The 144,179-nt window shown below is 43.7% G+C and overlaps 1 protein-coding gene across 1 annotated transcript; it reads left to right on the forward strand.

The window, feature by feature from the left end:
- The first annotated feature begins 6,463 nt into the window (after positions 1–6,463).
- On the forward strand, positions 6,464–91,140 carry LOC147457070 (DNA/RNA helicase protein). The gene is made up of 3 exons (XM_086512093.1): positions 6,464–8,141; positions 8,303–8,609; positions 90,237–91,140. The coding sequence occupies exons 1-3, from the start codon at positions 6,555–6,557 to the stop codon at positions 91,040–91,042; spliced, it is 2,700 nt and encodes an 899-aa protein (XP_086368219.1). The 5' UTR covers positions 6,464–6,554; the 3' UTR covers positions 91,043–91,140.
- The last annotated feature ends 53,039 nt before the right edge of the window (positions 91,141–144,179 follow it).

Genomic DNA, 144,179 nt, shown 5'->3' on the forward strand with positions numbered 1-144,179 from the left:
TCCTCTCTCTCAAAGGGGAAAGGGGGACACTTGTCCCAAGGCTTGCATGGTTATTTGATTTAACTAAAGCACGTGATTGACTAAGCTTGTATGGGTCCAATCAAATTCTCTTATGAGCTAGAAGGGGGGGTCGACCAAGGAAGCTAGGGGCTAGCTTGGGAGGTATACTCTCCCACTCTCTCTCTCTCTCTCTCTCTCTCTCTCTCTCTCTCTCTCTCTCTCTCTCTCTTCGTGTGGTGCAAAGTGCAAGAGCTTCATCTCCTTCTCCAAGCTTGTTGAGAAGTTGAGAGCCTACACCAACACTCTTGGCTATGGAATGCAAATCCAACCAAGAGCCATGCTTCAATGCTTAAGCTTGCCATCTTCTCCATCTTCATTTTACTATGCTATTATGCTATGCTAAACAAGAAGAATGACGATAAGTGAGGAACTTTTTCTTTCTCGTATGAATGTTTCTTCTTCCTCTTCCCTACCCTCATTCCCCACTAGCTCTCTCCACCTTTGAAGGTGTTTGAGGCCTTGGGACTAAGACCAGGGATGGTTAATGCTTTTCCAAGATTATGTTATGCTTGTGATGCATGAAGCTTTCCATGTTCATTGAATCACCCAGGTCACAAGGAACACAAAGATTGTATTGTACCAACTTTCTATTGATGGGAGAATCTATAATGCAAAAGCCTATTGGAGGGGGGACATGATCCACATAAATCTGATCCTCAAATGTTGTCAAGTTCTCTAACTCTCTCTCTTGCAAAAGTATTATTCATGCCAATTTAATTAAGTATTATGGCTATGTTTTTCACCCTCTATGTTCTCAAAGTAGTCTCATGAAAATGCTCACTTTAATTCTCTTAATTCCACTATTCTCAAAGTTCATAGGCCATTTCTATTACATTGTGGGATATGCCCAATAGGGTCAGGAGCACATCTCTTGAGATGCAATCACCTATGCTTGCATCTTGAAGGCATGTGGAAATTTGGAAGATGTTGAGATGGGCAAAAGCCCCCGACTGTTCTCAACAAATGCAACGCGATGGCATATCTCTAGATGCAATCACCTATGCTTTCGTCTTGAAGGCATGTGGCACTACGTTGATGTCCAGAATGCCATCTCTTCAAGTGCATTGATTGCGGGATATGCCCCATACAGACAGGGCAAAAAAGCTTTGGCTGGCTATTTGAATGTCCCCTCTTCAAGTGCATTGATTGTGGGATATGAATGACAGGGACATGTGCAAGAGCTATGGCTGGCTATTTCCAACATGCAAAGCAAGGCCATTTCTCGTGATGTAATCACCTATGCTTGCCTCTTGTAGGCATGTGGCAATTTGAAAAACGCTAACAGTGATATGGCAACAAAATTCACAATGATATTGTTAGTCAAGAGCTACTAAAAAAAGAAGTTGTGCTTTGGATGACATGTGTGCCAAATATGGTGTTCTTCATAAAGCACAAAAATTGCTTGAGGATCTTCTTGTTTATAATGTCGCCTCGTGGAAGGCACTGATTTCAGGATATGCGGAACAAGGGCACGACTACGAAGATGTGGTGTACTTCAAAAAGCACAATGAGTCCTTGAGGGGCTGAAGCGAGCACATATCTTGAGATGCAATCACCTATGGTTTCATCTTGAAGGCATGTGGCAATTTGGAAGATGTTGACATGGGCAAAATCCCCTGGCTGTTTTCAACACATGCGAAGCGAGGGCATCTCTCTAGATGCAATCACCTATGATTTTGTCTTGAATGCATGTGGCATTACGTTGATGTCCGGAATGTCATCTCTTCAAGTGCATTGATTGTGGGATATGCCCAATAGGGACAGGGCCAAGAAGCTCTGACTGGCTGTTCGAATATCGTCTCTTCAAGTGCATTGATTGTGCAATATGCTCGATAAGGACATGGCCAAGAAGCTATGGCTGGCTATTTCCAACATGCAAAGCGAGGACATTTCTCGATGTAATCACCTATTATTGCGTCTTGTAGGCATGTGGCAATTTGAATGATGCTAATGATGATATGGACAACAAATTTCACGATGATATTGTTTGTCAGGGATTGCTAAAAAAAGAAGTTGTGCTTGGCATTGCCTGGGACAACATGTATATCAAATATGGTGTTCTTCATAAAGCACAAAAATTTCTTGAGGAGCCTCTTGTACAGAATGTTGTCTCTTGGAAGGCATTGATTTCAGGATATGTAGAACAAGGGCATGGCTACAAATACGTGGTGTACTTCAAAAGCACAATGAGTTCTTGAGGGACTGAAGCAAGCACATCTCTTGAGATGCAATCGCCTATGCTTGCATCTTGAAGGTATGTGGCAATTTGGAAGATGCTGAGATGGGAAAAAGCCTTGGGCTATTTTCAAGCAGATGCAAAGTGAGGAATCACTCCAAATGCAATCACCTATGTTTTCGTCTTGAAGGCATGTGGCATCGCGTTCATGTCCAAAATTTTGTCATAAAATCTAATATCTAACCAACCCAAATGATTTCCTCATAGTAAACTGATTATTTAATGTGGGAGAATAGATGGGAACAAGGGTTAGAATATAGACATGTGCTTTCAGGTCTATCTCAACACGGGGCCAATGGTAAAGGGGTCCAAATGAGAGATGATATGTCAAAGAACAAGGCTAGCTAATGGAGCTTAAAGACCTTAGGGGTAGCTTTATTAAAGGCCTCCAACGGTTAGTGTTAAAAGTCCTTTGACCTTAGGTAAGCTAGGGATGTGCTTGAGGTGGGAACCCGGCCCAAGCTTGAGGTGCTTTTTGTGCTTGCTGACTAAGGTGCTTGAGGTGCTTGTTGTCTAAGGTGCTTGTCGTGCTTGTTGACTAAGGTGCTTGAGGTGCTTAATGACTAAGGTGCTAAGGTGCTCTATGACTAAGGTGCTTGAGGGGGTAAGGTGCTCCACAAAAGTCAACATGATCCCTACTCAAGGGGGGGTCGAGCCCTCATTCTAAGGGCTAGAGTGAGAACACAGACACCCTCACACAATGCAAGATTGGTACAAAGAAAACATCTAGGACACTTGTTAAGCTCCTCCTCATGTTGCCCTCATGGTGTGCCTAAAGCCTATTGGTTGGCCTCCCAAGGGGTCCAATGATAATTTAGTTAATTTAATTAATGGTTTATGCATTTATCAAGTCCTCTCCCTCAAAGGGGAAAGGGGGACACTTGTCCCAAGGTTAGCATGCTTGCTTGATATGCACCCTGCATGTGATTGGGCAGGCTTGAAGGGATCCAATAAGCTTCTTTCATGAGCTAGAAGAGGGGATTGACCAAGGAAGCTAGGGGCTACCTTGGGGGGTAAAATCTCCCCCCCCCCCCCCCCCCCCCCCCCCCCCCCCCCCCCAACACACACACACACACACACACACACACACACTCATTGTGTGAAGTGCAAAGTGCAAATGCTCCATCTCCTTCTCCAAGCAAGTAGAGAAGTTGAGAGCCTACACCAACACTCTTGGCTATGGAATGCAAATCCAACCAAGAGCTATGCTTCAATGCTTAAGCTTATCATCTTCTCCATCTTCATTACTATGCTATTATGTATGCTAGCAAGAAGAGTGATGATAAGTGAGGAACTACTTCTTTTTCGTATGAATGTTTCTTCTTCCTCTTCCCTACCCTCATTCCCCGCTAGCTCTCTCCACCTTTGAAGGTGTTTGAGGCCTTGGGACTGAGGTTGGGGATAGTTAATGTTTTTTTTACAAAGTCTATGTTATGCTCGTGGCAAGAAGCTTTCCATGTTCATTGCATCACCTAGGTCACAAGGAGCACAAAGATTGTATTGTACCAAGTCTCTCTTGATGGGAGAATCTATAATACAAAAGCCTATTGGAGGGGGACCGGCTCCACATAAATCCGGTCCTCTATTGTTGTCAAGTTCTCTAAACTCTCCCTCTTGCAAAAGTATTGTTCATGCCAAGTTAATTAAGTACTATGATTATGTTGCTACCATCAATTAAGTTCACCCTCTATGTTCTCAAAGTAGTCTCACAAAAAATGCTCTCTTTAATTCTCCTAATTCTGCTATTCTCAAATTTCATAGGCCATTTCCATCACAAATGTCGTCTCTTCAAGTGCATTGATTGCGGGATATGCCCAATATGACAGGGCCAAGAAGCTATGGCTGGCTATTTCCAACATGCAAAGTGAGGATATTTCTCCTAATGTAATCACCTATTCTTGCATCTTGAAAGCATGTGGCACTACGTAGGAGCACGATCAGATGTGGTGCTCTTGAGAAAGCACAAAAGGTGCTTGACCAACTTTTTTTCAGAAATGTCGTCTCTTGGAATGCATTGATTGTGGGACATGCTCAACAAAAAAAGCTCGAAACATATATCATGTAACCCTTTACATAAGAGGACAACACCCTCCAACAATCAAGCTACTGCTTATTGAGTAGTAATCGAAAACAAAGGGAAGTCCCGCTCTAGTTCTGATGAGATCAGGTGCATCTGTCCAAACAACCCACATTGGGCGATCCACCTGGTAGGACGAGCAAGGGAGAATCACCATGCCTCAACTCGTAGAGTTGACTATGGCTTATAATTCAAAAAAATGCATAATCGGGAGCTCTCCAACTTGAAACATGCATCCCACAATCCTTTACATGCGTCACTCTTTTAGATTGCAATGATAGCGAGATGTGCCAAAGAGGGGCAAGGCCAAGAAGCTCTAGACTATTTTCAATTGATGCGAAGCAAGCACATTTCTCTATATGCAATCACCTACGCCTGCATCTTGGAGGCATGTGGTACAATGCATAATCACAAGCTCTCTATCTCGAAACATACATCCAACAACATTTTACTTGCATCGTTCTCTCAGATTGCACGGATTGGCTAAACAGGGACAAGGCCAGGAAGATCTAGACTCTTTTCAGCTAATGTGAAACGAGCGCATCTCTCTATCACCTATGCTTGCATCTCCAAGGCATGTGGCAATTTAGAAGATACTAAGATAGGCAAAAGAACTTACGATCATACTGCTAGTCAAGGACTGTCAAAAAATTTTTTATGCTTGGCATTGCCATAGTTGACATGTATGCCAAATGTGGCAGGGCTAGGAAGCCCTGGGCTTTTTTCAAAAAATATATCACTTCAAGTGTTGGACTTAGAGCCAGACAACGAGAATTCACAATGAGATTGCTAATTGCGTACATTGATTCTATAATATATCCAACTCCGTTATTGCAAGCAAGCTCTGATACAGAGTCAAAGTATGCCATTGCCATTTCAATTGTTATGGATACTCCAAAGCTTTGTTGTGAAATAGCATTGTACTTGGATTGGTGCAAATACTCACAAATTGTTCTGATTTTTATTTTAATTGTAAAATGTTCAAAGTTAGAAAAATGTTTCATGCATCCTACTTAAATTTCAAACCTTCCTGATGTTGTCATGTTTCATTGTAGTCAACGTATAAAGAAGCTTGGACACAACTCCTGTACATTTACATACAATATTTGAGTGTGCGGTGAGTAAGAACTACGACATTTTACTCTTGATCGCTGAGAACACTGTGAAATGAACGCACTGAAAATTGTACGCTACTGTGGGAATGGCACGTTCCCTTGTATTATAAAAATTGGGGAGGACTGTGCAAACTCCCCCATGCAAGGAGACTTGCATGTTTCCTTTAAAAAAAAAAAAAAAAAAGGGAACAATATCTAAAAGTAAACATATTTCAAATGATCAGCATCATCAATTTCTATAAATTATAACCCTTTTTATGGTTCTTTTGCAAGGTACATGGATACAAAATGGGGCATTGCAATTGTAACGTACTAGAGGCAATACCAATTAAAAACTAGGGAAACATGCTTTGATGAACGGTAACAAACTTTCTCTCTCTTTCTCTTTCCTGATCTCTCTTTCCATTTTCTTCTTGCGCATGTATACTCTTGTTGAATCTTCATGATGGGATTGGTAGTCAGGGGTTGCTTGATATGTATGCAGAATGTGTTGCCCTCACCAAAAGCACGTAAGTTCTTGATGGACGTCATTTCTAGGATGTCTCTTGAGCACGTTGATTGTTGGATATGCCCAATATGGATGGGTTCTTTTAACCAATGCGAATCGAAGACTTCTCTATACATGACCTTGCACTATAACTAGACTGCCTCGTTAGCCTTATTCATGTCACATTGATAACAAGCTAAATAGATTAGAGAACAACATGTTTAAATTTGTCCTTGGCTTTTAAATTGTATTAACTCTTTGACTCATTCTACGTCAATACATCAATACGATACTTGCATTATAAACATCAAACAGTTTCATTGATATGTATAATTCCGTTCTCAATTCATTTATGTTCTTCTTTCATGTTCTTAAACCAAATGGTCCTCAAATCATGTCAATGCAGCTAACGAAGCACTCTAGTTGAAAAATAATATAACACAATATTAACATTAATCTCTTGATGTGGACAAGCTGAAATCATTTGAAAAACTCCAGCGCCTGGTTTTGAATGCAGAACCTTGCGACGTGGCGGAAGGGCGAATAGGCAAAAGGAACGCAGCAGGTGAAGGCAGCATCATGGATTCTTCAGGTTTTTCGCAAGAACAGATAAGAGCTGCAACTGCCATGCTCGTAGCAGCAGCAACGGATGGATTGTCTTCACAACCAAACCCACGTGCTTACATGGAAACCCTCGCCTCTGGTTTTGCAGAAGCCTCTGCTATGCCACCTCTTTCTCACAAGTTTGCAACCCTTGTCAGGGCCTCTCAAGCTGATGGTGGTGATGATGAGCAGGAACCAGATGATGAAGAAGAAAAATACCTTGTTGGGTTCACTGAAGTGAACGTTGTAGGCTTGCAGTATTATCATGGCACTGTGAACAACAGGGAGATGGTCAGATTGGTAAGAGAACCCCACAATGTGTACGACCGGAATGCTATTCGTGTTGATAACATGTATGGAGAGCAAGTAGGGCATATTGAGAGATACAAAGCATGTCACCTTGCTCCCCTGGTCGATAATGGGTTGGCTGTCATTGAGGGCATTATTCCCCGTGGTAGCAAGAATACGTATCGCATGCCTTGCCAAGTCTTTGTCTTCAGCAAAGACACTGCCATGCCTACAGTGCTCAACAGACTTGTACGAAGTGGGCTTGCTGTTACCACCCCAAATGACCCTAATTTTGTGCAGCTTACTGCTATGACTGTCCCTGAGAACATGAAAAGCACACAGGAAGAGGCAGGAAAAAGTATTGATGAAATTTTTGACACTCTAATCTTGAACCAGAAGAAGGTTTCTGCTGCTATGGAGCCTGCACCTCTTATAACAACCCCTCTGTATTCTCATCAGAAGGAGGCTTTGGCGTGGCTTGCTGAGAGGGAGAACTCAAATGACTTGCCCCCTTTTTGGCAAGAACAGGCTGAAAGAAAGGGGAGTGCAAGGAAGTTTTATGTGAACAGTCTTACAAACTTCATGACGGATCAAAAACCAGATCCTTTTAGAGGAGGTATCCTTGCTGATGAGATGGGTTTGGGCAAGACCCTGACGCTTGTCTCTCTCATTGCAACAAACAAGCTGGCAATGTCTCATTCTTTGGTGGGTGAAACACAAGTTGAAGAGCCCACTTCATCCAGGCCTCTTAAGAAGCAAAAGCTTGATAGCCTAGAATCTCATATCGATGACAAAAGCGTCTCTCAAGCAACTTTGGTTGTTTGCCCTTTGTCAGTGATGTCCATTTGGATAGGCCAACTCGAGGAACATACGCTACCGGGGAGTCTTAAGGTCTACCTTTATCATGGGGCCGACCGAACCAGGAAGGCTAATGTCTTAAGTAGGCATGATATTGTCCTAACAACCTATAACATTCTGGCAGCTGAAGGGAATGATTTAAGGTCTCCTCTACAAAAAGTAAGGTGGCTTCGCGTTATTCTTGATGAGGCTCACATTATAAAAAATCCAAATGCTGGGATGTCTCAGGCAGCATTTTCCTTGAAAGCAGAAAGAAGATGGGCAGTCACTGGAACTCCAATACAGAATGGGGCCAAAGATCTCTGCAGCCTCATGATGTTTCTGAAGCTCCAGCCTTTGGATGACAAGTCGTTTTGGAACCGAACAATCCAGCGCCCATTGTTGAGTGGAGATGCATCTGGGTTTATTCGACTGCAGGTGAGAATTGCATTGCTGAGCTTTCTCTGACATATATATATGTTTAATCAAGCCAAATGTTTCCATGCAATTTGTAAACTTGAGTGGAGTCACTTGCTGAAGGCTTTTGGTCTTTAAAATGCAATACTTAGTTTCGTTGGTTCTAATTTTTTTATATCTAGGCTTTGTTGATGACAATTGCACTTCGAAGAACCAAAGACATGAAGGTTGATGATAAAAGGATAGTAGAGTTGCCGCAAAAAACTGTAAACATCCATACTGTAGACCTTAATGAGGAAGATCGACAGATTTATGATAGAGTGGAGCTGGAAGGCAAGCGATTGGTTGGTCAATATGTTGCATCTGGAACAGTTCTTCAAAATTACAGTACTATCTTACAAATCATTTTACGCCTACGCCAGATATGTGATCATTCTAGTCTTTGTCCTCTGAAAGAAGGTTTCCTAGATACCTTCTCTGATATGAAAGGTAAGGAATATTCTGCCTCCACCTCTACAATGGCAGCTATTATTCTGGCAATTTGGGGAAAAGATCATGTATATTGCCAAAAGCGAAACATGTACAATGCTACACTGCTACACTGCTGACTGCCTTGAAGCTACATGTTAGGAGGATTAAAAATCATGGAGCATAGTTGTCTTCTTAAATTGTCAAGTTTGTGCACAATATGCATTGGCTGTTAACTTCTCATCGAGAAGTGTGCTTGCTTGCTATTATGATAAGATAAATAAAGAAGCATGATCAAGGCTTCATTGCCATTGAAAAGCATGAGCCACATACTAAGCCGGCCCTGTTAATATGATAAATAGTACAAATTAACATTCTGATAGTCATCATCTGTGGGCACACAGTGATGAATAAATAGTACTCTCTCTCTCTCTCTCTCTCTCTCTCTCTCTCTCTCACACACACACACACACACACACACACACACACACACACACACACACACACACACACACATTAGTCTTTCTTTCAGCGCACATACTTTGTGTTAGATTCACCAGTTTGTAACTTGTTGGTCTCATAGGTCATTTTGGCCTTTTGTAGACGTTAATATATCATTTCATCTCTTCTCTCTCTCTCTCTCTCTCTCTCTCTCTCTCTCTCTCTTCCCCCCGCCCCCCCCCCCCCCCCCTCCCCCCCCCCCCCCTCGGCCCCAAACCACTATTAGCGATAGAAACGAGGGATGGGGCAAAAGGCCATCCAGGGGATGGGGGTAAAAATAATAATTTAAAGATGATCGGCTTTTGTAAGGTTTTTTCATACACTTGATCTGTATTTTGAGACCATTACATCAATCACAAATTTGCAAGAAACGTAGCCATATTAGCATTGAGCAGACGACCACAATGGGGCATTGATGGCGTGGTAAATAAACTTGAGTTTACAATCTAGACAAAACGCCCAACTGTGAGGGGATTGCACACTCTGATATCTAGGCAAATAGCAATGGATTTTTATCTTTGATCTTCCAAGGACTTGGGGAGGGCATGATGGTCATTGGTATTTGGATCATTATCGACAGATTCATCAAGCAGGCTCATGTCTTATCCATAGTTTTTTAAAACGCCAATCAATTTATCAATCGTCAAATGCAGATGGGTTCAAAGACTCATACGAGTAAAGAAGGCAATGAAGGCGGATCACTTGGCTAAACCGTTCATCTTGTATATGTTCAAATTACATGGCATGCCTAAATCTATCGTGTTTGATAGAGGCCTCAGTTTCACGAGCTTGTTTTGGAGAGTAGTGTGGGAGAATATAGGCACAAAGTGTAAATTCCCTTCGTCGATTCATGCATAAACTGATGGGTAGTCGGAAATAGCCAACTCAACGGTTTTGGATTTATTGAAGTCCTATATTTCGAACAACAAGACTCAATGGAGAAGTATTTGCCATCGGTGAAGTTTGCTTACAACAACAACACTGCTCACATGTCTATGGGGAAGGAGCTGTTGAGATTGTTGAGGCTGTCAGAAAGGGTCCAACAATTCTATGCACCAAGGAAATTTTTGTTGAAGCAGATCAATATACACAGGATTTGGAGTCTGCTTTTGCTAAGGTCAAGGAGGCGTTGGAGAAGTCTTAAGCACAGTATAAGAAGGCAATAGACAAGCATCAATGTGACTTGTAGTTGAAGTAGAATGATTGGGTGCTCGTTCGGTTTGAGAAAGCACATCTGCAAAAGGGGAAGGGTAAGGAGAGGCTGTTCCCAAAGCTTTCTATGCGATATGATGGGCCCTTTCAATTCAAGTAAAGATAAACGATGTATCCTTCCGACTGAAGGTGCCAAATACTTTAGAGACTAGGTACTTGAAGAGGGATGTAATGTGCAGCGGAAGAGAATGATGGTGTAAGCTGAGGATGAGTGATCAATGAGTGCTCAAGGTTCCTTTTACTGAGAGGAAGGGAGAGCCTTCCTTACTTAATGAGAGAGAAAGTGCAATGACCAAAACAAGAGAGTGGAAATTGTGAGAGAATAGTGCTAGAGAGAGAGAGAGAGAGAGAGAGAGAGAGAGAGAGAGAGAGAGAGAGAGAGAGAGAGAGACGACACCAGATGGGGTCCCAAACCCCCCTCCAAGGGCCCTCTCTATTGCTAGAGAGGTATTTGCTTTAGATTGCACAAGTTTGGTACAATGGTTCTAACTGTTGTGGTGCTTGACAACGATGATGACGACGGCGGCGGTGATGAGGTCGAGGCTCTGCTTAAAACTGAAAACGCTAGGGATGCTGATGGAATTTGGATCATGCGGCAAAGCTAATGGGCTGATCTGTCGCCGGTGACGCCGATGATGGCTGAAAACTGAAAAACGCTGACCTCGTCGTCGCAATGGGAAGATTGACCGCGGCGATGCAAGGCTGATCTGATCGGCGGTATGCCGATGGTGAGCAAAAACGTTGCTGACTGAAAATGCTGATGTCCAAAAACGCTAGTGCTCCTGCTGAGAAAATGCTAGAGAGCTTGGGAAGTGCGAACACTGCTTGGCCACTGTGCTCCTGTGTCTGCTCTCTGTCTTTTGCCTTCTCCAAGCGCCCCATGGCTTTAGATATAGGTGCAAACTCTTGGGTCAAGCAGTTTGGGTGAATTCCCACGATTTGGAATGCCATAAGTGACTTTAATAATAAAGTGACTATAAGAGGTGGTTCATATGAAGTTTGGGAAAATAGGTTCATGCGGTAAAAAATGCTCATGCTGGGTACTGGGTAATGACGCTAGTGATCATGGGTTGTGCAATCGAGGGTATGCAGCTACTCTAAGTGCTTGGACATGCCATCTTGCGTACAGGGCCCAAGCTCACAAAGGTGCCAAAACACTCCCTAGGCTACCTAAACGCTAGCAGTAGGTAGAGCTTGTCCACATGCACATAGGGTTAGATGTGCACGTGACATCTCCCCCTTTTCAAGATGAGGTACTGGTATCGAGCTGCATAGCTTCTTTATAGTCCGCCAACAACTTAGGGTAATTTGTGAAAAAAGCTTCATCAACCCACACTACCTCGTAGGTTCCTCGATCTATGAACTTCAAAAGGTAATGTCGTGCTTGTTTCTTTGATCCATGGCGAAACCGATGCAGCAAAATCTACTGCAGTTCCATGACTTCTGCTTCATCAATGATCTCAGGTTCTTCTTCGGAAATGTCCTTTTGTAAGGTGCAGCGGAAGTGAATGTTGAACTGTGCTCAAGATGAGTGCTCCGAACTGTGCTCAAGGGTTCCTTTTACTTACGGAAGGGAGAGCCTTCCGTTCCTTTTAGTGAGAGAGTGCAAATGATCACAAACAAAGTGGAGAACACTGTGAATGAAGGTGTTGAGACTGAGAGATATAGAGAGAAGAATATGACACTAGAATGTTGTCAAACCCTCCTCCAAAGGCCCCACTCTCTATGGCGAGAGCGGTCTACTATTGATTGCACAAATCTCTACAATGCTTTGGACTTGCCGATGATGTCGACGACGATGAGGACGACGACAAAGACGGGCTGAAAACTGAAAACGCCAAGGGCTGAAATCTGCAAATTTTTATTTGCTGAATTCTGACTTTATGTCGGTGATGACAATGCAACGACGATGCGCTGAAAACGGAGATGCTGAAATCTGCGTTTTCCGGGCTGAATCTGCAAACGCTCGTTAATCTAACCGTGCGGCGAGGATCTGCTGTGGAAGGTGAGATCTGCGAGGTTCGGGACTTCTACTGCGGTGTCTTGATGCTGAAAACTGAAAATGCTGATGCTTTTGGGTGTTTTGTCGCGAAGGATCTGCAAAACGTTGAGTGGGCTGCTGATCCAAAAACGCTAGGGCTGATTTTGTGCTGATGCGAAAACGCTACGGATCTGCTGTGTCTTGCTGTTGCCGGGGCTGATCTGCAATGCAAAAATGCCAGGGGTTGGATTGATGCAAAACCGCTAGGCTGTCTATAGGCTCAAAACGCTAGGTTCACCACCGGGGAAGGTCTTGCTGGGAAGGTGCCTGTTGAACTCTTGTTCTTGCTGCCTCTTTTGCCTGGATTAGCTAGCGCTAGCTTGTCACATGACACATCCAACCCTATGTGTCCGTGGACAGTGTCCGCGGACAAGCTAAAGCACGACAAGGGTTCAGTCAATCCCCTCAGTCTAGATTAGAAGTGTTCTGGCACTTTTGTGAGTCTGTTCGCAGACCGTGCATTTCCAGACACTTAGATTAGATGCATATCCTCTGGTTGCACACAACATGATCATAAGTATTCCCATCAGAATCCATCAGAATCCTTCAGGGGAATTTTCCAGTGCATTTAGCCTATTTTCCCTATTTTTGACATTTTTCACTTATTATTTTTAAGTGACTTCTGTTGGAAAGTAGGTATGGTAAATTGAGTAAGTTTGTATATAAGCAAACCTAAACTAGCACTAATTGGCAGAAGAGGCAGCAGGAGCACACGCTCAACATGCAACTTCTCAGCAGAACCCCCAAGAGGCCTAGCGTTTTTACTCCACAGCATCAACCTAGCGTTTTTGGACCAGATCAGCCAGCGTTTTTGCTTTTGCAGATCCCTGACGACAGAAGACTCAACAAGAGACCTATCGTTTTGCAGTTGCAGGCCATCCGGCGACAACAAAGCCATTTTCAGCCCTAGCGTTTTTGATTTGCAGATCAGCCCCTGCGTTTTGCAGATTCACCGCGACGGAACATCAAGAAACCTCAGCGTTTTCAGTTTTCAGCCTTGAGACATCGCAGATAAAGTTCCGAACCTCGCAGATCTCATCTTCCCGCAGTAGCTCCTCGCCGCACGGTCAGTTTCCGTAAGGTTTACAGTTTCAGCCCGGAAAACACAGATTTCAGCATCTGCATTTTCAGCGCGTCGTCATCGCATCGTTGCCATCGACATCGTCACCGACATAGAGTCAGAAATCAGCTGATAGAAGATTTGCAGATTTCAGCCCTTAGCGTTTTCAGATTTCAGCTGTCTCGTCATCGTCCTCATCGTCGTCAACATCATCGGCAAGTCCAAGCAGTGTAGAGATTTGTGCAATCATAAGTAGACCGCTCTCGCCATAGAGAGTGGGGCCTTCGGAGGAGGGTTTTACGTCTCTGGTATCGTATTCTCTCTCTATCTCTCAGTCTCATACACTTGCACGGACAGTGTCCATTCACTTTGTTTGTGATCATTGCACTCTCATTAAGAACGGAAGGCTCTCCCTTCCATAAGAACAAAAGGAACCTTGAGCACAGTTCGAAGCACTCATCTTGAGCAAAGTTCAAACGTTCACTTCCGCTGCACATAACATTGGTATCAGAGCTTTGGCAGTGTTCTGTATCACTCAAGGAAAGAACCACAAGAATCACAAGAATTTTTTTGCTTGTTGCGGTCGCATGAACTCAAGTTCGCTTGGGCGTGTCGATTCCTAATCGTGTTTTTGAAGAGTGACAGGAATCCCAGGAAAGAAGAGCTTGTCCAGCCTCCCCTTGTGCCTCTTTTCACTCATTGAGAGCGGACCGTGCACTTAGCGGCCGACCAATCGACGTGAGGTGAAAAAGCAACCTTGTTGTGAGCGCAAGGCCGCCAAGGGGTGCGCCCGCGGAAAAGAGCAGAACTTGGGTGAAGAGAAGATCCTTCTCTAACACAGATTGCAAGCGAAGGAAGCACCTCAAGAACCTCGAGAACCTCAAGAACTCAAGACCCTCAAGAACCCAAGAACCAAGACCCCCAAGAACCCAAGTTCCTTGTGAACTTAAGAACCCAAGACCACAAGAACCCACAACTTCAGTGGATGGTCATCACTCGAAGCGGAATGGATACTTCGCTTGGAGGTGATGAGCATGAGAGAGGTGAAGAAGAATTTTTCCCACCAGGAGGTTTTTCCGACCCCCCTTCCCCCCCCCCCTTCCCCATCTACGTCAAGGATTGCACTAACTCCTATGGAGGAGTTGGAGCAGATGTTTATGGACAGTAAGTTAGAACGCGAAGCACGAAATGCAGAAAGAAGGACAGAATTTGATCGCGAATGCAAAGAAAGAAAAGCAGAAATGGATCGTAGACACGCAGAAAGAGAGCGTGAGCAAGAGTTGTTGTGACTCTTTCTCAAGTGTAGGCACAGATGCAAGAGATTCGGGAAAAGGGGACTCTCTCAGTCTCTTCTTCTCCAAAGCATGACACACATGATTTGCATGATGATAAGCATGATGATTTGCATGACAATGATAAGCATGATGATTTAGATGATACTGATGAGCATGATGATTTGCATGATCAAGATGTGATTTCTCACAAGAATGATGAGTTGCATGAAGAAGATGTGATTGTTCACAAGAAAGATGATGTGTTAGTGGATACTTTTTCTAGCGAAGCTAACCTCGTTGCAGATTCGATCAATCATGAAAGATCGATCTTGGCTCTCGAGCCTAGGTCCAAAGAACCCCTTCAGGAAGAACTTGGCTCTCGAGCCTAGATCCAAAGAACCCTCACAGGAAGTACTATGTGTTCGCACGATTTGTCAACACGCATTGTACGAGTGTTTCATTCGTGATCATTTCCTGTATTTTAGTCAGTGTCTTTATTTGTGCGTGCAAGTGAATGAGACTGAGAGAAGGAGAGAGAAGAGATACGACACCGAGAGGTTGTAAAACCCTCCTCCGAAGGCTCCACTCTCGTCGGCGAGAGTGGTCTACTTTGATTGCACAAAGGTGTACAATGCGTATGCAATGGACTGATGCAATGGGACTATGCCGATGACGACGACGGTGATGACGACGACGACTCGATGGCTGAACTCTGTAGGCTTCTAATCGCTGAATTCGGGGACTGTTTCGGTGGCTGAAAATGACTGTTTTAGCTGTGTATTGTTGGGCTAAACTTGGGGAACAATCTGCAACCTGATTGGGGCTGATCTGCTACTGAGTCATGGCTGAAAACTGCTTTTGTAAAGGGCTGAGATCTGCGTTTTTACCCATGCTGAAAAACGTTGGATAGGCTGAGGTTCTGCTGCGGCTTAAGGCTGAAAACAAAAACGCTGATGGTTCCTGTTGCTTAGCAAAACGCTGGTGCTGATCTGGGACAGCAAACCAAAAACGCTATGATGCTTGCAAAAACGCCAATGCTGATCTGTGGAAAAACGCCCGCAAATCTGGAAATTCTAATGGCGATCATGAGAATCTGCTGTCGCTATGATGCTGAGGGTGATGGCGATGGCCTGCTGTGGAAACGCCAAGGATGGGAACTTGCCCGCGATGATGGAGGTCCAAAAACGCTAGGGGTGCTGAGGGGGGGGGGTTACTGTTGAGAAGTTGCATGTTGAGCAGGAAGCTCCTGCTGCCTCTTCTGCAAGAAAGTGCTAACTTGGGTTTGCTTATATATTAACTTAGCAAAATTGCCCTACCTACTTTTGTTGGAAAGTCACTTAAAAAATAATAAGTGAAAATAACCAATAAATAGGAAAATAGGCTAAATGCACTGGAAAATTCCCCTAACTGATGCTAATGGATTCTGATGGGAATTCCGATGATCATGCTGTGTGCAACTGGAGGATATGCATCTATGCTAAGTGACTGGGCATGCACGGTCTACGAATAGACTCACAAAAGTGCTAGATCATTGCTAATCTAGACTGATTGAACCCTGCTGTGGTGTAGCTTGTCCACGGACACATAGGGTTGGGATGTGTCACGTGACATCCCCTCCTTTTCAAAGTGAGGTACTGGTACCGAATTGTATGGCGTCCAGGGAGATCGCCAACAGCATCCGGAATCCTGGAAGAGACTCTTCGCCGGCCCACTCTGTTGTGTGGGTCGAGTGGTACTTGAACTTCGTAAAGGTCTGCAACGCTTGCTTCTTTGGGCCGCGCTGAAAGCGAGACAAAGTCTTCTGTGGCTCCTTCGATGCTTCAACTTCGTCTAGAGACCTGCTTCTTTCGCCTTCAAGTATCTCCATGGCTGAAAATTCTTGAAACAATCTCCAACACAAAACCATGAACATACCCATTCCATGTAAAGTGAAGGAAAAAAACTGGTCTTTCTAAAGACTGTGTATGCAATGTAGATGAACATAGAGACGGAGTGACAACCCGTTCATCAAACACATGCAAACAATGCGATCGAATCTTTTCTGTTTGATCAAAATCAATCAATTGTGGCATACCACAATGGAAATGCCCATGCTTGGTGCTCATACTATCATGTGCTCGTTCGGAAACTGTGTCATGCCAAGGAAGAGACATGGAATGCGACTTCCTTACATACAAACTTTTCAGCTTTTCACGAAAAATCCGCATACATTCGTGCTCATCCATGAGAGAAACGTGCTCAACATACAATATGTCATGCCTAGGAAAAGGGATCACATAACGATGCTGACTAAAATACAAGAAAACTTCACGAATGAAACACTCGAACAATGCGTGCGTATCAATCATGCGAACACATAATACTTCCTGTTAGGGTTCCTTGGACCAAGGCTCGAGAGCCAAGATCGCTTCTTCGGGATCTATCGAATCTTCTTGTGGGGGATCTGTGGACCTCGACTTGAAAGCCAAGATCGATTCTTGGTGATTGATTGAATCTACAACGAGGTTAGCTTCGCTAGGAAAAGCATCCACTAACACATCATCCTTGTGAACAATCACATCATCTTCATGCAATTCATCATGCTTGTGAGAAATCACATCTTGATCATGCAAATCATCATGCTTGTCATTGTCATCCAAATCATTATGCAAATCATTGGCATCCAAATCATCATGCTTATCATTGTGCTTCGAATCATCATGTAAGTCATTGTCAATCAAATCATCATCATGCTTCACACAATCATGCAAATCCTGTGTGTCATGCAGTGGAGAAGAAGAGACTGAGAGAGTCTCCGTCTCCTGAATCTCTTGCATCTGCGTCCGCACGGGATACAAGAGTCGCAAGAACTCTTGCATGTGTCGGTCGTGCCGTTCTTGGCTTGCCTTTCTTTCGGCTTCTCTTTCTGCTTTTTCTTCTGCGTGTCTGCGTTTCATTTCTGCCATTCTTTCCATAAACATCTGCTTTAACTCCTCCGTAGGAGTTAGTGCAATCTTTGTCGTAGATGGGGAAGGGTCGGAAAAACCTCCTGGTGGGGAAGATTCTTCTTCGCCTCTCTCATGCTCATCACCTCCAAGCGAAGTATCCATTCCGCTTCGAGTGATGATCATTCTGAAGTCGTGGGTTCTTGTGGGTTCTTGGGGGTCTTGGGTTCTTAAGTTCACGAGGAACTTGGGTTCTTGAGGGTCTTGGTTCTTGAGGTCCTTGATTCGTGAGAATCTTGGGTTCTTGAGTCTTGAGGGCTTGGGTTCTTGAGGTTTTCTTTTGTTTGCAAATGGCGTTGGAGAAGGATCTTCTCTTCACCCGAGTTCTACCCTTTTCTGCGGGCGCACCCCTTGGCGGCTTTGCGCTCACACCAAGGTTGCTTTTTCCCACCTCACGTCGATTGGCCAGCCGCTAAGTGCACGGTCCTCTCTCAATGAGTGAAAAGAGACACAAGGGGAGGCTCGACAAGCCCTTCTTTCTTGGGATTCCTGTCACTCTTCAACAAAACACGATTAGGAATTGCCACGCCCAAGTAAACTCGGGTTCGTGCGATCGCAACAAGCCAAAAAAATTCTTGTGGTTCTTTCCTTGAGTAATGCAAAACACTTCCAAAGCTCTGATACCAATGTTAGGTGCAGCGGAATGAATGTTGTATTTTCTCAAGATTAGTGATCTTTATTGCTCAAGGTTCCTTTTAGTTCTTAGGGAAAGAGAGAGCTTTCCGTCTGTAGAGTGCTGTGGTCACGAACAAAGTGAGTGGATTGTGCGTGCAAGTGAATGAGACTGAGAGAAGGAGAGAGAAGAGATACGACACCGAGAGGTTGTAAAACCCTCCTCCGAAGGCCCCACTCTCATCGGCGAGAGTGGTCTACTTTGATTGCACAAAGGTGTACAATGCGTATGCAATGGACTGATGCAATGGGACTATGCTGATGACGACGACGACTCGATGGCTGAAATCTGTAGGCTTCTAATCGCTGAATTCGGGGACTGTTTCGGTGGCTGAAAATGACTGTTTTAGCTGCGTATTGTTGGGCTAAACTTGGGGAACAATCTGCAACCTGATTGGGGCTGATCTGCTACTAAGTCATGGCTGAAAACTGCTTTTGTAAAGGGCTGAGATCTGCATTTTTACCCATGCTGAAAAATGCTGGACAGGCTGAGGTTCTGCTGCGGCTTAAGGCTGAAAACAAAAACGCTGATGGTTCCTGTGCTTAGCAAAACGCTGGTGCTGATCTGGGACAGCAAACCAAAAACGCTATGATGCTTGCAAAAACGCCAATGCTGATCTGGGGAAAAACGCCCGCAAATTTGGAAATTCTGATGGCGATCATGAGAATCTGTTGTTGCTATGATGCTAAGGGTGATGGCGATGGCCTGTTGTGGAAACGCCAAGGATGGGAACTTGCCCGTGATGATGGAGGTCCAAAAACGCTGGGGGTGCTGAGGGGGGGGTACTGTTGAGAAGTTGCCTGTTGAGCGGGAAGCTCCTGCTGCCTCTTCTGCCAGAAAGTGCTAACTTGGGTTTGCTTATATATTAACTTAGCAAAATTGCCCTACCTACTTTTGTTGGAAAGTCACTTAAAAATAATAAGTGAAAATAATGAATAAATAGGAAAATAGGCTAAATGCACCGGAAAATTCCCCTAACTGATGCTAATGGATTTTGATGGGAATTCCGATGATCATGCTGTGTGCAACCGGAGGATATGCATCTATGCTAAGTGCCTGGGCATGCACGGTCTACGAATAGACTCACAAAAGTGCCAGATCACTGCTAATCTAGACTGACTGAACCCTGCTGTGGTGTAGCTTGTCCACGGACACATAGGGTTGGGATGTGTCACGTGACAATGACACATTCGTAGCACGAGCACATGAAAGTATGAGCAGCAAGCATGGGCATTTTCATTGTGAATTGCCATAGTTGCTTGCTTTAGATCATAAGAGAGATTCAATCTTATTGTTTGCGTGTGTGTGGTGAACGGTTTGGCACTCCGCCTCCTTGTTCATCTACATTGCATGCACAGTCTTTGAGGAAGACAAGATTTTTTCCACTCACTTTACATGGAATGGGTATGTTCATGTTTATGTGTTGGAAATGGTTTCAAGAATTTTCAGCCATGGAGATTCTTGAAGAAGAAAGAAGCATGGCTTTCGACGAAGTTGAAGCATTGAAGGAGCCACAGAAGACTTTGTGCGCTTTCGGCGCGGCCCAAAGAAGCAAGCGTTGCATCCCTTTATGAAGTTCAAGTACAGCATGACCCACACATCAGAGTGGGTCGGTGAAGAGTCCCTTCCAGGATTCCGGATGCTATTGGCAATCTCCCTCGATGCCATACAGTTCGGTACCAGTATCTCACTTTGAAAAGGAGGGGATGTCACGTGACACATCCAACCCTATGTGTCCGTGGACAAGCTACAACACGACAAGGGTTCAATCAGCCCTCTCAGTCTAGATTAGAAGTGTTCTGGCACTTTTGTGAGTCTATTCGCAGACCGTGCATGTCCAGACACTTAGATTAGATGCATATCCTCTGGTTGCACACAACATGATCATAAGCATTTCCATTAGAATCCATCAGAATCCTTCAGGGCAATTTTCCAGTGCATTTAGCATATTTTCCCTATTTTTGACATTTTTCGCTTAGTATTTTTAAGTGACTTTTGTTGGAAAGTAGGTAGGGCAAATTGAGTAAGTTTGTATATAAGCAAACTTAGACTAGCACTAATTGGCAGAAGAGGCAGCAGGAGCACATGCTCAAAAGGCAACTTCTCAGCAGAACCCCCAAGAGGCCTAGCGTTTTTGCTCCACAGCATCAATCTAGCGTTTTTGGACCAGATCAGTCAGCGTTTTTATCCCTGGCGACAGAAGACTCAACAAGAGACCTACCGTTTTGTAGTTGCAGGCCATCCGGCGACAACAGAGCCATTTTCAGCCCTAGCGTTTTTGATTTGCAGATCAGCCCCAGCGTTTTCCAGATTCACCGCGACGGAACATCAAGAAACCTCAGCGTTTTCAGTTTTCAGCCTTGAGACATCGCAGATAAAGTTCCGAACCTCGCAGATCTCACCTTCCCGCAGCAATTCCTCGCCGCACGGTCAGTTTCCGCAAGGTTTACAGTTTCAGCCCGGAAAACACAGATTTCAGCATCTGTGTTTTCAGCGCGTCGTCGTCGCATTGTCACCATCGACATTGTCACCGACATAGAGTCAGAAATCAGCAGATAGAAGATTTGCAGATTTCAGCCCTTAGCGTTTTCAGATTTCAGCCGTCTTGTCGTCGTCCTCATCGTCGTCATCGTCGGCAAGTCCAAGCATTGTAGAGATTTGTGCAATCATAAGTAGACCGCTCTCGCCATAGCGAGTGGGGCCTTCGGAGGAGGGTTTTACAACGTCTCTGGTGTCGTATTCTCTCTCTATCTCTCAGTCTCATACACTTGCACGCACAGTGTCCATTCACTTTGTTTGTGATCATTGCACTCTCTCATTAAGAACGGAAGGCTCTCCCTTCCATAAGAACAAAAGGAACCTTGAGCACAGTTCGGAGCACTCATCTTGAGCAAAGTTCAAACATTCACTTCCGCTGCACCTTACATAGCTTTTCTTATATAGTGCCTGACTCGATGTCACGTGACACATCTAACCCTATGTGTACGTGGACAAGCTACTTCATGACAAGGGTTCAATTCAGTTCAGTCAATCTAGAATAGGAAGCGATCTGGCACTTTTGTGAGTCTGTTCGCAGACCGTGCATGTCCAGACACTTAGATTAGATGCATATCCTCTGGTTGCACACAGCATGATCATCAGATTTCCATCAGAACCCATCAGGAGCATTTTTACAGTGCATAGACCTATTTTCCCTATTTTTGACATTTTTCACTTATTATTTTTAAGTGACTTTTGTTGGGAACTAGGTAGGGCAATTTTGATAGCCAAGTACATAAAGAAACCTAGCGCCAACTTTTCTGGCAGAAGAGGCAGCAGGAACTCCGCGTTCAACATAGAACTTCTCAGCAAGACCCCCATCAGCAAAGACCTAGCGTTTTTTCTACAGACAGCCCAACATTTTTGCATGCAATTCAGTCGCTTGCGTTTTTGCAGTGCAGATCATCCCCGGCGACAACAAGAAGACAAATCAGCCCTTGCGTTAGCAGATTCCCCAGCAGATAGCAGATCAGCCCTAGCGTTAGCAGATTTCCACCGCAAGGACAAAACCAGCCCTAGTGTTTTTGCATCAGCATTACCTCCTAGCGTTTTGTATATTCATCACGACAAGATCATCCATTGCACCAGCGTTTTCAGTTTTCAGCAGCCAGACATCGCAGAAGAAGTCCCAAACCTTGCAGATCTCACCTTCCCGCAACAGATTCTCGCCGCACGGTCAGATCCAACGAAGTTTGCAGTTTCAGCCCGGAAAACACAGATTTCAGCATCTGCGTTTTCAGTGCGTCGTCCTTGCATCGTTGTCGTCGCCGTCATCACCGACATAGTCAGAATTCAGCAGATTTCAGCCCTAAGCATTTTCAGATTTCAGCCTGTCTCGTCGTCGTCGACATCGTTTGCAAGTCCAAAGCATTGTAGAGTTTTGCAATCATAAGTAGACCGCTCTCGCCATAGAGAGTGGGACCTTCAGAGGAGGGTTTGACAACATTTTGGTGTTGTATTCTTCTTTCTCTATCTCTCAGTCTCATGCACCTTCATTCACAATGTTCACCACTTTGTTTGTGTCCATTGCACTCTCTCACTAAAGGAACGGAAGGCTCTCCCTTCCGTAAGTAAAAGGAACCCTTGAGCACAGTTCGGAGCACTCATCATGAGCAAAGTTCAACATTCACTTCCGCTGCACCTTACATTGGTATCAGAGATTCTGTATCACTCAAGGAAAGAACCACAAGAACCACATAATTTTTTTTTTGCTTGTTGAGGTCGCACGTAACTCAAGTCCTCTTGGGCGTGTCGATTCCTAATCGTGTTTTTGAAGAGTGACAGGAAACCCAAGAAAGAAGGGCTTGTCCAGCCTCCCCTTGTGCCTCTTTTCACTCATTGAGAGCGGACTGTGTCACAAAGTGATGACGTGGCGGACAGCAGAAACCCTAATTTCTGCCAGAAACCCTAAAATTCCTGCAAACCCTAATTTTTGCCAAAAACCCTAAATTCCGGAAATCGCGGAGGTGGATTATTAAATTTTTTTTTTTTTTTTTTGGAAAATGATGAGCGACGCGAATTTTGCTTTTGCTTTTTTTAAAAAAAAAAAAAAGAGAAAAGACTCTCTAAGAGAGAGAGAGAACTGATGCTTTTGATTTTAAAAGCTTTTGGGGCTCTGCTTTTGGGCATCCCTTGTAACCTTTAAATTAGTGGTGAGGGCCTCACTTCTCAGAGCATCTGGACGCAGAGTCTGAGAGTGAAACCCTAACCGCTCTCTTGTACTTTGATGATTGATTAATACAAAAAGAAATACCGAAAGGGGCGCCAGTCTTTGGGGCCAATATCTCTAGGCACGGAACTCCGCCGGGCCAGTGCAAATCTATTGTGATCTGTGAATTGTTTTGAAGTGGTTATTTGGTGCTGTCGCGGTTGATTCTTGACTTGGAGTGTCCAAGTTTGTTACAGTGGTATCAGAGCACGGCCGATTTCTCTTCTACGGGAAATCCGATCCCCGAATTTTTTTTTCTGCGGCACCTATGGCTTCAGGCAATGATCAGTCGACTCCCTCTGCATCTGGAGATGCGGGCTGGGATCACAACGAAGATTCAGACAGAGAGTATGGCCCGCCTCGGCCTACTGAGGCGGAGCAAACAGAGATGGAGCGTCGTCAATTGATTGGCGATGCAACAAAGATGATGCTCAATTTTGCCAAGGACCCGAAGATGGTAAAATATATGAACCAGACCTCTTTGAAAGAGGTACAGATGGAGTGGCAGAGAACCACAACACCACTCCCGAAACCCGCTCTCAAGAAACCTTCTGCCTCCAAGAAATATACGGAGAAGGAACTGGAGAACGTGGTTGATGCACGGATTGCTCAGCTTTTCGACGTGCAAAAGAAAGGCAAAAAGCACGGCAAAAAGCAGAACAAAGGTACTGACTTCCCGGGATATTTGGGTCGTCAGTCGACATTCGACAAAGCAAAGAAACGGAAGAAGCGTGTTCGATTTGAAGGAGTACCCAGTTCTTCTTCTTCTTCTTCTGACAGTTCTTCTAACTCCTCGGATTAGAGCGAAGAAGACAGGAAAAAAGCAAAAAGCGAAGCAAGACACAAAGCTTCGGAACGGACAAGAAAAAGGCAAAGAAGGCTACATCTCGCCCAGAGACTGACAGTTCTACTGAAGACTCGTCTACAGACAGCTCAGATTCTGATGACGGAAAGTTTTATGCGAACAAGAAGAATTTTTACAAAGCCAACCAGTATGACTTTCTCGAAGATAACAGCAAGAAAGTCCGAGAGTTTAAGGAAGGTGGCCACTCGATCAAGTTTGATACTTTTCAGGAGACTCAGATGCTTCGAAGGCTGTGTCTTTGCCGGACTTGCAGAAGTCATTTGAAGTATTTTGTGATGCTTGTGGTCGTAGTCTGGGTGCGGTCTTGATGCAAGAAGGCCATGTCATAGCTTACGAGAGCTGTTTGTTCTCTAGGCCGCAAATGACAACACAGATCTATGGGAAAGAGCTTTTGGCGGTTATCCATGCTCTTACTCAGTGGCGGCATTACCTACTCGGAGCGGATTTTACTGTCTTTACAGACCATCAGAGTTTGCGCTACTTCTTGTCACAGAAGCAGCTTTCGGAAAAGCAGATGCGGTGGGCAAACATCTTGTCACAGTTTCACTTCCAGATTGTCCATGTGCAGGGTCAGAAGAATGTGGTGGCAGATGCTTTGTCTCGGAAACCGTTGGTTCTGGCTATTTCCGCGATACATCATAGGAGCTTCGAGGATATGGTCGATCAGTATGCCACAGATACAGGTTTTGCAGATATTTTCACACGGATACGGGATGGGGAGATAGTAGCTGGATACACCCTTCGGGAAGGCTACTTGATGAAAAAGACTATGTTGTGCGTTACACAGCCGTTGAGGGAAAAGGTTATGACTGATTGCCACTGTCCACCTTTTACGGGTCACCGCGGCATTGCTACCACCATGAAAGGGGTAGAGAGAGATTTCTTTTGGTGGAGACTGAAGAAGGATGTGGAAGAGTTTGTGCGCAGTTGCTTGGTATGCCAGAAGGTCAAGTTTGACAGGCATAAAGCACAGGGATTGTTACAGCCTTTACCCATACCCACCCGCCCCTGGGAAAGTATTGAAATGGATTTCATTTTTTTTGATCTCCCGAGAATACAGAATGATCATGATGATTTTCCGATTACATGGCACGCCTGAGACGATTGTCTCCGACAGAGACCCTAGATTTATGAGTTTGTTTTGGAAGGCAATTTGGGAGAACATTGGCACGCGGTTGCAGTTCTCGTCATCGTTCCACTTGCAGACTGACGGGCAATCTGAGATTGCCAATTCAGTGATTTTAGACTTATTGAAGTCTTGTATCTCGCATCAGAAGACTCAATGGGAAAAGAACTTACCTTTGGTGGAATTTGCCTACAATAACACGATACACTCTTCGACGGGGAAGATGCCATGTGAGATTGTTGAAACTGCTGCGAAGGTTCCATCCTTCCTGAGCACGAAAGATTAGAAATTTGAAGCGGATGAATATTCGCGAGATTTGGATACGGCTTTTGCCAAGGTTCGCGAGACTTTACAGAAGTCTCAAGAACGACAGAAAAAAGGCAGCGGATCGCCATCGTCGCGACTGGAAACTGAAGGAGGATGATTGGGTGCTCTTACTTTTGAGAAGGCACGCCTAAGAAAGAAACAGGGAAAGAAGAGGCTTTTTCCAAAGCTTAGTATGTGATACTACGGACCTTTCCAGATTACTGACAAGATAAATGATGTCTCCTTCCGATTGAAACTGCCAGATACTTGGAGGATTCACAATGCATTGCATGTGAGTCTCTTGAACCCTGTTAAGGGTGATGTGCCTGATGATGGGGAGCCTGATGAGCAACCCAAAGTGGAAAAAAACGAGGAGATCCTTGTTCCTGAACAGATTTTGGCACATAATGATACGAAGAAGGGTAAAGTCCGAAGGCGGTTCTTGGTTAAGTTCAAGAATTTTCCTGCATTTGATGCGAAGTGGATGGAGGAGGAGGACCTAGCAGATACTCCTCGGATTGTGAAACTTTACCTCGATGTTTTGGTTTAGCATAGTCTACTCCAAACGGAACCCAGAATTCAGCTTGGCCGGAGATCTGGTGCAGTGGGATGCACAAGAGGGGAGTCACTCCACTCCTTTGTCAACAGATGCCTCGATTTTATTACTAAAGTCACTGATGTCTCTTTGAGCTTCAGGGATACTGAGAGCTGACAGTATTCTGCTGGATGACTTTATGAAATGGAATTCCTGATTATGATACTGATTTGTTCTTGACTTCTTGTGAGTGCAGGAACTGATAGCCGAAATGACTGCAGCATTTTGGTCTGATTGATCTCGAATAGACATAGTTGCAATAGGGGTTAGTCAATCGGACATCGATGAGGTCCCGATTGGACCTAGATGTGATTGCTAGCTACATTGCCGATAAATCATGGTCTAAGATCCGAATGAATGTTGAATGTCATGTGATGTCCTGTGATGTCTGGTGATGTCCTGTGATGTCGTGTGATGTGACTGTCGATTTTGTACATGTGCTAGATGTGTGTTCCTAGTACGTAGGTACTAACAGTCAGTGTCTGCTAAGACGGTTTATGGCTTTTGTCGGTTTTGCAGGCGTAATCGCGGTCGATTACAATGCTTTCAAGAGGGGGGTATGTCACAAAGTGATGACGTGGCGGACAGCAGAAACCCTAATTTCTGCCAGAAACCCTAAAATTCCTGCAAACCCTAATTTTTGCCAAAAACCCTAGATTCCGGAAATCGCGGAGGCGGATTTTTTTTTTTTTTTTTTTGAAATTGATGAGCGACGCGAATTTTGCTGTTGCTTTTTATTTATAAAAAAAAGAGAAAAGACTCTCAAGAGAGAGAGAGAACTGATGCTTTTGATTTTAAAAGCTTTTGGGGCTCTGCTTTTGGGCATCCCTTGTAACCTTTAAATTAGTGGTGAGGGCCTCACTTCTCAGAGCATCTGGACGCAGAGTCTGAGAGTGAAACCCTAATTGCTCTCTTGTACTTTGATGATTGATTAATACAAAAAGAAATACCGAAAGGGGCGCCAGTCTTTGGGGCCAATATCTCTAGGCACGGAACTCCGCCGGGCCAGTGCAAATCTATTGTGATCTGTGAATTGTTTTGAAGTGGTTATTTGGTGCTGTCGCGGTTGATTCTTGACTTGGAATTTTTTTAAAAAAAAAAGAAAAAAAAGAAAAAAATAATCCGCCTCCGCGATTTTCGGAATTTAGGGTTTTTGGCAAAAATTAGGGTTTGCAGGAATTTTAGGGTTTCTGGCAGAAATTAGGGTTTTTGCTGTCCGCCACGTCATCACTTTGTGACATACCCCCCTCTTGAAAGCATTGTAATCGACCGCGATTACGCTTGCAAAACCGACAAAAGCCATAAACCGTGTTAGCAGACACTGACTGTTAGTACCTACGTACTAGGAACACACATCTAGCACATGTACAAAATCGACAGTCACATCACAGGACATCACAGGACATCACCAGACATCACAGGACATCACATGACATTCAACATTCATTCGGATCTTAGACCATGATTTATCAGCAATGTAGCTAGCAATCACATCTAGGTCCAATCGGGACCTCATCGATGTCCGATTGACTAACCCCTATTGCAACCATGTCTATTCGAGATCAATCAGACCAAAATGCTGCAGTCATTTCGTCTATCAGTTCCTGTACTCACAAGAAGTCAAGAACAAATCAGTATCATAATCAGGAATTCCATTTCATAAAGTCATCCAGCAGAATACTGTCAGCTCTCAGTATCCCTGAAGCTCAAAGAGACATCAGTGACTTTAGTATCAAAATCGAGGCATCTGTTGACAAAGGAGTGGAGTAACTCCCCTCTTGTGCATCCCACTGCACCAGATCTTCGGCCAAGCTGAATTCTGGGTTCCGTTTGGAGTAGACTATGCTAAACCAAAACATCGAGGTAAAGTTTCACAATCCGAGGAGTATCTGCTAGGTCCTCCTCCTCCATCCACTTCGCATCAAATGCAGGAAAGTTCTTGAACTTAACCAAGAACCGCCTTCGGACTTTACCTTTCTTCGTATCATTATGTGCCAAAATCTGTTCAGGAACAAGGATCTCCTCGTTTTCTTCCACTTCGGGTTGCTCATCAGGCTCCCCATCATCAGGCACATCACCCTTAACAGGGTTCAAGAGACTCACATGCAATGCATTATGAATCCTCCAAGTATCTGGCAGGTCCAATCGGAAGGAGACATCATTTATCTTGTCAGTAATCTGGAAAGGTCCGTAGTATCACATACTAAGCTTTGGAAAAAGCCTCTCCTTTCCCTTTTTTTTTTCTTAGGCGTGCCTTCTCAAAAGTAAGAGCACCCAATCATCCTCCTTCAGTTTCCAGTCGCGACGATGGCGATCCGCTGTCTTTTTCTGTCGTTCTTGAGACTTCTGTAAAGTCTCGTGAACCTTGGCAAAAGCCGTATCCAAATCTCGCGAATATTCATCCGCTTCAAATTTCTAATCTTTCGTGCTCAGGAAGGATGGAACCTTCGCAGCAGTTTCAACAATCTCTCATGGCGTCTTCCCCGTCGAAGAGTGTATCGTGTTATTGTAGGCAAATTCCAGCAAAGGTAAGTTCTTTTCCCATTGAGTCTTCTGATGCGAGATACAAGACTTCAATAAATCTAAAATCACTGAATTGGCAATCTCAAATTGCCCGTCAGTCTGCAAGTGGAACGATGACGAGAACTGCAACCGCGTCCCAATGTTCTCCCAAATTGCCTTCCAAAACAAACTCATAAATCTGGGGTCTCTGTCGGAGACAATCGTCTCAGGCGTGCCATGTAATCGGAAAATCATCGTGATCATTCTGTATTCTCGGGAGATAAAAAAAAATGAAATCCATTTCAATATTTTCCCAGGGGCGGGTGGGTGGGTATGGGTAAAGGCTGTAACAATCCCTGTGCCTTATGCCTGTCAAACTTGACCTTCTAGCATACCAAGCAACTGCGCACAAACTCTTCCACATCCTTCTTCAGTCTCCGCCAAAAGAAATCTCTCTCTACCCCTTTCATGGTGGTAGCAATGCTGCGGTGACCCGTAAAAGGTGGACAGTGGCAATCAGTCATAACCTTTTCCCTCAACGGCTGTGTAACGCACAACATAGTCTTTTTCATCAAGTAGCCTTCCCGAAGGGAGTATCCAGCTACTGTCTCCCCATCCCGTATCCGTGTGAAAATATCTGCAAAATCTGTATCTGTGGCACACTGATCGACCATATCCTCGAAGCTCCTATGATGTATCGCGGAAATAGCCAGAACCAACGGTTTCCGAGACAAAGCATCTGCCACCACATTCTTCTGTCCCTGCACATGGACAATCTGGAAGTGAAACTGTGACAAGATGTTCGCCCACCGCATCTGCTTTTCCGAAAGCTGCTTCTGTGACAAGAAGTAGCGCAAACTCTGATGGTCTGTAAAGACAATAAAATCCGCTCCGAGTAGGTAATGCCGCCACTGAGTAAGAGCATGGATAACCGCCAAAAGCTCTTTCTCATAAATCTGTGCTGTCATCTCCGGCCTAGAGAACAAACGGCTCTCGTAAGCTATTACATGGCCTTCTTGCATCAAGACCGCACCCAGACTACGACCACAAGCATCACAATATACTTCGAATGACTTCTGCAAGTCCGGCAAAGTCAAAATAGGTCCCGTAGTCAATTTCTCTTTCAATGTCTGAAAGGCAGTCACCTCTGTGGGTCCCCACGAAAAAGGTACTCCTTTCTGTGTCAAGATATGCAAAGGGGAAGCAACCTCTGCAAACTTTCGTATGAACCGCCTGTAGTATGAACACAGTCCCAAGAAGCTTCTAACTTCATGGACATTCCTCAAATCGGGCCAATCACGGATAGTCTCTATCTTGGCCGGGTCCATTTGCACTCCTGTTGTGCTGCTTACACAATGTGTCCCAAAAAGTGTATCCATGGTAGGAAAAAATTCACTTTTCTTTGCATTAATCACTAGCGTGTGATCTCGTAATGCCTAAAAGACTTGAAGCAGATGATCTCTGTGTTCTGCCTCATTCTTCGAGAAAACAATGATGTTGTCAAAGAAAGTGCCAACAAATAGCGTGTACTCTCGAAAAATCCTGTCCATCATCCGGTTAAATGTCGCAGGAGCATTGGTTAAGCCAAAAGGCATCACCAAAAACTCAAATAACCCAAAAGTCGTCCGAAAAGCTGTCTTGTAGACATCTCCTGGCGCTATCCTGATCTGATGATATCCACTCTTCAAGTCAATCCTGCTAAAGCACGAGGATCCCTGTAACCTGTCGAGTATATCATCGATCCTAGGAATCGGAAATCTGTTCTTGATGGTGATTTCGTTGAGAGTGCTATAATCGATGCACATTCTCCAAGATCTGTCTTTCTTCAAAATCAACAACACTGGAGAGCAATACGGTGAAGTACTAAGCTGGACAAGACCCTTTTCCAAGAGGTCTTTCACTGAGTTCATAATCTTTTCATTCAGTACTCGGCTCACACAATAAGGTGGCCGATTCGGTGGTGTGCTTCCAGATATCAGATCAATGGTATGATCTTCAGGCCCTCTCAAAAGCAATCGGCATGAGCGTGGAGAAAAAAATCTTGGCGTTCTTTTCTTCAGGTCAAAACATATTCAACTTTTATCCATGGTTCAGTTCTCCCAAAAGAATGAGTAAGAAAACTGAAGTTCATCAAGTACAATCTCTAAGCCCTTCATTTATCAAAGTCGCTTTCTCGGCCCGGTAGTCAACCACGGCGTAGTTCTTGTGGTACCAAGGGATCCCGAGTAGAACGTCACTCACGTGCCCTGAACACCCCTGTCATTGCAAACGAAGTTTGCCAATGCTCGGTGTAATGGCAACATCCCATCCGGGTGCCAGTCGAACTACCTCCCCCTGTGGCGTCAGTCTGTCGGGCGCAGTTCCAAATCGAGCCGCCAATTCCAAGTGAAAAGAAGTTGGCCTTGGCTCCTTCAAAAGAGCTTCTTGATCCTTCACTTTGCCCCAAAAAAAAACGGCAAAGTTTGTACTTTCATTCATTTGATTCGGTGCAAGTCCCACGCCATGTGGTACCAGTTCTGCTTTTCTATCTGCCTTTTCTGCCACATTCCTCAGCTGCTCTCGAACTCTCAGACCTGTCGTCGTCTTTATCATTCTGTTCTTTCTGTGCCTTATCAGGGCACTTTGCGGAAATATGTCCATGTTTCCCGCATCCAAAGCACTTCCCCTCTCTGATGAAGCGAGCTCTCTCCTCAGGAGTAAAGCTTGGGTCGTGCATCCTTTTTTTTTTCTCTGGGTTGCTCTTTTTCATTCTACTTTCATTCCCAGAAGTCTGTTTGGCTCGTTGTGTCATGGCCTCATCTGTGGGGTAGGTCAGACTGCCAGAGTAAATGGCAAAGCCCCGCTTCGCATGACTCATCAACTCCTGAATAGAAGCTGACTTCTGTTCCAAGCAGTGATCTCGGATCTCTGTAGGTAGACCCAAGGTAAACCGCTCAATTTGTTCTCTGAACGAGATCTTGTTGAATGAAGAGGCGGGTAGAAAAGAGCTCCAGAATCTTTCACAATAAGAATTCACTGTATCGCTCTTGGTCATCCGGAGATGGTTCCAAGCAGCTCGTATATCTCGCTCAAACTCTTGAGTCAACCAAGAAGAAATAAAAAGCCTCTTGAATTTCAGCCATGTAACTGGCACAGTCTTGCTTAATAGAAGCGTGGACCACCAAGTACGAGCATTCCCCTCAGAGTAAGAGGCAGCTCTCCGAATCTTGGAGTGCTCTGAATAGCGTCCTCCCGCGAAAGCGATGTCAAACTGCTGTATAAGAGACAAAGCCTTCGAAGCATCTGAGTATCCTGAAAAGTATCAAACATGATCGAGTGGCCACCTTCCTTAAACTCTCGGACTTTCTTGCTGTTATCTTCGAGAAAGTCATACTGGTTGGCTTTGTAAAAATTCTTCTTGTTCGCATAAAACTTTCCGTCATCGGAATCTGAGCTGTCTGTAGACGAGTCCTCAGTAGAACTGTCAGTCTCTGGGCGAGATGTAGCCTTCTTTGCCTTTTTCTTGCCCGTTCCGAAGCTTTGTGTCTTGCTTCGCTTTTTGCTTTTTTTTCTGTCTTCTTCGCTCTAATCCGAGGAGCTAGAAGAACTGTCAGAAGAAGAAGAAGAAGAACTGGGTACTCCTTCAAATCGAACACGCTTCTTCCGTTTCTTTGCTTTGTCGAATGTCGACTGACGACCCAAATATCCCGGGAAGCCAGTACCTTTGTTCTGCTTTTTGCCGTGCTTTTTGCCTTTCTTTTGCACGTCGAAAAGCTGAGCAATCCGTGCATCAACCACGTTCTCCAGTTCCTTCTCCGTATATTTCTTGGAGGTAGAAGGTTTCTTGAGAGCGGGTTTCGGGAGTGGTGTTGTGGTTCTCTGCCACTCCATCTGTACCTCTTTCAAAGAGGTCTGGTTCATATATTTTACCATCTTCGGGTCCTTGGCAAAATTGAGCATCATCTTTGTTGCATCGCCAATCAATTGACGACGCTCCATCTCTGTTTGCTTCGCCTGAGTAGGCCGAGGCGGGCCATACTCTCTGTCTGAATCTTCGTTGTGATCCCAGCCCGCATCTCCAGATGCAGAGGGAGTCGACTGATCATTGCCTGAAGCCATAGGTGTCGCGGAAAAAAAAAAATTCGGGGATCGGATTTCCCGTAGAAGAGAAATCGGCCGTGCTCTGATACCACTGTAACAAACTTGGACACTCCAAGTCAAGAATCAACCGCGACAGCACCAAATAACCACTTCAAAACAATTCACAGATCACAATAGATTTGCACTGGCCCGGCGGAGTTCCGTGCCTAGAGATATTGGCCCCAAAGACTGGCGCCCCTTTCGGTATTTCTTTTTGTATTAATCAATCATCAAAGTACAAGAGAGCGGTTAGGGTTTCACTCTCAGACTCTGCGTCCAGATGCTCTGAGAAGTGAGGCCCTCACCACTAATTTAAAGGTTACAAGGGATGCCCAAAAGCAGAGCCCCAAAAGCTTTTAAAAAAAAAGAGAAAAGACTCTAAGAGAGAGAGAAGAAGACAGAAAAAAAGCAAAAAGCGAAGCAAGACACAAAGCTTCGGAACGGACAAGAAAAAGGCAAAGAAGGCTACATCTCGCCCAGAGACTGACAGTTCTACTGAAGACTCGTCTACAGACAGCTCAGATTCTGATGACGGAAAGTTTTATGCGAACAAGAAGAATTTTTACTAAGCCAACCAGTATGACTTTCTCGAAGATAACAGCAAGAAAGTCCGAGAGTTTAAGGAAGGTGGCCACTCGATCAAGTTTGATACTTTTCAGGAGACTCAGATGCTTCGAAGGCTGTGTCTTTGACATCGCTTTCGCCAGAGGACGCTATTCAGAGCACTCCAAGATTCGGAGAGCTGCCTCTTACTTTAAGGGGAATGCTCGTACTTGGTAGTCCACGCTTCTATTAAGCAAGACTGTGCCAGTTACATGGCTGAAATTCAAGAGGCTTTTTATTTCTTCTTGGTTGACTCAAGAGTTTGAGCGAGATATACGAGCTGCTTGGAACCATCTCCGGATGACCAAGAGCGATACAGTGAATTCTTATTGTGAAAGATTCTGGAGCTCTTTTCTACCCGCCTCTTCATTCAAGAAGATCTCATTCAGAGAACAGATTGAGCGGTTTACCTTGGGTCTACCTACAGAGATCCGAGATCACTGCTTGGAACAGAAGTCAGCTTCTATTCAGGAGTTGATGAGTCATGCGAAGCGGGGCTTTGCCATTCACTCTGGCAGTCTGACCTACCCCACAGATGAGGCCATGACACAACGAGCCGAACAGACTTCTGGGAATGAAAGTAGAATGAAAAAGAGCAACCCAGAGAAAAAAAAAAGGGATGCACGACCCAAGCTTTACTCCTGAGGAGAGAGCTCGCTTCATCAGAGAGGGGAAGTGCTTTGGATGCGGGAAACATGGACATATTTCCGCAAAGTGCCCTGATAAGGCACAGAAAGAACAGAATGATAAAGACGACGACAGGTCTGAGAGTTCGAGAGCAGCTGAGGAATGTGGCAGAAAAGGCAGATAGAAAAGCAGAACTGGTACCACATGGCGTGGGACTTGCACCGAATCTAATGAATGAAAGTACAACTTTGCCGCTTTCGGGGCAAAGTGAAGGATCAGGAAGCTCTTTTGAAGGAGCCAAGGCCAACTTCTTTTCACTTGGAATTGGCGGCTCGATTTGGAACTGCGCCCGACAGACTGACGCCACAGGGGGAGGTAGTTCGACTGGCACCCGGATGGGATGTTGCCATTACACCGAGCATTGGCAAACTTCGTTTGCAATGACAGGGGTGTTCAGGGCACGTGAGTGACGTTCTACTCGGGATCCCTTGGTACCACAAGAACTACGCCGTGGTTGACTACCGGGCCGAGAAAGCGACTTTGATAAATGAAGGGCTTAGAGATTGTACTTGATGAACTTCAGTTTTCTTACTCATTCTTTTGGGAGAACTGAACCATGGATAAAAGTTGAATATGTTTTGACCTGAAGAAAAGAACGCCAAGATTTTTTTTCTCCACGCTCATGCCGATTGCTTTTGAGAGGGCCTGAAGATCATACCATTGATCTGATATCTGGAAGCACACCACCGAATCGGCCACCTTATTGTGTGAGCCGAGTACAGAATGAAAAGATTATGAACTCAGTGAAAGACCTCTTGGAAAAGGGTCTTGTCCAGCTTAGTACTTCACCGTATTGCTCTCCAGTGTTGTTGATTTTGAAGAAAGACAGATCTTGGAGAATGTGCATCGATTATAGCACTCTCAACGAAATCACCATCAAGAACAGATTTCCGATTCCTAGGATCGATGATATACTCGACAGGTTACAGGGATCCTCGTGCTTTAGCAGGATTGACTTGAAGAGTGGATATCATCAGATCAGGATAGCGCCAGGAGATGTCTACAAGACAGCTTTTCGGACGACTTTTGGGTTATTTGAGTTTTTGGTGATGCCTTTTGGCTTAACCAATGCTCCTGCGACATTTAACCGGATGATGGACAGGATTTTTCGAGAGTACAGGCTATTTGTTGGCACTTTCTTTGACGACATCATTGTTTTCTCGAAGAATGAGGCAGAACACAGAGATCATCTGCTTCAAGTCTTTTAGGCATTACGAGATCACACGCTAGTGATTAATGCAAAGAAAAGTGAATTTTTTTCCTACCATGGATACACTTTTTGGGACACATTGTGTCAGCAACACAACAGGAGTGCAAATGGACCCGGCCAAGATAGAGACTATCCGTGATTGGCCCGATTTGAGGAATGTCCATGAAGTTAGAAGCTTCTTGGGACTATGTTCATACTACAGGCGGTTCATACGAAAGTTTGCAGAGGTTGCTTCCCCTTTGCATATCTTGACACAGAAAGGAGTACCTTTTTCGTGGGGACCCACAGAGGTGACTGCCTTTCAGACATTGAAAGAGAAATTGACTACGGGACCTATTTTGACTTTGCCGGACTTGCAGAAGTCATTCGAAGTATATTGTGATGCTTGTGGTCGTAGTCTGGGTGCGGTCTTGATGCAAGAAGGCCATGTAATAGCTTACGAGAGCCGTTTGTTCTCTAGGCCGGAGATGACAGCACAGATTTATGAGAAAGAGCTTTTGGCGGTTATCCATGCTCTTACTCAGTGGCGGCATTACCTACTCGGAGCGGATTTTATTGTCTTTACAGAGCATCAGAGTTTGCGCTACTTCTTGTCACAGAAGCAGCTTTCGGAAAAGCAGATGCGGTGGGCGAACATCTTGTCACAGTTTCACTTCCAGATTGTCCATGTGCAGGGACAGAAGAATGTGGTGGCAGATGCTTTGTCTCGGAAACCGTTGGTTCTGGCTATTTCCGCGATACATCATAGGAGCTTCGAGGATATGGTCGATCAGTGTGCCACAGATACAGATTTTGCAGATATTTTCACACGGATACGGGATGGGGAGACAGTAGCTGGATACTCCCTTCGAGAAGGCTACTTGATGAAAAAGACTATGTTGTGCGTTACACAGCCGTTGAGGGAAAAGGTTATGACTGATTGCCACTGTCCACCTTTTACGGGTCACCGCGGCATTGCTACCACCATGAAAGGGGTAGAGAGATATTTCTATTGGCAGAGACTGAAGAAGAATGTGGAAGAGTTTGTGCGCAGTTGCTTGGTATGCCAGAAGGTCAAGTTTGACAGGCATTAAGCACAGGGATTGTTACAGCCTTTACCCATACCCACCCGCCCCTGGGAAAGTATTGAAATGGATTTCATTTTTTTTGATCTCCCGAGAATACAGAATGATCACGATGATTTTCCGATTACATGGCACGCCTGAGACGATTGTCTCCGACAGAGACCCTAGATTTATGAGTTTGTTTTGGAAGGCAATTTGGGAGAACATTGGCACGCGGTTGCAGTTCTCGTCATCGTTCCACTTGCAGACTGACGGGCAATCTGAGATTGCCAATTCAGTGATTTTAGATTTATTGAAGTCTTGTATCTCGCATCAGAAGACTCAATGGGAAAAGAACTTACCTTTGGTGGAATTTGCCTACAATAACACGATACACTCTTCGACGGGGAAGATGCCATGTGAGATTGTTGAAACTGCTGCGAAGGTTCCATCCTTCCTGAGCACGAAAGATTAGAAATTTGAAGCGGATGAATATTCGCGAGACTTGGATACGGCTTTTGCCAAGGTTCGCGAGACTTTGCAGGAGTCTCAAGAACGACAGAAAAAGGCAGCGGATCGCCATCGTCGCGACTGGAAACTGAAGGAGGATGATTGGGTGCTCTTACTTTTGAGAAGGCACGCCTAAGAAAAAAAAAGGGAAAGGAGAGGCTTTTTCCAAAGCTTAGTATGTGATACTACGGACCTTTCCAGATTACTGACAAGATAAATGATGTCTCCTTCCGATTGAAACTGCCAGATACTTGGAGGATTCATAATGCATTGCATGTGAGTCTCTTGAACCCTGTTAAGGGTGATGTGCCTGATGATGGGGAGCCTGATGAGCAACCCGAAGTGGAAGAAAACGAGGAGATCCTTGTTCCTGAACAGATTTTGGCACATAATGATACGAAGAAAGGTAAAGTCCGAAGGCGGTTCTTGGTTAAGTTCAAGAACTTTCCTGCATTTGATGCGAAGTGGATGGAGGAGGAGGACCTAGCAGATACTCCTCGGATTGTGAAACTTTACCTCGATGTTTTGGTTTAGCATAGTCTACTCCAAACGGAACCCAGAACTCAGCTTGGCCGAAGATCTGGTGCAGTGGGATGCACAAGAGGGGAGTCACTCCACTCCTTTGTCAACAGATGCCTCGATTTTGATACTAAAGTCACTGATGTCTCTTTGAGCTTCAGGGATACTGAGAGCTGACAGTATTCTGCTGGATGACTTTATGAAATGGAATTCCTGATTATGATATTGATTTGTTCTTGACTTCTTGTGAGTGCAGGAACTGATAGCCGAAATGACTGCAGCATTTTGGTCTGATTGATCTCGAATAGACATGGTTGCAATAGGGGTTAGTCAATCGGACATCGATGAGGTCCCGATTGGACCTAGATGTGATTGCTAGCTACATTGCCGATAAATCATGGTCTAAGATCCGAATGAATGTTGAATGTCATGTGATGTCCTGTGATGTCTGGTGATGTCCTGTGATGTCGTGTGATGTGACTGTCGATTTTGTACATGTGCTAGATGTGTGTTCCTAGTACGTAGGTACTAACAGTCAGTGTCTGCTAAGACGGTTTATGGCTTTTGTCGGTTTTGCAGGCGTAATCGCGGTCGATTACAATGCTTTCAAGAGGGGGGTATGTCACAAAGTGATGACGTGGCGGACAGCAGAAACCCTAATTTCTGCCAAAAACCCTAAAATTTCTGCAAACCCTAATTTTTGCCAAAAACCCTAAATTCCGGAAATCGCGGAGGCGGATTTTTTTTTTTTTTTTTTTTTGAAATTGATGAGCGACGCGAATTTTGCTGTTGCTTTTTATTTATAAAAAAAAGAGAAAAGACTCTCAAGAGAGAGAGAGAACTGATGCTTTTGATTTTAAAAGCTTTTGGGGCTCTGCTTTTGGGCATCCCTTGTAACCTTTAAATTAGTGGTGAGGGCCTCACTTCTCAGAGCATCTGGACGCAGAGTCTGAGAGTGAAACCCTAATTGCTCTCTTGTACTTTGATGATTGATTAATACAAAAAGAAATACCGAAAGGGGCGCCAGTCTTTGGGGCCAATATCTCTAGGCACGGAACTCCGCCGGGCCAGTGCAAATCTATTGTGATCTGTGAATTGTTTTGAAGTGGTTATTTGGTGCTGTCGCGGTTGATTCTTGACTTGGAGTGTCCAAGTTTGTTACAGACTGTGCACTTAGCGGCCGGCCAATCGACGTGAGGTGGGAAAAAGCAACCTTGGTGTGAGCGCAAGGCCGCCAAGGGGTGTGCCCGCGGAAAAGAGCAGAACTTGGGTAAGAGAAGATCCTTCTCTAACACAAATTGCAAGCTAAAGAAGAACCTCAAGACTCAAGAACCTCAAGAACTTCAAAGAATCTCAAGAACTCAAGACCTCAAGAACTCAAGACCCTCCAAAACCCAAGAACCACAAGAACCCAAGTTCGTCGTGAACTTCAGAACCCAAGACTTCAGTGGATGGTCATCACCCGAAGCGGAATGGATACTTCGCATGGAGGTGAAGAGCATGAAGAAGGTGAAGAAAAATTTTCCCCACCAGGAGGTTTTTCTGACCCTCCCCCTTCCCCATCTACGCCAAGGATTGCACTAACTTCTATGGAGGCTTTCGACAAGATGATGATGGACAGGAAGTTAGAACGCGAAGCAAGAACAGCAGAAAGAATGGCAGAAATTGATCGTAAGTACCAAGAAAGAATGGTAGCCATAGCGCGTGAGCGCGAGCAAGCACACTCGGAAGCCAAAGTAAGAAAAGCCGAATTGGATCGTGAACGCGAAGAAAGAGAAGCAGAATTTGATCGCGAGAATAAAGCAAGAAAAGCAATGAACGACCGACACATGAAAGAGATGTTGCGACTCTTTTCTCAAGTGCAGGCACCAGATGCAAGAGATTCGGGAAAAGGATGACAAGCATGACACACATGATTTGCATGATTATGATAAGCATGATGATTTGAATGACAATGATAAGCATGATGATTTGAATGATAATAACAAGCATGGTGAATTTCATGATAATGACAAGCATGATGATTTGCATGAAGATGATGTGATTGTTCACAAGGATGATGTGTTAGCTGATACTTTCTCTAGTGAAGCTAACCTCATTGTAGAGACTATCAATCACGAAGCACCGATCTTGGCTCTCGAGTCGAGGTCCAACGAAGCCCCTCAGGAAGAACCGATCTTGGCTCTCGAGCCTAGCTAAAAAAAAAAAAAGAACCGATCTTGGCTCTCGAGCCTAGGTCCACAGAACCCCCCAGGAAGTATTATGTGTTCGTGTCACAAAGTGATGACATGGCTGCCCGAGAGCAGAAACCCTGACCCTAATTTTGGAAACCCTAACCCTAAAACCTGCAAACCCTAATTCTGCCCTAACCTAACCCTAACCTTGCTGATTGCTGATGTGGCAAATTTTCGTACGCTTTGCTGACGTGGTAGCCTCCGAAACGCGGCAGAAATTGCGGAGGTTGATTTCAACGGCAGATTTGCTTTTACGGCAGATTTTTGGCTGTTTTTATTCTACGCCAAGAATGGGAGAGAGAGAATCTTTTGCTTTATTTTTTTTGAAGCTCAAGAGAGCTTGTGAGAGAAAGAGCCTTTGCTTTATTTTTAGGTTTTTGATTTTAAGCTTTTGGGGCTCTGCTTTAAGCATCCCTTGTAAACAAATAAATAAGTGGTTTGGGCTCCCACTCTGCAGAGCATCTGGACACAGAGTTTGAGAGTGAGACCCAACCACTCTTGTACCTTGAACTCAGATTAATACAAAAGAAATACCGAAAGGAGCGCCAGTCTTTGGGGCCAATATCTCTAGGCACGGAACTCCGTCGGGCCAGTGCAAATCTATTGTGAACTATGAATTGTTTTGAAGTGGTTATTTGGTGCTGTTGCGGTCAGTTCTTGACTTGGAGTGTACAAGTCTGTTACAGTGGTATCAGAGCATGGTCGATTTCTCTTCTACGAGAAATCCGATCCCAAATTTTTTTCCGCGGCACTTATGGCTTCACGCAAGGATCAATCGACTCACTCTGCATCTGGAGATGCGGGAAGGGATCACAACGAAGATTCCGGCAGAATGGCCTGCCTCGGCCTACTCAGGCGGAGCGACAAGAGATGGAGCGTCGTCAGTTGATCGGCGATGCAACAAAGATGATGCTCAATTTTGCGAAGGACCCAAAATTTGCAAAATATATGAGCGAGACTTCTTTTCAAGAAGTGCACGAGCAGTAGCAGAAAACCACACCACCACCCCCGAAACCCGCTCTCAAGAAACCTTCTGCTCACAAGAAATATTCAGAGAGGGAATTAGAAGAGGTGGTTGATGCATGGATTGCTCAGCTTTTTGACGCACAGAACAAAGCTAAAAAGCATGGCAAAAAGCAGAAGAAAGGCACTGACTTCCCGGGATATTTGGGTCGTCAGTCGACATTTGATAAGGCAAAGAAACAGAAGAAGCGTGTTCGATTTGAAGGAGTACCCAATTCTTCTTCTTCTTCTTCTTCTTCTTCTGACAGTTCTTCTAGCTCTTGTGACTCGAGTGAAGAAGACAGAAAAGGCAAAAAGCGAAGCAAGAAACAACGCTGCGGAAAGGGCAAGAAAAAGGCAAAGAAGTCTAAATCTCGCCCAGTGAGTCATAGTTCTACAGAGGACTCGTCTACAGACAGTTCAGACTCTGATGACGGCAACTTTTATGCAAACAAGAAGAATTTTTGTAAAGCCAACCAGTATGACTTTCAAGAAGATTTCGTTCAAAGAACAGATTGAGCGGTTTACCTTGGGTCTACCGATAGAGATCCGAGATCACTGCTTGGAACAGAAGTCAGCTTCTATTCAGGAGTGATGAGTTGTACGAAAAACGGGGTTTTGCCATTCACTTTGGCAGTTTGACCTACCTCACCGATGAGGTCATGACACAACGAGCCGAACAGACTTCAGCGAATGAAAGTAGAAAGAGAAAGAGCAACCCAGAAAAGAAGGATGCACGACCCAAGCTTACTCCTCAAGAGAGAGCTCGCTTCATCAGGGAGGGGAAGTGCTTTGGATGCGGGGAACATAGACATATCTCCGCGAAGTGCCCTAAAAAGGCACATAAAGGACAGAATGACAAGGACGACGAAAGGCCTTAGAGTTCGAGAGCAGCTGAGGGAGTTTTACAAGATGGCGAGCGAGTTTTTTCGAACGACGAGAAAAACGAGCGAGTTTCTCAATAAAGTTACTTGTGAACTATAGAGACTTGCAAACAATATTTTCGAGAACCACAATCAATTGTAGGACTACATAATTAAATTCCATAATGGTTTTAGTATTTAATTTTTACGTGTATGAGAGATACAATTTCAATTGGCTAATAAAACACATAGACTTTTCTTCACTTAAACTACACTGATTTTTTTAATGAATGTATAAAACTTAATCCAACTCATTTAAATATTAGCTACATATTGGCTCAATATTTAAACACCTCAATAGTATCAAATATACCCTCTCCCCCCCGGTGGCCCCTTCTTTCTTGTTCTTCTCGCCCATATACCTTACTACAACACCTTCCTTGCCTTCTTCTAGGCCACATCCACCATCACTCATAGACCCAAGTACGATAAGGATCTGATTATGTCACTAACTCCCTCATTCTAACGGTGATTTTGATTAGAGGTTGTGGCTCCTTTGTGCTTACAAAGAAGGTTGGATGGCTCCTACCTTGGTCTTGTTATCACTCAACTCACAACTACATTTTGTCATCAAGTCTTGCCTGCAAAGAAGCTGGTTGGATGTCTACTATGAGGACATCGTTATCTCTCAACTCGCAACTACCTTTCGTCATCAAGTACTCCTATGCCCTCAATCTCTCCCTCCCCCCCCTTAGAACCCTCAATCCGCCCATCAATTAGTAAGACCACAAGATCCTCAATCTTTGTTTTGTGCAAACCTTGAAGGTGATATGTGGAGGTGGTCCCATCTGGGCTAAGAGAGTTGCATGGGCTAGCCAAAAGCACTACCCAGGGATCTTGGCACAGGGCTTGAAGCTGAGCCAAACACACACCTAGTGATTTCCGAGAGAGAGAGAGAGAGAGAGAGAGAGAGAGAGAGAGAGAGAGAGAGAGAGAGAGAGAGAGAGAGAGAGAGAGAGAGAGAGAGAGAGAGACTCTTACATTTCCTGCATGGATGTATAAAATGCCAGTGCCACATGAAAATGGATCTAAATACATTTTCTTCATGAAAACAGTTTTTTAGAGATCATAGAGACACAACAAACTAAATAAAGCTATGTAATGTGTACCACTTAAGATTTTAAAAAATAAAATAAAATCGGCTTTTGCAGGCTTTCCTACGACCTTCGTGAAACTATTCCAAACTAGTCCACATCGACGCGGATTGGTTCCAACATGGGAGTTGCACCACTGTCGTCGATAACGGATCCAGACATTGCAGCTCTCCTAAGCCTACATAACCAACTCAAATTCTTATTTTAACATCTTGTATTGATTTCAATCTTCTATAAAAACATAGAAAAGCTACAATTTTTTTTTATCTTTGGAGAAATCTAATCTCACAATCGGGCGTATTTTGGGACTTTTGAAAAATTTGATGTACATTTTGAGAATTTATGACAAAATAGTGGGGGGTATTTTGGGAATTTTTGAAACCCGAAGGGTATTTTGGGATTTTGATGAATTAGAGGGTATTTTGATAAGTTTTCTGAAATATAAGCGGCCATGAGAAAACTTGCTAAAACTAGTTCGCGCCGGCGCGGATTGGTTTCAGCATGTATTTTAATAACGCTTTCTAAAATATAACGGGACAAGAGAAACTTGCTCAAACCAGTCCGCGCCGGCGCGGACTGGTTTGGAGAGGTTTCAACAGTTGTGGCCGTGGATGAAGCCTAGCTCGAGAGAGGCGTCGGATTTTGCACTTGCGTATCTAGGAAGATGGGTTCCAGGAGGCTGGAGGCACGCGTTTCATGGACAACTACATTAAGGAGATCACTGGGCCTCAAACCATCTCACCTGGCAGCGACCATGCCGCACTTCGGCTACCTCACAAAATTCATCATTGTGCGCCCTGTACTTGATGCTTAGCTGAAATAAGCCTATCACTATTGTTTTCATGTGGTTGATAAACATACACTGCAGTTGATGCAGTGCCTGCATAGAATTACGTCCAAATATGCTAGTGGTAATTTTCAGCATTAAGAACGTTCCTACTATTCTGATGCATACGATCTCAATGATGACGATAAGGACGACAAGAAGCATGAATCCATATACATAGCAGAACCTGAAAACGTTAGATGGCATGTCATCAATTAAATGCTTCACGGAGATACCATTAACGAGAAACAAACTGCAACCTTGTAGTTCCAGAAGGATGAAGTAATTTTTGATAAATATGCTTCCACAAGGGAGTAAGCCTCCCATGATTGAAATCACACAGGGTGTCAAATACCACTTCTTCTTAGGAATTGCTCTCGGAATCATATAAACTTGGCAGGGATTATTCTGTGCACCACTCCAATTTCTGCCGATGATAGTACCAAGCAGGGCCAGAGGAAAACATATAAAGACCCCTACCTGTCGCTCAACAAACAAGCACTCAACCATGTTATCAATGGTCTCTATCGAGGGGATTGTTGCCAAAAAACCGTAGGAAATGGCAACAAAATTGAGAATATAACCAATGCCAAAACACGTGAATGGAAAAAGGGAGGCTGTGACAAGCATTGATTTGATCCAGTGTTTGCATGCAAGACACAAACACCCACTTCTTGGTATCTCAAAGGTAGTGCTTCTTCCCAGATTAGTCAAATTTTGAACATCTACACAAGATGTATGTGCAAATAATATCTGTGTCAAAAGCAGAATTGAGTTGTATGTTTTAAATGCATCATAAAGTGATTATTTATCTGCAATCTCTTCAATTAAAGAGAGAGAGAGAGAGAGAGAGAGAGAGAGAGAGAGAGAGAGAGAGAGAGAGAGAGAGAGAGAGAGAGAGAGAGAGAGAGAGAGTGTACGCACAAAGATTGGTGGTATTTGGTTATGATTGATTGCTTTGAGTTACATAGGGTGATTTAAATACAATGCAAGAAGGTGTGATCTAAAAGGGTGCTCACATATTTATTCCAGCAGTGGAGAAAAAGTAGGTAGCGCCAACTCTTGTTTGATCACGCTTGTGATGGTCGCTGATAATTTAGCGATGAAGGCCACCTTCTGCACTAGGTCAAGAGACGTGGTGGTCAATGTGGGGGGTGGTTCAACCATCCACCAAAATAGTGGTTTCTTGCAAGTGTGTGGCTCTTTAGCCAACCCTATGGAAATAGCAATTTGTAGCAGAGGTCCGCTCAGAGTCCTTTTAGCAAGCCCATGGGAAGGCGCTCATGCCCGTCTCACTTGAGTGGAGATGCCATTTAAAGATGAATAACAAACCCGGGGAGTTTTCCAATTAAATTTATGTCCACGTCGTTTGCTCTGCCGTAGCTAGTCACCCGTGGCCTAATTTATATGTACTTGTGTGGCGTGGGATTTTATTAGGAACTCTACATGTAAGAGGTTTACGGTTTTAAAGCCTCTGCTGTTTTGTGGTAATTTTAGATGTACAACCCTTCGTGTTGAGGTGCTAGTCGAATCCAACATGCCATGATTATTTTCTTCAATATACCAATTTGTCAAAGGATGCTGCTCATATTTGCTCGAAAATTGGCTTCGCTTGGTTTCATTTGCTCGTTGATTGGAAAGCCTCCAGCTGAGGAACGTGGAAGAAAAGGCAAGATAGGACTAGTTCCAGATTGCGTGGGTACCGATCCCAACGCCATGGACGAGAGTACAGAACTTTGTCGAGCTTGGGGCAAAGTGAAAGACCAAGAGGCCCTGATCTTCTTTGATGGAGGAGCCAAGGCCAACTTCATGTCACCGGAATTGGCAGCGCGGCTCGAGATCACTCCCGATCGAATGGGACCACTTGCGGAGGCTGTTCTAGCGGCACCTGGCAGGGACGTAGCCATTACACCTGTCATTGGCAAACTTCGGTTGCATTGTCAGGGGTATTTGGGGCATGAGGACTTTTACATAATGCCTTTGGAAGGTTGTAATGTTCTCTTGGGAATTCCCTAGTACCACAAGAACAATACCGTGGTCGATTATCGGGCGAGGAAAGCGACTACAGAGAAGGGCAGAACCATTGTACTTGACATTAAACTGAAGGGCGAGTCTGTCCCTATTGTATCGGCTTCGGCCATTTCTAAATTAATGAAATCTAGTCTGTTTGTTTACTCGATCTTTATGAAAGAATTGAGTGATAAGGATAGGACAAATATGTCTAAACTTGATAAAGAACGCCAAGATTTTCTCCACTCTCACGCCGATTGCTTCTCAGAGGGCCTACTAGGCGAGTTACCACCTGCTCGTCTTGAAGATCATACCATTGATCTGATACTTGGAAGCACTCCACCGAACCGGCCACCTTACCGCGTGAACCGAGTACAGAATGAAGAGATTATGAACCAAGTGAAAGACCTCTTGGAAAAGGGTCTTGTCCAGCCTACCGTATTGCTCTCCAGTGTTGTTGGTTTTGAAGAAAGACGGATCTTGGAGAATGTGCATCGATTATAGAGCTCTCAACAAAATCACCATCAAGAACAGATTTCCGATTCCTAGGATCGATGATATACTCGATAGATTACAGGGATCCTCGTGCTTTAGCAGGATTGATTTGAAGAGTGGATATCATTAGATCAGAATCGCGCTGGGAGACGTCTACAAGACAGCTTTTCGGACGACTTTTGGGTTATTTGAGTTTTTGGTGATGCCTTTTGGCTTAAGCAATGCTCCTGCGACATTTAACCGGATGATGTATAGGATTTTTCGAGAGTACAGGCTATTTGTTGGCACTTTCTTTGACGATATCATTGTTTTCTCCAAGAATGAGGCAAAACATAGAGATTATCTACTTCAGGTCTTTCAGGCATTACGAGATCACAAGTTAGTGATTAATGCAAAGAAAAGTGAATTTTTCCTACCAGAGATACACTTTTTGGGATACATTGTCTCAGTAGCAGGAGTGCAAATGGATCCGGCCAAGATAGAGACTATTCGTGATTGGCCCGATTTGAAGAATGTCCATGAAGTTAGAAGCTTCTTGGGACTGTGTTCGTACTATAGGCGGTTTTGCAGAGGTTGCTTCCCCTTTGCATATCTTGACACAGAAAGGAGTCCACCCACAGAGGTGACTGCCTTTCAGACATTGAAAAAGAACTTGACTATGGGACCAGTTTTGACTTTGCCGGACTTGCTGAAGTCATTTGAAGTATATTGTGATGCTTGTGGTCGTAGTCTGGGTGCAGTCTTAATGTAAGAAGGCCATGTCATTGCTTATGAGAGCCGATTGTTCTCAAGGCCGGAAATGACAGCACAGATTTATGAGAAAGAGCTTTTGGCGGTTATCCATGCTCTTACTCAGTGGCGGCATTACCTACTCGGAGCGGATTTTACTGTTTTTACAGACCATCAGAGTTTGCGCTGCTTCTTGTCACAGAAGCAGCTATCGGAAAAGCAGATGCGGTGGGCGAACATCTTATCACAGTTTCACTTCCAAATTGTCCATGTGCAGGGACAGAAGAATGTGGTGGCAAATGCTTTGTTTCGGAAGCCGTTGTTTCTGGCTATTTCCGCGATACATCATAGGAGCTTCGAGGATATGGTCGACCAGTATGCCACAGATACAGATTTTGCAGACGTTTTCAACGGATATGGGATGGCGAGACAGTAGCGGGATATTCCATTCGAGATGGCTACTTGATGAGAAAAACCATGTTGTGCGTTACACAGCCATTGAGGGAAAAGGTTATGATTGAATGCCACTGTGCACCTTTTACGGGTCACTGCGGCCTTGCTACCACCATGAAAGGGGTAGAGAGAGACTTCTTTTGGCCGAGACTCAAGAAGGATGTGGAAGAGTTTGTGCGCAGTTGCTTGGTATGCCAGAAGGTCAAGTTTGACTGAATGCCACTGTCCACCTTTTACGGGTCACTGCGGCATTGCTACCACCATGAAAGGGGCAGAGAGATACTTCTTTTGGCTGAGACTCAAGAAGGATGTGGAAGAGTTTGTGCGCAGTTGCTTGGTATGCCAGAAGGTCAAGTTTGACAGGCATAAAGCACAGGGATTGTTACAGCCTTTACCCATACCCACCCGCCCCTGGGAAAGTATTGCAATGGATTTCATTTTTGATCTCCCTAGAACACAAAGTGGTTACAATGGTATCTGGACTGTTATTGAAGATTTGGCAAGCAGGCTCATTTCATTCCAGTAAAGAAAACAGTCAAGCCGGATCACTTAGCGAGACTGTTTGTGGCCCAGATCTTCAGATTACATGGCATGCCTGAGAAGATTGTTTCCGACAGGGACCCCAGATTTACGAGTTTGTTTTGGAAGGCAATTTGGGAGAACATTGGCACGCGGTTGCAGTTCTCGTCATCGGTCCACGCGCAGACTGATGGGCAATCTGAGATTGCCAATTCAGTGGTTTTAGATTTATTGAAGTCTTATATCTCGGATCAGAAGACTCAATAGGAAAAGTACTTACTGTCACGTGACACATCCCAACCCTATGTGTCTGTGGACAAGCTACACCACAGCAGGGTTCAGTCAGTCCGATCAGTTTAGAATAGCAGCGATCTGGCACTTTTGTGAGTCTATTCGTAGACCGTGCATGCCCAGTCACTTAGCATAGATGCATATCCTCCGGTTGCACACAACATGATCATCGGAATTCCCATCAAATCCATTTGCATCAGTTAGGGGAATTTTCCAGTGCATTTAGCCTATTTTCCTATTTATTGGGATTTTCACTTATTTTTTTAAAGTGACTTTCCAACAAAAGTAGGTAGGGCAATTTTGCTAAGTTAATATATAAGCAAACCAAAGTTCACACTTTCTGGCAGAAGAGGCAGCAGGAGCTTCCCGCTCAACAGGCAACTTCTCAGTAGAAACCCCCCCCCCCCCCAGCAGTAGATCCTCGCCATCCCCAGCCCTCCCTTGGCCATTCCTACCACAGCAGCTTCCCTCGCTTTCCTTCCCTTGCATGATCGCCCAAGCACCCCTCAGCCCAGCGTTTTCAGTGCAAATACGCCAGCCCTTCAGCCAGCGTTTTTCATCCAAAAACGCCAGCAAACTTCAGCATTTCTCAGCGTTTTTCAGCCCATCAAAAATGCCAGCAGATCCACAGTTTTCAGCCATTGGAAAACGCAGGTTTTCAGCAGCAGAACATTAGCAGATTTCCCCCATTCAGTTGCAGATGATCCCCCAAGTTTAGCCCAACAAAACGCAGCCAAAACAGTCATTTTCAGCCTTGAAACAGTCCAAGAAATTCAGCATCTAGAAGATCTCAGATTTCAGCCCAAGTCGCCGTCGTCATCACCGTCGTCGTCATCGGCATAGTCCCATTGCATCAATCCATTGCATTCGCATTGTACGCCTTTGTGCAATCAAAGTAGACCACTCTCGCCGACGAGAGTGGGTCCTTCGGAGGAGGATTTTACAACTCTCACGTGTCGTATCTCTTCTCTCTCCTTCTCTCAGTCTCATTCATTTGCACGCACAATATCCACTCACTTTGTTCGTGACCACAGCACTCTACAAGACGGAAGACTCTCTTCTTCCCTAAGAACTAAAAGGAACCTTGAGCAATAAAGATCACTACTCTTGAGAAAATACAACATTCATTCCGCTGCACCTAACACTTACCTTTGGTGGAATTTGCCTACAATAACACAATACACCCTTCGACGGGGAAGGCGCCATTTGAGATTGTTGAAGGTGCTGCGAAGGTTCCACCCTTCCTAAGCACGAAAGATAAGATTTTTGAAGCGGATGAGTATACGCGAAACTTAGACACGGCTTTTGCCAAGGTTCGCGAGGCTTTGCAAAAATTTCAAGAACGACAGAAAAAGGCAGCGGATCGCCATCGTCATGACTTGAAATTGAAGGAGGATGATTGGGTGCTCTTACGTTTTGAGAAGGCACGCCTAAGAAAGAAAATGGGAAAGGAGAGGCTTTTTCCAAAGCTCAGTATGCGTACTACGGACCTTTCGAGATCTTTGAAAAGATTAATGATGTCTCCTTCCGATTGAAACTGCCTGACACTTGGAGGATTCACAATGCATTTCATGTGAGTCTCTTGAAACCTTTCAAAGGGGATGTGCCTGATGATGGGGAGCTTGATGAGCAACCCGAAGTGGAAGAAAACGAGGAGATCCTTGTTCTTGAACAGATTTTGGCACATAAGGATACGAGGAAAAAAGATAAAGTCCGAAGGCGGTTCTTGGTTAAGTTCAAGAACTATCCTGCATTGGATGCGAAGTGGATGGAGGAGGAGGACCTAGCAGATACTCCTCAGATTGTGAAACTGTCATTAAATATCTAATATCTAAGCAACCCAAATGATTTTCTCATATTAAATTATCATTTAATATGGGATAATAAATGGGAACAAGGGTTAGAATATAAACATGTGCTTATGGTTCTACTCAACGTAGGGCCAATGGTAAAGGGGCCCAAATGAGAGATGATCTGTCAAAGAGCAAGGTTAACTAATGAAGCTTAAAAGACCTTAGGGTAAGCTTCATTAAAGACCTCCAATGGTTAGTGCTAAAAGTCCTTTGACCTTAAGCAAACTAGGGCTGAGCTTGAGGTGGGAACCCGACCTAAACTTAAGCAAGCTAGGGCTGTGCTTGAGGTGGGAACCTTAAGCAAGCTAGGGTTGTGTTTGAGGTGGAAACCCGACCTAAACTTAAGCAAGCTAGGGTTGTGCTTGAGGTGGGAACCCGACCTAAACTTAAGCAAGCTAGGGCTGTGCTTGAGGTGGGAACTCTACCTAAGGTGCTTGTCATGCTTGATGACTAAGGTACTTGAGGTACTTGTCACATTTAATGAGGAAGTTGCATGAGAAGCTTCCTATGCATGGGGGGTAAGATGCTTGAGTCAAAAAGAGAACCTACACACTTAATGAGGAAGTTGCTTCTTATGCATAAAAATCTCAAAGTTACGGGAATTTTAAAAGAGCACATGGGACACATGTCAGACTCTCACTAAGCTTAACCACATGGTGTGCTTGAATGCTATTGGTTGGGCTAAAGAGGGGTCCAATGAGCTTCTACTTCCATCTAACAAATATCTAGATATTTTCAAGCTCTCTCTCTCTCTCTAAGGGGTAAGGAGGACACTTGTCAAAGACTACCCATGTCCTTGACTGCATGCTGCATGTGATTGGCTAGGGGGAGAGGGGTCCAATGAGCTTGCAACATGCAAAAAGGTCACCACTCGCCCAAAGCAAGGAAGGGGGGTGCTAGGGGGATATACTCCACACACACACTCATTTGCAAAGGCATTCTCACTTGGTGAAAGTTGAGGAACACCATCTCCTTCTCCAAGCTTGTGACAGTGAAAGCCTACACCAACACTCTTGGCTATGGAATGCAAATCCAACCAAGAGTCATGCTTCAATGCTTAAGCTTGCCATCTTCTCCATCTTCATTACTATGCTATTATGTATGCTAGCAAGAAGAGTAATGATAAGTGAGGAACTATTTCTTTTTCCTATGGAATGTTTCTTCTTCCTCTTCCCTATTTTCATTCCCCTCTAGCTCTCTCCACCTTCAAAGATGTTTGAGGCCTTGGGACTGAGGCTTGGGATAGTTAATGCTTTCTTTAAGTTTATGTTATGCTTTTGATGCATGAAGCTTTCTATCTTCATTGCATCACCTAGGTTACAAGGAACACAAAGATTGTATTGTACCAAGTCTCTCTTGATGGGAGAAGGTATAATACAAATGCCTATTGGAGGTGGGACCGGCTCCATATGAATCCGGTCTTTAACTATTGTCATGTTCTCTAAACTGTCTCTCTCTTGTAAAAGTATTGTTCATGCCAAGTTAACTAAGTACCATGTTTATGTTGCTACCATCAATTAAGTTCAACCGCTATGCTCTCAAAGAATCCCTCAAAAGTGATTCACCTAATTTCCTAATTCCGCTACTCTCAAACTTCATAGGCAATTTCCAGTACATTTGGGGCTCTGCTTTTAGCAACCCTTGTAACCTTTATAAGTGTGGGCAGGGCTCCCACTCTGCAGAGCATCTGGACGCAGAGTTTGAGAGTGAGATTGTCACAAGATGGGAACCATGTGCCAATAGAAAAGAACAGACTGAACAGACTTTTAGCACTTCGATAACAATTGAACTGAGAGAGAGATGACACGCGACACGGAGTGGCGAAATTCTATCCCAGAGAGTATTGGCCCCAAACCTTGGCGCACCTTTCGGTATTTCTTTATATTGCATCAACATAGTACAAGCTGGTACTCGAGACTCTGCACCTTCTCCAGGAAGCATGCCAGAGAATGAGCCCTAGCCTCATATTTAAAGGCCCTTGGCCTAAAAAGCAATTATGGTGAAAAGCCTTCAAACTTAAAAGCATCTGGTCCAAAAGCAAAGCCAAAAAGCTTTCAACGTAAATCACGGAAATCCGTACAGCTTGCCACATTATCATCCAGCGGAAAACGCGGAAATCCGTACAGCTTCCTCGTCGTGTCGACGCAAATTTCGAAAATCTGCGTGCTGCCCTTAGGGTTAGGGTTACGGTTTTTGCAGTTTTAGGGTTAGGGTTTTCAGAATTAGGGTTTGTAGGTTTTAGGGTTAGGGTTTTCAAAATTAGGGTTTCAGCACATAGGGTTTCTGGCAAAAATTAGGGTTAGGGTTTCTGCTCTCGGGCAGCCATGTCATCTGTAAGTTGGCTCCATTCTTTAGGCTTTGACACGTCAGCAGTTTGTTACATCTCCCCTTCTTGAGAGAGAGTAATCGTCCGCGATTACAACATATCTGCAAAACAACTCAAGTTAGCTCAAAAATTTGTGAGGGTCATTCCGAGGGACAATCGGTTTACTCTTTTTATTAAGGAGTTAGCTTCTCCTTTCTGCTCTTTTGATCAAGGAGTTAGCTTCTCCTTTTGGCTGTTTTGATGAAGGAGTTAGCTTCTCCTTTCGTATAGATCGAAACTCTTGATATTCCGTCGTAGTAAAATTAGCCATCACACCCAAACCGTACTGATCTTCCACGGGTGTCTTGATGCACAAAAAAATTACATACCCAGGCAATCTCATCGAATTAGGAATATTTAGTAATTGTTACATCACAATACAATACAAATGCTCACATATGCATGTTACAAGACACAACAAACAGCGCCGCTGAGCACTCCCTGAAACCGGCCCGTGGGGCGGTAGGTGTTGGCTTTCACCCGAAATTCTTTACTTTAGACACACACAGAGTACTTTGCAGAGGTAACCTGTAACGGGGATAAACACTTAAGTACACACACGGCTCGGAAGCTAGAATGCTCCGAGCAGACGCCGACAACCTGTAGGCCCCAAAATTGGCGCCCCTTTCGGTATTTCTTTATTCTTTAACAGAGGGAATAAAACCTGTGATCTCCTACGAGCTGCACCGCACAATCTAGGCTAAGAAACACTTGTTCTGGCCCGATTTCGGCAGCATAACTGTATTAGGACGCTTCACAGTTAGTATCCCCACGCAATAGATGACTTTCCCGATGCATACGGACACTTTACAAAACCTGGCGAGAATCTGCAGCACGCTGAATTCTCTGTTTTCTGCCCCGAAAATGCACTAGATCACCTGTACAGCGGTCCCCTCGCGTCCCCGAACCTCCTGGGGGTATTAGGGTCCGTTTAGGGCCGAAACCCTAAACCTGCAAAAATACACAGCAGACTGTAATTCCCTGTTTTGGACTCCGTTTCGCGTGCTGGTTGCATCTGTAGGGCTACTTGCCCTTTGAATTGGACGAGATTTCTCACGTGAAACCTCTCCGAATTCACCTGTACCTGCGGGGGATTAGCCGCTAGCTAATCGAGTACCTGTGCAAGAGGCTCTTGCCTCGGCAATCGTGCATGAACCCACATAACTGTACATTGGTCAAATGAAAAGCCCACTAGAGGGGCATAACATACTGCTCATAGGGGAGAGAGAGAGCAGTGCGTAGCGTGCAGGGCATCACTTCTGGCACTGCACTGTACATAAGGGGGAAAGGAAGCACTCCATAGCTCTTAACCTGTGACAGTTTGCAAATGAGGCCTCTCCCAGCATCAAATTCAGTGCCACTTCTTCTTGCACGAGGAAAGTGCACAGAAATGTGCCACTTGGCGCGTTTAGAAGCCATTTCCCGTTTCGGGATTGCCGCCTAAAAATCTCCCGACCGGTTGCCCGGTTGACTTCGCGGCAGAGTTGTAAAGTGTTCCCCTAGTCATACCTGAGGTAATGACGCGAACACATTTCGTGGCCCAAATTAGCAGTTCCCTAAATTTTAGGAAATGATTTCGTCGGGCTCCCACTGGTCATCTGACCATCTATCCTCATTGGGACCGCATCCAAAAGTGCAATGTGGCCCAACTGTCGGATACTTTCCGTTGGTAGTCACACCTTGACTTTAGGCCTTTATTGAGTTCACTCCCTAGTATCCACCAACTTGCTAAGTGCGACAGGGGGGACCTATATGATCTTGCTATGAGCCTAGACATCCTCTTACTATACGAATTCCAGTGCCGACCACTTCCCATCTGCGGGTGAAGCTACTTTTCACATTGGCCATACAATGTCCGACCGTTTGCTACTTCAAGAAGAGGGTCTCAAAAATAAAACAAAACCCATTGGAAAGAAACCAACAACTAAAGTTAGCAGTTGCCACGTCCTTGTGACATAGTTAAGAGCTGTCACGTCCCCGTGACATACCCCCCCTCTTGAAATCGCAAACGTCCTCGATTGTATACCATAAATACACGCCACTGATGATCTTGTGCTATCAACACTCTTTTATCATCGCATGTATCCGCAAGAAAGGTCATAACACATAGATACAAATGACTTAATGAGACCTTCATACTCTTGTCATTTCCATCTATTACACTGAATTCATATGTACATTTGATGTACTAGCTCTATCATTACCCCTCCTTTGCACACGTTGGGTTGGGGCATAAGTAGGCTGTAACCCAAAGGCTTCAAGGTAAAGTTGCAATACATTTGGTGACTCTGACAATTCATGCTCTTCCATCCACTTTGCATCCATAGGCGGATAGTTCTTGAACTTCACCAAATAGCGTCTTGCAACTTGTCCTTTAACTTTTCTGTCCTTATGTGCCAAAACATGCTCAGGTACCAGGATCTCATCAAGTTCTTCAACTTCTGGCTGATCCTCATCTGGCACATCACCCACGAAGGGTCTTAGAAGACTCACATGAAACGCATTATGAATCTTCCATGCATCAGGCAATTTCAGCCTGTAAGTCATATCGCTGATCTTGTCAAGCACTTGGAAAGGCCCATAGTAACGCATGCTGAGCTTAGGAAACAGCCGTTCCTTGCCCTTCATCTTCTTTAACCTTGCCTTTTCGAACCTTAACAGACACCAATCACCAGGTGATAACAGCAATTCACGACGGTGACGATCAGCAGCCTTTTTCTGCTTTGCCTGAGTCTTCTCCAAGGCAACTTTAATTTTCTTATACATCTCATCGATGTTCTCAACATATCCATCTGCCTCAAAGATCTTGTCCTTTGTATGCAGAATGGGAGGAATTTCAAAAGGTGCTTTGCCAGTAGACGACTGCACCGTATTATTGTACGCATACTCAAGCATAGGCAAATACTGTTCCCACTTGCCCTTATTATCTGACACATAGCATTTCAGCAGATCTAAGACAGTAGAATTAGCCTCTTCTGACTGTCCATCAGTTTGTGGATGAAACGAAGATGAGAACTTGAGTGTAGTGCCCATGTTCTCAAACAATCCTCTCCAGAACAAACTGGTCATGCGAGGATCACGATCATTGATAATCGAGTGTGGCATACCATGGTACTTAAACACATTGTACGTAAACAAGCGTGCCATCTGATCAGATTTTATCTTCTTCCTAACAGGGATAAAATGGGCCTGCTTGTTGAACCTGCAGATAATGGTCCATATACCATCATTCCCTGTTGGCGTTCTTGGAAGATCAAAGATAAAGTCCATAGCAATGGTTTCCCATGGCTTATCCGGACTCGGCAGTGGTTGTAACAACCCTGGTGCCTTTTGCCTGTCAAACTTGACCTTTTGGCAAACTATGCATGCTCGCACAAAGGCATCCACATCTCTCCTCAAGGTAGGCCAATAGAAGAATGTCTCTACCGCTTTAACTGTTGCATCAATGCCACGATGCTTGCATACTGTGGGACATGACTGTCTTCCATGACCTTATGTCGCAGTGGCCTAGTGACACAAAGTCTGCCGTGCATCATCATAAAACCATCTCTGAGGAGGTAGTGCTCGTGATGTTGCCCCTCTTGTAACTGTTCAAAGATCCTTGCAAAATCTTCATTAGCAGTATACTGTTCCTTCATGTCATCTAACTCATGATGATAAGGAATTGACACAGCTGAAATTTGTGGCTTTCTTGATAACGCATCAGCCACAACATTCTTCTTGCCTTCCACATGCATAATCTAGAAGTGGAACATGGAAAGAATGTTTGCCCATCGCATATGCTTTTCGGATAACTTTGACTGTGTCAAAAAGTATCGCAAGGTCTGATGATCTGTTTGGACAACAAAATCAGCACCTAAGAGGTAGTGCTTCCAGCTAGAAAGCGCATGAATCACGGCTAAGAACTGTTTCTCATAGACTTGCATAGTCCTCTCTGACCCTTGCAAAATTCGGCTTTCATAAGCTACTACCTGTCACAAAGTGATGACGTGGCGGATAGCAAAAACCCTAATTTCTGCAAGAAACCCTAAAATTCTTGCAAACCCTAATTTCTGCCAGAAACCCTAATTTCCGGAAATCGCGGAGGCGGATTATTTAAAAGATATATATATATATATATATTTTTTTTTTTTGGAAAATGATGAGCGACGCGAATTTTGCTTTTGCTTTTTTTTTTATAAAAAAAAGAGAAAAGACTCTCTGAGAGAGAGAGAGAACTGATGCTTTTGATTTTAAAAGCTTTTGGGGCTTTGCTTTTGGGCATCCCTTGTAACCTTTAAATTAGTGGTGAGGGCCTCACTTCTCAGGGCATCTGGACGCAGAGTCTGAGAGTGAAACCCTAACCGCTCTCTTGTACTTTGATGATTGATTAATATAAAAAGAAATACCGAAAGGGGCGCCAGTCTTTGGGGCCAATATCTCTAGGCACGGAACTCCGCCGGGCCAGTGCAAATCTATTGTGATCTGTGAATTGTTTTGAAGTGGTTATTTGGTGCTGTCGCGGTTGATTCTTGACTTGGAGTGTCCAAGTTTGTTACAGTGGTATCAGAGCACGGCCGATTTCTCTTCTACGGGAAATCCGATCCCCGAATTTTTTTCCGCGGCACCTATGGCTTCAGGCAATGATCAGTCGACTCCCTCTGCCTCTGGAGATGCGGGCTGGGATCACAACGAAGATTCAGGCAGAGTATGGCCCGCCTTGGCCTACTTAGGCGGAGCGACGAGAGAGAGCAAAATATATGAACCAGACCTCTTTGAAAGAGGTACAGATGGAGTGGCAGAGAACCACAACACCACTCCCGAAACGTGCTCTCAAGAAACCTTCTACCTCCAAGAAATATACGGAGAAGGAACTCGAGAACGTGGTCGATGCACGGATTGCTCAGCTTTTTGACTCGCAAAAGAAAGCCAAAAAGCACAGCAAAAAGCAGAAGAAAGGCACTGGCTTCCCGGGATATTTGGGTCGTCGGTTGACATTTGACAAGGCAAAGAAACGGAAGAAGCGTGTTCGATTTGAAGGAGTACCCAGTTCTTCTTCTTCTTCTTCTGACAGTTCTTCTAGCTCCTCGGATTAGAGCGAAGAAGACAGAAAAAAGCAAAAAGCGAAGCAAGACACAAAGCTTCGGAACGGGCAAGAAAAAGGCAAAGAAGGCTACATCTCGCCCAGAGACTGACAGTTCTACTGAGGACTCGTCTACAGACAGCTCAGATTCCGATGATGGAAAGTTTTATGCGAACAAGAAGAGTTTTTACAAAGCCAACCAGTATGACTTTCTCGATAAATAAAAGCAAGAAAGTCCGAGAGTTTAAGGAAGGTGGCCACTCGATCAAGTTTGATACTTTTCAGGATACTCAGATGCTTCGAAGGCTTTGTCTTTTATACAGCAGTTTGACATCGCTTTCGCGGGAGGACGCTATTTAGAGCACTCCAAGATTCGGAGAGCTGCCTCTTACTTTAAGGGGAATGCTCGTACTTGGTTGGTCCACGTTTCTATTAAGCAAGACTGTGCCAGTTACATGGCTGAAATTCAAGAGGCTTTTTATTTCTTCTTGGTTGACTCAAGAGTTTGAGCGAGATATACGAGCTGCTTGGAACCATCTCCGGATGACCAAGAGCGATACAGTGAATTCTTATTGTGAAAGATTCTGGAGCTCTTTTCTACCCGCCACTTCATTCAAGAAGATCTCGTTCAGAGAACAGATTGAGCGGTTTACCTTGGGTTTACCTACAGAGATCCGAGATCACTGCTTGGAACAGAAGTCAGCTTCTATTCAGGAGTTGATGAGTCACGCGAAGCGGGGCTTTGCCATTCACTCTGGCAGTCTGACCTACCCCATAGATGAGGCCATGACACAACGAGCCGAACAGACTTCTGGGAATGAAAGTAGAATGAAAAAGAGCAACCCAGAGAAAAAAAAGGATGCACGACCCAAGCTTACTCCTGAGGAGAGAGCTCGCTTCATCAGAGAGGGGAAGTGCTTTGGATGCGGGGAACATGGACATATTTCCGCAAAGTGCCCTGATAAGGCATAGAAAGAACAGAATGATAAAGACGACGACAGGTCTGAGAGTTCGAGAGCAGCTGAGGAATGTGGCAGAAAAGGCAGATAGAAAAGCAGAACTGGTACCACATGGCGTGGGACCTGCACCGAATCTAATGAATGAAAGTACAAACTTTGCCGCTTTCGGGGCAAAACGAAGGATCAGGAAGCTCTTTTGAAGGAGCCAAGGCCAACTTCTTTTCACTTGGAATTGGCGGCTCGATTTGGAACTACGCCCGACAGATTGACGCCACAGGCGGAGGTAGTTTGACTGGCACCCGGAGGGGTGTTGCCATTACACCGAGCATTGGCAAACTTTGTTTGCAATGACAGGGGTGTTCAGGGCACGTGAGTGATGTTCTACTCGGGATCCCTTGGTACCACAAGAACTACGCCGTGGTTGACTACCGGGCCGAGAAAGCGACTGATAAATGAAGGGCTTAGAGATTGTACTTGATGAACTTCAGTTTTCTTACTCATTCTTTTGGGAGAACTGAATGATGGATAAAGGTTGAATATGTTTTGACCTGAAGAAAAGAACGCCAAGATTTTTTTTCTCCACGCTCATGCCGATTGCTTTTGAGAGGGCCTGAAGATCATACCATTGATCTGATATCTGGAAGCACGCCACCGAATCGGCCACCTTATCGTGTGAGCCGAGTACAGAATGAAAAGATTATGAACTCAGTGAAAGACCTCTTGGAAAAGGGTCTTGTCCAGCCTAGTACTTCACCGTATTGCTCTCCAGTGTTGTTGGTTTTGAAGAGTGTTGTTGGTTTTGAAGAAAGACGGATCTTGGAGAATGTGCATCGATTATAGCACTCTCAACGAAATCACCATCAAGAACAGATTTCCGATTCCTAGGATCGATGATATACTCGACAGGTTACAGGGATCCTCGTGCTTTAGCAGGATTGACTTGAAGAGTGGATATCATCAGATCAGGATAGCGCCAGGAGATGTCTACAAGACAGCTTTTCGGACGACTTTTGGGTTATTTGAGTTTTTGGTGATGCCTTTTGGCTTAACCAATGCTCCTGCGACATTTAACCGGATGATGGATAGGATTTTTCGAGAGTACAGGCTATTTGTTGGCACTTTCTTTGACGACATCATTGTTTTCTCGAAGAATGAGGCAGAACACAGAGATCATCTGCTTCAAGTCTTTTAGGCATTACGAGATCACACGCTAGTGATTAATGCAAAGAAAAGTGAATTTTTTTCCTACCATGGATACACTTTTTGGGACACATTGTGTCAGCAACACAACAGGAGTGCAAATGGACCCGGCCAAGATAGAGACTATCCGTGATTGGCCCGATTTGAGGAATGTCCATGAAGGTAGAAGCTTCTTGGGACTATGTTCATACTACAGGCGGTTCATACGAAAGTTTGCAGAGGTTGCTTCCCCTTTGCATACCTTGACACAGAAAGGAGTACCTTTTTCGTGGGGACCCCCAGAGGTGACTGCCTTTCAGACGTTGAAAGAGAAATTGACTACCGGACCTATTTTGACTTTGCCGGACTTGCAGAAGTCATTTGAAGTATTTTGTGATGCTTGTGGTCGTAGTCTGGGTGCGGTCTTGATGCAAGAAGGCCATGTCATAGCTTACGAGAGCCGTTTGTTCTCTAGGCCGGAGATGACAGCACAGATTTATGAGAAAGAGCTTTTGGCGGTTATCCATGCTCTTACTCAGTGGCGGCATTACCTACTCGGAGCGGATTTTACTGTCTTTACAGACCATCAAAGTTTGCGCTACTTCTTGTCACAGAAGCAGCTTTCGGAAAAGCAGATGCGGTGGGTGAACATCTTGTCACAGTTCCACTTCCAGATTGTCCATGTGCAGGGACAGAAGAATGTGGTGGCAGATGCTTTGTCTCGAAAACCGTTGGTTCTGGCTATTTCCGCGATACATCATAGGAGCTTCGAGGATATGGTCGATCAGTGTACCACAGATACAGATTTTGCAGATATTTTCACACGGATACGGGATGGGGAGACAGTAGCTGGATACTCCCTTCGGGAAGGCTACTTGATGAAAAAGACTATGTTGTGCGTTACACAGGTTGAGGGAAAAGGTTATGACTGATTGCCACTGTCCAGCTTTTATGGGTCACCGCGGCATTGCTACCACCATGAAAGGGGTAGAGAGAGATTTCTTTTGGCGGAGACTGAAGAAGGATGTGGAAGAGTTTGTGCGAAGTTGCTTGGTATGCCAGAAGGTGAAGTTTGACAGGCATAAGGCACAGGGATTGTTACAGGCTTTACCCATACCCACCCGCCCCTGGGAAAATATTGAAATGGATTTCATTTTTTTTTGATCTCCCGAGAATACAGAATGATCACGATGATTTTCCGATTACATGGCACGTCTGAGACGATTCTCTCAGACATAGACCCCAGATTTATGAGTTGGTTTTGGAAGGCAATTTGGGAGAACATTGGCACGTAGTTGCAGTTCTCGTCATCGTTCCACTTGCAGACTGACGGGCAATTTGAGATTGCCAATTCAGTGATTTTAGATTTATTGAAGTCTTGTATCTCGCATCAGAAGACTCAATGGGAAAAGAACTTACCTTTGGTGGAATTTGCCTACAATAACACGATACACTCTTCGACGGGGAAGACGCCATGAGAGATTGTTGAAACTGTTGCGAAGGTTCCATCCTTCCTGAGCACGAAAGATTAGAAATTTGAAGCGGATGAATATTCGCGAGATTTGGATACGGCTTTTGCCAAGGTTCGCGAGACTTTACAGAAGTCTCAAGAACGACAGAAAAAGGCAGCGGATCGCCATCGTCGCGATTGGAAATTGAAGGAGGATGATTGGGTGCTCTTACTTTTGAGAAGGCACGCCTAAGAAAGAAAAAGGGAAAGGAGAGGCTTTTTCCAAAGCTTAGTATGTGATACTACGGACCTTTCCAGATTACTGACAAGATAAATGATGTCTCCTTCCGATTGAAACTGCCAGATACTTGGAGGATTCATAATGCATTGCATGTGAGTCTCTTGAAACCTGTTAAGGTGATGTGCCTGATGATGGGGAGCTTGATGAGCAACCCAAAGTGGAAGAAAACGAGGAGATCCTTGTTCCTGAACAGATTTTGACACATAATGATACGAAGAAAGGTAAAGTCCGAAGGCGGTTCTTGGTTAAGTTCAAGAACTTTCCTGCATTTGATGCGAAGTGGATGGAGGAGGAGGACCTAGCAGATACTCCTCGGATTGTGAAACTTTACCACGATGTTTTTGTTTAGCATAGTCTACTCCAAACGGAACCCAGAAACTCAGCTTGGCCGAAGATCTGGTGCAGTGGGATGCACAAGAGGGGAGTTACTCCGCTCCTTTGTCAACAGATGCCTCGATTTTGATACTAAAGTCACTGATGTCTCTTTGAGCTTCAGGGATACTGAGAGCTGACACTATTCTGCTGGATGACTTTATGAAATGGAATTCCTGATTATGATACTGATTTGTTCTTGACTTCTTGTGAGTGCAGGAACTGATAGCCGAAATGACTGCAGCATTTTGGTTTGATTGATCTCGAATAGACATGGTTGCCATAGGGGTTAGTCAATCGGACATCGATGAGGTCCCGATTGGACCTAGATGTGATTGCTAGCTACATTGCTGATAAATCATGGTCTAAGATCCGAATGAATGTTGAATGTCATGTGATGTCCTGTGATGTCGTGTGATGTCATGTGATGTGACTGTCGATTTTGTACATGTGCTAGATGTGTGTTCCTAGTATGTAGGTACTAACAGTCAGTGTCTGCTAAGACGGTTTATGGCTTTTGTCGGTTTTGCAGGCGTAATCGCGGTCGATTACAATGCTTTCAAGAGGGGGTATGTCACAAAGTGATGACGTGGCGGACAACAAAAACCCTAATTTCTGCCAGAAACCCTAAAATTCCTGCAAACCCTAATTTCTGCCAAAAACCCTAATTTCCGGAAATCGCGGAGGCGGATTATTAAAAAAAAATAAAAATATATATATATATTTTTGGAAAATGATGAGCGACGCGAATTTTGCTTTTGCTTTTTTTTAATAAAAAAAAGAGAAAAGACTCTCCGAGAGAGAGAGAGAACTGATGCTTTTGATTTTAAAAGCTTTTGGGGCTCTGCTTTTGGGCATCCCTTGTAACCTTTAAATTAGTGGTGAGGGCCTCACTTCTCAGGGCATCTGGACGCAGAGTCTGAGAGTGAAACCCTAACCGCTCTCTTGTACTTTGATGATTGATTAATATAAAAAGAAATACCGAAAGGGGCGCCAGTCTTTGGGGCCAATATCTCTAGGCACGGAACTCCGCCGGGCCAATGCAAATCTATTGTGATCTGTGAATTGTTTTGAAGTGGTTATTTGGTGCTGTCGCGGTTGATTCTTGACTTGGAGTGTCCACGTTTGTTACACTACCCGTCCATCTTGCATTAGCACTGCTCCGATGCTACTGCCACACGCGTCACACTGGACCACAAATGACTTCCTGAGATCTGGCAAAATATTAACTGGATCTGAAGTCAACTTTTTCTTTAAGGGACTAAAAGCTGAAATCTCTTTTTGGGTCCATCTGAAAGTGACCTCTTTCTTTTACAAAGCGTGAAGAGGCGATGCTATCTCTGCAAATTTTTTGATAAACCTTCTATAGTAGGAACACAATCCCAAGAAGCTTCTGACATCGTGCACAGTCTTCAAGTCTGGCCATGTCTTGATAGCTTCGACCTTTGCGGGATTCATTCTAACACCATCCTTTGAGACTATGTGGCCAAGAAAGTGGATCTCTTCGAGGAAGAATTCACTTTTCTTAGGATTGACAAGTAACTTGTGACTGCCCAGCTCTTCGAACACAATGGTCAAGTGACACCTATGCTCCTCTTCATTCTTTGAATACACTATCATGTCATCGAAGAACGTCCCAGCAAACTGTTGATGCGAGCGGAAAATCCGGTCCATCATTCTGTTGAACGTGGCAGGAGCATTTGTTAGCCCAAACGGCATCACTAGAAACTCATAAAGACCAAATGTCGTTCTAAACGCAGTCTTGTGCACATCCTTTGGCGTTACACGAATCTGATGGTACCCACTCTTAAGGTCTATCCTGCTGAAAATTGCAGCACCCTCTAAACGATCAAAAATATCATCAATTCTAGGAATAGGAAACCTATTCTTGATGGTATTCTTATTCAACGCACGGTAATCAATACACATGCGCCATGAGCCATCCTTCTTCTGCACTAGGAGCACTGGGGAGCAAAAGGGTGAAGAACTAGGCTGAATCAGCCCCTTCTCTAATAACTCCTCAACCTGGCCCATAATCTCTTTCTGTTGCGCCGCACTAACCCTGTAGGGAGGTCTATTTGGTGGGCTACACCTTGGCACCAAATCTATCCGATGGTCCTCAGGTCTCTCTGGCGGCAATTGCGACGGTAATGAATGAGAAAAACAATCACTTAACTTTTGCAAAAATGTTGACCTTTCTTTATGAGGGTAGCCACTCTGTTCTTTGTATAGTAATCGCGAAGCCCTTTAGGCAACCCACAACAGTACGTCTCTATCTGCTCTGTCAATGGCACAAATCTGTAGGAGGTCACTGAGAGTAACGCTTTAGAAAACCTCCTATTGTACTCCAGCAAGCTCTTGCATGCAGCTGAAGTAAGCTGGTGCCAATCTGTCATGACGTCGCCTTCAAATTCATTTGACAGCCAAGCAAATGCAAACATTTGCTTGAAGTAAACCCAAGTGGCGGGTGCCTGTCCTTGCATTAACCATGTCGTCCACCATGTGAGCGCATTGTCCTTTAAGAAAGTAGCAGCTTTCTTGACTTTCGAGGCCTCTGTAAAATTCCCTTCTGCATATGCTGTATCAAACTGCTGGAGGAAGGTAAGAGCCTTTGTCTTATCCTCGAAACCACCGAAGGTACTGAACTTTATAGCTGCACCACCTTCTTTGTAAGCTTTCGGCTTCTCTAGTGCCCCCAAGTTGTCATAAGGGATGGTCTGCAACATGGGCACTGTAGTAGGCATGATCGGCACATCTTGGCCATTGACATTTTGCGTCAGAGGTGCGATATCTAGCCGCTGTCCAGAAAAACCAGCCATGCCAAAATGACCCTGTGGCACCCCAAACTGGCCCTGGTTGCAGTGAAAACCTTGTTGCATGCCGATACTACCATACATGGGGTTTGGCATGATGCCTTGCATACCCCCGAACATTGTTCCTGGCATGTACGGCTGACTTCCAAACGCATAACCAGCCATACTTTGGAACACTGATCCACCCCCGAAATACCTAGGATGTACCGTGGGTGGTGGAAAAACTGGGTGCATAGCCTGGTGTCCAGTTCCTTGTCCATTCAAGACAACATGCTGGCTCTGAAAGGTGGCGGGCTGAACTGGCATAATCTATGGAATAGGCGTTCTAGCCACCTGTTCAAGCACGGGCGGAACTTGTTTTGGAGCCCTTGACTTCGCAACATGCGAGTGTTCCCTACCCTCCTGAGCCGCATGAAGTACCTGGGGCTTGAGCCTCAACAAGCTCCGTACGCGGCGTAGGTTGCCTGTTTTGTTGTTGCACTGGTGGCGATTGCAAGAACTCCATAAACCTTGGATTCTGCACCAGCTGAGAAAAGACATTCACCGCGGCAACTAACTGAGTCTTGAACGCATCATCCTCAAGTTGCCCAGTCATAAAGCCTTGTATTACTGGAGGGACATTCACATTGACAGGAGGTACAGACTGACGTGGCCGTGAGCTCTCGCCAATCTCGAAAACCATAGGGATCTCCTGCCTGTCCTTTGAAGAGGAACCCTCTTCCATAATGCCCTTCCAATTGTCGGCCATAGTGTAATCCCGCGTTCTTGGACTCTGTGTCCTTACCCAAAACAGCCGAGGCTCACTCTTTAAGGAAAAAGTGATTGATGTCCCGGCAACGGAACCATGAAACCGGTCCGTGGGGCGGTAGGCGTTGGCTTTCACCCGAAATTCTTTACTTTAGACACACATAGAGTACTTTGCAAAGGTAACCTGTAACGGGGATTAATACCTAAGTACACACACGGCTCGGAAGCTAGAATGCTCTGAGCAGACGCCGACAACCTGTAGGCCCCAAAATTGGCGCCCCTTTCGGTATTTCTTTATTCTTTAACAGAGGCAATAAAACCTTTGATCTCCTACAAGCTGCCCCGCACAATCTAGGCTAAGAAACACCTGTTCTGGCCTGATTTCGGCAGCATAACTGTATTAGGACTCTTCACAGTCAGTATCCCCACGCAATAGATGACTTTCCCGACGCATATGGACACTTTGCAAAACCTGGCAAGAATCTGCAGCACGCTGAATTCTCTGTTTTCTGCCCCGAAAATGCACTAGATCACCTGTACAGCGGTCCCCTCGCATCCCCGAACCTCCTGGGGGTATTAGGGTCTGTTTAGGGCCGAAACCCTAAACCTGCAAAAATACACAGCAGGCTGTAATTCCCTGTTTTGGGCTCCGTTTCGCGTGGCGGTCGCATCTGTAGCAAGACCTCGAGCTCCCGCACCTGTAGGGCTACTTGCCCTTGGAATTGGACGAGATTTCTCACGTGAAACCTCTCCGAATTCACCTCTACCTGTGAGGGATTAGCCGCTAGCTAATCCAGTACATGTGCAAGAGGCTCTTGCCTCGGCAATCGCGCATGAACCCACATAACTGTACATTGGTCAAATGAAAAGCCCACTAGAGGGGCATAACATACTGCTCATAGGGGAGAGAGAGAGCAGTGCATAGCGTGTAGGGCATCACTCCTGGCACCGCACTGTACATAAGGGGGAAAGGAAGCACTCCATAGCTCTTAACCTGTGACAGTTTGCAAATGAGGCCTCTCCCAGCATCAAATTCAGCACCACTTCTTCTTGCATGAGGAAAGTGCACAGAAATGTGCCACTTGGCGCGTTTAGAAGCCATTTCCCGTTTCGGGATTGCCGCCTAAAAATCTCCCGACTGGTTGCCCGGTTGGCTTCGTGGCAGAGTTGTAAAGTGTTCCCCTAGTCATACCTGAGGTAATGACGCGAACACATTTCGTGGCCCAAAATAGCAGTTCCCAAAATTATAGGAAATGATTCCGTCGGGCTCCCACTGGTCATCTGACCATCTATCCTCATTGGGACCGCATCCAAAAGTGCAATGTGGCCCAACTGTCGGATACTTTCCGTTGGTAGTCACACCTTGACTTTAGGCCTTTATTGAGTTTAGTCCCTAGTATCCACCAACTTGCTTAGTGCGACGGGGGGACCTATATGATCTTGCTCTGAGCCTAGACATCCTCTTACTGTACGAATTCCAGTGCCGACCACTTCCCATTTGCGGGTGAAGCTACCGTTCACATTGGCCATACAATGTCCGACCGTTTGCTACTTCAAGAAGAGGGTCTCAAAAATAAAACAAAACCCATTGGAAAGAAACCAACAACTAAAGTTAGCAATTGCCACGTCCTCGTGACATAGTTAACAGCTGCCACGTCCCCGTGACACTCCCCCGAGACAAATGGTTTGCGGTATGAAGCTACTCAACGACTACCTCGTCACTCCCCCTCGCAAATAACCTAAAAAGGTCCGGGCCATGAGCTCAGAGGACTGTACTTCCAAACGCTCCCCAGACCGCAGTTTGTGTCGCTCGGAGGTTCAAGCAACGCTCCCGAGGCATCGGCTTGCGTCGTTAGGAGGTTTTCTAGCATACAACGAAACGCTCCCAAGGCATCGGCCTGCGTCGTTTGGAGGTTTTCTAGCATACAACGAATCGCTCCCCAGGCATTGGCCTGCGTCGTTCCGAGGTTTTCTAGCATACAACGAAACGCTCCCGAGGCATCGGCCTGCATCGTTCCGAGGTTCAAACAAGACCAAAACAGTATTTCTCACTTCCCCACCCGGGAGTAAAAATCACCAATCAATGAAACCGGTATTGAAACCAGAGTCAAACATTTCAAATCGGCACCAAGACAGGTTTAAAACAGATAGCATCGATTTTAAACAAAGTTCAAACAATACTTTCTCAAACAATGTTCAAAAGTATCTAACTAGAAAACAACTAGAGAGGTCATTCATGGTTTTGTTCGGACAATCGAACTTTGAGGACAACGAGCTTGCCCTTCTGCATCACGGCGATGGTTCGGTTTTGGACTTGGAGAGTTGCATCATTCTTGTCGTGCCAGGGCATGCCCAAGAGAATGTCGCAATTGCCCAACTTCATAATGTGGAAATCGGCTTTTCCATGATAATATTGTATAGTCACTGGAAGTGCACCAATGAGCGGTACCACTTTCTGAGTTTGCCCCGTGGCTAGCTTAGCTTCAATTTCTCCACCCTCTGCATCATAATCAAAGTGCATCTGCTTCAAGAATTCTGGATGGATGAAGTTCTCCATAGCTCCGGGGTCAAAGAAAACAAGGGCTTTCAAGCCGTTGACTTTTCCATAAGCTCTGCATAATTCATTAAAACTCTCGAGGTGTATACCATAAATATCGGGTACTAGTCCAATAGCAGGTCTAGCCTTCTTGGCCGGAGGTGGCTGCGGGAATCTGTGTGTCGTGGGAGCAGAAGGTTGCACTGAGGACGTCAGGCTCACCCAGGACATGTATTGAACGTATGTTCTGTTTGGAAACATTCGAAGCATCGGCCTTCTTGTAACAAGGCGTCTCGTTGACGTTGTGTCAAACGAGGTTGTGGAGGTTGGTTTTCAGGGGATTCTCGAGAATTTGTTCGTTGTTGCCGGGAGTTCTGGTTAGTGGCGGAGGTTCTTCTGTGGTAAACTCCAACTTTCCTTTCATGAGCTTGTAGCTGACTGCGGCATGGTCCATAAGCTCTTGCATGGTAGAGACTTGCTTGGAGAGACAATATTCCTGCAATGGTGATTGTAGTCCAATGGTATAGCGCTCACATTGGTCCTCCAAGGGAATGAACTTAAAGAAGGACACCGGAAGGTACACGTCGAGAAACCTTTGGTTATAGTTGTCCATGGTTTCGGTGGCAAGCATTTTCAAGTTGCCCCACTCTGCCAAAATTCGGACTTCAAACATCAAAGTCATGTAACTACGTGAAAAAACTGTCTTGAAAGCTTGCCAGGTCCTTGGAGCATGCGGTTGTGGCGCGATTGAACTCCACCATTGCATAGCATTATCTTTAAGAAATTCCGCTGCTCGAAAAATCTTGGATTCTTCTGTATAGTTCCCCAAAGCATAGATGTTGTCGAATTGCTGTAGGAACTGCAGATCTTTCACCCCGGAAAAGTGAAAAATTTGACTATTGTGCCACCATCTTTGAAATCTTTGGGTTGGTTAGGCGCATGTCCTGGGTATGGATAATAAGGGTATCCATATGGGTTCCAAACATTGTAGCCTGGTGGCGGTGGGGGCAATGGCGGTTGCACTGGATCAAGGTCAGATGGCTGCACCATATTCCTGAAGACTTCCCCGATCGGAACATATGGCTGAGAAGGTTGCCGGTTGGAAGCTCTCATACTTTCTGGTGCTGGAGGAAGAGGTACCACTTGGGGCATTAGAGGGGGTAACATGTAGTTCAAAAATTGTTGAAAATTTTGCAGCATCTGAAGATTCTGCTGAGGATGCCGTGAAAGAATGTCATGAAGCTCAATGAGCAGAAACTGCAAATATTTTGCTGAATCCATGAATTCCAAGTATTGGGTTCTTAATTGGCTTATGCCCTGTAAGACACTGCGGTGAAGATGGGAGCGCGCCCGATGCGCGATGAGTAAGGGTGGGAGTGGGTATTGAGTCTGGGTTGGAGGGCGAAGATACCTCAAATAAAATTTCAAAAAGCTCTGTCTGCTCTTTTGTCGGACCGGTATGCTTTCAGAAAAGCACACGCCTGATGCTCTGATACCATTGTCACAAGACGGGCACCACGTGCCAATAGAAAAGAACAAACTGAACAGACTTTTAGCACTTCAATAACAACTAAACTGAGAGAGAGAGATGACACGCAACACGGAAAGGCGAAATTCCACCCCAGAGAGTAAAGGCCCCAAACCTTGGCGCCCCTCTCGGTATTTCTATATATTGCATCAACACAGTACAAGCTGGTACTCGAGACTCTGCACCTTCTCCAGGAAGCATGCCAGAGAATGAGCCCTAGCTTCATATTTAAAGGCCCTTGGCCTAAAAAGCAATTACAGTGAAAAGGCTTCAAACTTAAAAGCATCTGGTCCAAAAGCAAAGCCAGAAATTAGCCAACGTAAATCACGGAAATCCGTACAGCTTGCCACGTCATCAGTCAACACAAAACGCGGAAATCCATACAGCTTGCCACATCATCATGTCATCGCAAATTTCGGAAATATGCCTGCTGCCCTTAGGGTTAGGGTTTCTAGAATTAGGGTTTACAGGTTTTAGGGTTAGGGTTTCCAAAATTAGGGTTTCAGCAGTTGTGGTTTCTGACAGAAATTAGGGTTAGGGTTTTTGCTCTCGGGCAGCAACGTCATTTGTAAGTTGGCTCCATTCTTTAGGCTTTGACACGCCAGCAGTTTGTTACAGAGACCCTCCCACTCCCTTGTAATTTGAAGTTGCAGATTAATACAAAACTAAATACCGAAAGGGGCGCCAGTCTTTGAGGCGAATATCTCTAGGCATAGAATTCCGCTGGGCCGTGTCGAATCAATTGTGAATTGGGAACTGTTTTGAAGTGAATTCCTGTCGTGTAGCGGTAGAATCTTGACTTGGAGTGTCTATGTCTATTACACTAACACACTAGGACATTCTTGCGTGATTAAAGAGTTCATGCCGGGAGCGAAACGAGACACCTCGATAGGAGTTGTTGGAATAGCTTCTAGGCGAGAGTCCTCTTTACAAGAGAGTCACTAACCACATCATGGATTGACCATTCACATGACCATAACATTTAAAGAGAGATTCATCAAGGTGCTCCTCGGTGTGCTTTCCGGATTAATCAAGGTGCTGACAGAAGATGTGGATTCTTTGGTTGCTTTCTTAGGACAATCTTTTTTTACATGACCCTTAGTGTGACATTGATAGCATCTTCCTTCTTTGCCATAAGCAGCTCTTTCTTCCAGAGTTAACCATCCCCTTGAGATTCCTTGAGCAGATTTTCATCAGGCGTCAACTTAGGCTTATCTTGAGATTTAGTCTTTCCCTTAGATTCATTGTGAGAGTTCTGTGCTCTAGGTGTGGAGGAAGATTGAGAAGAAGAGTTACCGTTATGCTTACCATTGGTCTTACCGTTCTTACCATTCGGTGGGTTGTGAGGGTTTTGAGAGGTACTTTGAGACGACTTGGTCTCCTTAGGCTTGCCTTTGTTGTGCTTCATTTCTTGGGCGAGAGCTATCTCCACTGCGGTATTGTAGTCCGTAAGGTTGAAGACTTGCACATCGAACTTGATGTACTCATCCAACCCAAAAAGGAAAGCCTCCTTTCATTCGGCATCCGAATTGCACAATTGGATGCCAATCTGCAAAATACGATTAGAAAAAGACATAACAGGACTGCCATTTTGCTTAAGACCATGCCAATCTTCTTTGAACCGATCAAGGTACCGCGGCAGCATGAAGCGAGCCTTGAGCTTGTCTTGGAAGTCGGCCCAACTGAGAGAAAGGGGTACGCTATCCGTGGCATTCTCAAGGTGCTCCGCCAACTGTGACTCTGCCAAGCTTGATACCAATTAATGGCATCATACATGGCAGCAGTCAAAACTTTACTGTTGCTTGTTTTCTTGTTGGTCGCAAAGTAAGCATTACATTGATGCAACCAAGAATGAATCACAGAAGCATCCATCTTACCATCATACTTACTAAAGTTAACATCTCAGTGAATGGATTGTTGTAGTCGTCACCTCTACCTGTGCTATGGAATGATTCACCGGCCTCCTTGAGTGGCTTAGTCTTCGGGGTGAGTACTTGTAGGATCAACTCCTGTAGGTGTTGGTCCCACTTTTCTTCGGCCGCTATGCGTTGAGCCTTGCGTGCTTGCTCACGCTCGAGCTCCATAGCTGGCCTTCTTTCCCTTCTTTTTTCGGCCGCTATGCGTTGAGCTTCGCGTGCTTGCTCACGCTCAAGCTCCATAGTTGCCCTTGTTTCTTCATGGTCTCAATCCATGGTGGCGCATTGTGCCTCTTGTTGTAGCATCATCTCCATCATCATCTTGACCAAAGCCTCCATAGGGTTTGGTGCAATCCGTGGAGTAGATGGGGATGGGGGAGGATCGGGGAACAATCCTCCTGGTGTAGAAACTTCGTCAACTCCAACTCCACTCTCATCACCTTCACACAAAGTATGACCATGTATTGAGTTCTTGGGTACTTTGAGTTCTTGAGGTTCTTGGCTTGCAAGATACGTTTAAGAAGGCTTTTCTCTTACCCAAGCTCAACTCCTTCGTGCAGGTGTACCCCTTGGCGGCCTTGCACTCACACCAAGATTGCTTTTTCTCACCTCACGTCAATTGGCTTGCCGCTAAGTGCAAGGTCCGCTCTCAATGAGTGGAAAAGATGAACGAGGGGAGGCTGGACAAGCTCTTCTTTTTTGGGTTACCCACCACTCTTCAAAAACACAGAGTAGGGATTGACACGCCCAAGTGGTCTTGGGTTATGTGCGACCACAACAAGCAAAAAAAATTTCTGTGGTTCTTTGTGCTTCTCTCCTTGAGTGATGATACTGAACATTACCAAAGAGCTCTGATACCAACGTAATGTGCAGCGGAAGAGAATGGTGGTGTAAGCTTAGGATGAGTGATCAGCGAGTGCTCAAGGTTCCTTTTACTTAGAGGAAGGGAGAGCCTTCCTTAATGAGAGAGCAATGACCAAAACAAGAGAGTGGAAACTGTGAGAGAATAGTGCTGAGAGAGAGAGAGAGAGAGAGAGAGAGAGAGAGAGAGAGAGAGAGAGAGAGAGAGAGAGAGAGAATGAAATGCTATATTAACGTCTTCAGAAGGCCAAAATGACCTATGAGACCACAAAGTTACAACATGGTGGAATGTCTGGGTACAAAAAGATGAAAAGTGGGGTGCTGAAAAAAATACCAAAAATCCCCACCTACTAGATGGTAAGTTTGGGGGGGGGGGGGGGGGGGGGGGGGGGGGGGGCGGGGGGCTCATACAATATCTGATACAAAGGCTGATACAGGACAGAGATAGAAGTGATACAAGGGCAGATATAAGAGTGAGCATGATATACAATTCTCATCAGGATCATAAGAAGTCCATCATCAGTTGCTAGCAGATCTCATCAATCTCCTCCATGGTCAGTAGTCTGACTGTGCGTCGTGCATATCGGGCCAGGGTGATCTGAATCTGTTGCTGTAGTCTCCGCCGATGCTATATAGTCCTCCTCAGCTATGGGCGCTTGGATCTCCACACACACACACACACACACACACACACACACACACACACACACACACACAGAGAGAGAGAGAGAGAGAGAGAGAGAGAGAGAGAGAGAGAGAGAGAGAGAGAGAGAGAGAGAGAGAGAGATGAATGAAATGAAATGATTATTAACGTCTTCAAAAGGCCAAAATGACCTATGAGACCATCATATACAAAGTGGTGAATCTAATACAATGTCTGAAGTACAAGTACAAAAAGTACTGAATGTAAAAAATGAAAACTGAAAATGAAGTGTGAAATGTGAAAATGTAGAATAGGCCCTCAATGATAATCTGGGTGTCGTGCTAGAATGCCTCTGATCCTCTGCTGGAGTCTCTGTCGATGGAGTGTGCTCCTGTGTCTCGGTCGTGGTCGTCTTGATCTCCCGAGCTCAGTCGCCCTGTCAATGAGGGTGCCTCTGGTATGAATGCGGGTACAACCCTGTGCTGGTGGTTGGTCTCCTGGCTCCCTCGATCCAAAGAAATCTGTGATCTGTCTCTGTGACTGTCGTACTCCATGTCTCCTCAGCAGACTATCTCTATGTCGGTGTAGCTCAAGTAGATATAAGCCAAGGCATCTCTGATCGTGATACCTCATGACTCTATCTAGGGGTCCAAAACCCTCCCTGAATAAGCAATGGAAGTGCCCTCGTATCTCATAATACACAGTGCAGTGGCATATGTAGTGTAGCTCTGTCTCTGGCTCTCTACCGCATAGTTGGCATAACTTAGACTTCGGTGGTATCCCTCTGAATCTACCCGTCTCTATCTCCAGCTGGTGTGAGGATGTGCGAATCTGACCAATAACACATCGCAGACCATGAGACAAATGAGTGTCCATGTAGCTCGGACGAGTCACAAACCCATCTCCCGAAAGTTGGAGAAGATGCTCTTTGTAGAAAGCCATCTTCGTGCCCAACTCTTGCATCGGCTCTACCCATGTCCTCCTGGTGTCCAACTGAATAAGATCCTGACGAATGAGTCTAGTGATCTCCGTCCGTGTGACTGGCAGGGAGGGTGCATCTAGGGAATATTGAAAAGGAGTCAATCTATCCATGCTGAGACCATGCCTCTGAAACCATGAGGTCATCTGTGCATACCAACATGATGCGTCTCCCTACATCGCTAATTGTCTAGAGGACTCAAGAGCCAATCTAGTATATCTGCCTCTATGTGTATACCATAGACTGTGCATAAAGGACACTGATCTGGTAAGAGCCTCAATCTCTATAGGAGGGGCGGCTACCTCCGCTCGAATAATCGCATGTGGTACTGAGGCCTTGGCTCTAATCATCCGGGATATCATAAATACCAAGGGTCTCTCCATGTTCCTCCAACTGTCATGATTCACAGATGGTCCCCAAACCTGGACCCCATAAAGCATAGCTGAAGCAACCAAAGTATCAAAGAGCCATAGCTTTGTTCGTGGTTCTTGAAACTGAACCTGCGAACACATCCTCTCTAGCCCTCTCAATGCCGCATAAGCTCTGGACAGTCTAGTCTCTGCTGCTCTCCTCAGAGTAAACCTCGGTCCCGTGAATACCACCCCCAGATATGTATATTCATCTGTGTACTCCACAGTGTCCTCACCATATACGAGTGTAGGTGCCGATCTCTTGACCCACTGTGGTGTGGTGTTAAACACCATAACCTTGGTTTTACCAAGGTTCACAGATAGTCCACTATCCTTTGCAAAGTTGTGCAATGCATCCAACTGTCTCTGCATGCCCTCTGGCGACTCTGATATCAACACAATATCATCAGCATATAATAATAAAGGGATCCATGTCCCTGCTAGCTGAGCGCCTCTGTCACCCTCTCTGTCAATGTAGTTAGAGACCTCATCTACATACATACCAAAAAGTGTAGGGGACAAAGGACACCCATGTTTCACTCCAATAGTGGAATGAACAATGTCAGAAATCCCCTCAAGAGTGCGTACCTGGCCAGTCACTGAGCCATATAAAGCCATGATCCCCCATATGATCTCTGTGGGTACTCCCAACTTCAGTAGCCTGTGCATCAATCTGGCCCTCGGCACTGTGTCAAATGCTTTGCGGAAGTCCACAAAGCAACAATACATCCGTCTCCCATGTGCCCGACCCTCCTCAATAATGGCTCAGAGTGTAAGAATATGGTCCAAAGTGGAGAAACCCCTCTTGAATCCAGCCTGTCCTGCTGCTCGTATGCCCTCATTTTCTGCCCATTTACTCAGTTGCTGTTCAAGAATGGATGCATACAACCCTGCCAATGTGTGCCCTATCATAATAGTACGGTAGTTCCCTGCACAGTGGGGTTCCCTGCCTTGAAGAGAGGTACAATAGTAGATAATCTCCAGGACTTGGGTAGTCCCTCACACATGACACAGTTAAACAACCGCGCAAGAACCTTTGACAGTAAATCTCTAGCATGTATCAAGTGCTCTGCCACCAAACCATCATGATCATATGCTCTCCTAGTCCTCATCCTGTCAATGGCGTTCTTCACCATCTCAATGGTAAAGAAGGTACTAGTGGCTGGACATGGCTCTAGAGGGTCTGGTAATGGTGGTTGCCCAGGTACTGTATATAATGATGCTGCATACTGACCCCAAATCTCGGGAGAAGTAATCAGTGAAGGAGGTGAGTGCTCATGGAAGAGACTCCAGGCCTCACCTGAATCTCGACTCAAAAAGAGCTGATACAAATCACGTTCCATCTGGGCTAAAAAGGCCCGCTTCTTCCGTCGCACTAAACGCCGAAGGGCGATCCGAGACTGTCTATATGTAATGACTCCAATTATAAGCTCGCTCTGAATCTGAACTCTTATCTCTCTACACTCCTCATCATACCAACTATTCTGAGGCATATTCCCATAACGTCTTCTCTGATCTAATTGAGTGTGTGGGTATGCCTCTGCTGTTGCCCCATGCAAGATCTCCGTCAATAAAGTGGTGATCTCCTCCACGGTATATACAGGCTCGGCTGCCCATGTTGGGTTAAAGGCCTAATGCCGCCCTCTTTGTACATTTAACAATGTATAAAGTCATATTTTCAGCTTTGGCTATGTTCACATTTGAACATGGCCTAAGGTCATTTTTTAAGACCTTTTAAAAGGTCCAAAGTTAATAAAGGGAACAAGTGAGGCCTCAAGAACCTCACTAGCGAATTCCCCCAAATCATACGAGCCTCTCTCTCTCTCTCTCTCTGTGTATTTTCAATTTCCATCGCCACCTCTCTCTCCCTCTTTTGCCGATGCTCAGTGTGCACATACCTGCACTCTTTCACCTTCTCTTCCACCTGGTGAAGCCCACCTGCTTCAACAACTGGTATCAGAGCCAGATTAGGGTTTTAGAAGCTTTGCGCAGGTGGCTGGACAGCATGCAAAAGGCTTCTCTCACGTCAAATTTCCGCTTTCATCGCGAAGCCCCTTGCTTCCGGTGTCACCTAGGGTGATTAGGGTTCCCAAAACAGCTTAAAATAGGTTGAAATTAGGTCAAAACAGGTAAAAACTAGAAAATTACAGGTCAAAACAGCAAAACGCAGGTGTTCTAAATCGATTCCCGTGAATGCCCCTTGCTTTTCCCACTCAAAACAGGTCCATTTGATGCAAATTGATGCGCCAAATCAGTAAATTTGCAGAAAATTCAGAATTGGACTGTTTTTATGTACACAAATTGAGGTTTATGTACGCCTTTTGTGGGTTTATGCAAGTACGCATTGGGGATACTTGTTAATTTCTGAAATTTTCAGCACATTGTATGCAACGTGCGGTACATTGTGATCACTGGAAATTTTCAGATTTTGTGTAGACACTTTCTGTTGCATTTTTATCCGTGCAAATGGCCTCTACTTCCTCGTCGTCTGATGCCAAGAGCTTGATGGAAATCAAGCGATTTGATGGTACAGGTTTCGACCTATGGCAGGACAGGATACAGGGGATTTTGTTCCTCAAGGATTGTGAGGACGTCCTTTTGGCTGTAAAGCCTAAGGATATGCCGGATGAGGATTGGGCCAAGCTCGACAAGAGGGCAAAGGCCTACATCAAAATGGCTGTGACCGATGACATTCTGGTGGACATAAAGGGCTTGGACAGTGCACATGCAATTTGGCATAAGTTGAAGGCCACTTATGAGAATTCCACTCCTGTGAATCAGGTGCATTTGATGCGCAAACTAGTGAACATGATGCTTGACGAAGCTAAGTCGGCTTCTGAGTACTTAAGTGCTTTCACCAGTGTTATGAGTCAGCTACAGGATACTGGGCTTCAACCTTTTGATGACAAGTTGAAAGCCATATTTTTGTTGATGACTTTGCCAGACTCTTGGGAAACGCTTGTGGTTTCTTTGAGTAATAGCCCCAACCTCACATATGATAAAGTGTGAGGCTCCATCTTAAATGAGGAAATTAGACGCAAGTCTAGTGGTGGGGAAGGTGGCAGTTCTGCTTACAATGTGAGAGGCAGAAGTCAGAAGCAAAATACAGGTACCAAGACTCAAAACAAGAGCAAAAGCAAGTCTAGGGATAAGGATGTGACTTGTTATCAGTGTGGCAGAAAAGGCCATAAGAAGCCAGATTGCAGGTATTTCAAGAAAGAGCAGGAAAGAAAGAAGGAATCACAGGAGAAGAAGAAGACAGAGGATAAGAAAGGGGAAAAATCAGCAGGTACCTCCTCCAAGGATTCGGAGATTGTCAATGTATCCTCTAGTGTGGTTATCACAGAGTTATCCGACAGTGAAGAGATCTTGGTTGCAGCTTCATGCCCCTCAGATTTTGTTGTGGCAAATGCAGAAGACATGCTTATCTCACGTAGAGATGTCATTGATGCATTGCTAAGTGCAAATGATGGCCTTACACAGTCTTGGATAGTAGACTCGGGTGCCTCATTTCATGTGACTCCATCTGTGGAGTGTTTTGCTTCTTATCATGCAGGCAAGTATGGCAAGGTTTACCTTGGTCCTTGGGGATAACCATGCTTGTGACATTGAAGGAATGGGCACTGTGCGCTTGGCATTAAACAATGGCCAAGAGTTTATGCTTAAAGATGTCAGGTATGTATCAGGCATCAAGAAGAGTCTATTGTCTGTTGGCCAGATGGATGCACAGGGTTATACAACCATTTTTGCTGGGGGTTCATGGAAGTTGCTTAAGGGATCAATGCTCAGTGTCAGGGGATGCAAGAGTGGTACATTGTACTATTTACATGGCAAAGCTTCGCCTGGAAAGTTTCTTGCAATGGCTGAAGTTGCTTCTCATTTGGAGTATGGCACAAAAGACTTGGCCATATGAGCCAGAAGGGACTTGATGTGCTCTCCTCTTTGAAGAGGGTTGATGTAAAGGGCACCAAGTTAGATTTTTTGTAATGACTGTTTGTATGGTAAACAGAAGAAGTCTTCTTATTATTCTGGTGTCTCGTGCAAAGCTAATGCTCTTGATTTAATTCACTCTGATGTATGTACAATGCCTGTTAAGTCTTTTGGTGGTGCATTATACTTTGTTACATTCATTGATGATTGCATTGGGAAAGGCTGGGCATATTTGTTAAAGAATAAGAGTGAGACATTTAATGCATTTAAGAGGTTTCATGCTTTTGTGAGCACGCAAAAGGGTAGTAAGCTTAAATGTCTGAGATCTGACAATGGGGGGGAGTACACGTTTGCTTAATTTCAGCGTTATTACGAAGAATATGGGATTAAAAGGGAGTTGACAGCCCCTTATAATCCATCTTCTAATGGTGTGGCTGAGAGGTATAACCGTACTTTATGTGAGAGAGTGCGTTGCATGTTGGCCACGGCTAATCTCCCTCATGGGTTTTGGGGAGAGGCTTTGAAAACTGCAGTTCATGTATGCAATCGCTCTCCTAACAGAACGCTGAAAAATGACATTCCAGAGGAGGTTTGGTCTGGCAAACCTGCCTCTTATGATCATTTGAGAGTGTTTGGCTGCGAGGCTTTTGTCCATGTTCGTAATGACTTGAGGACAAAGATAGATGCCAAGTCCATCCAAGGACTCTTCCTAGGTTATGGGGAAGAGGGTGAAATGGGCTACAGGATATGGTTGCCTCAGTTGTTGACAGATGAGGGTGAGTCTCTTACATATAAAGAGGCAAAATCATGTGAGTTAAGCAGTAAGTGGGAGCTTGCGATGCAAGAGGAAATCAAATCTTTGCATGCAAACAATACTTGGGATCTTGTGCCATTGCCTAAAGGAAGAAAGGCTCTTCCTAACAAATGGGTTTACAAGGTCAAATGTGTCGATGGAAAGCCCAAGTATAAAGCAAGGTTAGTTGCCAAAGGGTATGCACAGAAAGAGGGGATTGACTTTCAAGAGATCTTTTCTCCTGTTGTAAAGCTTACGACATTGCGTGTCCTTTTTGCTCTCGCTGCAGTGCTTGACTTAGAATTGAATCAAATGGATGTAAAAACAACTTTTCTTCATGGTGACATTGAAGAAGACATCTACATGAAGCAACCTGAGGGTTTTGTAGTTCTTGATAGAAAGGAACTTGTATGCAAACTAAGAAGGGCACTGTATGGTTTGAGGCAGTCATCACGTTAGTGGTACAATAAGTTTGATACTTTTATGCTGTCTCAAGGCTTTAAACGCAGCCATTCAGACCATTGTTTGTATACAAAGAAGGATAATGATGGAAGTCCTATAATCCTTGTGCTATATGTAGATGATATGTTGATGGCTGGGAAGCATAAGTCTACCATTGATGCTCTTAAACGTCAGCTAAATTTAGCTTTTGCAATGAAGGATTTAGGTGATGCTGAGCACATCTTGGGCATGAGAATCAAGAGAGATAGAAAGCTGAAATTGCTCTTCTTATCTCAAGAAAAGTACATTGCTAAAGTACTTGACAGGTTTAACATGGCTGAAGCTAAGTCACTTGGAGTACCTTTACCTCCACACACAAAACTTAGCAAAGTCAATTGCCCAAAGAATGACGTGGTAGTGAATGCTATGAAGGGAATCCCTTATGCATCAGCTTGTGGTTCTCTTATGTATGCTATGGTTGCCACTCGTCCTGACATTGCCCATGCGGTGGGAGTTGTTAGTAGATACATGTCTAATCCCGGCAAAGCACATTGGGAAGCTGTGAAATGCATTCTGAGATACTTGTCAGGTACACAATCTAGGTGTATATGCTATGGCAAAAGTGACCTGAAGTTGTAGGGCTATTGTGATGCAGATATGGCAGGTGACTTGGATACCAGGAAGTCCACTAGTGGCTATGTGTTTGCTATTGCTGGTGGTGCTGTCTCTTGGTGTTCACGATTGCAGAAAATTGTGGCATTGAGTACTACTGAGGCTGAATATATTTCAGCCACTGAGGCTTCTAAAGAGGCCATATGGTTGGGCAGACTTGTCAAAGAGCTTGGAATGCCTGCTAGTACTCCTGTCTTGGGATGTGATAGCCAGAGTGCTGTCTATTTGGCCAAGAATGCCATGTTTCATGCACGGACAAAGCACATTGATGTGCGATACCACTTCATACGACAGGTATTGGAGGATGGTGTAGTCACCTTGACTAAGATTCACACACATGATAACCCTGCAGATGTTCTCACCAAGAGCCTTGCTAAAGCTCAGCATGAGCATTGCATGCAGATGGTGGGAGTTGGATAACTTAAAGGCGCCACTTATGCCTTTAAGTGGGAGGTTGTTGGGTTAAAGGCCTAATGCTGCCCTCTTTGTACATTTAACAGTGTATAAAGTCATATTTTCAGCTTTGGCTATGTTCACATTTGAACATGGCCTAAGGTCATTTTTTAAGACCTTTTAAAAGGTCCAAAGTTAATAAAGGGAACAAGTGAGGCCTCAAGAACCTCACTAGCGAATTTTCCCAAATCGTACGAGCCTCTCTCTCTCTCTGTGTATTTTCGATTTCCATCACCACCTCTCTCTCCCTCTTTCGCCTATGCTCAGTGTGCACAAACCTGCACTCTTTCACCTTCTCTTCCACCTGGTGAAGCCCACGTGCTTCAACAGCCCACATCCGTCTGTAAATCTCCTCCACATAAACTAAGTCCGTCTTTGGTGTAAAAGTATACCGCGTGTGTGCAATCCTCCGTGGTGTCTGAGAGGCACTATACCGGAAAGAGACTGAAAAAGTCAGGAGAGCATGGTCCACTGCTACTCCAACAGGTCTAGGACCCACACTGAGATCCTGAATATTAAAGATGAAACTCGGTGAAGTCATGACATAGTCCATTGTATTGGCCTCATGTCTGTGTGGAAAGCATGTGAATCCCCCAGACGAAGGAAAAATCTCTAGACCATTAAGTATGGCAAAACCATGCGTAGTCGTCATCTCCATGAGATATCTCCCATACTCTGTGTGCTCTCTATCCTGTGATTGTCTATCAAGCCCGATCTCCGATATATCCATCTCTCTAAGCATCTCCTCCGAGGTATCATAAAATACCGTTTGGAAGTTGGCTGTCTTGGCATTAAAGTCTCCCAAGAGAATGATATCTCCATCTCTAGGGAACTCCCATATGCCATCATCAAGTATAGAGAAAGGGGATTGCCCTTTAGGTGAGGTATAGACTGATGTGCTAGGGGGAAAGTAACATATAGCAATGTATAAGAATCTGCCTGTCTCGGCTCTCAGTCTCACCCACATGTATCTCGCCTGGTCCTCTCTCCGGACAATCTGTAATAGCGGCTGCAACTCCTCCTTGAATAAGATTGCTACCCCTCCTGAACCTCGACTCCCATGCTGGGATCTAGTGTCTGGCCGACAAGTTGTCTCCTATAAATAACTAGTCACACTTGGCATCAACTTTCCAGATTTCTGATGTGTCTCTGAGTAAAAGACAATGTCTCTATCTCTGAAGCTATCCTCAAAGGCACCCACATCCAGCCTATATGATCCATTACAATTCCATGCCGCCATCCGGAGTGTGGTCCCATATGTCTCGCACCGTCATGTTGTGCGTCTTTCCAAAACCACTACTTTCCCTCCTCTATTAAAGGCAATTTTTCCCTTCTCCCTTGCTGCCTTGATTTCTGGCATCAACTTCTTCCCCTTCGCGTAGAGTTTTCACTTGCTCCTTGATTTCTTTGAGCTCCTTTAACATCGAGGGCTGATTTCCCCCCTCCGTTTTGGGCATAATTTTGCAAGCTGCAAGTTCCCCTTTAAGCTCTTCAATCACTGCATCTTTTTCCTTCATGCACTTTTCCACATTGGTTTTCCAAGATTCAAAGCTTGCAATTGCCTCATCCAGCTTTTTCTGCATAATACATTCCATTACATTCACTTCTACCCGCATTAGAGTTGCATCTCCCCTTTCACAGATAGATACATCTCATCATGCTTACCAAGCATCGCTTTATCCAATTCTTTCCTCATATCTGCATACATAGAATTCTTATAACTCTCTGCGTTTGCGTACATCTCTTTCCTGATGTCATCTCTCATAAAGCTGAGCTCCGATTTAATCATCACTTGAACCCTCTCCATCATTAAATCATCTTGGACTCTGACGGTTTTCCCTGCCTGCAGAGAGCTTGGCAAGAGTATACTATCTTTGTTCCTCCGCTTGAATGTCGCTTTCATTTTTTGTGGGGTGGTGAAGCCACTTGCATCACCATCCTCGGCTGGTTGGTCCATCCGAGAGAGAAGATCAAAGCGAGCACTGAGTAAAGGCCCTCACCAGAAGAGGTCTTGCCTTTGCCCTGGTCACCAAGCCCTCGCCCTCTTCCTGGCTGACTGCTCTCGTCCTTGCCCTCACCCTCACCCTGGCTGGCTGGCCTCGTCCTCGCCCTCGCCCTGGCTCGACCTGGCTGGTCTCTGCCCTCTCCCTCACCCTGGCTGGTCTCTGCCCTCTCCCTCACCCTGGCTGGCTGCCTTCTCCCTGGCTGACTCGTCCTGGCTGGCTCGTCGTCGCCCTTGGCTCTTCTCGCCCTCGCCCTTGGTAGGTAGCTCGCCCTTGCCCTTGGCAGGCAGTAGGCAGCTCGCCCTCGTCCTTCAGAGGTCAAGGCCCTCGCCCTCGCCCTTGGCAGGCAGCTCGCCCTCGCCCTTGGCAAGTAGCTCGCCCTTGACACAGGACCATGAGCTCGCCCTCGACCAGGAGCTCGCCCCTTGCCCAAGACCAGCAGCTCTCGCCCAGGACCAGCAGCTCTGGCAAGGGGAGCCGTACGAGCTGCACGCCGCGAACCCGAGAGAGAGAGAGACACAACACCAGATGGGGTCCCATACCCCCCTCCAAGGGCCCCCCTCTCTATTGCTAGAGAGGTATTTGCTTTAGTTTGCACAAGTCTGGTACAATGGTTCTAAATGCTGTGGTACTTGACGACGACGATGTCGGCGACGAGGTCGAGGCTAAGGGCTGATTCTGTTGAAAACTGAAAACGCTAGCGATGCTGTCACAATCTTGGTCACCTCCACGATGAGAATCCAACACGACACATGAGAGAATCACTTAAAATACTTCACAACTTTAAATTCACAGTTCAATTTGGTCGACATGGCGTGGCGTAGTTCCGTGCCCAGAGAGATTGGCCCCAAAGACTGGCGCCCCTTTTTGTATTTTTTTTATATTAATGCTTGATCAAAGTACAACTCCCGCAGGTCCTCGGCTCTTAGACTCTGCTTCCAGATACCCAGAAGAGTGAGGTCCTAAGGGTCTATTTATTCTTACAAGGGATGCCAAAAGCAGAGCCCCAAAAGTTGTAACTCAAAAGCAAAAATAGCCCCAAAGCAATAAGCTTTAAAAGCATTCAACTCCTAAAAGCATATGGCCTAATAACTGCCCAAAAAGCTGACAGCGCAAAATACGGAATTCCGTACAGCATGCCACGTCACCAGCTGTCAGCGCAAATCGCGGAAGGCCGTACAATCTGCAATGTCAGCAGTCAATGCAATTTCCGGAGGTTCGTAGTGTTGTCCCGCCATGTCAGCAGTTATCCTACCCTACAGTGTGTGTCCGGACAGTACTACCACATCATCACTTTGTGATAGATGCTGATGGAATTTGGATCATGCGGCGAAGCTAATGAGGTGATTTGTCGCCGGTGATGCCGATGATGGCTGAAAACTTGAAAACGCTGGCTGAATTGTGGGGTGAAAACTGAAAACGCGGACCTTGTCGCCATGGGATGACTGACTGCGGCGAGGCAAGGCTGATCTGATGAGAAAATGCTAGAGAGCTTGTGGACTGTGAAAACTGCTTGGCCACTGTGCTCCTGTGTCTGCTTTTTGTCTTTTGCCTTCTCCAAGCGCCCCATGGGCTTCATATAAAGGTGCAAACTCTTGGGTCGAGCAGTCTGGCTGAATTCCCACGATTTGGAATGCCACAAGTCACTTCAATAATAAAGCGACTATAAGAGGTGGTTCATATGCAGTTTGAGAAACTAGATTCATGCGGTAAAAAATGCTCATGCTGGGTACTGAGTAATGATGCTAGTGATCATGGGTTGTGCAATCAAAGGGTATGCATCCTGGACATGCACGTCCTGCATATAGGCTCACAAAGGTGTGAGAACACTTCCTAGGCTACCTAAACCCTAGAAGTAGGTACAACTTGTCCACATGCACATAGGGTTAGATGTGCGCGTGACAAGGGATCTTCCTCACATGGCACAGAGAAAGTTCCTTCAAACTCTTCAAGAAGAGGACGTGTTGTTTAGAGCTCAATTGCTTAGTTGTATGGAAATTTTTTAGCAATTGGTCAAGAATCCAAGGATGCAGGAGTTCTTAGAGGCTCCTAGACAAGGTTTACCGGCCATAGTTACCTGGAACGGGAACGAGGAACGGGAACAGGAGGGTCCGGAACGGGACGGGAACGGGGAGGAGGAGGTGGGAGCGGAACGGGAACGGGGCCGGAACGGTCCACCTAGAGTAAGGCTTGAATTACCTCCATTCAGCTTAGTCCCAAATAAACTCCTAAACAACCCCAAATATGCCCCCTAACTTGCCCTCAAACTGCACCAAATATGTTCCCCGAACAGCCCCAAATCTGCCCCCAAAAGCCCACTTTTTTTCCCCCAAATGCCTACTTTTGCCCGTTCCGTCCAGCGTTTTGCCGTTCCGCCTCGTTCCCCCCATTCCGGAACACCGCTGGAACACCGTTCCAGTTACACCCCGTTCCGGAACGGCGTTCCATTCCCATCTCTGTTTCGGGAACGGGACTCGTCTAGAACGCCGTTTCGGAACGTTTGGGCTGGTTCCCCCCTCGTTCCCTGTTACACTGTTACCGGCTCCGTCACACGGCATGAGTGAGCCTTGGCAAGAAAAGGAGATTTCCCATGCATAGGGGTCTCTTGATGCTCGAGGGAAAGCCCATGTGATCGAGCAACCAACAGTGTCCATTAATCCAAAGCAATTTGCTTTACCTTGACAAGATCTATTTGTGAATGGTCAAGGGAGTAATGAAGAGGCTATGCGTTAGACCCTTCCGTTACCTTCATATCGTGGCTATTTGGAAGGTGGTTCAGTGTTTCAAGCTATGGTTGGACCTTCCACAGGTTTGCAAGGTTTATGCTAGGAAATGTGCTTGCAACAATGCAACCAGGCATGGTTAACCCTATTTATGGGAACATAGGTGTCCAACCAGGTTTCCAGGGTGCCTATGGTCATTTTCGAATGCCTGGAACACAGTTTGGTATGGCCAGTTTTTCACAACCATATGCCCAAAATGCAGAGATGATAGGTAAAATAGGCGATGCGAGTGTTGGCATGGTCAATTCCAGAGCACCACTTTTACGGGCACCTGTTTATGACAATTTGACTTTTTTGAGTGAGCCTAAGGATTGCAAGGAAGGTGGGCAAGTAGTGAAGTTGAAACTTTCAGGGAACTGAGGACTAATTGAAGGCTTTGACCTTCATACAACAAGTTGATGGAGCTTAGGTTGGAGGAAACTTCTTAGAGTCTTCAAAGATACGCAAGGCTGCCACTTTCTTGAAAGAAAATGGACTTTGGTGGTGGACCACATTGTTGAATCAGGGTCAATGGGTCCAGTTCAAAGAGCTTTTTGCACGTGCGTGGCTTACAAACACTTTTGAGGTGGATGTGATGACAACATGGCACGAGGTAAATGCGGCTAATTGTGCGAATCTTGAAGATTACAATAAGAAGTTCTGGGCGGCTTTGTTGCCAATAAGCTCCTACAAGTTTCTGCCATTGTTCGAACAGATTGAGAAGTAATGTTATGGATTGCCCAAGGGAATCGGGGACTATTGGACCAAGACTATTGTCATGAATATGACGCAGTTGATTGAGAATGGCCAGTAATCTGTCGAAAGGAAATTCCGATGGATTTAATGGAAACAAGAGAGGGTCCTAGGGCAAAGAGTTTTTAGTTAAGGGGAATGCTGCAGTAAAGCCTTCTGTGCCTCCCACAAAGAAACCCTCCACTGATGTAGGTGACATGTCCAAGAAGCAGTCTAAACCTACTTGTGGGTGAGGGCAAGGACAAAGGCATTTTTTTTGCAAATCTTATGAAGAAAGGAAAGCTGTAAGAGGCCAAGAAATGCTTCATTTGTGAAGGAGGGACATTTTGCGAATGAATGCCCACAAAGGAAGTCACATGATAAGGAGGACAAGTTAGAGCATAAAGGAAAGAAACCAAAGCCCAACATAGGACTTGTCCCAAATTTGGTTGGTGATCAACCAAACATAGATGCCATGGAATTGTACAGAGCTTGGGGCAAAGTTAGGGACCAAATAGTCCTCGTTTTCTTTGATCTAGGAGCGCGTGCAAATTTCATATCACTAGAATTGGCGTCAAAATTATTCATGTAGAGGAGATGGGTATGACAGGTGAGGTATGTTTTGCATGCCCAGGACATTTACAGGCTTGTTACTCCCATTTTGGGGAAGCAATCAAGTCATGGCTAGACGGGGTACGTATGGAGCTTGCTAAAGTGAAAGCAATCAAGTCATGGCCAGATTTGAAATCCATACATGACATTCGGAGCTTTCTAATCTTATGTTCCCATACAGGAGGTTTTTCCGAAGTTTTACTGAGATTGCTTCTCCATTCATGCACTACAAGGGAAAGAAGTTACTTTCAAGTGGATAGCCAAGGAAATTTTAGCCTTTAAACACTTGAAAGAAAAAGCTAATTTTGTATCTGGTAATCACTTTGCGAGAAGGGCATCACATAACTGCACGTAAGGGAGAGAGCAGTGTGTAGTGTGCAGGTCATCACTCCTAGCACCACACCGCACAGAGTGGAAAGAAAGCGCTCCATAGCTCTCAACCTGTGACAATTCTTGTAAAATGAGCCTCCCAGCTTAAAAATCAGTGCTACCTCTTCATGCATGAGGAAAGTGTATTAAAATGCGCCACTTGGCACGATTACACGCATTTTCCCGTTTCGGGGTTGCCGCCTAAAAATCTCTCGATCGGTTGCCCAGTTGACTTAACGACAAAGTTGTAAAATGTTCCCCTTGTCATTCCGAAGGTAATGACGCGAACAAGGCCCAAAATAGCAGTTTCCTAATTTTTAGGAGATGCTTCCGTTGGGCTCCCACTGGTCTTCTGACCATCTATCCTTATTGGGACCGCATCCAAAACAATGTGGCCCAATTGTCGGGTATTTTCCTTTAGTGGTCCCACCTTGACTTTGTGCCTTTATTGAGTTCACTTCCTAGTGTCCACCAAAACTTGCTAAGTGCGACGGAGGGACCTACATGACCTTGGACTGAGCCTAGACATCCTCTTACGATACGAATTCCAGTGCCGACCAACTTCCCGTCTGCGGGTGAAACTACCGTTCACATTGGCCATACAATGTCCGGCCATTTGCAACTTCAAAAAGAGGGTCTAAAAAATAAAACAAAAATCATTGGAAAGAAACCAATAACTAAGGTTAGCAATTGCCACGTCCATGTGACATAGTTAATAGTTGCCACGTCCTTGTGACAAACCCCCCTCTTGAAATCGCAAGCGTCCTCGATTGCATACCATAAATACACGCCACTGATGATCTTGTGTTGTTAGCACTCTTTTATCATCGCATGTATCCGCAAGATGCTGAGATGTAAATGGGTACTTGATGCAGATGCTTGGTAATGCAAGGATGCTGAGGGTATTGCGGTAGGTGCTTGGTACTTGAGAGGCTAAGTGCTGAGGGTACTTGTTTCCGAGGACACGGAGGTCCTGATGATCCCTAGGTTGAGCTAGGCAGGAGCCAAGCCAAAACGCAAGGGGTTCTAGATGCTGGGTTTTTGCATCGACGACGACGACGACGACTTGTATTGCGGTGCTGCTGTGGTGCTAATGGGTAATGCTGGAGATGCTTCGTACTGCGACGAGGAGGAGGAGGCTGTTGGCTGATTTGCTATCTATGAGATGGCGATGGCTGAAAAACTGAAAATGCTGGTCCTGATGGCTGATCTGAAAACGCTGCTCATCCGCAAGGCTGATCGCCGAATTCAGGGTGTTTAGGGCTGAAAAACGCTGGTGGGAGAGGCTTAGGGAAAATGCCAAGGCTGGCTGAAAACACTCATGGCTGTTGGGTACTACTAAGAAGAGGGTGCTGTCAATACTACTTTGTCTTCTGCCTCTTTTGCCTTGTCTAGTGCCCCAAAGGGCTTCTTTTATACGTCTTTTAGCCATTTGCCCTACCGACTTTTGATAAATGTCATGTCAAAGTCACTTATTAATAAATGACTTAAGTGATTGTTCATATGCCTATATGCTTAAGTGACTTAACTGTGCAAGTGAGGGTATGTTGCGTGGACATGCACGTCCTGCTAGAGGCTCACAAGGGTGCTAGACTAGGTCGTAAGCTAAGACTACGACTGACGCACAATTGTAGCAGAAGCTTGTCCACGTAGCGCAATTGCAATGCGCACGTGACACCTGGTGTCTGCTTAAATGGCTCGATATCGACCGATCTCAATCTCGAACTGATGTGATGATGTTTGAATCTGTCCAATAGCACATCGTAATCCATAGGACTAGTAAGTGTCCAGGTGGGCAAGCCTAGATAAGAACCCATCCTTTGTAAACTCGAGAAAATGTTCTCTATATGTAGTCATCTTCGTGCCCAGCTCCTCTATAGGTTGTATCCATGTCCTTTGGGTATCCAACTGAAACAGACCTCCCTTCATGTCGGAGAGAGAGAGGGTGCATCTAGAGAATAGTGAAAGGGGGGGAGCCATAGAGAAACCATGTAGCTCAAACCATTATGCCATCTGTGCATACCAACATGATGTATCTCCTTGTGCTGTGATCTCGTAAGGACCTCAACCACCAAAGGAGGGGCAGCCAGCTCTACTGCGATGATCGCATGGGGAATTGAGGCCTTAGCCTTGATCATCGTGGAGATCATGGAGATAAGTGGCCTCTCCATGTCTCGCCACCCATCTGTACGTCCATGCTGACGACTATGATGATCTTCCGAGGGTCCCCATATCTGTACTCCATATAGCATAGCTGAGGCAACTAGAGTATCAAAAAAGCCATAGCTTGGTGCGAGGCTCCTAGAACTGAATGTGTGAACACATCCTCTCCAAACCCCCCAATGCTGCATATGCTCTAGTTAGTCTAGTCTCTGCGGCTCTCCTCATGGAGAAAATCGGGCCACTAAAAACCACTCCAAGGTAAGTATACATATCCATATACTCCACTCGGTCCTGTCCTTTAGTAAAAGTAGGTGCTGATCGCCTAACCCATTGTGCTGTAGTATTGAATACCATAGCCTTGGTCTTCACAAGGTTAACACACATACCAGAGAAAAACTTACCTTGGTAAGAGTCGGGAGACAGACATTACATGGGGTTGAAGAAACATAACGTTTATAAGAACCCATCATAGAAAGGCAAACTTGCAAAGGTATCGCTTGATGATCAAAATTTTTATGAGATTCTAGGATGTACTTTACCTCGGCCGGCACCTGTATCTCAACTCCACTGTGACTGATCCTCCTGTTTTCTCTATTCCACCGACATCTATGAGATCTCTACCTTCTTATGCGCCCTTTATTTTGTACCTGATCTTAAGGTTTTTCTTCCCCCAGTTTTTCCTTCTATGGCTTCTTCTCCAGAGTCATCTTTGATGGGAGGAGTTTTTGGCACCATGGAAAATGAAAACCCTATTCCGTCTCTCTTCCTTCTGTTGTAATCGGCATTCAGTGGCAAGGTGGTAGAATCACTGCAATAATCACCGAATTGAACTGAAATAGCAAACACTTGAACTTACGTCACACTGTGGAAAGGAGACATGGAATGGCAGAGTTCTACTCTCGGTAGCATTGGCCCCCAAGTCAGGGGCCCCTTTCGTTTACAATTGCTAGGGAGTCGTTCTCTATCGTGCACCCATGCACTGGTCTGCCAAAGAGAACCCCATGTCATACTGATAAAGGAGGTGAAGCCCAAAAAGTAAAAAGCTACAGAATCTTGCTCCCAAAAGCAAGCACTGCTAAAAAAATGGCGCTCCAAAAATCTTTGCAAGTCAATGCTTTCAAGCTGGCGCTGTAAAAGCAAATCCGCACTACCACATGGCTTCCTTCTTTTCCCGCCTTGAAGTCTGCTGTAAAACGTGGTACAATTTCCGGGATGCTGTACGGTCATTGTAAAAATGACGGACCTTAAGGACAAACCTTAAAGAGCACCCCTAGGTTTGGGTCCTCTGAAACATCTTGGCAGGGAGGCCTCTGAAACATTTCTAAACGTCTCAGTTTTGAAATGTATTGCAACAATGGAGAGAGGACAGGTGCAGGCAATGGTTTACTGCTACTTGTAAGCACACAAAATCAGAGATTTTGGTTTTCTCTTCCACCTGTGAGTATGCTTGATGGTCGTGTATTGTTTTCGACAGCAACATAGAATGGTTTTACTGAACTTTAGTGCTCCGTTGCCCTTGGTATCTAGTTGACAGTTAGTTTTTCTATCTTATGTTGTTCCTGGATTAATCTTTGGTAGTATTTGTGTGCAGATTTATCTTCATCTCCTGAATTGCTTCAAAAGCTTTTATCAGTCCTACAGAGCGGAGATGATTTTGATTGCCCAATTTGCCTCTCACCCCCTACTTTGGCTGTTATCACAAAGTGCTCACATGTTTTCTGCCGCAAATGCATAGAGAAAACTCTAATGCAGGACAAGGAGAAGTGTCCCATGTGTCGAGTTGCACTGACAGCGTCAGATCTGTTTGCAGCGCCACCAGCAGTAGAAACAAGAGAGGTCACAGAGCCAGAAACGCAACAGCAAGAGTGGAGTGCGAAGATACGGGCGCTCGTGGCATTGCTTTTAGAGGTCAGGAAGAACGACCCAAATGTCAAATCTGTTGTTTTCTCGCAGTTTGCAGGAATGTTGAACCTTGTGCAAGCACCTTTAGAGGCAGCGGGCTTCAAATATGTTCGTATTGATGGTAGTATGTCTCTGAAGAAGAGAGAGGCTGCTTTAAAAGCTTTTCAAGCGAAGGGTCCTGATAGCCCAAACATAATCCTGTTGAGTCTGAAGGCAGCAGGTGTTGGGCTAAACCTTGTTGCTGCTTCACAAGTGTACATGCTCGATCCTTGGTGGAACCCTGCCATTGAAGAGCAGGCTATGGACCGTGTGCATCGGCTGGGCCAAACACGAGATGTCGAAATTGTAAGACTGATTGTTCGGGACAGCATTGAGGAGCGCATTTTAGAGCTGCAAGAGAAGAAGAGAAATCTTGCTTCTTCAGCTTTTGGTAAGTCCACCGACCAGATGCGCAAAACACGCATTCAAGATGTACAGCATTTAATGCAGATGTGAGAAATTGAGCTTGCTAGTTTGGCTGTTGACTGGCAAAAGAGGATAAGTGAATAGTAGTGTGAAGTAGCTGTGAAAATTGAGCTTGCTAGTTTGGTGGCGGATTGGCAACCGAGAAAAAGTATGAAGTCCTAGCTTAGACAGTAGTTCTTGATTATCTTTGCTCTAGGGTTTTGATGTGCTAACATCGAATGTAATTGTATAGTCGAAGGGTTTAGTTCGGGCATTTGCAGGTTAGACCAGACAAGATTGTTGTTTTTGAATACACGAGGATTACGGTGATAGCTCCGCATCTCTCTCTCTCTCTCTCTCTCTCTCTCTGAGCATGAGAGAGACAGAGCCTACGAGCAATCATGTGATGAGCACGAGGAAAAGATGCAGCTTGTGGTGAGAGAGAGAGGGGCACAGAGCCTGTGAGCAATCATGTGATGAGCACGAGGAAAAGACGTATCTTGTGTCTCTCTACACAAAATACATCTTTTCCTCGTGCTCATCACATGATTGCTCACAGGTTCTCTCTCTCATGCTCAGAGAGAGAGAGAGAGCCCGACATTATTTATACAGGCCCTCTGTGTACAGCTAGCTCATATAAGGGAGTGTGATTGCTGCAGACTTTAAGTTGAAACCAAGCAAAAAATGTGAAGTTTGAACATGTAAGGGGGAATCAGGAGAGCATGACAATGCTTTTCTCAGGCAGTGAGCCCGCACTTGAGTCTTTTTCAGTATGGATTAGGGGCACATTACTTGGCAGTGTGCACCTCCTTGGTGGTTCATTTTGCACTCTTCATACATGCCACCTTGATCTACATATAGCTTTCAGATATTGATTTTCCTCGTAGCCTTGTACTTCTTGGTGACAGGCTCACACGAGTATGTCTAGAGACCCACCATACTTCGGTACACGGCTCCAATCTAAAAGAGGAGAATTTGGCATAGTGCTTGAGGGTCAGCAAAATACTTTAATGGTAGTGATAAATGAAAAAGGCATGTAGGCATGGAATGCTTTGAACAAGCATAAGAAAAGTATGAAATTGATGTAAGGGCTGAGAGAATGAGGATGGGTTTTCATTGAGTTCTCCTCTTTAAATTTATGTACATTATGTTGCTTTTTTTAGTGAAAAGATGAAAGGCACTTCCAGACAAAAGAGGCTTTGAGATTTATGTGGAAAAGTTCTAGTCAAACCTGCATATTTATTCGAATTAAGGGTTTTTTAGGATGTAGTCAGCCATTAATTGGTAATGCTACTTTTGTGCTTAAATAGACAAACTTTTATCAATGGCATAAGGACCATTATTATCCTAGCCTACACAAATGTGTGACCGTGCTTAGCAAGTGAAAAGAATGAGATTTTTTACCTGTAGTTGGCCATAATTGTTAACACTACCTTTTTGTCACATAATTTCATATTCATCAAATGCAAACATAAATGGCGGTATTTGGATTAAGAGCTTCTTCACCCATAGCTCATTGTAGTATGATCTTGTACAAAGTGGATATTGACCATATTTTAATTGCCGAAGAGTTTGTCCCACTTTGAGATAGATAGATAGATAGATTTTATTATCGTCCTCGGAGGTCAAATATGACCTATGGGACCAAAGTTACATGTGATGTAGTATGTGTATGGCTGATGAGTGACTCTCGATGCTCCAAAATTGTAGTGATGAGAGTCGCAATGGAGAGCCCACACTTTGGTTGGGAGAGGAAAGTGTGTAGGTCTAAGTTATGGCTGAAAATTTGAGAGAAGCAAGTTCGGATATGATCAAAAGCTGAGCACTCTAGTAGTGTGTGGTACTCAGACTCTCGAACTTGCAGTGAGCATAATGTGCACAATCGATTTGACTCTTCTCCATTGCCCCAACGCCCTATCTCACATCGAAGGAAATGGGAGCTAAGCCGAATTGCTGCGATAGTGCGTATCGCGGACAAGGGAATAGGTTCAAGCATGTAAGTGTGAGTACGGTTTCCTCTCTCAGCGAAGAACATGGTTTTGTAGTTGGGGGCAATATAGGTGGTGTAATGTATGAAGCGTGACCCACCAGATTTCTCCCAAGCCATAATACATTGGCATTGTAGAAAAGCTTCATTCACTTGAGAGTCAATTGAAGCATCATGTAGCAAGTGTAATGCATCCCATCTCCCAAACCACTTCTTTATGTCTTGCATCCATCCCGTGCTCAAGATCTTGCTTTTATGCGTCTTTTGAACTTTTTTGCTTGCTTCCCATGCAATTGTAGGAAGTCGATGTGAGGGGTTTTGACGCATCTTTATCATGTACTCCACAACCCTTTCCATGCCCATAACCTCAATTGGAAGAGATCCCGACTCAAGAAGTAGGAGCATATATGGTGTTTGTGTCTTAACTTGGAGAAAGTTTGTAAGAAAACGCTTTTGGACATTCTCAAACTCTTTCCAAGTAGACTTTGAGATGCTCCCGCCCCACACTTCAACTCCATAAAGAAGAACCGGTGTCACCAATGCATCAAAAAGATACTTCTTGAGAACCCAACACTTGATGTTTCCCACATTACACATGTTCTCAAATGCATAATATGCTCTCTTTCCCGCTTCCAAACGACGCATAGCACATTCATGCCACTTGTGATTGGATGGAACCTCAAGGCCAAGGTACTTAAAGCTCTCAACAACTTTAAGTGTCTCGTTGTTGTACACAATGCATGGCTTCTCCTTATGGTTGGTTTTCACAAGCATAACCTTTGTTTTGGATTCATTTACAATCAGCCCACTATGCAAGCAAAAGTTCTCAAGGACAACCATAAGCTTTTGTGCATCTTCTAAAGTGTGTGCTAGAAGCACTACATCATCCGCATACAACAAAAGCATGATTACCGCATTGCAAATAGTGACCTCTTCAATGCCTTCTTCTTGCATAAAGTCAAGCACCATTTGTTCCAATTGATCGATGCATAGACCAAAGAGAGTTGGTGACAATGGACATCCTTGTTTAACCCCAATAGTGCTTACAAAAATTTCTGAAATTTCTCTTCCCATGCGCAATTGACAAATCACCTTCTCATAGATTCGAGAAACCGCAAGCATAAACTCACTTGGCACTTGGAGTTCTTCCATCCTTCTCCACAAATTGTTACGTGGAATCATATCAAAGGCTTTCTTAAAGTCCACAAAACAACAATACAATCGCTTGCCTTTCAACCGACTTTCCTCCATGAGAACACGAAGAGTGAGAAGATGATCAATGGTGCTATGGCATCGACGAAAACCCGCTTGTCCCTTTGCACGCTTGTCATTCTCTTCAGCCCAATCACTCAATTTCATCTCCATTATGCACCCAAACAACTTTGCCATAAGAGACCCGATCATTATAGTCCGGTAGTTGCTTACATTCTTTACATCCCCTCCTTTATGTAAAGGCTTAACCCAATTAGTACTCCAATCATAAGGCATACCATGTTGAAGTGCAAGGTTGAACATATCACACATCCACTCATGGGTAAAATCTCCCGTCCATTTGATCATCTTCGGCTTGATACCTTGAAGATCTCCCGCTTTCCGAGTGGCCAACTTTTCAAGCCCACCGCATACATCCTCAATAGTAAAAAAAGACGGCATACATGTGAGTGAACCATAAAATGGCATTTTTTCAGTATTTTCTTGCTCATATAATTGCCTACAATGTGTGTACATATCCACTAGACTCAAGTTACCAAAATTCTCAATCCGCTTGCCTCTCAAGTTTCTCCAAAATCTTCCACATGCATGTGCCTTTTCTTGGACTTGAAATTCTTGTTGCTTTACTTCCCATCTTCTTCTCTTCTTTTGAATCAATGCCTTGTATGTATGCAAATGACTTTGATAGTTGTCTTTGTCCATAGTTGCATCAAGCTTTATCAAGGACTTTCGAGCATCTTGACATTCTTTATCAAACCACCTTTTGCGTGATCTATCTTTGTTGATACCATGGAGATGCTTTATGGCAAAGCATTCTTCCGCACAAGAACAAATAGCTTTCTTGAAAGCTTCCCATTTAGTTTCCAATGGTGCATCACATTGAAGCTTTGTCATCCATAATTTTTGCTCAATCATTTCAATGTACATTGGTGCCCGTTTGAAATCCATACATAGTGATAACTTCTTTTTCCTTTGGCTGAGATTATCATGCTTAGTTGCTTCTCCACATGAAAGGTCAATACATAAGGTGCGATGGTCGGATTCCGGGGTCCATTGACCAAACATAAAACTCTTTATGCGATACATGATGGCTTCAGAGAGTAGCATATAGTCAATCACACTATCCCCATTATGTCTTCTACATGTAAATCCATTGGTTCCACTCCACAAAGGTACACCGTTGGCAATGAGCATACCCGTGCTATTACACATGTGTAAAAGTAACTTTCCATAGTGATCCGGCTCTTTCTCATCCATTGAAGTACGATCATACAAGTGAACTTCCTCCAACTTCCTTGAAATGTATGGCATATCAAATTGTTGAGTATCATGTTGCAATGTTTTTGTGCGAGCATTCATATCCCCAAATACAATAACATCACCTTCACCTTTGAAATAAGCAATGTCCTCTTCCAAATCAGAAAATGGTTGATCTCTATCCATGCAAGCATAAAAGGGAGAATCATGATGAGGAATGTAGCAACCGGCTCCAAAAATGGGTGCTCTTTTTGGTGTCATAATTTTAAGCCATACATAACGTTTGTACTTGTCATCTTTCACAATTGATACAAAATCTTCCAATCCTTTCTTAACCATACATGCTAACCCTCCTTGTCCTCTTCGTTGCTTGAGATTCTTTGACCACATCAATGAATGTACATTGTAATCCTCCAAGCCATTAATCCTTTGTGTATCATGCTCCCAAGTTTCAACAAGAAGTATAACATCGGCTTTGCTTGTTAGTTCATCAATGCCAACCCCCGCATTCCATGGGTATCCATTACAATTCCAAAAGCATATTTTCAATTGTAACTCGGTCTCATAGGTCACGCATCCCTATTTGCTTGAGAGACTTGCCTCCTCCTTGGGCACATTTTCTTCATGAGAGATCTCCTTGTTTTTATTATTCTTTTCCTCATATGCCTTGCGACGCATATTTTGTTGCTTAATAGTGCGATCTTCACATACAAAACATTTTGTATCCCTCAAATAGATCCAACTATTATCAAGGATAATCTTTCGCTTGGTCTCATCCGGCATGGTGTATACAATTGGCCGTTCTCCCGAGCGAGGAGCTCCTTGCTTCCCCACTCTATGTGCTCCATATACCATAACTCCGGACATGCCAAAGTGGGTTTTGAAAAAATCTTCAATAACAATGGCAAGAGAAGGAGGTGTCTCTAACTTCTCTTCGAGAATTCCACGAATAACAATGTTCTTGGAACGTCGCTCCCGTTCCTTCAACTCCTCCACATCCACATTCTCAACATTCTTTGTTTGAACCATAGCTTGCATGAGTGAGGAATTAGAAACCACATTGCTACCACATACATCAGCCCAAGACTTGTTTGTGCATACATTTTTCATGTCGCATACATCCCGGCTCATAGTGTCAAATTTCTCCTCTTTCAATACATGGTCATGCTCTACTTTGCTCATCCGCTCCTTCAAAGCATTCAAGTCCACAAGAGAGCGTTTACATTCCTTGACTTCCTCTTCAAGTTGCATCAAACGTGTTGTTTGCATCTCAAGTGTCCTCTTGAGATTCTCATTCTCAACCACAAGTACCCTTAGTGTGCCATTCTCCATTGCAAGTGCTCGTAAGTCTTCGCCTTGTTTGTTTACGATCTCTTGCAATGATACCAAGTACGCCATGATCATGGTTTCCGATGTCGTTGGTTGGGTGGTTGTGTTGCTATCTCCATACTTAGGAGATTTTGGATCATTTTCCACAATGGTTGTGGACCTTGTTGAAGAAGAAGAACCCTTGCGAGTGCCTGAAGACATTGTATGTAAAATAGGAGATGAGAATCAATTTTGTTGAACCTGTTCACTTCGGAAATGCTGCTACAGAAACGCCTTCCATAACTCTGAAAATTTCTGTCTTTACATCAATGCGTAGAGGACTTCGTGCTCTTCGATTGAGGCTATAGATCACCCAAATCGGAGTTCGGATGAAGAAGTTATGATCAAAAGAGTGGACTGCTATCTACTAGGTCAAAAAACGGCTGCACTGAGAGAGAGAGAGAGAGAGAGAGAGAGAGAGAGAGAGAGAGAGAGAAATGGGAAGTTGCAAAGCTGAAGGTCCTCTAAACCGGCTATTATGCTGTACATACATAGTGTCTCATAGGTCATTTTAGCCTTTAGAAAACGTTTATTAACATTTTAGTTCATCTCTCTCTCTCTCTCTCTCTCTCTCTCTCTCTCTCTCTCTATATATATATATATATATATATATATATATATATATATATATATATATATATATATATATATATATATATATATATATATATATATATATATATATATATATATATATGTGACACCCACGCATCTCCACTCACACCCATATTTGTACTCTTACGCTTTTTATGTATTTTTTCTAATATCTCTATTTATTTATCTTTTATCCCTCTATTTTCATTTCTTTACTCTCTCTCTTTCGCCTTACCCAATGTTCTCTCTCTCTCTCTCTCTTTTTCCTCTCTTTCTTCACTTTGTCAACAAGTCTCTGTCTCTTGATTTTCTACCGTGCGAGGTTGCTAACATTCGAGGATGCATTGTAGGCTAGGCAAATGACTTCAGCTACGTCATACCAAACACGAAGTGTGACATAGTGCACAAACAATGCCACATATAACTACATGTGGATGTGCAACAATGTGTGTTGGCGAATTCACATCTCTTGACCTCCATCTTGCATGCTTACAATCTTTTGCAGACACTAACTTGCATATTTCATGTTTCATGTGATAGGCAGAGTGTAGATCTATGTCATGTGTGATGGCAATGCCAAAGTCTCCTGTCACCCCACACAACAAAGTCAACCCTACATGTGAGTTTACTCAATGCTCTCATCAATGTCCGTGTCTTTTCTCCTAATCTCTCTCTCTCTCTCTCTCTCTCTCTCTCTCTCTCTCTTTGGGTGGGGTAAGTTGGTAGTCTCTCTCTCTCTCTCTATTCCCCTCCCCCACCTCCTTTGTCTCTCCTTCTGCCTCTCGCTATCTCGTGCCCTAAAATGTCTCCTCCTCTCTAAAGCATAGTACGCATACGACTCTCTAGATCTCTCGTGATCAGCTCCTTAATGTTGGATTTTAGAAGAAGAAAAGCAAGGCATTGATCACGCACACACTTGCTATTACACCGAATCCGCATTGGATTTCACACTAAGCAAAGCAAGGAATTTTGTATCATGCACAAACATACAATGACAACCAGCTTGGATGGTATCACAGAACTATTGCATGGCTAGCTCTTCGGGTAGGGAGTGATACAAAGAGGTATGTGAAGCTCATACTGTAGGCTTTATGTAATAAAAAAAGATAACATGAAGTTGTCAAATGTATGTTATCTAGCCAAACATAACGCTCATCACTAAACACTTAGTAAGAATCAACACAAAACTGAGTGGAGAGAAATTAAAGTAATTAAAAAAGAATATTATCTCCACTCACAATTGTATGGAAAAAAAAAAAAGAATCAACACAAAATTATGAGAGGCGATCTTTAAGCATTAAACCAAAACCTTAGAAACTTGAATATACAAAAAATGCTCTACAACTTTGAGGAAACTAAGAATATTCTCATATATCGTCTAGTCTTGCTCTCACATTGATACAATGTTTTCCTCCCCAATCTTTCCAGTCACTACTCTTCTTGCTCTCAACCCCGACCCTCTCCTACCTCTTCTGAATTTGATCTCCCTCGGCTCCCATTTTGTAGGGTTGCCCACAAAATAACCTCCAATGAGCTGCCCCTAGCTACTAAGCATGGCCGCAGGGCCTGCAGTAATCCTTCCTTCCTGGGCCCCCTCCTCCACTCCCCTTTTGGAGTTCCATCCAACTCCTGCCCACCGCGGCTCCCCCTTACCTGCAGGTTGTTGCCCTCAAGCTCCAAAACACACTCTCACTCTCTCTCTCTCTCTCTCTCTCTCTCTCTCTAAGGTCTCTTGGGATAGTTTCCTACGGAGAGAGTTGGCTTGCAGAGACCTACGAGAGATACTAAGATACCGATCCTGTTCACTAGGAGATTGTCATAGCATACAAATAGCAAAAAGGGACCCTTGAACCCACATAAGCAGAGCCCGTCACCCTAGCTATCAATCTCATAAATCACCGCCTGAAGTCTATCCAAATAAAAATGCCCTTCTTGGATCCGAGATTCCACAAGAACAATCTCAATATCCAGCTTCTTCTCCCATTCATCCCTTGTGAGTTCCTTGTCCTCCAGGAAGACTCTACTTGAGCCCCCAGCCTTCAGATGGTTGTAGGACTGCTGGGAATCTTTCAGAATGTCCTTCTTTGTTCTGTAGATGGTCACCTGATGATTAGCAATCTTCATGTCCTGCAGATTCATAGAGGGGAAAAGGTTTCTCAGACTTGGAGTCTGGTAGGACACTTCAAACATAATTCAATTTCGCAACCGCCAGATGAGCCAGAGAAACTCTGCCCAGAATATGCTGATGACTCCTACATAATCCCCTAATAAGACCTGCTTCCATGATGGAGCGAATCCCATAGTTTTGACCAGAGGGGCAAGAAGGGGTTTGTTTGTTGGACATGCCAGAAACAAATGACCAATATCTTCCACTGATTGTTTGCAACGACCAAAATCCCTGGTCCTAGATTGGCTTGAAGCACTCGCTTCCTTGTCCAGAGAGCTTAGTGGAGTATTAACCAGAGAAGAACCGATTTTTTTGGTTCAATGGACAGTGACAAAATGGATTTGAATTTAAACTCCCACTGTTTGGGGGAGTAATTCACCTTCCAACGCTTATTGAGGACCAGGTGGAGGGAAGTAGGAGAGAAAGCATTCCAAACTGGATTTTGGAGCTTAAACCCACCCGGCCATGTAAAGGCTCTGATATCCAAGGGCGATGGGGACTGGAGGGTCCAAATGAGCTCAACCGGGAAGAGATTAATCCGTGCTCTGATCAACTGGACATCCCAGGGTTTGACTCTGAATTTGAGAGATAATTCAATGTTACTAATGCAATCTTGGGACCCCGGGTCCCAAAGATGAGACCAAGTCTTCAACCCCTTTTTGTGAAGAATGAGGGCTTTCCTCCAAGATTGAGGAGGTATGGCAGGAATGTCTATACAAGGCCACCAAATAGAATCATGTGGAGGGACTGAGAATCTGTGTTTAGAAGAGTGGTTGATGCTAATCTTGCTTCTATGCCTGTTTCAAGCTTGAAAGATAGTTCTGAGCAGATCCGAGCCGGCGGATAGGATTTTGTTTTTGCCAAAAAAAAAAGACTTTGATTGGGAGGTGAGTCCGTCCTTTCGAGTCAGCCAGTTTGAATTTGAGAACTTTCCTAAGCAAAAGCCTTGCCCATTCTTCCTTGGGTTGATAGAGTGCTGAGACTAGGAGCTTGACTCCTATTTTGTCTGCAATATGATTCAAGTCCTGTATTCCTAGACCACCTTTGTCTTTGGGAAGAGTACAGACATCCAGGCTACCTTGGCACCCTTGTGAACAAAGGGATCACCTGACCATAGAAAATTTCTGCAGATTTTAGAGATTCTAAGGAGGTGACAATCTGCAGGCCTCCAACATCCGAAAAAGAAGAGTACATAGGCATTGAGAAAGTGATTGATAACTACCACCCTGCCTGCCAAAGAATGTTGAAAACCTATCCACCTGTTAAGTTTAGAATGGGACTTGTTACATACCCAATCCCATCTAGCTTTGAGTGAAACTCCAAAGCCCATTGGAACTCCAAGGAGTCTGAAGATCTCACCTTCCTTGAGGATTTTGCACCCAACCTGTGATATCCACTCAGGAAGAGAGTGAGAAGAAAAGACACCGGTTTTGTTGTGGTTTACCATAGATCCTGAAGCTAAACAAAATATTTGCATCACTTCCCAGAATTCTGCCGGAGAAGACTCGTCATTGGCTAGAAGGGCATTCGTATCATCTGCAAATTGTGACAGACATTGATGGTTATTTGTTCCCAGGAGGGTGATTCCTTTGATAAGTCCCCTAGCCTTTGTATCCTTGACCAGGCAATTCAAAGAATCAGCTGCTATTGCAAACAAGAGAGGAGCAAGTGGACAACCTTGTCTAACCGATTTCGCAAGATCAAACACATATGATAGACTACCATTAAGAGAAACTCTAGCTCTAGCATTTCCCAACAGAGTTTGGATGAACAACACCATCATGGTTCCAAACCACATTGCTTCCAAACACCTTAGAATAAAAGACCATTCAAAACGATCATACGCTTTATCAAAATCTATTTTAACAAATATGAACTCTTGACCTGATTCTGAAGCATGTTCAAAGCCCTCCCATAGAGTGATAACAGCTTCCATAAGCTTCCTACCTTTGATGAAGCCTTTTTGCTCAAATGAAATCCATTTCATGAGAACACAAATTCTGTTTGCCACCGCTTTAACAAAAATTTTGTAGGCTGTATTGAGCATGGTCAGAGGTCTCCAGTTAGATAGGTCGTTCTTAACTCCTCTCTTGTGCAGCAACTTGATAACTTCTATGTTAATAGAGCAGGGGAGAGCATTATGGGCTAACGATTCCTCCCATAATGCCAGCAAGAAGGGAGCAAGAAGCTCTTTGAATTGCTGAAAGAACTCGGCAGGAAGGCCATCTATTCCCGGAGTCTTGTGAGGCTTAAGATTCTCGATGGCCTAGTATAGGTTAGAAATAGAAAGCGGGGACTCAAGAGATGACGCTTCTGAGGAGGAGCGACTCTTACTCTGCAAGACAAGGTTTTGATTCGGGCTTCCACCGCCTCAAGTGACAGCTTCTCAGGGGTGCTGAAAAGAGAGGCAAAATGGCTTCTTACCAGCTCTAGATTTTGAAACATCCGTGTCAATAGGTGCAGGGGCATAGAAAAATGGGAATCTTTCTCGAGCATTCTTTGTGCGAAGAGACTTGAACATCTCTTTGGAGGGCCTATCAACCTTTCCAGCCCACCATTGCTTGAAGAAGGCCGAAGAGTGATTCAGGATGATGTCCTCTTCATGTCTGAGTTTAAGCCGTAAAGCTGAGATCTCGCTCTGAATTTCCATAGAAGGGGAAGCGGCTACCAAGTTGGCAAGATTCTCATAGAGCTTGTCTCTGCGTTTTCTTCGTATTAAGGATACTTCCTTTCTCATCTGAATTAGATGGCTTTGTGTCTCTTTAACAGCTTTGCTCCAGGCACGGGCTGAAGAAATGTGGGTAATAGACTCTTGGACCTGAGGTATCTTAAAAAGAGCAGGGTCCGTATGAAACCAGTTATTTCTAACTTTGGAGTCCTTGTCATAGTGATGATCAAAGGGCTTGGCCATTACTCTTGTAAAGGAATTAATCAGGGAGATATCCATCTAACAACGATCTAGCCTAGCCTTCCTTGCTAAGCTGTCTGCCCACATCAGCCTAGTTCTGGCATGTGAATTCTCCTGGGTTTACCACATCCCAGAGTTGAAACTTTTGCTTGAGAGATTCCCACGCTGAGAGTTCGGCCCTCCGAACCACATGACCCAAAGCCAAAAACCTGTCCTCAAGAGACTCAACCATGTTAAAATTGCCAATTACAATAACAGGCCCTTGAAGCAGCAAGGACAAGTCTGACAATAAATTGGTTATATCTGTTACTGAACCTCCTGCATAGAAGCAAATCAGCCTAGCATTGAAGGGTTGCGGGAGAGCAACAGAGCACCAGTTGTGCCCTATCCGAACAGAGAGATCACTGTTTTTTAACTCCTCAGGGACTCCAATAGCACATGGTTATGAGTGTCGTGTGCCCACGTATGACTCTTAGAGAGGCCTTCCAGGGCTTTGGAGAGTTCCTCGCCAGACGTCTTAACTTCCTGAATGAGTAAGATAGATGTCAAAGCGGTTGATTTTGAGCCAGCTAGAGACTCTCTCTCTCTCTCTCTCTCTCTCTCTCTCTCTCTCACAAATGCCATCGAAATGCCCCAATTGTTGGCACTGTCGGCCTCTCTCTTTCTCTTGCATTTGACACAGCTTGGTGGAACTGCCTCATCTCTATATCACACTGGCATGGTCAAATGGGATCAATGGTGGAGGAATTTACCAATTTGCCTGAATTTACTAATCGGTCCACATTTACAATATGACATACTCGAATCGTCTATATTTCAACGTACGCATGAAGGCGTAGTGGTTAGTGCACATGGCTCATGGTGTGGAGGACGGAGGTTCGAGACATGGGGTGCGGATCGACCCGAATTTACAAGCCTGCCCGAATTTACTTTTCTTCCGAATTTACCAAACGCCTCGAATTTACCAACTGCGCATCCAACGGCCCAGATCACCTTAGCCGTCGATCCCATTTGAGCACGCCCGTGCGAGATAGTGTGGAGGGCGAAAAAATCTTCAAAATCGAGAGGGACCGGAAGGAAACACGCACACATGTATGTGTGTGTGTGTGTGTGTGTGTGTGAGAGAGAGAGAGAGAGAGAGAGAGAGAGAGAGAGAGAGAGAGAGAGAGAGAGAGAGAGAGAGACGCGTGTGTGCGTGCGTGCGTGTGCACGCGTGTGTTGGTTTGCGAGCACCACCTAGGCCTACAGATAGACTGAGCACATGCATAGTATCCGGTGTCAAAACGGTTGCCAACACTGCCGATGGCTACCGTCGCATATCGAGCACATGCAAGCGGCTTTGAGGTGTAGAAGTGAGAGAAAGAAAAAGAGAGAGAGAGCTAAAAAATGTCTTCTGACAGAGTGCAGAACGCTGTAGCCCAATAGAGGATCTTCCTGTCAAGCAACCGGTGCTTCACTAATAGTGACCGTTAGGACGATCTCCTCTCAGTTTCGATCGTGAGAGTGAGCCGCTGATGGCTTCTGCGATTCAAACGGGCAGGTGCGTGCAATGCTGGCAGTGGGCCATGACTCTTTTTTCACCGTTTGAGACATCGGACGCACTGCATGTGCGCACCCTAAGAGAGCCCGATTGATGGGAGGAGTTTGTACACGCTTTCTATCTTGCATAGCTATGTTGATGTGATGGGTCGTTAGCTGAGTCTCTCGCATGCCATTTACATTTAACACGCACAAAAGATATGATTCGAAAACCCGTTTTCAATTAATGAATGAGGTCTCTCTCTCTCTCTCTCTCTCTCTCTCTCTCTCGCACTCTGTATGGCCGCAAGCTGAAGATTGCATTGGCAGGAGCAAGGAGTGATCGTCATGTGGCTGGGGTGGTGGGCCGGGATCTCTCCCCTATATATAGTAGTGTAGATATAGAAGTTGCAAGCTAGGGTTATAAAAATTGTTAGGGCCATCATAATCATACAAGGAGTGACGAAATGGAAATCGAAAGAAAATTGGTTTCACTCTTTCTTTGCTAGTAAAACTATAACTGTGACAAACTATAAACAAGTGGTCTCCCTTGCAAAAATCTCAATTCATATGCTAGGCACTCCTCTGGACTAAGTGACATGGAGCATTTAAGAAGGTGGGTTGGGCACGGAGAGAGGGGGGTTTTGAGAAGATCAATGGATGGGAACTCCATGCGCAATCGTGGAGGCGATCTGCATCATAGATGGCTTGTTAAAATTAATCTTGGCCAAGAACTAAACTCGGACATGGGGCCTATTCGGGTGTAGTTCTAGGCCTGTTCAGGTTTATCGTTTATAACACCATGTAAAATGGCATTCCTTTCACATGCGCACGGAGGGCGATGTGGTTAGCTCAATCCTCAAAAAGCATTGAGATGCAAGGTCGTGGGTTCCAATCCAGACTTGTCACCTGCACCGCCATTTTTTTGGGGGGGGGGGGGGGGAGGGGGGTGGGGTCTTGCCCACCTCGGGATGCCTGCCAGTCTCCTCCCACATGCACCCCCGTGTCACTTAGTGTCGTGGCTAGGCACTCGTTTTTTTGTCATAAAGTCTTGATAAAGTTGCACATTGCATAGCAAGATCGTTGTATTGATGATGAATTTGTTCATCACACTTAAAGCGAATAGCCTGCACACCAAGGAATTTCATCTTGTTGAAAATTAAGGGGAAGGAAATCACAAGGGTTTGCCTATGGAGGTGGGAAGGGCATGTGAGGGATGGAATGGTCACTCCAAGGAGTACCATTTTTTTTTGACACACAAGAGGGCCCACAGAGGAGGTGGTTAACCCTTCCAAATATTAGCCATGTTACATGGTCGAGCAAGGGCCATGTACCTTCGAGCAAGGGCCACACATAGGTATCACCATGGCCACCTATTTGATGCACCACGTGCTGGGAACGACGGAGGGAACTCATAGCAACCAACTAGGAATACCATCTTGTCAAGTGCCTCTTTATTTAAGAAGGAGGAACTCACAAGGGCTTGCCTATGGAGGCAGGAAGGACAAGAGTGTGGTGGAATGGTCACATTAGTAGCAAGTATAGTCTCGATGTACGTTTGGCTTGTTGAAGATGCATGTATGTTGAAGTCACCTATCAAGTGGTTTATATGTTGATGTTGAAGGAAGTGGTTGGCTAAGTCTACGAACGTGGTATGTCTTGAGAAAGGTGTTTAGTATAGCTTCCTATAATGGAAGTTGAATTTGGGGTTGGTCACAATATCTGATAGTGCTATTACTTTAGGGGTGATAGTTAATGCTATACATCTAGAGTAGGGAGACACCTCCTCATCTGTTGGAGTGCATTTGGTAAAATTTCTATTGATGTATACTTTGAAGGGGTTTTAGATTTTTTTGTGAAGACACACTATGTGAGATGATATTAAGCTCTTGTAATGTAGGAGGTCTTTGTAATGAGTTAAGGAGTCTTACGATACACCGAATGAACTTTATCGAGCGAATGGAAAAACCGAGCGAGACCCATATGTGTGTGTGTGTGAGAGAGAGAGAGAAAAGGTAAACATAGAAAATGACATGTGCAAGAAAAATGGTGTACTTACAATGATGTAAAGCAATGGTGGTGAGCCATTCCTATGAATGAAGAACACCATTGAATTATTGCACTATAAGAAAAAAGAGAATAATAAGAATAACATTATTTAAGCTGAAGTGCATACTCATATCATTGACTATAATAACAACCTCTTAAGAATCCCCTCCAACATCTACATGTCCCTAAGGTGAGTGATAAATAACCACCACTCGCGAATGAATAACTAGCTCAAAAGCCCTACTCTATGGCTATCACCTGCAACCAAACACAAAATGTTGGACTAAACCAAACACCTGCGACCAAACACAAAAGGCTATCACTTGCAACCAACTTACACAAAAGGTTGAACTAAACCAAACACACAACAACATTTAAATGAGTTTAAAGCAATGTATCTTTTACCTACAATAGAGGTATTTATGTTGATGACTCCTCCCTCGAACGAAACTCACTTGGAAAATAGGTATATAATCCCTAGCACCCTCGAACCAAACTTTCTTCGAAGCTCCTTTGACATTTCGACCTTATCTCATAAATAGTCAAATAGACCATATATGTACCATCTATCTACATATAAGAAAAAGATAAAATGTCTCTAGTTTTGGACAAGATAACCTCCCCGTTGTCCATATGTAATGTGCTACGATCCTTATTAACAACACTTGGTTGGAGTTTTGGTCTTGTTTCAAAGGGCACCATCTGCAATGAGGCTTCAAACTATATCTTGAATTTCACTGTCATCCTAAAGCTCTACCTCTATGATCGAACTAACCTAGCCACTTCACATAAACCAAGGAGCTGATGCACTTTGACCACGTCTTCTAGAACCACCTCTAGATGAAGATGGACTACATGTATAAAATGTATATATATTTGAGTTATACAATAAATTTTCTTTACCTTGATTATCTAATAGCAGTTTTCAGAATCCTGCAAGGAGACCTACGCCACTTGGCAATACCTCATTGGAGGAGTTAATATTAAAGAGGAGATAAAAAGGGCATGCGTGCGCGCGTTGCTGGGCTAAAAATAAGTAGAAAAGCATCCATCACCTTAGAAAAGCAGCCGCAGACCCAGCTTATATAGCAGTCACAGCCACCACACACACACACACACACACACACACACACACACACACACACACACAGAGAGAGAGAGAGAGAGAGAGAGAGAGAGAGCAGAGGAGAAGCCATGGCACGGAAGCTATGGGCCTTCCTGGCGGCTTGCTCCAGCTGATGGAGAATGTCGTGGACTATGGCTTCGACAAGAAGTCGGGCCTTGTCTCGATCCACCAGAGAAAACTGACCCACGATTTTTTTCGTCGCATTTGTCACACTGTCAGCTTCGGCACAGAGGTGGGCGCCTATATCTCCCCCAACCGCCTTCACTTTGTCTGTGGAGTCCATGCTAGAGAGCTCCTCCTTTGGGCACCCGTCGGCGATGTTTCTCTCGTCGATGAAGACAAGCTCAAATTCAAGACGTATGGAGGTATCTCCAAAACATTCCCTGCTGATGCATTTGCTAAAGGGGAGTGAGTGTCACCTTACTCCCTCTCTCCTCAGCATTGTAATTCTTTTGATATGAAAGTTAATTGATCATTGATATCTGAGAGAGAGAGAGAGAGAGAGAGAGAGAGAGAGAGAGAGAGAGAGAGAGAGAGAGAGAGAGAGAGAGAGAGAGAGAGAGTTGTGTCTCTATGTATGGCAATCCCAACCATTATGCAAGCCTCAAAGAGGAAAGTGCTAGAACTTTATGAAAAGCTATCAAGCGGTTTTTATCTCAGCAGAGGCAGAGAGAGAGAGAGAGAGAGAGAGAGAGAGAGAGAGAGAGAGAGAGAGAGAGAGAGAGAGAGAGAGAGAGAGACCTCGCTTGCATCAAATGATACCCTACCTCACACTACAGACGATTTGACCACAAACCCATGGCTATTGCATCCTATCGGCGGTATTGTGTCTTTGCCCGATGGGTATACTTGCATTGGTTCATAGTGGCGTTCTTTGTGTTTTTTTCTTTGAATACGAACTGTGATAGAAAGCAGGATGAGTGGCACAATAGTAGGGAGTGTGCATGCATGTGAGTGCAGGTGCTTCAGGTCTTGGGATCCTCACTGAACTAACCAAATCACAAACACGTTCTTTCTGAGAGAGAGCCAAGACTGTTGCGTTCTGGCTGACTCCAAGTCGGCGGGGCGGGGGGGGGGGGGGGGAGAGAGAGAGAGAGAGAGAGAGAGAGAGAGAGAGAGAGAGAGAGAGAGAGAGAGAGAGTGCAGTCTGCAATCGCAAGAAGGTAATATAGACAAAAAAAAAACGATGATATTGTTAGTCTAAGGCTTTTCGATTATGCTATTGAGTAGCAACCAATTACTTTTTTTAAGTAATTCACGAAAATATTGTTAGTCGAAGGCTTTTCGATTATACTGTTAAGCAACAGCCAATCACTTTTTAGAAGTAATTCACGAAGATATTGTTAGTCGAAGGCTTTTCGATGTTTTGGCTGACTCCAAGTCGGGGGGGGGGGGGGGGGGGGGGGGGGAGAGAGAGAGAGAGAGAGAGAGAGAGAGAGAGAGAGAGAGAGAGAGAGAGGGGAGGGAGTCTGCGTGCATCTTGAGTAATTCACGATGATATTGTTAGTTGAAGGCTTTTCGATTATATTGTAACCAATTACTTTTTTGAAGTAATTCACGATGATATTGTTAGTGGAAGGCTTTTCAATTATACTATTTTTTATTATACTATTGAGCAGCACACAATTACTTTTTTGAAGTGGCCATGCTAATCCTTTCTTAAAAAGTACTGCATGCATGCTTGTTCCTTCAGTGAATGTAAGAAAGCGAAGCTAACGAACTATCGTCATTGAAAAAAAAATAAAAATTTACTATAAAAACTAGCCCCTCTAACACTAGAGGAAAAGCATAAGTCCCCCTTCAACACTGGAGGGGATAAAAGTGGCGGGGGAAAGGCATATTCCTTATGGTATTATAAAAACTGTGGAGAATTGTGCCAGCTCCACACCATACTTATGTATGGTTTTTTTTTCCCACAACACACCAGCATTCTGTGCACGATGTTTGCACAAAAAACACTAGCATTTTGCACGTGCATGTTGCTGCACTGTACGACTTACTGCAACAAATGATTCCATGCGGTCAATTAACGCAAAACTTCTGCATTGCCTTTTTTATTGAAAAACCATATTTCCTTAACCCTCTGTCAATAGTTGGTGATTTAGTGATCAAAGTTGCTCATCTATTATGCAGTACTATGATGTTGTTGTTGAAATGCAGAGATCAATTGCAATCGTCCTCTCGATTGCAAATGCCGTGCTCTTTTTTGTATACATATCAATTTAGGATATTTAGAAAAAAACCGAATTCTAGTTCTGTTGTTGGGTAGATGTGAAGAACTGTACGACTCTCAAAAAGCCTGATCACTTCGACATCAATCGTCCTCTCGATTGCAAATGTCGTGCTCTCCCATTCACACACTATATTCATCATCTCATTTGTTTTGTGCATGTCCCCGTCTTAAACTGTAAAATTGAATTTACTTTTGTTGTGACGTAAATATAGAGACCTATATGACACTCCAAAAGCCTGATCACGTCGACATCAATTGTGTTATTGATTGCAAACATCATCATCTCTCATTTGTTTAAGTCCACGTGCATGCTGCTATATTGTACGGTCTACTGCGACAAATATTTCCATGCTGTCGATTAGCGCAAAACTTTTGCATTGCCTTTTGTATTGAGAAACCATATTTCCTTAACACTCTATCATTACTTGGTGATTTAGTGATCAAGGTTGCTCATCTATTATGCAGTACTATGATGTTGTTGTTGAAAATCCAGAATTGATTGCTACTCTATTCTTTAGTATTATCAATTTATCGTTCCTAGTTTAGAGGTCGTTTTTCTGTACATATCAAATTAGGGTAGTAAGACGGAAACTCAATTTTTTTATGTGTACATATCAAGTTACGGTATTAAGTAGAAAACTGAATTTTACTTCTGTTATTGGGTAGATGTGAAGGATTGTATGTCTCTCCAAAAGCCTGATAACTTGGACATCAATCGTCCTCTCGATTGCAAATGTCGTGCTCTCCCATTCAGACACTATAGTCATCATCTCATTTGTGCACGTCCCTGTCTTAAACTGTAAAATCGAGTTTACTTCTATTGTGGCGTAAATATAGAGACCTATATGACCTCCAAAAGCTTGATTAGTTTGACATCAGTTGTCTTATCGATTGCAAATGCCGTCATCCCTCATTTGTGTACATCCCCGTCTTGAACTGTAAAATTTATCACACACCAAAAGCATGATTACCTCGACACCAATTGTCTTGTCGATTGCAAATGTCGTTGTCTCCCATCCAAACACCCTGTGGTGATTGCCTCATTTGTACACACCGCCATTTTAAACTGTAAAGTTGCATTTAGTTATAGAATTCCATTGTTTACCTTGTCGACTGCAAAGATCTTATCCCGTACTACAACATTGGCTATCATTTTGACCCCCATGTCGTTGTGCCTAACGGAGCCACTTTCTGTTAGTTCCCATTATAGAAGCACAATTCCCATTAGTCGTTACCCTTAGCACGCCATCCAATGTGAAACAATTGCAGTTCCTATTAGTTTGTACGTGGAGGGCCCGTCCTAGGTTACGAGCATGGATCTTGACCGAACATGTTGCACTGCGTTATCAACTATTTGATGTCATTTACAAAATTTATTTATATACACTAATTTTTTATTTCCATTCCCTCCGTCAATACAATACTTGTCATTGCTGCAAGAAATCTAGCTCCCCTTTTGAGCTGTGAAGTGATAAATGCTCTCGCCAATACATCCTAATGTCATTTCAATGGTTGTAGGTAAAATGCTCACCGAACAAGCAGTGCAATTGAAAAAGAGATTATGCACACAATTAGTGCGTGTAGTGAATGCCCTCACATTGGAAGAAATAACAACAACCTTGCGAGATGAGCGGCGCTTGCAAGCCTTGCTCTCTGAAGTAGTCCGTTCAACTGCCTTGAAGTTTGAGGGTGTAGATATTAGTGCCGTGCACCACCTTCTCTTTAGCATTGTTGGAGACATGCCAAAATGTGATATCGACTTGCGAGCTGATTTACCAGAGGACATACAAATGGAGAAATTACAACATTGGTATAACTGCTGGAAGGTTGAAAAGGAAAAATCCACTCGCGCAAGGAATATTGACACACAAAACACCTTCAGTAAGAAATTGCGGAAGAAGACCCTTCGAGATACCAAAGGATCAATGTCTAGTTTGCACATTTAAAAAACTGTATTCAACTCATTTTGCTCTGTCACCTTGGGCATTCCATTTGAGGCTATAAAACGAGGAAGGAAACTAGGATCTGGATCATATGGAAACACTTATGAATGCAAGATCGAAGGGATTTCTTTTCTTCCTTCCAGCAATATGTACTGTTGTAAGGAATTTAAAGGTCAAGCAAAACAACAATTCAAATCATTCGCAATCGAGAGCAGTGTTGACCTCAATCACCGAGGTATTGTGCGTGCTCTTGCACATACAATTCAATCACCATGGATACTTATATTTCCTTATTTCAATGGATATTCCCTTGGCAATTTGATGGAGTGTGTGCCTACACCTTCTGGAAGCATCAGTGAAATTGTACTTGCCATGGGTGATCAAAAACACAAAAAACCAACTGAACTGGAGTTGTAGCAATGTAGGGTTATCATCAACCATGCTTCATCTTTAATTCATGCACTAATAAAAGCTTTGGCATTTGCGCATGACAATGGAGTTATTCACAATGACCTTCACCCTTGGAACATTATGCTAGACTTCACCAGAGAGGGAATACCAAGAGTAGGCATTATAGATTGGGGTCTTGCCCTTCGACCACTGTATGAGAGAAGACTAACAAATATTCATAAGCCAAAAGAGCATGCCAAAAGGCCTTGGCGAGCAGATGAACTACTGAATACCAAATGTACATGCCCTTGGAGCAAATCAACCGATGTATATGCACTTGCATGGGTCATGAATCAGCTCGGTATTTTTTGCAACGAATTTTGTGTGTATTACAAGCTTGACTTGATGCAAACAAGCACTGCTATCGAGGTTGAAGCCGTACAGAATAAATCAACAATCCCTATCTTCTAGAGAATCCGTCCGAAAGAAAGACGCTCGTTGATCTGGATAAAGATCTAGAACATCTGCATGTGCACCCCGAACAATGCTTGCGTCCCATCTCTGAAATGAGTATTTCTTTTTCCCGCTGAGCCTAGAAAATTTATCGCAACTACCAAGCTCTTTTTACTTATTATAGAGATTCTATTCTTTTCTTCCAACTTGTCTCTAACATTACCATGCCCTTCTTCAATTTAGCTAAAAGTTCCATTATGGTTTGCAATAGTTCTTTGAACATTGATTTGTTGCCTACTTCCATTATATTCATCCCCCTTCTTTTTTTTTTGGTCGTCCAATTTCATTATATTAGTCCCTTCTAATTTGAATCCTGTTGTTTACACAATTGCATTTAAGTGCAGGCCTTCTCAATGGAACTCACTACTACGCTACGTACTACCCACAAAAGACGCCGGGAATACGCCACTTTTCAATCTATGAATAGAAGAAAATTCCTACTCTGTCCTGTTGCATCTTCATGCTTTAGTGTGCAACATATTTATGAGGCTTGGCAAGAGGAATGCAACATCACAACTCACAACATTTCCATATGCGGAAGGTGTGGCATTTGCAGTCTATAAAAAAAAGATACCCAAAATAATGATCTTAGTATCACATGCACGAAGCTAGTAAATGCAACCTTACTGCAAACAACTGCAATGCATAATGTCAAAGTCAACTGGACTTGCTGTTCTGCTTGCCTAAAAAGTTCAAGAGCAACCAACGTTGTCATCTTGCAACCCGACTACCTACAACCCATCCTAAACACAAATCAACTTATTGTGCAACTCCTTAGCATCATCGATGTCACAATCAGCGTCACAAAAACATCGACTGCGGTTGCAAAAGGCTTGCTTGATAGAAGGTCTCTACTCGACAATCCACTAATCTGTTGGTCGACTAAGCAAAACATGTCTCAGCCAACTTCATTACTTGCAAACACTCCACTAGAAGCAGTGCTAGCATACCACATAAAGAATAATCCAATTCTCAAGAAGTACCGGTGCATCGCTGAGTAGCCAAACAAAAGGACATCTATTTGTATTCTATCAGCATCAGCTATACAGAATATTGTAAGGGACCACTCAGAGAACAATCCATTTGAACTTATGCAACAAGCAGAAGCACAATGTGAAATTAGCATATTGCAAAACTTGTTCAGCACAACAAAGAGAACTGCATTTACTGCTAAAGACAAACACGAGTTTGGTTCCATACAAATACGCGATACCGCTTATCTAAGCGAGCGGACAATTAGCTTCCAATACAATGGCTTTCCGTCCCATGAGTCTGAAGTGCAGGATATTACATTAGAATCAGGGATATTCCCTTTCCTCTTTCCCACAGGAAAAGGAAACTACCAAGGAGAATTTGACTTCAGTGAGTACATTAGAATGAGAATCGGAACTTCCTTCTCTGTGTACACATTGTACAAGCCATATTTGCTCATGATGTACCAATTGAAACAAGCTATCATGATTGCAAACTCCACAAATAGTACATTTCTGCAAAGGGATATTGATAACTTCAAACGAGCACACACCGCGGCATCTACACATGATGCAATAAAAAATATTATTCGATACAATCTCCCAGCCACAATGCCAGGTACTCCACCATGGCATCGAAGAAACTTGAGAGACCTCATAACAATGGTGGACACATGGGGACTACCACATCTGTTCTTGACATTCACTGCTGATGAGGTTTCCCAAACAAGATGGCAAGAAGTCATCACAATTGAAAAACTTTCTCAAGGCTACAACCAAGACTTCAAGTGGAATGATTGCCCTGTAGAGTGTGCAACACTGTTTCACCTTCGCTTGCACGCTTTCCTGAATAAATACATCATCAATGGGAGCAACATACTTGGCCATGTAGAGCACCACATGGTGCGCTACAAGGTGCAAAATCGAGGCTCACTGCACGCACATGTCATACTGTGGATCTCTAGCGAAGATTTATACCGAGTTACAAACGAGATTGCTGCATACATACCAACAGAATCACAAGACATCTTCACCACCGAGCTACGGACCCTGGTTACCACAAAACAGATACACAGATGCAGAGACTCTTGCAGAGTTATGGGATCACCTAGAGTGTGCAAATACGGCTTCCCGTTTGAACCACAATACAACACGACTTCAACTATGGATGCCTGCACCGCTAGATGGCTTTACTACCATCTTAGGTATGACCATCAAAATGTTGTCCCATACCATCCCACAATCTTGCTCCTATGGAAGGCACACATGAATATTCAAAGAGTCACAAATTCATCTATATCACATTACCTTCTCAAATATGCAATGAAACCAAAACCCCTTGGAAAACTAAACCTCTCCACAGATGATGCAGCAAGGCGTGGACTTCACGGCTTGGACAAAGTAAAGCTTCAACTAATTGCAGCCTCCGTATTATCAAAGCCAATATCTGCCACAGAGACATCAATCAACTGTTTGAAGATTCCAATCATTACAAGGAGTGATCGGGTTGAATACAACGACTCCTCTCCACCATCACTACGACAAAGGTTGCTATCTCGTAGCTAGACTATAGTCATGCATCCAATTGATTTATATTGTGCAAGGCCCCTTCATTTTGAAAAGATTACATTCTATGACTACCATAGAAGATATAAAATTCTAAAGCCACACAAACATACTCCTGTACTGAGTTTTCGTAATGCGTACAACAACATCATCATAGAGAAACAACGCCTCTTCAGATTTACAGAGTATTATCCTGGCCATCAAACAGAGGGATTCTTCTTCAATGTCTTGTTACAAAAGCTTCCCTTTAGGAATGAGATGGAACTTCTATCACCAACCAACACACCCTCTTCTTACTTCCTGGAGTGCAAAATCCGTCGGATAATTCTTGACGATGAAGACTTGGAGATGTACATAAATGAGCACACCCAACGCAATATGCTCGTCTCCAAAAATACAGGACACACTTTAAACCTAATAAAACAAAAGTTCATCCTCAATCGTGAAGATCCACTCACTTGTACAGTGAATGACACAATTGAACTAGGAGTATCTCAAAGTCGTGCTAGAATGCTGAAGCTACTGCAAAAGTTCACTGAGACCAACAATGCAGTTCTGACCTCTCAACAACAAGAAATCTTCAATCGTATAACATGTCTAAGTAATGGCCTGCATGTCATAACAGGCGTTCTAGGATGTGGAAAAACATTCCTCATAAAATTCTTCACCTCACGCTTCATAAAAAATAATAAAACCGTTATCCTCACTGCATCAACTAGAGCAGCAGCAGCTCGCCTTAGCAGCCTTGCAACTACAGTCCACTATCAATTCAGGATTCCTTGTTTCAAACAGCATTTTCCATAAGCAATTCATCCCACAGATGAAAGATTTGTTGCTATACGTGTTGCAAACGTCATTATCATAGACGAGATATCAATGCTAACGAGTACAATCTTCAATATGGTCGTTCGCTAGATAGTTAACATCAGCAACGGAACACTACTTGACCCATTTAGTCAGAAGCTCATCTTGCTTTTTGGAGATTTGGTGCAACTTCCTCTAGTCTGCCATCACCACAAGCCATTATGCCATGTTTACAACATACAAAACTCAGCTTACATTGCTGCAGCCATTACCCACAACATGACCTTCTCAGTTCGCCATGCCGCAGACCCCGCTTACGTCCAATTCTTGGATACAATCCATCTCAAGCAACCAACAAAACAACAGATAGCCGAAACGCTTTCACAATGTGTGATTAATGAAGTTGAACTCCTACGAGTAATCGATGACGCTACTACACTGATATGTACTCATAGGGAGGACGTATATAAGTACAACAACTTGATTCTGCAAAAGTCCTTCTCAGCATCCGATATTGTTGCCATTCCACTGAAAACCAATGCTCTTGATGAACCATTACTGCAGGATTGGCTCCAAGACAAGGCATTCCATGAGATGGAAAATACTGCAATTGGGGCTAGATATATGATTATATAAAACATTAACTTGGCTATAGGTACCGCGAATGGCTCTACTTGCCGTACACTTTCCTATTCATACGACCATACCGGTCAAATTGCTGCTATAGAGGTAATGTTACTTTCCACTGATACCACCATGACAATACGAAGGACTAAACATGCTACAAGAGCAATCAATTGCAATTGGTTCCACAAAAGCACATTCCCTCTGTCACTCGCGTACGCAATCACTGGGCACAAATTTCAAGGAGCTACGATATCAAAAAAAGCCATCCTCATTATAAAACAAGCTTTCACTCCAGGATTGGCATACGTCATGTTCTCTCGAGTGACAAAAAGACGCCATCTCAAAATATTGAACATCCCAACCCCAAGGATGTTCTGGCCAGCCAATAGAACACTCCCCCAATGGTTAGATATTTCCTCGCTTATTTTCACATACTAGTCCTCTAACTCTTTCGGTCTTTCATCTCGTAAGGTGCATGGACTGCACAATCAATTCTTTGACGACATTTTTCTTGACTGTAGATTTCCTTCATAGCAAGTTACAACCTCCAGCATCTCCTCATGGACACCGATCAGGTAACCATTCCTTGAATTAATCTATTTTCTAGCTACATTTTATGCCATTCAATATGTAGAAAACTCAACCATCCTATTTCTCTTTTTCTATCATTCGGATATTTGATAAATTTATCAGCATCACAGCTACCTCAAAACCAAAAAACAATTATTCAGTATACCCATCTTCTAACCAAATGCGACTAGCAAATATGGCTGGCGAGGCGCCGAGCGCATTCATTGAGGGGTTCCGCACAACTCAGCTTCTCCACTCATACATCAATAAATGCAGCAATCGAAACAAAGAATATAGAAATAACGAGCTAAAGTTGGCAACATGTACGTCGAGTTCTTCATATTCTTGTACTGCAAACATTTAACATTGAAAAATTTCGTTGCTTCTGGAATATCTATCTTTTTTTTCTACAGGGTTACAAAAAGAGATACTGCTATCGTTGGGCATTGAATTTGATGAGTCTAACAAACTACTGCTTGACACAGAAGCCCAAGAAATACTGAACACAAAGACTGCTGGAATCACCACCTACGCAATCGAGATGTTGCACTACGGATACAAAATTGCCCTTGACAAATTGGTCGTTCTCGAGAAGAATACAGCAATCCAGGCACTTTCCAACATGGTCAAAGAGTTTGGGAACGAATTCAAAGGGACTGAGAGAGCAATCTAAACTGATGAGAAATTCACATGGAATTTTAATAGAGACCTTTTTGATGCCCGGTTTGGTGAGATAACTGACCCATTTCGAAAGCTAGAACCGCTACATGGTAACCATATGCACCCCTTATAGAATATAATTATCTGATCATTATCTGATTACATACTAATTGAGCACATCACTTGAGTGCAGGACATCGACAACGAAAACAACAAGGAGATTCCCAACAACATAACAACTTCACAAGAGGAAGCAGCCCGCTCTGACACTACTCCACTCCCAAAAGACAACGACCAACGAAGAGAACTACATAGTTTACTCTATTAGGTGAAAAATCAATAACCGTGTTTACATAGGCATGAAATTTGATTTCGAAGCTAGGAAAAGAGCACACATGACAAATCCACCAAAAAGGATGAAACATGATGCGTCATCCTTTCCCCCATTTTGTCAAAACTTCGAATTTCATGTACTGCACAATACACACGATAGGAGCACTGCTATTGCACTGGAAGCACAAGAAATAATCACTCAACATGCAACATCCACCAAAGGATACAATAATTTGAAAGGACATCCTCCAAACTGCAAGAAGTACTATTATTTAAAACAACATAGAAAAATATAGTCTTTTCCTTTAATATCTGTGATAATTTTCATCTTATGTTCTGCAATTTTCTTCTTGAAATTATATTATGTTTAGCTTATGTTCTTACTTTTCTCTGCAAGAACATCATTCAGCTTTCAAATTTTAGAATTCAACCGCTACATGTACTGCAGCTCAATCACTGATCAAGATTCTAGTCCGTCCACATTACCTAAATGTCTTGCAATAACATCAACAGAAATAGACAATCCATTCCAGCAACCCCATGTCTAATACTTCTACAAAAATTGATCAACTAATAAGAACCAAACCATGTAGCAACAACTTATATATTTTACAAAATAAACTTATACATGTACAAATGCTGCACCTTGCCTTCAACACAAATTAATAGTATTCCTTACTATTGCTTCCCAATAACCTATGCACTATACATATCATAACTCATTCCAGCACTCTCCAACTTTATGCCTTCTCCTCTAAAGCTTGACAATCAAGGCATACTACTTGAGAGATAGCATCAATGCTATGAATCAAGTGCTTGAAATGACGTGGTTGCAGCGAAGACATATTACAAGCACAATATCTACATGCATCCTTGTTTTGTGCTTGAAACACCACCATGCCAATTCGCAGGCACGGCATACATTCGGATTGAGGACTAATATAGAGAAAAGGAAAGTCCTATGGAGAACAATGACAGTAGAAGTGGAATGAACTCACCTCGTTCGCTGCTCTATACATTACTGCACTTACGTGGGATGTTTTAGAACATAGAGCAGATTCACATGCATGAAGGGCGGGGGTAAAGCAGACGTGAGCCACATTGTCTCCTTGCCCTTGAATAGACTGAGCATGGAAAAGTATATTGTCGTCTTCTTGTTAAACAAAGACTTGCTCCTAGTGTTCACAAAAAACCGACCTTTAGTATAGTTTTAAAGGACAAAAATTGAAAATTAACGGCGAGGCAGAAGGGTCAACTTGATGGAAAGCGGCTAAATTTGGAAATTTTTAGTGTAAAAAATCTGTAAAAGCACTAAAATTTTACTAAAAACCGGGATATTTCCAATGCTCTTCTTTTTCCATTGGTTGATTCTTTTTTGTTTTGGGCGAACACTGCTTGCTCCAACTAACTATGCCATTTTTGGCAGAGTTAGCTTGCCAGAGCTTTCTTTCATAGAAGCAGCTAAAAAACGCTCGCATCTCAAAACACTGCCTTGGCTTATGTGTGAACGTGTTCATAATATGTGAAGATGAGTTGCAAAGTTGCAAATGAGTCATGTTGACTCTTGAGGATCTTAGAGAATGTTTGGGAGAGCCGTGCCTCAACCTAGCCTTGAGCCGATTGAAAAATAAAAATAGCCGACAGCAGGAAGGGGAATAAGGAGAAAATCCGCTTGAAAAATTCAAGAATACATAGCTAAATTGTAATAAATGCTAGTTATTTTGAAAAATTTCCTCTTTGCATCTACCCTAAAGGGAATTTTCTATGTTTGTGAAATTGATTTTTTTCGAACTTACTGGACCCTCGTTTTGTGCTTGAAACCATTCCATGTCGACGTAGCATCCTTTAGGACAGGAAACCATAGCCGACATGAAGACAATGTGAAGACCCTCTTTCAGTCTCTTTCTCATTCAGATACAGCTTGAGTCTGCATGACTCGAGAGTTGAGGACCTCTCTCTCTCTCTCTCTCTCTCTCTCTCTCTCTCTCTCTCTCTCTCTCTCTCTCTCTCTCTCTCGTGTCGCGACCCGGCTTGCGTGTTGTGACATCCTATCATCAAGTCCGACTCTTGCATGCTTCGACTGGTGCATGAAGTTCACTTGTCCTCTGATTCCCTGCAACTCACCATTCTATGTTGAAAACTTGCCCCCTTAGCATGGCATGCTTTGTCTACCATGGTTCTTCACTAGCGTACGACTACTTCTCCCCTCCCTATTGCCTTCACCCACTCCCTCACTTGTCAACTCCCAAGAAATCCACCTAAGAAATCTAGGTCCCCAACCATCCACGTTCTTGTATACAACAATTCCTCTCCATAGCCATTTTGATCCAATGTACTATCTTCCTCAGAGCCGCCATTGAAATCTTTGTTGGCAAATCCCATGTCCATCTCCCTCGGCTTGGTACACAACTATGCCCAACATTCACCTTATTGCATGAACCATAGCTTGTGACGAAGAGAAGCCTTATGTGATGTAGAGAAGCTATATGGTGATGCACGCTTCACTTTTCTTCACAGTGCTTCAAGCGATGGAAAACTCTCTTTTCGAGCACTGCATTGTAAAGATCTTGCTAGCCCATAGAATTTAATCGCATTCTTATGAGAGTTCTGCACTCCTGCAAGGCACATTGCTACTTGCCTTAATGGGGATAGTAGCTCCAGCTCAATATTGTCACTTTTTGGAAGCTTGCAACAAGTCGTCTCTTCTGCTTGCACATTAATAGTTTCTACAGCTCTAGTTTAGACCATCAATGTAAGTCATGAAAGGGAAGATAATTTGGGTCTTGCAATAATCTTGTTTTTTTTGTGTGCAAAACTCACAATTGTGAGTGGATTATATTAACACAACCAAGAAAATTACAATTTCTTGCCATGCTCGAGACGAGCCATGACAACTGTACTAGGACATAGCTACATTGGCTGACATGGGAGCCACCCCAAGGAAAAGGAGTCCGCCTCTTCACCCAAGCATGTTAGTCAAGGTATTCTTCCATTCATTAGAACTCATTTGCTTCTCAATTGCGATGATTGCCCCTTGCTTTCTTTGATTATCTCTGCAAATTTAGCTGTTATAATGGTGTTATCAAAGATGCGGAAGTTTCTTGCTTTCCATACCAAAGTGAGAATTTGGAGGTCTGGGACCTCCTCCAGGACCTTATCTCCCTCTATCATTCGATCTTCCTCCTTAGTGGAGCTACGATCTTGCAACAGGACAAGTGCCATAAGTGCTTCAATCTGCTTATCAATCTCTTCAATAAATTCATTTGATTCCTCCGGAATGGTCACAGGTGGTCTTTGGTTGACCTTTTCCTTGGATTTTCTCTTATCCATGCCCTCAAGCACAAGTAAGACCAGAACCATGTCCCAAGAAATGAATTGGGTGCCTATGCACCCCATGCTCAAATCTATGAGATCAAATTCATCTTCTGCCCTATAGTCCAGTTCCGTGAGGCCTTTAATAAACCTCAACAAGCGAAAGCAAAAGTTTTTGTCGACCGCATAGAGATACTTGAGAAAATCCACTGGCAACCACGCCATGTTGGATCCCGCAAAGATTATGGCATATTCTTGCATGTGCTACGCCATGTAGTCAAGAAAGCTTTTGAATGCTCTACATGAAGGTTGGCAGTGGCTTGCATGTCAATTTTCCCCTCAAACACATTGAGTAGTTCATGTGCTCGATCTGCAGGTCCTACCTTTTCTGATTGTGTTAGAAGTGCATCAGTAGACGTTGCCATGGGCTCTACGCGAAGAAGATGCGAAGAGAGCTTAGAGCTAGAGTTTTGTGAATGTGAGAAATGAAGTTTAAAATGTAGAAAGTCACTTATATACCCAAATTCACTTTTTAAAAAGCACTTAAAATTAACTTTAAAATAACTTAAAACTATTTTTAAAACAAAATCACGTGACAAAAGCATTGAAAGACACCAACATTGAAACATTTGGGCTCCACATCAAAAAAATTGCACGTTTCAATCAAAAACTTGAACAAGTTGAGAATAGATAAGTATGCACAAAAACAAGATTCAAAACACCGTATGTATTAATGGGAGCAAAATCCCTATCAGTTACAAACTTTTACAAAAATACATCGCGTAAACGGAATGTTCTCACATAGAAATCTCTTCTCTTTTATGGAGCGAACAACCTTTTCATTGATTACAAAGAGATATTTCTTGGGAAAGATATATTTGAGATTAAGATACTCACGAAGGTGACTGGGTGCCAATCATTATTCACTGTAATGTGGTGCACTACATCATTGTGGAGGCGTATTTGTAGGTCAACCGATTCTCTAGCAACAACATCAGAGTCTAGTGTGTCCCATTCTCCCATCGTCAGCTTCCATCTTTTATAAGGAAAGACCATCGACAAGCTTTGCTTCGCAATATGGTATCTAAACACCACATTGTCAGCAACTACAGAGCACTTGATTCTATCTACCTGGTGGTTGACCACCTTAGTTTCCCATCCAGTTGCAAGGAATCTATTGATCGCACTTTCCCCTTTGCAAGTCCACATTGTTGGTGTCTTGTGAACACTGAAGTAGAAATATAAACACACACATGAAGAGACATAAACCATGTTACCGTAGCTTTGTGAGAACCATAGGGGCACTTCATTGTTGCTTGCACATCCACCTCAATTCTCCTTTTGGTTGTGCAATCAAGGCACTGTCTAGCTTAGGCCATTCCAAACTCTCCAAGGTTGGCGAGTGAACCAAAGAAAGATTACCATACCCATTTTGCCTAGGTGTAACATAAGTATGATTGCTAAAAAAAATTTCACGTGAGGTAAGCTAAGAGGATGGCCTCAAAAGTTCTTGTGAAGGACTCTATTGGCTTCCACTCTACAAAATCGGATGGAAAAACATATGCAAACATGAACAAGCAATGGAAATCTTACAGTCATCAAAAGCAACACACACGGCAAAAATACTAAATAGACGACCGAAAAACTTGAAAGAGGAGTAAAATTACAATTTGTTTGAAACCTCGATGGAGCCATTGCTATCTCTAGCTTCAGTTGTGAAGCAACATACACATGCTGCACCTTCGCAAGCCTCTTGTCATCTTGTGTTTTCTTGAATTCCATGATTCTTCCCTTCCAATGGTGTGCTCGAGAAGCCATGTGTCTCCTTGAGACCTTATGTGCACCTCTTGAGCTGGGCCGCATTGTCACCCACATCATTCTTTTAAACTCCATCATCACCCACTATTCATTTTCGTCTTGTACATTGCTGCATGAAATGGAGTCAATGACACTCCTAGGTCGTTGAGTACTTGATGATGCCATGGGGAATAGTGGCACAACCTGCAGACAAACACTTATGATTAGACATTGCACATCCATGTTCTGAGCTGTATAAAGAGCAAGATTCTTGATGGTACACAAAGGTGAAGGATGCCACTTGCTACTATACTGCTCCATATGCTTGTTGGCTTAATGGGGAAGATAATGTTGCAAAGCTTGAGAGGGAAGTAGATCCTCTCTAGAGAGCTTAATGGAGAAGGAGCAGGAAACCTGTGGAGGAAAGAAAGAGGGCTTTGGAGAGTTCCTCGCCAGACGTCTTAACTTCCTGAATGAGTAAGAAGTCAAAGCGGTTGTTATTGAGCCAGCTAGAGACTCTCTCTCTCTCTCTCTCTCTCTCTCTCTCTGTGTGCATGTGTCTCGAATGCCATCGAAATGCCCCAATTGTTGGCACTGTCGGCCTCTCTCTTTCTCTTGCATTTGACACAGTTTGGTGGAACTGCCTCATCTCTATATCACACGGGCATGGTCAAATGGGATCAATGGTGGAGGAATTTATCAATTTGCCCGAATTTTCTAATCGACCCACATTTACAATATGACATACTCGAATCGCCTATATTTCAACGTACGCATGAGGGCGTAGTGGCTAGTGCACATGGCTCATGGTGGGGAGGACGGAGGTTCGAGACATGGGGTGCGGATCGACCCGAATTTACAAGCCTGCCCGAATTTACCAAACGCCCCGAATTTACCATACTGTGCATCCAACGGCCCAGATCACCTTAGTCGTCGATCCCATTTGAGCATGCTCGTGCGAGATAGTGTGGAGGGCGAAAAAATCTTCAAAATCGGGAGGGTGTGGAAAGAAACACGCACACATTATGTGTGCGTGCGTGCGTGTGCGTGCGTGTGTGTGTGTGTGTGTGTGTGTGTGTGTGAGAGAGAGAGAGAGAGAGAGAGAGAGAGAGAGAGAGAGAGAGAGAGAGAGAGAGAGAGAGAGAGAGAGAGAGAGAGAGAGAGAGAGAGATGCGTGTGTGTGCGTGCGTGCGCACGCGTGTGTTGGTTTGCGAGCACCACCTAGGTCTACAGATAGACTGAGCACATGCACAGTATCCGGTGTCAAAACGGTTAACAACACTGCCGACGGCTACCGTCGCATATCGAGCACATGCAAGCGGCTTTGAGGTGTAGAAGTGAGAGAAAGAAAGAGAGAGAGAGAGAGCTAAAAATGTCTTCTGACAGAGTGCAGAACGTTGTAGCCCAATAGAGGATCTTCCTGCCAAGCAACCAGTGCTTCACCGATAGTGACCGTTAGGACGAGCTCCTCTCAGTTTCGATCATGAGGGTGAGCCGCTGATGGCTTCTGGGATTCAAACGGGTGGGTGCGTGCAATGCTGGTAGTGGGCCATGACTCTTTTTTCACCGTTTGAGACATCGGGCGCACTGCATGTGCGCACCCTAAGAGAGCCCGGTTGATGGGAGGAGTCTGTACACGCTTTCTATCTTGCATAGCTATGTTGATGTGATGGGTGGTTAGTTGAGTCTCTCGCATGCCATTTACATTTAACACGCACAAAAGATATGATTCGAAAACCCGTTTTCAATTAATGAAAGAGGTCTCTCTCTCTCTCTCTCTCTCTCTCTCTCTCTCTCTCTCTCTCTGTGGCCGCAAGCTGAAGATTGCATTGGCTGGAGCAAGGAGTGATCGTCATGTGGCTGGGGTGGTGGGCCGGGATCTCTCCCCTATATATAGTAGTGTAGATATAGAAGTTGCAAGCTAGGGTTATAAAAATTGTTAGGGCCATCATAATCATACAAGGAGTGACGAAATGGCAATCGAAAGAAAATTGGTTTCACTCTTTCTTTGCTAGTAAAACTATAACTGTGACAAACTATAAACAAGTGGTCTCCCTTGCAAAAATCTCAATTCATATGCTAGGCACTCCTCTGGACTAAGTGACATGGAGCATTTACGAAGGTGGGTTGGGCACGGAGAGAGGGGGGTTTTGAGAAGATCAATGGATGGGAACTCCATGCACAATCGTCAAGGCGATCTGCATCATAGATGGCTTGTTAAAATTAACCCCGGCCAAGAACTAAACTCGGACATGGGGCCTGTTCGGGTTTAGTTCTAGGCCTGTCCAGGTTTATCGTTTATAACACCATGTAAAATGGCATTCCTTTCACATGCGCGCGGAGGGGGACGTGGTTAGCTCAATCCTCAAAAGGCATTGGGACGCAAGGTTGTGGGTTCCAATCCGGGCTCCTCACCTGCGCCGCCATTTTTTCCCGCGGGGGTGGGGGGGTGGGGGTCTTGCCCACCTCGAGATGCCTGCCACTCTCCTCCCATGTGCACCCCCGTGTCACTTAGTGTCGTGGCTAGGCACTCGTTTTTTTTGTCATAAAGTCTTGATAAAGTTGCACATTGAATAGCAAGATCGTTGTATTGATGATGAATTTGTTCATCACACTTAAAGCGAATAGCCTGCACACCAAGGAATTTCATCTTGTTGAAAATTAAGGGGAAGGAAATCACAAGGGTTTGCCTATGGAGGTGGGAAGGGCATGTGAGGGATGGAATGGTCACTCCAAGGAGTACCATTTTTTTTTGACACACAAGAGGGCCCACAGAGGAGGTGCTTAACCCTTCCAAATATTAGCCATGTTACATGGTCGAGCAAGGGCCACGTACCTTCGAGCAAGAGCCACACATAGGTATCACCATGGCCACCTATTTGATGCACCACGTGCTGGGAATGACGGAGAGAACTCATAGCAACCAACTAGGAATACCATCTTGTCAAGTGCCTCTTTACTTAAGAAGGAGGAACTCACAAGGGCTTGCCTATGGAGGCAGGAAGGACAAGAGTGTGGTGGAATGGTCTCATTAGTAGCAAGTATAGTCTCGATGTACTTTTGGCTTGTTGAAGATGCATGTATGTTGAAGTCACCTATCAAGTGGTTTATATGTTGATGTTGAAGGAAGTGGTTGGCTAAGTCTACGAACGTGGTATGTCTTGAGAAAGGTGTTTAGTATAGCTTCCTATAATGGAAGTTGAATTTGGGGTTGGTCACAATATCTGATAGTGCTATTACTTTAGGGGTGATAGTTAATGCTATACATCTAGAGTAGGGAGACACCTCCTCATCTGTTGGAGTGCATTTGGTAAAATTTCTATTGATGTATACTTTGAAGGGGTTTTAGATTTTTTTGTGAAGACACACTACGTGAGATGATATTAAGCTCTTGTAATGTAGGAGGTCTTTGTAATGAGTTAAGGAGTCTTACGATACACCGAATGAACTTTACCGAGCGAATGGAAAAACCGAGCGAGACCCATATGTGTGTGTGTGAGAGAGAGAAAAGTTAAACATAGAAAATGACATGTGCAAGAAAAATGGTGTACTTACAATGATGTAAAGCAATGGTGGTGAGCCATTCCTATGAATAAAGAACAACATTGAATTATTGCACTATAAGAGAAAAGAGAATAATAAGAATAACATTATTTAAGCTCAAGTGCATACTCATATCATTGACTATAATAACAACCTCTTAAGAATCCCCGCCAACATCTACATGTCCCTAAGGTGAGTGATAAATAACCACCACTCGCGAATGAATAACTAGCTCAAAAGCCCTACTCTATGGCTATCACCTGCAACCAAACACAAAATGTTGGACTAAACAAAACACCTGCGACCAAACACAAAAGGCTATCACTTGCAACCAACTTACACAAAAGGTTGAACTAAACCAAACACACAACAACATTTAAATGAGTTTAAAGCAATGTATCTTTTACCTACAATAGAGGTATCTATGTTGATGACTCCTCCCTCGAACGAAACTCACTCAGAAAATAGGTATATAATCCCTAGCACCCTCGAACCAAACTTTCTTCAAAGCTCCTTTGACATTTCGACCTTATCTCATAAATAGTCAAATAGACCATAAATGTACCATCTATCTACATATAAGAAAAAGATAAAATGTCTCTAGTTTTGGACAAGATAACCTCCCCGTTGTCCATATGTAATGTGCTACGGTCCTTATTAACAACACTTGGTTGGAGTTTTGGTCTTGTTTCAAAGGGCACCATCTGCAATGAGGCTTCAAACTATATCTTGAATTTCACTGTCATCCTAAAGCTCTACCTCTATGATCGAACTAACCTAGCCACTTCACATAAAGCAAGGAGGTCATGCACTTTGACCACGTCTTCTAGAACCACCTCTAGATGAAGATGGACTACATGTATAAAATGTATATATATTTGAGTTATACAATAAATTTTCTTTACCTTGATTATCTAATAGCAGTTTTCAGAATCTTGCAAGGAGACCTACGCCACTTGGCAATACCTCATTGGAGGAGTTAATATTAAAGAGGAGATAAAAAGGGCATGCGTGCACACGTTGCTTGGCTAAAAATAAGAAGAAAAGCAGTCATCACCTTAGAAAAGCAGCCGCAGACCCAGCTTATATAGCAGTCACAGCCACCATAGAGCGCGCAGAGAGAGAGAGAGAGAGAGAGAGAGAGACTTCTATAAAATTTCTCATCTTTTGGTCACACCAAGCCTCCAAAGTTGATGGACCAATGCATTTTCATCAAAACAGTTATTTCTTACGTTTTGTTGCATAAAAATAAGATTAGGAATTTTTGTAGGACTTGAGATAAATTCCCTAGTTAACTTCAATGGGTTGGTGATCAGAACATATGATTGCTTCTCACTCACTATTTTTTGTTTTGCCAAAATAAATAGGTACAAAAAAGTTGAATTTTTACCATTCTACAAACCTATCATCAAAGTTTCTATAGCCACGCTCAATACAAATAATATATGCATGTTTTCTTAGTTTCCTATTGTCCTTTATGTTCATCAGAGCCATGGAGCATGTCAAAATAATAATACATCTCTTACCAAGGGGAATCTTGGGGACAAAGATGAAGTGTTAAATACAGCAAACATGAAAAAAATGGGTTCAACATTATGAGTTGTAGAATCCCATAGAGACTATTCAATATCTAGCCAAATTTGATCCTTATGACTAGATATGGTTACTACCTACAAAATGCATGTAGTTGTCACAAGAAACTAATAATATTGAAAAAGCTATACTTGATATACTAGAATGTTTTGTTTTCTTCTATAATTGAAAAAATCAACCATCGTTGTGTACTATGCAAAATAGGGTATTAGATGCCCCAAAACTCAAGGAATGTTAGCTTTATGTTACAATATGCGACATAGAAAATAAAAAATGCATTTGGATATCATGAAATCCACCAAAAAAATCATAGAAGAGCTAAAATTGGCTAAAAAACAGGATTTGACAATTTTTGTAATTTGGTCGTAACTTACAACTTTAATATTTATTTCTCCCTAGAAGCATCAGGACACGTTGAGGACTACTAAAGATAGTTCTCTAGCATTATAGACCTCACAAACATGAATTCTAGAGTGGTATAGTTGCAAAAAGTTGAAGAAAGCCAAAAATAGGACCCGATTTTTCACACGGTTTAAGTTGTGAAATGTTGTGCAAGGACAATGTTAAAGATGGAATTGATATTCCAAAAAAATGTCGAGTTTTTTTCAGCTCATGAGACAACTTTCTAAATAGATAGCACCTCAAAATCCATTTTGAAACTCTTGACATAATTCAAAGAAAATGGTCACTTAACAGGACATAAAAGTGTCCCATTACCAACCTAGTGTTAAGCAACAACCAATTACTTTTTAGAAGTAATTTACGAAGATATTGTTAGTCGAAGGCTTTTCGATGTTCTGGCTGGCTCCAAGTCGGGGAGAGAGAGAGAGAGAGAGAGAGAGAGAGAGAGAGAGAGAGAGAGAGAGAGAGAGAGAGAGAGAGAGAGAGAGAGAGAGAGAGAGAGAGAGGAGGGAGTCTGCGTGCATCTTGAGTAATTCACGATGATATTGTTAGTTGAAGGCTTTTTGATTATATTGTAACCAATTACTTTTTTGAAGTAATTCACGATGATATTGTTAGTGGAAGGCTTTTTGATTATACTATTGAGCAGCACACAATTACTTTCTTGAAGTGGCCATGCTAATCCTTTCTTAGAAAGTACTGCATGCATGCTTGTTCCTTCAGTGAATGTAAGAAAGCGAAGCTAACGAACTATCGTCATTGAAAAAAAAATAAAAATTTACTATAAAAACTAGCCCCTCTAACACTAGAGGAAAAGCATAAGTCCCCCTTCAACAGTGGAGGGGATAAAAGTGGCAGGGGAAAGGCATATTCCTTATGGTATTATAAAAAATGTGGAGAATTGTGCCAGCTCCACACCATACTTATGTATGGTTTTTTTTCCCACAACACACCAACATTCTGTGCACGATGTTTGCACAAAAAACACTAGCATTTTGAACGTGCATGTTGCTGCACTGTACGATGTACAGCAGCAAATAATTCCATGCTGTCAATTAACGCAAAACTTCTGCATTGCCTTTTTTTATTGAAAAACCATATTTCCTTAACCCTCTGTCAGTAGTTGGTGATTTAGTGATCAAAGTTGCTCATCTATTATGCAGTACTATGATGTTGTTGTTGAAATGCAGAGATCAATTGCAATCGTCCTCTCGATTGAAAATGCCGTGCTCTTTTTTGTATACATATCAATTTAGGATATTTAGAAAAAAACCGAATTCTAGTTCTATTGTTGGGTAGATGTGAAGAACTATACGACTCTCAAAAAGCCTGATCACTTCGAGATCAATCGTCCTCTCGATTGCAAATGTCGTGCTCTCCCATTCACACACTATAGTCATCATCTCATTTGTTTTGTGCATGTCCCCGTCTTAAACTGTAAAATTGAATTTACTTTTGTTGTGACGTAAATATAGAGACCTATATGACACTCGAAAAGCCTGATCACGTCGACATCAATTGTGTTATTGATTGCAAACATCATTATCTCTCATTTGTTTAAGTCCACGTGCATGCTGCTATATTGTACGGTCTACTGCAACAAATATTTCCATGCTGTCAATTAGCGCAAAAGTTTTGCATTGCCTTTTGTATTGAGAAACCATATTTCCTTAACACTCTGTCATTACTTGGTGATTTAGTGATCAAGGTTGCTCATCTATTATGTAGTACTATGATGTTGTTGTTCAAAATCCAGGGATCAATTGATTGCTACTCTATTCTTTAGTATTATCAATTTATCGTTCCAAGTTTAGAGGTCGTTTTTCTGTACATATCAAATTAGGGTATTAAGACGGAAACTCAATTTTTTTATGTGTACATATCAAGTTACGGTATTAAGTAGAAAAATGAATTTTACTTCTATTATTGGGTAGATGTGAAGGATTGTATGCCTCTCTAAAAGCCTGATCACTTCGACATCCATCGTCCTCTCGATTGCAAATGTTGTGCTCTCCCATTCAAACACTATAGTCATCATCTCATTTGTGCACGCCCCTATCTTAAACTGTAAAATTGAGTTTACTTCTATTGTGGCGTAAATATAGAGACCTATATGACCTCCAAAAGCTTGATTAGTTTGACATCAGTTATCTTATCGATTGCAAATGCCGTCATCCCTCATTTGTGTACATCCCCGTCTTGAACTGTAAAATTCATCACACACCAAAAGCATGATTACTTCGACACCAATCGTCTTGTCGATTGCAAATGTCGTTGTCTCCCATCCAGACACCCTGTGGTGATTGCCTCATTTGTACACACCGCCATTTTAAACTGTAAAGTTGCATTTAGTTATAGAATTCCATTGTTTACCTTGTCGACTGCAAAGATCTCATCCCGTGCTACAAAATTGGCTATCATTTTGACCCCCATGTCGTTGTGCCTAACGGAGCCACTTTCTGTTAGCTCCCATTGTAGAAGCACAATTCCCATTAGTCGTTACCCTTAGCACGCCATCCAATGTGAAACAATTGCAGTTCCTATTAGTTTGTACGTGGAGGGCCCGTCCTAGGTTACGAGCATGGATCTTGACCGAACATGTTGCACTGCTTTATCAACTATTTGATGTCATTTACAAAATTTATTTATATACACTAATTTTTGATTTCCATTCCCTCCGTCAATACAATACTTGTCATTGCTGCAAGAAATCTAGCTCCCCTTTTGAGCTGTGAAGTGATAAATGCCCTCGCCAATACATCATAATGTCATTTCAATGGTTGTAGGTAAAATGCTCCTTGAACAAGCAGTGCAATTGAAAAAGAGATTACGCACACAATTCGTGCGTGTAGTGAATGCCCTCACATTGGACGAAATAACAACAACCTTGCGAGATGAGCGGCGCTTGCAAGACTTGCTCTCTGAAGTAGTCCGCTCAACATCCTTGAAGTTTGAGGGTGTAGATATTAGTGCCGTGCACCACCTTCTCTTTAGCATTGTTGGAGACATGCCAAAATGTGCTATCGACCTGCGAGCTGATTTACCAGAGGACATACAAATGGAGAAATTACAACATTGGTATAACTGCTGGAAGGTTGAAAAGGAAAAATCCACTCGCGCAAGGAATATTGACACACAAAACACCTTCAGTAAGAAATTGCAGAAGGAGACCCTTCGAGATACCAAAGGATCAATGTCTGGTTTGCACATTCAAAAAGTTGTATTCAACTCATTTTGCTATGTCACCTTGGGCATTCCATTTGAGGCTATAAAACGAGGAAGGAAACTAGGATCTGGATCATATGAAAACACTTATGAATGCAAGATCGAAGGGATTTCTTTTCTTCCTTCCAGCAATATGTACTGCTGTAAGGAATTTAAAGGTCAAGCAAAACAACAATTCAAATCATTCGCAATCGAGAGCAGTGTTGACCTCAATCACGGAGGTATTGTGCGTGCTCTTGCACATACAATTCAATCACTATGGATACTTATATTTCCTTATTTCAATGGATCTTCCCTTGGTGATTTAATGGAGTGTGTGCCTACACCTTCTGGAAGCATCAATGAAATTGTACTTGCCATGGGTGATCAAAAACACAAAAAACCAACTGAACTGGAGTTGTAGCAATGCAGGGTTATCATCAACCATGCTTCATCTTTAATTCATGCACTAATAAAAGCTTTGGCATTTGCGCATGAAAATGGAGTTATTCACAATGACCTTCACCCTTGGAACATTATGCTAGACTTCACCAGAGAGGGAATACCAGGAGTAGGCATTATAGATTGGCGTCTTGCCCTTCGACCACTGTATGAGAGAAGACTAACAAATATTCATAAGCCAAAAGAGCATGCCAAAAGGCCTTGGCGAGCAGCTGAACTACTGAATACCAAATCTACATGCCCTTGGAGCAAATCAATCGATGTATATGCAATTGCATGGGTCATGAATCAGCTCGGTATTTTTTGCAACGAATTTTGTGTGTATTACAAGCTTGACTTGATGCAAACAAGCACTGCTATCGAGGTTGAAGCCATACAAAATATAATCAATAATGCCTATCTTCTAGAGAATCCGTCCGAAAGAAAGACGCTCGCTGATCTGGATAAAGATCTAGAACATCTGCATGTGCACACCGAACAATGCTTGCGTCCCATCTCTGAAATGAGTATTTCTTTTTCTTGCTGAGCCTAGAAAATTTATCGCAACTACCAAGCTCTTTTTACTTATTATAGAGATTCTATTCTTTTCTTCCAACTTGTCTCTAACATTAGCATGCCCTTCTTCAGTATTAGCTAAAAGTTCCATTATGGTTTGCAATAGTTCTTTGAACATTGATTTGTTGCCTACTTCCATTATATTCATCCCCCTTTTTTTTTTCGGTCGTCCAATTTCATTATATTAGTCCCTTCTAATTTGAATCCTGTTGTTTACACAGTTGCATTTAAGTGCAGGCCTTCTCAATGGAACTCACTACTACGCTACGTACTACCCGCAAAAGACGCCGGGAATACGTCTCTAGTCTGCCATCACCACAAGCCATTATGCCATGTTTACAACATACAAAACTCAGCTTACATTGCTGCAGCCACTACCCACAACATGACCTTCTCAGTTCGCCATGCCGTAGACCCCGCTTACGTCCAATTCTTGGATACAATCCATCTCAAGCAACCAACAAAACAACAGATAGCCGAAACGCTTTCACAATGTGTGATTAATGAAACTGAACTCCTACGAGTAATCGATGACGCTACTACACTGATATGTACTCATAGGGAGGACGTATATAAGTACAACAACTTGATTCTGCAAAAGTCCTTCTCAGCATCCGATATTGTTGCCATTCCAATGAAAACCAATGCTCTTGATGAACCATTACTGTAGGATTGGCTCCAAGACAAGGCATTCCATGAGATGGAAAATACTGCAATTGGGGCTAGATGTATGATTATATAAAACATTAACTTAGCTATAGGTACCGCGAATGGATCCACTTGTCGTACACTTTCCTATTCATACGACCATACCGGTCAAATTGCTGCTATAGAGGTAATGTTACTTTCTACTGATACCACCATGACAATACGAAGGACTAAACATGCTACAAGAGCAATCAATTGCAACTGGTTCCACAAAAGCACATTCCCTCTGTCACTCACGTACGCAATCACTGGGCACAAATCTCAAGGAGCTACGATATCAAAAAAAGCCATCCTCATTATAAAACAAGATTTCACCCCAGGATTGGCATACGTCATGTTCTCTTGAGTGACAAAAAGACGCCATCTCAAAATATTGAACATCCCAACCCCAAGGATGTTCTGGCCAGCCAATAGAACACTCCCCCAATGGTTAGATATTTCCTCCCTTATTTTCACATACAAGTCCTCTAACTCTTTCGGTCTTTCATCTCGTAAGGTGCATGGACTGCACAATCAATTCTTTGACGACATTTTTCTTGACTGTAGATTTCCTTCATAGCAAGTTACAACCTCCAGCATCTCCTCATGGACACCGATTAGGTAACCATTCCTTGAATTAATCTATTTTCTAGCTACATTTTATGCCATTCAATATGTAGAAAACTCAACCATCATCTTTCTCTTTCTCTATCATTTGGATATTTGATAAATTCATCAGCATTGCAGCTACCTCAAAACCAAAAAACAATTATTCTGTATACCCATCTTCTAACCAAATGCGACTAGCAAATATGGCTGGCGAGGCCCCGAGCGCATTCATTGAGGGGTTTCGCACAACTCAGCTTCTCCACTCATACATCAATAAATGTAGCAATCGAAACAAAGAATATAGAAATAACGAGCTAAAGTTGGCAACAGGTACTTCGACTTCTTCATATTCTTGTACTGCAAACATTTAACATTGAAAAATTTCGTTGCTTCTGCAATATCTATCTTTTTTTTTTCTACAGGGTTACAAAAAGAGATACTGCTATTGTTGGGCATTGAATTTGATGAGTCTAACAAACTACTGCTTGACACAGAAGCCCAAGAAATACTGAACACAAAGACTGCTGGAATCACCACCTACGTAATCGAGATATTGCACTACGGATACAAAATTGCCCTTGACAAATTGGTCGTTCTCGAGAAGAATACAGCAATCCAGGCACTTTCCAACATGGTCAAAGAGTTTGGGAACGAATTCAAAGGGACTGAGAGAGCAATCTTAACTGATGAGAAATTCACATGGAATTTTAATAGAGAGCTTTTTGATGCCCGGTTTGGTGAGATAACTGACCCATTTCGAAAGCTAGAACCGCTACATGGTAACCATATGCACCCCTTATAGAATATAATTATCTGATCATTATCTGATTACATACTAATTGAGCACATCACTTGAGTGCAGGACATCGACAACGAAAACAACAAGGAGATTCCCAACAACATAACAACTTCACAAGAGGAAGCAGCCCGCTCTGACACTACTCCACTCCCAAAAGACAACGACAAACGAAGAGTACTACATACTTTACTCTATTAGGTGAAAAATCAATAACCGTGTTTACATAGGCATGACATGTGATTTTGAAGCTAGGAAAAGAGCACACATGACAAATCCACCAAAACGGATGAAACATGATGTGTCATCCTTTCCCCCATTTTGTCAAAACTTCGAATTTCATGTACTGCACAATACACACGATAGGAGCACTGCTATTGCACTGGAAGCACAAAAAATAATCACTCAACATGCAACATCCACCAAAGGATACAATAATTTGAAAGGACATCCTCCAAACTGCAAGAAACAACATAGAAAAATATAGTCTCTTCCTCTAATATTTGTGATAATTTTCATCTTATGTTCTGTTTAGCTTATGTTCTTCAATTTTCTTCTTGAAATTACATTATGTTTAGCTTAAGTTCTTACTTTTCTCTACAAGAACATCATTCAGCTTTCAAATTTTAGAATTCAACTGCTACATGTACTGCAGCTCAATCACTGATCAAGATTCTAGTCCGTCCACATTACCTAAATGTCTTGCAATAACATCAACAGAAATAGACAATCCATTCCAGCAACCCCAACTGTAATACTTCTACAAAAATTGATCAACTAATAAGAACAAAACCATGTAGCAACAACTTATATATTTTACAAAATAAACTTATACATGTACAAATGCTGCACCTTGCCTTCAGCACAAATTAATAGTATTCCTTACTATTGCTTCCCAATAACCTATGCACTATACATATCATAACTCATTCCAGCACTCTCCAACTTTATGCCTTCTCCTCTAAAGCTTGACAATCAAGGCATACTACTTGGAGAGATAGCATCAATGCTATGAATCAAGTGCTTGAAATGACGTGGTTGCACCGAAGACATATTACAAGCACAATATCTACATGCATCCTTGTTTTGTGCTTGAAACACCACCATGCCAACCGTGCAGGCACGACATACATTTGGATTGAGGACTAATATAGGGAAAAAGAAAGTCCTATGGAGAACAACGACAGTAGAAGTGGAATGAACTCACCTCGTTCGCTACTCTATACATTACTGCACTTACGTGGGATGTTTTAGAACATAGAGCAGACTCACATGCATGAAGGGAGGGGGTAAAGCAGACGTGAGCCACATTGTCTCCTTGCCCTTGAATAGACTGAGCATGGAAAAGTATATTGTCGTCTTCTTGTTAAACAAAGACTTGCTCCTAGTGTTCACAAAAAAACGACCTTTAGTATAGTTTTAAAGGACAAAAATTGAAAATTAACGGCAAGGCAGAAGGGTCAACTTGATGGAAAGCGGCTAAATTTGGAAATTTTTAGTGTAAAAAATCTGTAAAAGCACTAAAATTTTACTAAAAATCGGGATATTTCCAATGCTCTTCTTTTTCCATTGGTTGATTCTTTTTTGTTTTGGGCGAACACTGCTTGCTCCAACTAACTATGCCATTTTTGGCAGAGTTAGCTTGCGAGAGCTTTCTTTCATAGAAGCAGCCAAAAAACGCTGGCATCTCAAAACACTGCCTTGGCTTATGTGTGAACGTGTTCATAATATGTGAAGATGAGTTGCAAAGTTGAAATGAGTCATGTTGACTCTTGAGGATCTTAGAGAATGTTTGGGAGAGCCGTGCCTCAACCTAGCCTTGAGCCGATTGAAAAATAAAAATAGCCGACAGCAGGAAGGGGAATAAGGAGAAAATCCGCTTGAAAAATTCAAGAATACATAGCTAAATTGTAATAAATGCTAGTTATTTTGAAAAATTTCCTCTTTGCATCTACCCTAAAGGGAATTTTCTATGTTTGTGAAATTGATTTTTTTCGAACTTAGTGGACCCTCGTTTTGTGCTTGAAACCATTCCATGTCAACGCAGCATCCTTTAGGACAGGAAACCATAGCCGACATGAAGACAATGTGAAGACCCTCTTTCAATCTCTTTCTCATTCAGATACAGCACGAGTCTGCATGACTCGAGAGTTGAGGACCTCTCTCTCTCTCTCTCTCTCTCTCTCTCTCTCTCTCTCTCTCTCTCTCTCTCTCTCTCTCTCTCTCTCTCTCTCTCTCTCTCTCGTGTCGCGACCCGACTTGCGTGTTGTGACATCCTATCATCAAGTCCGACTCCTGCATGCTTCGACTGGTGTATGAAGTTCACTTGTCCTCGATTCCCTGCAACTCACCATTCTATGTTGAAAACATGCCCCCTTAGCATGGCATGCTTTGTCTACCATGGTTCTTCACTAGCGTACGACTACTTCTCCCCTCCCTATTGCGTTCACCCACTCCCTCACTTGTCAACTCCCAGGAAACCCACCTAAGAAATCCAGGTCCCCAACCATCCACGTTCTTGTATACAACAATTCCTCTCCATAGCCATTTTGATCCAATGTACTATCTTCCTCAGAGCCGCCATTGAAATCTTTGTTAGCAAAGCCCATGTCCATCTCCCTCGGCTTGGTACACAACTATGCCCAACGTTCACCTTACTGCACGAACCATAGCTTGTGATGAAGAGAAGCGTTATGTGATGTAGAGAAGCTATATGGGTGATGCACGCTTCACTTTTCTTCACGGTGCTTCAAGCCATGAAAACCTCTCTTTTCGAGAATTGCATTGTAAAGATCTTGCTAGCCCATAGAATTTAATCGCATTCTTATGAGAGTTCTGCACTCCTGCAAGGCACATTGCTACTTGCCTTAAATGGGGATAGTAGCTCCAGCTCAATATTGTCACTTTTTGGAAGCTTGCAACAAGTCGTCTCTTCTGATTGCACATTAATAGTTTCTACAGCTCTAGTTTAGACCAGCAATGTAAGTCATGCAAGGGAAGATAATTTGGGTCTTGCAATAATCTTGTTTTTTTTTGTGCAAAACTCACAATTGTGAGTGGATTATATTAACACAACCAAGAAAATTACAATTTCCTACCATGCTCGAGACGAGCCATGACATTTGTACTGGGACATAGCTACATTGGCTGACATGGGAGCCACCCCAAGGAAAAGGAGTCCGCCTCTTCACCCAAGCATGTTAGTCAAGGTATTCTTCCATTCATTAGAACTCATTTGCTTCTCAATTGCGATGATCGCCCCTTGCTTTCTTCGATTATCTCTGCAAATTTAGCTGTTATAATGGTTTTATCAAAGATGCGGAAGTTTCTTGCTTTCCATACCAAAGCGAGAATTTGGAGGTCTAGGACCTCCTCCAGCACCTTATCTCCCTCTATCATTCGCTCTTCCTCCTTAGTGGAGCTACGATCTTGCAACAGGACGAGTGGCATAAGTGCTTCAATCTGCTCATCAATCTCTTCAATAAATTCATTTGATTCCTCCGCAATGGTCACAGGTGGTCTTTGGTTGACCTTTTCCTTGGATTTTCCCTTATCCATGCCCTCAAGCACAAGTAAGACCAGAACCATGTCCCAAGAAATGAATTGGGTGCCTATGCACCCCATGCTCAAATCTATGAGATCAAATTCATCTTCTGTCCTATAGTGCAGTTCCGTGAGGCCTTTAATAAACCTCAACAAGCGAAAGCAAAAGTTTTTGTCGGCCGCATAGAGATACTTGGGAAAATCCATTGGCAACCACACCATGTTGGATCCCGCAAAGATTATGGCATATTCTTCCATGTGCTGCGCCATGTAGTCAAGAAAGCTTTCGAATGCTCTACATGAAGGTTGGCAGTGGCCTGCATGTCAATTTTCCCCTCAAACACATTAAGTAGTTCATGTGCTCGATTTGCAAGTCCTACCTTTTCTGATTGTGTTAGAAGTGCATCAGTAGACGTTGCCATGGGCTCTATGCAAGAAGATGCGAAGAGACCTTAGAGCTAGAGTTTTGTGAATGTGAGAAATGAAGTTTAAAATGTAGAAAGTCACTTATATACCCAGAGTCACGTTTTAAAAAGCACTTAAATTTAACGTTAAAATAACTTAAAACTATTTTTAAAACAAAATCATGAGACAAAAGCATTGAAAGACACCAACATTGAAACATTTGTGCTCCACATCAAAAAAAATTCACGTTTCAATCAAAAACTTGAACAAGTTGAGAATAGATAAGTATGCGCAGAAACAAGATTCAAAACACCGTATGTATTAATGGGAGCGAAATCCTTGTCAGTTACAAACTTTTACAAAAATACATTGCGTAAACGGAACGTTCTCACAGAGAAATCTCTTCTCTTTTATGGAGCGAACAACCTTTTCATTGATTACAAAGAGATATTGCTTGGGAAAGATATATTTGAGATTAAGATACTCACGAAGGTGACTGGGTGCCAATCATTATTCACTATAATGTGGTGCACTGCATCATTGTGGAGGCGTATTTGCAGGTCAACCGATTCTCTAGTAACAGCATCAGAGTCTAGTGTCTCCCATTCTCCCATCGTCAGCTTCCATCTTCTATAAGGAAAGACCATCGACAAGCTTTGCTTCGCAATATGGTATCTAGACACCACATTGTCAGCAACTACAGAGCACTTGATTCTATCTACCTGGTGGTTGAACACCTTAGTTTCCCATCTAGCTGCAAGGAATCTATTGATCGCACTTTCCCCTTTGCAAGTCCACATTGTTGGTGTCTTGTGAACACTGAAGTAGAAATATAAATAGACACATGAAGAGACATAAACCATGTTACCGTAGCTTTGTGAGAATCATAGGGGCACTTCATTGCTGCTTGCACATCCACCTCAATTCTCCTTTTGGTTGTGCAATCAAGGCACTGTCTAGCTTAGTCCATTCCAAACTCTCCAAGGTTGGCGAGTGAACCAAAGAAAGATTACCATACCCATTTTGCCTAGGTGTAACATAAGTATGATTGTTAAAAAAATTGTCACGTGAGGTAAGGTAAGAGGATGGCCTCAAAAGTTCTTGTGAAGGACTCTATTGGCTTCCACTCTACAAAATCGGATGGAAAAACATATGCAAACATGAACAAGCAATGGAAATCTTACAGTCATCAAAAGCAACACACAAGGCAAAAATACTAAATAGATGACCGAAAAACTTGAAAGAGGAGTAAAATTACAATTTGCAGGAAACCTCGATGGAGCCATTGCTGTCTCTAGCTTCAGTTGTGAAGCATTATACACATGCTGCACCTTCGCAAGCCTCTTGTCGTCTTGTGTTTGCTTGAACTCCATGATTCTTCCCTTCCAATGGTGTGCTCGAGAAGCCATGTGTCTCCTTGAGACCTTATGTGCACCTCTTGAGCTGGGCCGCATTGTCACCCACATCATTCTTTTAAACTCCATCATCACACACTATCCATTTTCGTCTTGTACATTGCTGCATGAAATGGAGTCAATGACACTCCTAGGTCGTCGAGTACCTGATGATGCCATGGGGAATAGTGGCACAACCTACAGACAAACACTTACGATTAGACATTGCACATCCATGTTCTGAGCTGTATAAAGAGCAAGATTCTTGATGGTACACAAAGGTGAAGGATGCCCCTTGCTACTATACTGCTCCATATGCTTGTTGGCTTAATGGGGAAGATAATGTTGCAAAGCTTGAGAGAGAAGTAGATCCTCTCTAGAGAGCTTAATGGAGAAGGAGCAGGAAACCTGTGGAGGAAAGAAAGAGGGATGATCTAGCAGAAGGATATGCTGCACATCTTCAGCTTTAGCTATAGGTGTTTAGTGAGGTTCATGGAGAAATAAATATCTTCAGCTTGAGAAGAATGCAACCCTCAAGAATGCAGCAAGCTTGAGGAGGGAAAGGAGGTTCAAACTTTTGCTGCAGAGCTTTTGGGAGGAAAAATTGAAAGGAAGGAAAGAGAAGCAACTTGCAAGGTGAAGTGAAGAGAAGTGAGAGATGGTACAGTAGAGAGAGAGAGAGAGAGGGAGGGAATGATCAGCACGTTTTTGGAGGGACGCCCTTTTAGGAGAGAGGGGGAAAGAAACTGACAGCCACTAGAGAGAGAAAGGATTGGTTTTTACTCATCTATTTAGAGAAAAGTTTAGTTTTTTGAATTTATAAGAGATTTTCTCTTTATATTTTATAAAAAAGTACAAGTTTGATCACTTACTTTTAGGCCCTGCCATAGCCACCATTTCAGTCCATATGGCATCCACACATTTGCCCCTTCCATAATCTCCTTTTTAATCCCGTGGCAAATAAAAAGGACCCCTTAGACCCCATTCCCTTCCTAATGGCGGGAAGCAATCCTGAACAATTCCACTTGTGATAACCTTCACGCCAGTTGGTAGGGCTCCCCACAACACCTTCCAAACAAATACCTTCATCCTATGCAGCCAATGCATGTGCCATATGTTCTTCAAAATTGTTTTCCATCTTGATTCTTACCATTGCTTGCCCCATAATTTATTGAGTGGAAAGAACCATTCCTTCGAATACATAAGTGAGAAGTACACTCCCTTGGTTTGTGGCTTCAAAAAGTGTTTGTTCTTCGGTCACTGCCAGGCTTTCCACTCAAATCTGGAATCATAGTTTGGAATATACCACCTGTTTAGCTGTTCCAGGTCTTTGCTGATTAGCAAGCTTTCAATCCCGTTTAGGTTAAATTGACTAGCTAGTTGGTCTGTATCTTTCCAATAAAAACTATCGTAGTCCCAAAGCTGGCCAATACTGTAACAAACTACTGACGTGTCAAAGCCCTGAAGAAGGGGGCCAACTTGCAGATGTCGGTCAAGGGGCCTGAACCCTAAGAAGAACAAGTAACAAAAGAAGAAGTCCTACCAACTTATGGGGACCCCGTTTGATGGGGTCCCAAGTGACATAAAGATTAAAATAAAGCAAGACCCGCAACTGATGACATGGCAGGCTGTACAGATTTTCGCGTGTTGCGCTGGCTAATGACGTGGTAGCTACGGATTTTGTAAATTACACCGACAGCTTTTGGCATTGCTTTTTGGACCATAAGCTTTTGAGTTTGAAGGCTTTTCACGTAAACTGCTTTTTAGGCCAAGGGCCTTTAAGTATGAGGTTAGGGCTCATTCTCTGGCATGCTTTTGGAGAAGGTGCAGAGTTTGGAGTACCAGCTTGTACTGTGTTGATGCAATATAAAGAAATACCGAAAGGACGCCAAGGTTTGGGGCCAATACTCTCTGGGGTAGAATTCTGCCACTCTGTGTCGCGTGTCGTCTCTTTCTCTCAGTGCTGTTTTTATTGCCGCGTGTTGCACTCACTGGCTAATGACGTGGTAGCTGTACCGATTTTCGTAAATTACATCGACAGCTTTTGGCATTGCTTTTTGGCATTGCTTTTTGGACCAGAAGCTTTTGAGTTTGAAGGCTTTTCATGTAAACTGCTTTTTAGGCCAAGGGCCTTTAAATATGAGGTTAGGGCTCATTCTCTGGCATGCTTCTGGAGAAGGTGCAAAGTCTGGAGTACCAGCTTGTACTGTGTTGATGCAATATAAATAAATACCGAAAGGGGCGCCAAGGTTTGGGGCCAATACTCTCTGGGGTGGAATTCCGCCACTCTGTGTCGCGTGTTGTCTCTTTCTCTCAGTTATGTTTTTATTGAAGTTCTAAAAGTTTGTTCAGTCTGTTCTTTTCTATTAGCACGTGGGGCCCATCTTGTGACAAATACGCTTGATACCTTTATTATTAATTTGTCTGGAAATTTCTCTCTAGAAAGGCGTCATAGAAATGTTTACAACCTTAGAGAGCCAAGGAGACCAATGAGACATGGAGCTGTGGAAGTACCTTGCCAGCTCTCCCCATCCCAAAGACTCCGTGCCTTGTTGCATTTTTGAAAGAGCTTGCCTGCCGATCCTCCAAGTTTAAGGATGGCCCAATGAGGGGAGAAAAGCTTATAGTGTATCTCCAACCCTTACCACAGACCACCTTTCGAGCATAATTTAGAGTTTTCCATCATCGCCCTTGCCATACTGGCCCTGGCCTGGTTTTTCTTTGTTGAAGTCACCACAAACTTAGCACATTGGGCCTTCGCATGGAGGCTAGGGTTGAGAATCCCTAGACCGCCTTGCTCCATTGGTCTTGCAACTGTCTCCCAACTAGCCCATTGCCAAGGCGTACAGTCTTTCATGTTGTTTTTCCATAGGAATCTCTTCACAGGTACTCTTTCCAGTTGCATTTGGAAAGCTTAAGAAGTGGATCGTTGAAGGCTATATACGGGAGCATAAAATAGTTGTTGAATTTAATTCTACTCGGGAACGGGAGAAGCACAAATTACCACCTTCGCATCTTGGTCCTTACTTTCTCCATGACGCAGAGGAATCTTTGCTTGTGGGTGATATCCACCCCTAAAGGGGCTCCCAAGTATCGGAAGATCTCACCTTTTGATACAATCTGCCCGGTTCACAAAGGTGGATCAAATGCGTCATTCTTAGAGAGAGATCAATCTTGACTTTTCAATGTTACACTTGGACCCTGAGGCAAGGGCGCATGTTTGCACTATTTCCAGTGCCTTCTTGGTGACTTGAGGGCACGCTTTGAGGAAAATCAAGGAGTCATCCGCAAAAAGCTTAGCCAACAGCTGGTCGTTGTCAGGAAGAGTTAGTCCTTGAATCTCCCCTTTAGCGGCCCTATCTTAGAGTGGTGTTACTAGAGGATGGAAACCAATGGAAAATAATAGAGGGGCAAGAGGGCAGGGGTCTTGCAAATATAAAGCCCGCCACATCTTGATGTGTTATTGGATATGTTCTATTATTGTTGGGGCTTGCCTCCCCTATTAGGGCAATAACTTCTCATGCTACATTTGTGGTTGTCTTGATACCTTGGCTCGGGATCTTGATGAAGGTTTTTTTTTTTTGGTAAATTTTTTGGTTTGATTAATACAATACCATTCACAATAGTGAGTCCACTTAAAAAATAACTTTTATTGTTTTAATTTTTCAATGTGTCTTTTTATTTTATTGTTTTAATTTTATTTCCTTTTCATTTCATATTGTTTTCAAAAGATAATGTGCAATGTGCACCTTTTACCTTATCATTAAGGTGGAGACTTTCCCCTTTTTTTTAAATAGCAGAACTCACAATGGTGAGTATGATAATTAACATAATCGAAAACATAGACAAGCCATGCTCAGACGAAGCAATGACATCTCATATAGACCTCGGATGCATTTTGTACCATGAGAAACATTCATAGATACAAACCACCACCACAATTTCAGTACATCGATTGATATGAAAACCACCCATCAAAGGATAAGCCCCCAAATCAAGAAAGCTAGGGAGGATCACCTGTTGCACCTTTCAGCGGAGGTACAATTGCTTACCGCTATAAAAGCCAATGGGCATGCTACTGAGGTCGAAC

Source organism: Adiantum capillus-veneris, chromosome 5 (genome assembly GCF_014529385.1).
Source record: "Adiantum capillus-veneris isolate H3 chromosome 5, ASM1452938v2, whole genome shotgun sequence".
Taxonomy (NCBI): domain Eukaryota; kingdom Viridiplantae; phylum Streptophyta; class Polypodiopsida; order Polypodiales; family Pteridaceae; genus Adiantum; species Adiantum capillus-veneris.

Excerpts from the sequence above, each read along its gene's own strand:
- LOC147457070 (XM_086512093.1), top strand. The coding sequence starts at position 6,555 with ATGGATTCTTCAGGTTTTTCGCAAGAACAGATAAGAGCTGCAACTGCC. Across the intron at positions 8,142-8,302 it reads CTGGGTTTATTCGACTGCAG|GCTTTGTTGATGACAATTGC; the intron begins GTGAGAATTGCA and ends TTTTATATCTAG. Across the intron at positions 8,610-90,236 it reads TACCTTCTCTGATATGAAAG|ATTTATCTTCATCTCCTGAA; the intron begins GTAAGGAATATT and ends ATTTGTGTGCAG.